This window comes from Biomphalaria glabrata, chromosome 16 (genome assembly GCF_947242115.1).
Source record: "Biomphalaria glabrata chromosome 16, xgBioGlab47.1, whole genome shotgun sequence".
In the NCBI taxonomy this organism is placed as follows: domain Eukaryota; kingdom Metazoa; phylum Mollusca; class Gastropoda; family Planorbidae; genus Biomphalaria; species Biomphalaria glabrata.
In genome coordinates this window covers 6,137,524-6,257,886 of record NC_074726.1, presented here as the reverse complement: position 1 = coordinate 6,257,886, position 120,363 = coordinate 6,137,524, and the positions used below count along the sequence as shown (strand labels likewise).

The following is a 120,363-nucleotide window of genomic DNA, read 5'->3' as shown; positions in this document are numbered from 1 at the left end:
TTATTGTGTGCAATAGACTTTATCGGGCAAGTGACTAGACCTTATAGACACAAGGAACATGAGCCACACCAGTGTTATTAGCTTGACTGACAAGCAAATTATAAAAAATACTTTTTAAAAAAAAAGTTACCTCCACATTTACAGCCATATCTCGCAAAACGGCAAAAATTATTTCCCTTAATCAATATTAAACTAAAGTAATCAATTACCACTAATTAATTTATTAATTGGTCAATTTTTTTTTCATGTTTTGTCAAGAACAATGGATAATTATGAAAAGTTTCAACTTGATCTGACAGAGGAAAAGGGTAGAAATAAGGTGTTCCAGATTTTAGCCACACACAGTGACCTGCCTTTTGAACACATGATTTTAAGAAACGCCAGTAGAATCTATCTATCACCTTCGCATTTCCTTAAGTCTGTTAGGCCTTTTGGGGCATCACACATGATCTGTCGACCGTCTTTCTCCATTCCTCTCTGACATTTGACTTGACTAGTCTCCTTGAATGACAGGTCCGTCCATTCTTTTATCATATCTTCCCATCGCTTTCTCAAACTGCCTTTCCTTTTCCCTGGCACTTTTCTCTGAAGGAAAGTCCTTGCGAGCCCCGATTTTACCACGTGACATGGTCAGACAGTTCTAGGTTTGTGCGTTTTTTTAGCGGCCCCCGAAAGGGGAAAAGACGCTTTTAGTTTTGTGTGGCCTGTCTGTCCTTCCGTCCCGTTTAGATCTCGTAAACTAGAAAAGATATTGAAAATCTGACATCACAATATTTTAGACCATTCAAAGTTCTGATGCAACGGCTACTTTTTTCTTTTCAGAAAGCGAAAAATCTAATTTTTAAATCACTTATGCAAGCAGTTTTTTCATAAAAAGACACCACTTTTACAACTATTCACTATTAATAGTAACAAACACGGGAGGCTCTTTATTAGGGGAATCAATTATTCACCATATTTTTACACATTTATGTAACGGTTGTAGATTTTTTTTGTCAAGAAAATATTACTTTTACATTTGTATTGTTAAGTTATGTAAGTTCAATTATACTAAGTAGCTACTATTTTTACACACACAAAAATGTTAACTATTTTTTTTCAAGAGAAAGAATCTATTTAGTATGCATATAAGTTGGACATAATTTAAAACAACAATAAATAAGTCGTTTTTCATATTATCGCGTGAACTGTAATGTCATGAAAGACAATACAATAGAGCACTTAACCAAAAGAATTTATTTTTTTTACAGAAATGTTTTTTTCTTGAGGATTAAGAGATTGACCCTTTACAAAACAATAAGATATTCTTTATAAGTCATCAGTTAGGCGAGGTTCACATGCAACTCTACATTCACTTTCACCTATCCTTTGGTCTGCTGGACCGCTGGGGCACAACATTAACCGTTTTTCTCCATTATTCTCTGTCATTTATCTTTGAAAGAATTTCATTCTGATAATATTGAAACCTGCCTTTTTACCTGCCTGGGTGGTGGATCACTTCGGGGGCCGATTTTCAGTTTGTGTTTCCACACAAACTGTCTTTGTAACCTAGTTTGTTAGTTTTTTTTTTGTTGTTGTTTTTTAACAGAGCTCAGCAAAAGCATTCGTGGGGCCCTATATTATAGCCATTGTGAAGTTCCTTATTTGTGATGCGGTGGTCTTTGTAGATGATACCTAGGATTTTTTTTTTTTTTTAAATTGAAATCCATGGCCAAGATCCTCCTTTCTAATTCTGAAGTTTGCGTCCAAGATTCGCAAGCATATAAGAATCAATAAAATAAACCAAACTTGTTTGTTTGTAAAATGTTTTACATGTTTTGGATGTTATTTCAGAGTTGAAGATAATTTACTTTCTTGTCCAATCCTCCCTCAGCACTACGGGGGGTGGCAGCGGGCAGGGTATGAACCCGGGACCATCGAGACGACCAAACGACAGTCCAGCGCGCATACACACTCCAGTAGAAAAGATATATATCATTTAAAAAAAAAAAAACGAACTTAGAGACACGCCAGTAGAAATGGTCTATAAACCAAATTTAGAGACACACAAGTAAAAAAAAAATCTATCAATAAATAAATAAATAAAATTTAAAAAAAAAAAAAAGTATTCATCGCAAAACAAAAAAAAAGGCATACAATATTGTGTAAAAATGCTGACAGCAATAGTGTGACATGCCTGATAGGCCTAAAACACAGATTGCCTGTGGATCTACTATCTTATCATATAGATTACAGACGCTACTTCAAATGATAATTACGGTCTACCATAGTGTGTAGGCCTAGATCTATATCTTCCTACGCATTTCATGTGTCAATCCAGTCATGCGTGTTACTACTATTGAGACAAGAAAACAACAAATTGTAAGGGTAAGAGCACTACAGTGGCGTACCGAGAGCAGCCGCCACGGGCGTAGGGGCGACAAAAAGGGCATCAAAGCACTTCATAAAATATCCTATAGGCTATTTATGTGGTTATGCCTGCCCTGGATGTGGCAAAATATGTAGGTCACAGCTGGGACTGCGCAGCCACGGGAAATACTGATCACTGATCTTCGGACTCGAAGCCTAGCCTTATTATTATTTATGTAGCTAAGATAAGTTCGTTAAATTCGTTTATTAGTAAAACTGAAACAGACACAAAATAGAGCAGTGAGATTCATAACAAACCTTTAGTAAAATCACTAAATTTAGAAAAACTCAACAAGTAAAGTAGCAATTATACATAAAACACTGAACCATAATCTCCAAATTAAAAAAAAAAATACTCAGAAAGACAAAAGATAAAGGCACATTCCTCACTCCATATGCTAGGACGAATTTGTACAAATTCTCTTTCTTCACTAGTGCTATTAGAGCATGGAATGGAAGCCAGCCAGGAAAACCAGTGACTTAATGGCAGAATTTAAGTCATTGGTTAACATGCCTGACTAGATGCATGACGCGTAGGACTTAATCATCTTCTTTTTTTTTAAAGAAGGCCCTAACGTCTGTATTATATAAGATAAGGTATGTTTTTAATGTTACTTCAGATTTGGAGATAAGATAGCAGTGGGCAGGGTTTGAACCCCGGACCAGCGAGAGCACTTGCTGCCCCGGGCGCTTAGCACTCTCGTTACGCCATTGAGGGCACAGCCTCTGCACCAATTCTCTCTGAGTCCCAATAGCGCTTAAGTTTTTTAAATATGTCTCGAGCTTTGAGTGTCTGGTTAAATTATGTAGGCATGCGACCTACCGACGGAAAAAACAGATATGAGTGATCACCAGGGCCACCGCTACATATTGTTATAAACCTGGTGGTGGCACAAATGGGGGTAGTGGTGTGAGTGTAGTCAGCCGACGCAATTCGCCCCAGGCCAGCGCTAGACGAGCGGTCAACCGTGACGAGCTACGATGGTCAACCGAGTCGAGTATCAATAGGACGGTTCGGGAAGGATCGCCGTCGTGAACAGAGCTCATGAGCGTCACGAGAGTTGTAGTCATCTGACCACCTAGAAACGTCGAGCAGCGTTCTGTCTGGTTCGAGAAGGCCAGTAGGGACCCTATATAAAGAGCGGAGGTGTCGCAGTCAAGACAGTCGAGAAAAGGGGCTCAATACAGCAAGGTTCAGAAAGGAGGTTCACGACAAGAGTTCAGAACACGGTCGACTACAGCACAGTTCAGCGGTGTGGTTCTGTACGGAGCATTACGACGGTTCAGTGCGGAGTACTATCAAGTACAGTTGAGACGAACGGCGTCTTGATCTTGGTCTGCGATCGAGTCCGACACAACGAGCCTAGTGTGTGAAGTCAGTCCTGAACTGTTGAACCCAGTGCAAGCCCGGAACGAGACAGAGAGAGACCAGTGCAAGAGTTGATACGGCGGAACGGTGTTATCGGAGAGATATTTGTACAGTGTACGTGTTGCCAATTGTACAGTATTGGCTGTTATTTATTCAACTATTAAAGTGTTACGTTACTTTGGAGCCCTGAGTTGTCAAGTTCTTTAAGTTGGTGGTGTAAGGTGCAGTTTGCAGAGAGCCTGGATAGTGAGATTCGTAACAACTGGTGTCAGAAGTGGGATCGGATCGGAATCGGATTGGATCGGATCTACTATGGCTCGTCTGAAACTGCTGTACGAACTTGAATTTAGAGAACTGAAAGAAGAACTCCGTGGACGAAGGCTGAAGACATATGGAAACAAGGAAACTTTACAAGCACGCCTCCGAGAAGACATGTTGGAAGAAAAAGAAGATCCGGACACATATCTTTTTGAAGTCGAACCTAACTTGCTGGAACAGCTCACCTGTAGTATGCAGCAACTGATCACCAATATCATGCAGGAACAGATGGCAGCTATGCAAGAAGAGATCACCCGTAGCAAGCAAGAGCAGATGAGCGCCGTAAGAGAAGAGGTTCTTGCCACGAGTACAATGCGGAACATGTTGAATGAACAGACCTGTTCCGGGCTCGAACAGATGTATACTTCGATGAAGGAAGTGACGAGACCCATGCTGAGGAATTCGGAAGACGTGGTAGAAACCCCATGCTGCCAGAGTGATTTGAAAGATGGAGGAGCCGCACCATCATTCAACGTCGAACTACTACCCATCCAAAGTTTTGAAGAAACAGGCAGAAACCAGTGTAGTGCTGATGAAGATTGTGCTCTCAACGAGAAGCAGAAGGAGACTGATGAAGAAACGAGAAAAGAGACCAATAGTTTTATCAAAGGTCGTGATGCAGCTGTACCTGATATGAGCACCTTAAACAGCAAGACAGATCAAGAGAACGCTGAGTTTGCCTACAAGCCTTTTGCTGAGGGACGTTTACATGATGAAAGCTACCGGCGAGGCTTGGACCCTACAGACGTTCGTCCAGATGCGAAGATTAGCGAGAGAAGCCCTGATGGTGGTCAAGAGAATCCAAGGAAGCCTGACGTTGAAGATGATGGACATTTGCACGATGAAAGTCATCGACAAGGTCTGAAACCAACAGGCTATTGGCCCAATACTGAGACGAGAGAGAGAGGTCCTGATGGTGGTGAAGAAAGCCAAATGGAGCCTGAAGCCGAAGATGAGGGACTTTTGCACGAGGAGTGTTACCAACCTGCCCCACAAGCATGCCCTCCAGACAAGGCTGAAGATGATGACCTGTCCCACAATTCCCTGTCCTGTGGATTTGAAGCCCATCCCAGTCCTTCTTCGCAAAGCCCTATGAAGCCACCTCTTTGGTCAACCATCTTGGTAATCCCTGCCCTTACATCCTATACCTCTCCATGTGTCAAGTGGCTGTCCTCAGTACCGACCGACAAGAGAGCAATGCAACCACAACGTCACTGCAACAAGAGGACGATCAACTGGTGGAAAAGAAGAAGGCGGCGTTTGCGTAGTCCAACGTGCATGGTGATTCTACCAAGAAATAACTGCAGCCACATGAAGACCAACTGGCGGAGAAGAAGAAGAAGGCGACTCTTCCTGAGTGCAACATGGATGACGATGCGCTCACGACATCAATGCAACCAGATGAAGGCTAACTGGAGGAAAAGAAGAAAACGTTTACTAAATTTAACGTGGGTGGCGATGAAAGCACGACGTCGAGGCAAACAGGTGAAGGCCAACTGGAGGAGAAGAAGGAGGCTGACTGCAACATGGATGGCTCCATCAAGCTCAAGAGGCAAGCCAACTGCCACTGATCGACCCCCGCCTGCAGCGATGAAACTTTACAGCCAATGTCATGATGTTGATTCTGTCCGGGACGGACAGATCTAAGGAGGGGGCAGTGTTATAAACCTGGTGGTGGCACAAATGGGGGTAGTGGTGTGAGTGTAGTCAGCCGACGCAATTCGCCCCAGGCCAGCGCTAGACGAGCGGTCAACCGTGACGAGCTACGATGGTCAACCGAGTCGAGTATCAATAGGACGGTTCGGGAAGGATCGCCGTCGTGAACAGAGCTCATGAGCGTCACGAGAGTTGTAGTCATCTGACCACCTAGAAACGTCGAGCAGCGTTCTGTCCGGTTCGAGAAGGCCAGTAGGGACCCTATATAAAGAGCGGAGGTGTCGCAGTCAAGACAGTCGAGAAAAGGGGCTCAATACAGCAAGGTTCAGAAAGGTGGTTCACGACAAGAGTTCAGAACACGGTCGACTACAGCACAGTTCAGCGGTGTGGTTCTGTACGGAGCATTACGACGGTTCAGTGCGGAGTACTATCAAGTACAGTTGAGACGAACGGCGTCTTGATCTTGGTCTGCGATCGAGTCCGACACAACGAGCCTAGTGTGTGAAGTCAGTCCTGAACTGTTGAACCCAGTGCAAGCCCGGAACGAGACAGAGAGAGACCAGTGCAAGAGTTGATACGGCGGAACGGTGTTATCGGAGAGATATTTGTACAGTGTACGTGTTGCCAATTGTACAGTATTGGCTGTTATTTATTCAACTATTAAAGTGTTACGTTACTTTGGAGCCCTGAGTTGTCAAGTTCTTTAAGTTGGTGGTGTAAGGTGCAGTTTGCAGAGAGCCTGGATAGTGAGATTCGTAACAATATTGTAGGCTAATATGTGTGCAGGCGGCCAAATTTTTGGGGCGACAAAACGTTATTCAAAGATAACTTTTTTGATGAAAAATCAAATTAATATCGTGAGTAAATTGTTAAGCAGCCTAAATTAATATTTTCATCAGCAATGAAAAAAATGAACATTATTTTAGGCCTATAGACCTAATATGAGTAAGATCTTATCTAAATTTCGATAATGTTTTCCTGGGAGAAAGAGAACTGGCTTGTGTTATAGAATATATAGCCTACGATCGGAAATATCTAGAATGAGAAAAGAAAACACTTTTGATCTCGTGCATTATGATGAAGAAAAATCAAGTCCAATATAACTTTAACAGCTCTAAAATGCACCAAATTTACAATAGCACATCGCTAGCTATGGAATTAGGTTATCCGTAAAGGAGTAGGGCCTACTCTGGCAAGGATAGCAGTAGGCCTAATGACAAGGTAATAAGAGCAGATTGCAGATGTCCTACACAACAGAAGCAGAAAGAAGGATGAAAATGCAACGGCGCCTGGTGATTATAATGCCCAACCTGCGATCGCAGCTGTGTATCAAGGATTGGCCTCTTTAGTCACACAAGAAGTTGCAAAGGGAAAAGATCGTCTCTCGAGACGTAAAATGCCACAGATATTTCGGATGTTCTTTCATTGTTGAAGATAATCTACTCCAAACTTCCCGTAGGACGACGGGCAGCCAACTTTTAGGCTACATTGGAATATGCAAAAACTTTTGCAATGTTTATAGCCTAAGTATTGCTGGCTGAACATTTCAAGGCCCAAAAAAATGTGTAGGCCTAGTTGGGATAGAGGAGTTTAATTTAAAGGTATTTTGTGTGGGGTGTGCAGGCAGATATATATAAGAAGGATACAACTGATGGGCCTAAGAAGTGTTTAGGTAGGTTTATATATATAAAGGGGGGGGGGGTTCAACCTTAGCGCAGCATGAGTGTCTGCTCATTTATTTCATAATCTCGCCCAATCTACCTCTTTTTATTTTTACACGTTTTTTTTTTTTTTTTTTTTTTCCATATGTATCGCCTCCACTCAATATCTCATTCTCTTTTTAAAAAGAAATGCCAACAAAGATACGTTAACTGTTTTTAACATGTATCGTAAAAATCTCCAATACAGAAAGAAACGAAAGATTTGAAGGGATTTACTGAGATGTTTTATACATTATAACTGCAACTATTAGTTCAAAAAATTTTATCAGACTAAATCAACAAAGAAACAACTATTTATTTAAAATGTATATCCCGAAAATTGAAAAAATTTCCCCGAAAATCTAGTTTTGGATACACTTTTATCGCCCCCCTTCCACAAATTGCGCTAGATACATATATGCATCCCCCTAGCCATGGAGTATGGTGCTTATTAAATGTTTTATTTTTTTTTGTTCACCTATAGATCTAATATCTTGTATTAGGCCTACTCACAAACAATAGGCCTACGGCGAGGGCTGTGGCCGCTTGCGGTAGAAATAAATATAAAAAAAAAGCCCCCTACATCTTTAACATTATTTCAAGATAATCAGAAGTCTATACTCAAAATACCATATTAGAATCTAGATATTTAGATTCTCAATCAAGAACCAGTAGGCCTACTACGCAGAATGTCAGATTTTAACAGATCTAGAATAAGGGAAATGACGTGAGGAAAAATGTTATTTCGAACGTATCATTCTCCTCACCCCCCAAACAAAAATTATCAAAGAGATCTATTACTTTACTTTTTTTCATATTATGCCACTAAACGTTGAGCCTATAAGGTCTAATATCAATTTATGAGTACTCTAGTATATAATATATAGAGAGAGATAAAAGTCTCTGGGCAATTCATATTGTTTTGTACCTAATAAACTAGGCGCCAATCTTTATTTTTTATGACTGGATGGTAAAAAGGAAGTCAATGCGCGTGTTTCCTTTTGTTAATATTATACTTTAATCTTATTTTTAACCCAAAAAGAAGCTTACATTTTAGCAAATATGCTCTTTAAAGTTAAAGACGACATTTTTAAAGCTAAGTTAAAAAATAATGCTCAGCTAGTTCGCAATTGTTGCCGGCTTAAAACCCGGTGTACCATTAAGATTTTTAAAACGATTCTTTTTATTGGTGAAAATATTGAAATATCTAGAAACTGTCCAATGAAAATTACTGTTTCAAGTACTCATGTACCGGAATTCAGTTGGTGTATCATTACGCATTCCACATGTGTAGGGCCGACCTTCTTCAACGAACTAACTTATTTATTTTTTTTTTAATCCAGGATTTCTGATAATATTGTAAACCAGGAAAAAAATACTGCCCACATCAGTCTGTTTAAATGGATCTAATCAAAATCCTTGAAAAAACAGTATCTCCAGGTATAAGTCTAAAGTAGAAGTCAATTATTGATAAGTCGATCTAAAATAACTGCTCGAACTCGAGACACTCGCTCGAGTCGTAGTCAGTCAGGCTAGTCTAGTTTTTAAAAGTAAGGCAAGTCCAGTGTTTTGCTCTGATCTAATCTATTGACCCTAGTCACTAGTCTATCTAAGATCAGTCGTTAGAATTCTTATACATCTAGGACTAGGTTAGTCTACTGGTATTTAATCTTGATGGTGTTTAAAATTTAGTATAATTATATAGAATATCACAGGCAGGTGTGTTCTGTTAAGTCAGTGTTATCTTTAAAATTAGACTCAGTTGTCATGACTATTGAACTATTCTAGAATCTAGAAATCTATTTTCAGTTTCATAATCATATTAGACATATTCAATTGCTTGGTTTAGTCTAGTACTCAGTCATTTAAGAGTTAGGAAGTTAAAGTTAAAGACTGGTTTTGATAGATAATAGATCTTTCCCATTCAGTTCAGGCATGATCAGGTGATTATTGTAGAGAGTAGAGATAATAATAAAGCAGAGAATTTAATAACATTGAAGTAACAATAAAGTGATTTGAAAGTCCCACATGGACGACAAAAGTATTTTTACAAGAAAATGGAGAATGATTGGATATTTGTGAAATGGCTTGTAGACCTCTTCTAGAATCTAGATAGACTAAATCTCGAGATCTAAGTCTAGTTGAAAATGCTATTCTGTGCGGAGAAAGTGGCTATTTTACTTTAAGTGAATTAGGGGAACTTCACTGGAATTTTTAGAAGAAAAAAAAAGGAATTTTGAAAATATGCATTTAAACTTTGTCAGTCAGTTATACAAGTTATAGCCATCTGATTTTTAAGATGTGTGTAAAGATTTTGTATTGCCAGATTTGATAGAATAGAACAGAATTCATGTCATATTCATAACATGACTCTTTAATTATAATTAATTATATAACACAAAATATGATAGTTTTGCCGTTTTGGACATAAAAAATAACACTATCAGTATCACTGAGTATCAGCAATCCTACTGCACTGACTCTTTATCATGTCTAAATCTAGTCCAGATTATATTTTGTGTCTTATTATTACTGTGTATTTAATGGATTTAATTTTAAGATGAAATGGATAGATCTAGTGACAATTTAGTCTGGATATAGATTCTATTTCTGTAAGATCTTCTAAAGTAGATCTTGCTAGTATTTTTTGTAATGGCTTGCAATAATGGCAACAGCTTACACTAAAAAATATTAACTGTTGATTTATAGCTACTAGTTAAATATTCTAATAAGCACACTAATTTTATACATTATAATGAAAAGTTATAAGTGAACCTGTAATATCTAGAATTGAACATGAATTGCCAATAAGTCATAAGTGATTTCATGCTAATAAGAGTCTGAAGTGTCTAGAGCTAGGGACTTTGCTATAGATGGACAAATTGCTAGAACTAGTGTTAGCCTTTCTGAAAGTTAAATCTACTGTGTGAGCCATGAGAACTTTAAAAAACATTAACAGTTTGAATTTTTCAAGAAGCAAGATTAAGATCATTTAAGTTATTTGTTGTTTTTTTAAACATCTACATTTTTTATTTTGTAAAATTAAATATGCTTAGAGTGTGGCATAGGAAAATTATTTTGATTGTTGAAGATTAGATTTACAAGTTGGTAAAAATATCAAGATTGATAGAGTAGTAACCTTAGAAAGATTCAGCAATGTAAAAATCAAATTAAAATCAAGACAGTCTGTACTAAATTTAGACACGAATGCATTGATGATTATTGACATTTTTTAGTATAAAAAAATGCACCATCCATTTTCATAATTCTACAAATATTACAAGATAATAAAATATCAGGCTAGTATTCCAAAGTTTCTTTGAATCGTTATTAGTGCTAATCTTTTACAACAATTACACTTACTTTATGTCCAGATACTCATGAGTTGGAGACAGCCCAACAGTTCTTGGAGTCTGCTGCAGCGCAAAATTTAGTAAGAAATTTACTGATTTTCAAATGTTCAATTTCTAAAAAAAATGTCATCTCTTTTGAATCATGCAGTACAGAAAAAAATGTTACAAATACTCTATTTGCAGCCAGAACTATTAAAGTCCCTCAGTAACATTTTAAAACATGGTGGAAACAGCCCAGTTGCTCGAATGCAAGCTGGTTTGCAGCTCAAGAATGCCCTGTACTCAAAAGACAATGCTATTAAACTTCAACATCATCAAAGATGGTTACAGTTTCCAGATGATGTTCGAAGCTTCATTAAACAAAATGTATGTACCCATTTTTTTGTCAATATTACTGTACTTAAATTAATAATAACTAAAGGTAGATATGTAATAAAAATATATAAAATATATTTTAAAAATATATAATAAAATTGATAACTGCATATAATTGTTGCTGGTGATTTTAGGTTCTAGATTCACTTGGCACAGAAACTGTTCGACCTAGCTCAGCAGCTCAGTGTGTGGCATACATTGCCTGTGCAGAGCTTCCTCATGGTCTATGGCCAGATTTGATTGCTCGATTAACCAGTAATGTTATCAACCCTGCAAGTACAGAGATGGTGAAAGAAGCTACTCTTGAAGCTGTTGGATATATCTGTCAGGAGATAGTAAGCACACATTTTACTTATATATATATATACATACATAGTTTTTCTTTTGGTGCATAGCTTATAGTAAACATCTTTTTATTTTTTAATTGCTTTTGAGTTCCTTCTATTTATTCATAATTTAGGAACCTGAAATTCTTCAACCCCAGTCTAATGAAATTCTTACTGCTATAGTGCATGCCATGAAAAAGGAAGAGCCTAGGTAAGTGACTTTTATTAAAAGGTTGATTTTTTGCTTTACTGCTATAGTACATGCTATGGAAAATGAAGAGCATAGTTACTTTATTAAATGTTGATTTTTTGCTAAGTCTTTAACATTTGCTTTCGAACCACAACTTATACATCTTCTTATTTGTGTTTTATGTATATTTTCAGTAATCATGTTAGACTGGCTGCCACAAATGCTCTACTAAACTCTTTGGAATTCACTAAAGCCAATTTCGATCAAGAGGTAATTTTTTAAAAGTATTTCATCAAATTGTTTTTGTTATCTTTCTTGATGCCATTTTTATTTGATAAATAAATATATAATTTTAATATTTCTCAAATATAGGCTGAAAGACATCTTATTATGCAAGTAGTATGTGAAGCCACCCAATCTCGAGACACTAAGGTACATGTATTATAAAAGTGGTATTTAACTCTAATAAGCAAATTGATTTGACTCATATTCATGTGCATATTTATGTATTTTCAGGTCAGAGTAGCAGCTATGCAATGCTTAGTCAAGATAATGTCCCTTTATTATATTTACATGACGCATTATATGGGACCTGCACTATTTGCTGTAAGTTCTGCTAAATAATATCTAAATTATTTTAAATAAGCAAGAAATTTACAAATTTGTTCTTGACTTGTTAAAAAATTATACTGCACACAATAAAATTATTTGCTTTGCACAAAAATAACTTTAGATCACTGTAGATGCCATGGAACATGAGAATGACGAGATAGCTTTGCAAGGTATTGAATTTTGGTCAACTGTTTGTGACGAGGAGGTGGACCTTGCCATTGAATTGTCTGAGGTAATGTTATTTTATTTTTACGGTTTCTATTGTGGATAAACTATAATGTTTAAAAGGTTTATTTCAAGTGTTTGAAAACTGAAGGTTTTTATGAAATTAGCTTTTTAATATTTGAAATGTTTTATAGGCAGCTGAACAGGGTCGACCACCTGAACGTACAAGCATGTTTTATGCCAAGGGAGCCTTGCAATATCTTGTCCCAATTCTTTTGGTTACACTTACAAAGCAGGTACACTGAATTTCATTAAAAAAATTAACCATTTCTTTATATCATATTTATGTATCAATTTCTTTAACTTTGTAAAAATTAACACCATTCCGTTTAAACATTTAGTTAATCAAGTAATTCAATCAAGTGAAATCCAATTATATATACACATAAATACTAATTTAAAAGTAAACTAGTGTCCTTTTTTTTTTTAAGTGACAATATATTAGTTTTCATTACTTTGGATTTCAAATGTGTGTCTCACGACTTTCATGATAGCTCTGCAGCTGTCTGCTTTCCACAATGCCAATGGGGGCAAAATGGTGTAGACAGAAAAAAGAAACTTAAATAGACCCTAGGTAGACAACAGTTATGTCTGCGTTAGATGTGGCAAAATATTTAGGTCTCAACTGGGTTTGCTTGGTCACATGACATTGAAATCAAAGACAGTGAATTATATATATATATTTGGTTTCATATACTGTTGAACTTAGTACAATAATGTGTAATTAAAAAGAACCAATGTAAAGTAAGTCCCAAATACATAGAATGTGTGTTGTTTATGTAGAAAAATTCCCTTGTGATAAAAGGCTCATGTTAACTCTACACTTCTGTGCAGGAAGAATTTGATGATGATGATGAATGGAATCCTTGTAAAGCTGCAGGGGTGTGCCTCATGTTGATGGCCTCTTGTTGTGAAGATGATGTTGTTTCATTTGTTTTACCTTTTGTCAGGGACAACATCCGTAATGAAAATTGGCGATACAGAGATGCTGCTGTAATGGCCTTTGGTACATATTTATTTCTTCAAAACATTTATAAATTTAAGCAATAATTTCATCACTTGTGAATGGTTTTTGGAGAGGCAGTGCTGTAATTACATGAGTGTAAACGTGTCATGATAGTCAATTTTGGAATCACTCAGAGTACTATGTATTTAAAAAAATTGCTCATTTTAACAGATAAATCATTTTGTGTAGTAAAATTATTTTTAAAAATTTCTTTTTTTTTTTTAAATAGTATTGGGGTATCTAAATTAGTAGAAAACATACAATTTCAACACATGCTAATTCATCTGACCTTGTTACAGTAGGATCAAATCATTTTCTTTTAATCTAAAACGAATACAAACTAGAACACCTGAAATGACTTGCAAAGGTTTTTGGTAAGATTTAATTGGCTAAAACTTAGGCACACAAAATGTTTGTAGCCAGTCATCTTGTTATATAAACACAGAAAGTGCCAGCACTGTAAAAGCTGAACAAAGAGGAAGATAGTAATGACATTGCTGTGTTTTATGATAATTGGACATTTAAAGTTTGTTTCAAGTTGCATCAGCAGTGAAATCCCTTAAAAAAAAAAAAAAAGGAAAATCCACAAGAGTGGACAACATTTCTGCTAAACTTCTAAAGGCTGAGGGAGAAACCATTATAAACGCACTTTTTAAGATTTGCAACAGGATCTGACAGTGAGGAGAATGGCCCAAGCCCTGGACCCATTCACTCATCACTCTTCCAAAGAAAGGCAATTGTAATTCTATCCAAACTTCATCAGCGTCAACCCATCCCAGCAAAGTACTGTTTACAATTATTTTGAACTGGTAAAACAAATAGAAGATAAAATTATATAGAAGTGGGTATTAAACAAGGTCATAGCAAAACATATCCTAAACCTCAGGATTCTTTGCAAGAAATACCTTTAACACTGACGAAATCTTTTTCATGTCTTTATTGATTTTAAGAAAGCTTTCGACAGAGTATGGCATGTGGCACTCTGGCAACAATTGAAAAGCACTATGTAAAACAAAACATCATAAAAGTAATACTAAACATCTACAAGCAGGCTGCTTCAACAAGAGCATTTGAGACTGGTTTAAAAACATGGAGGGAGACTAGGCTGCCTACTTTCACCAACATTTTCTTTGAAAGGATAATGGAAAAGGTTCTCTAGGGCTGTGAAGTTAGAATGTAAGCACCGGATGGTCTGGCAGGGACAGAAGATCTCATGATTTTCCGCAGCATATGGTATGCAAATCAATGCTGAATAAAAAAAAAATGACCATAGTGTCAGTAGTCTTAAATACCTTGGAACTATAGTCTCAGATAAAGGAACCAAACCTGTACTACTGGCCAGAATTGGAAACAGAATATTGTTGTATACTTGTGAATCTTGGATGCTGACTGCAGATCTAGAGAGGAGGATCCTAGAAATGGAATTGAGAGGCTACAGAAAGATCCTAGGTATCATTTTTAGACTCACAAATTAAGAAATTAGACATCAATATAGTAATTGGACCCCACAATGATCTGCTATCAGAAAAGCAAACTATGGCCATATCACAAGACCCTCAGGGCTCGCAAAGGCCTTGCATCAGGGAACAGTACCAGGGAAAAGAAGAGGCAGAAAGCAATGGGAAGACAACATAAAAGCATGAAAGTGATCCTATCTGGGGGGAATAGGAAAGCTGGAAGGTTACCAGATTTATAGTAAAAAGATGAGGGGGAAAAAAAAGGTTTGGAGCTAGTCTACCCCTTTAAATTTAGGGTGTTAGGTTTTTGAATCTGGTTTTGTGAAATGGATGGATTTATTTATTAGTACTTAAAGTTAAATGAATTCTTTTAATACAAGTAACTATAAAATTAAAAATATCTATTGTTTGACACATTTTAAAATTATTTCTGCTCAGGGTCAATTCTGGAAGGACCTGATCCTGAAAAAATGAAACCTATAGTTGAACAAGCTATGCCCATGCTGATAGAACTCCTAAAAGACCCCAGTGTGGTTGTGAGAGACACTGCAGCTTGGACATTAGGGCGTGTGTGTGAAATACTGCCAGAGTCTGTTCTTCATGAAACTTGTTTAACACCTTTGTTGACAGCACTTGTGGAAGGTCTTGTTGCAGAGCCTCGGGTGGCTAGCAATGTCTGCTGGGTATGTTTTCATTTTCATTAATACATGTTTATATTTGGTGTAGTCCTGTTGCTTAATTTGAAATGGTAGTGAACAGGGGTGCCTTTGAATTATCTGGTTGAAATGACACTTCAGCAAGGAAAATAACTAAGATTTGATATTTTGCTAGTTGTTCAAATGTGAATGTATTTTGTTTTAATTTTTTTTTTACATAGTGTTAGCAGAAGTAATGTATTTCTCTGCAATAGCTTTCTTGGGCAGTGTTAAGTTGCATTAATTTTTATTTAATTATATGACATTTCTATATTTTTTTTTAATTGCAGAAATTGTTAATACCATTCTGTTAAGAACCTACAAAATATTTATATAGCAAATGATTATTTTCTGGTATTTTATTATTCCAAAAGGCTGCATACTGTATATAAATCATAAAAACAAATTTTAATAGATTTCTATTTTTTATATATATATATATATATATATATATTTAGGCATATTCTCTTTTTCCCTAAAATATGAAAATAGCTGTGTGAATGCACATGTACAAAATTTATAAAAACAAATGAAATCAATAATTCTTTGGTGCGTAACACTCCATTGTGTATACTTTAGATTTAAAAAGTTAACTAATAAAATCGCTTTTTTTTTTTTTTTTAAAAAACTTCACAAATCTTTGAGGTGTGTGTTGTGGGGAAGGATTTTTTATTACTGTTTGGGGGATGGGGTGGGAATGATAAGCAAAAACGTGCCTTTTAAATATGTTGATATTGAATTGAAAAGTCGAGCAAATCTAGAAATTCTATTTAAGACAAGTTTTTTGTTGGTGGGGGGGAGAAGTGATACTATCTAATAGCTAGGGCCAAAATTGTGTGTACTTGTGGTGGGGGGGGGGAGACATATAAAGTGGTTCATTTATGTAGAGACATAATCTTGGTGCAACAATAAAGGTTGTGAGTTGGGGCCGGAGGGAGAGAAGGAGACTATATGAGTGGACATTACTATGTGCAGGGAGCAAAAAGGGGTTCCAGAGAAACAGATAAGGAGAGAGGGATAAGGTGAAGAGATATGGGAGAGCTTAAGGATATCGAGGGTTGAGAGAGGAGATAAAGAAAGAGTGCGTCATTCAGTTGTATCAGATACTGGAATTTTTATACTTTAAAACTATATTTTGAGGGCATTGTTAAAATGCAGGCATTTTATTGGAATTGCAAATGAATAATAACAAAGGGATTGTGGGATACCAGCCAGAATAAATGTTATATAATCCATCCATCCATCCCAGTGGCGCTACAGCCCATGGAGGGCTCTGGCCTGCTTTAACACATCCTTCCATTCAGATCTCTCCTGGGCCTTTCGTCTCCACACCCTAACCCCAAGCTGCTTCAGATCTGCTTCCACATCATCTGTCCATTGCATTCGGGGTCTGCCTTTGGGTCGCCTGCCTTTTGGTTTTTGCCTGTATAAAATGATATATAAACTGGGAACAAATCTACGGCCAGTGTGTGTATATATATATATATATTACAATGTTTTACAACACTAAAAGAAAAATGTTCTTTATTATAGGCTTTCTCAAGTCTTGCTGAAGCTGCTTTTGAAAATGCAGAGCAACCTGAAGATGGTTCAGAGCCTGAAACCTACTGTCTTTCGAATTATTTTGAAATTATAGTGGAAAGATTGTTGCATACAGCTGACAGGTACTAGTTAGAATTATCAATATATTACATACTAAATATTTGTTGTTCAAAAGAAAAATAACAGCGTCAAACTTTCTGAAATAGATGTGGAAAAAAAATGTAATAAATTTTCAAAATTAAATTCTTTGCCATGAAAATGATCATTTATACTCCCACTTACCATGGACAATTAAATGAGAAAATGTAACCTCTTCTTAACAACCTTATGCCCAGGACAGCCAAGCCATTTTCAAGATAGAAACCAAAGTGGTTAAATTTACAAAAAAAAAATAAAATTATTTGCAATTTCTACTGTCTTTGAAAGCCTACATTTTAATGCCTTAAGTACAAAACAATTATTCCTTCCACTTGAGCACTTTTTTGGTTTACAACTTTCTTTTGTTCCTTTTTGTTATTGATGTATATTTCTTCACAGATCTAAATCCTTTTGTAATTCTCTATGTGTAGATACTTGTCAGAGTGAATGTGAGGAATTAACATTAGATCATTGTGATTATCTGTGTTTTTAAAGTGTGTGTGTGTGGAGAAAATTATTACAAAATGAAACTAGCTAACTCTAGCTGGAGTTAATGTCAATAAGTAGAACAATTAAATGACTAGATCTGTTATAAAACAAATAAAAGTCTTAAAAATTGCCACAATTAGCCTACCAGTATTAAAAGTAAGTTTTTTTTTTTTCTTTTTTTTTTTTTTAAATTGGAGAGGGGGGTATATAATAGGGTTTGTGAAAATGGGTTATTCGAAATAAGGTGCCACTCTAGATCTAGATTCATGACTGACAAGATACAAATAAATATGTAAAGAGTAGACTAAGTTGCGAATAGTGATGTTTCTTCTTTCAACCTGTTCCGCAAGAAGGGGCATTTAATTTGAAAATATTGTGTATGTATATCGATTCATTAGAAAATACAAAGGATTTTTTGATTTAAGTATTGTGTGTATATGTGGGTGGCATTACAGTGCAGGGAGATGAAAAGCTACAACTGATGGGCGAAAGAAGTGTTTATGCATACTCTAGAATAGAGGTTTGCATGCCCTTTGATTGAAGGATGAATGAGACTGAAAAAGAAAATAGAATTTATGGTTAAGAAAATTGTGTTGGTGGTGTGGGAGGATTGTACTGTGGGCCATTTATTGAGGGGTTTAAGATTTCCTGGCACATATTATATTATATACCAACTATTTAAACCGTAGAGTAGCATGGGTATCAGTTAGTGTTGATAAGCTAATTCTTTCAACACATTTTTTATATTTATTTTTTACAAATCAATTGTTCTTTTTATAATGATGATATTTTTCTCCAGGCCTGATGGCAATCAGCACAATTTACGTAATGCTGCATATGAAGCATTAATGGAACTAGTAAAGAACAGTCCTAAGGTAATTTGAGCTGATGAATTAAATAATTAAATATCTTTTACTAGACAGGGTTCATTATTTGCTGGAGTCCTGATATGTTTGAAATGGGGACACGACAATTCGTTCACTGACATTTCGTTCACCGACAAATCGTTCACGCGACAAATCGTTCACCCGATAATTCGTTCACGCGACTATTCGCTCACGGACTATTCGCTCACAGACAACTTGTTCACCGACAGTTGGTTCACGACAAATCGTTCACGCGACAAATCATTCACTAGCAATTCGTTCACAGACAAATCGTTCACTGGATATTTCCAAAAACAAAAAATTGCTAGAGATCGGGCCTGATCCGAAATTCTTTGTAAATTTTTGTTTGTTTGTTGTTAATATTTTGTTAACGAGGACAGTATGTGATAAAAAATTATACTTAAAAGAAAAAAGAGATCTTACAAGCAAGCTGAAACATTTAAATGGGACCTCACTTTACTATAGGTAACATTTTTGCTTTCAACATGTAGGCCTTCTTTTACACTCATGTCCATCATGTAGTCTTGTTCGACCAACCCATATTTGCTTATCTTCTTAATAGCGGTCCAGATGTTTAATTAGCATACCCTTTTTATTGATATCTTATTAACAAAAACAAATCTTATCTTATATAATACAGACGTTTCTTCAAAAAAGAAGAATATTACGTCCTACACGTCATGCATTCTGCCAAATCACTGGTTTTCCTGGCTAGCTCAGACACACTAGTGTTTTTTCCACAATCCTTTCAGTGTTTTTAGGAGAGATAATTTAGATTTTTAACAATGGTACTAGATTTGGTACAATATATGGTTTCACTGTTCAACTCTGAACGTCACATACTAGATACAGATCTAAGGTTAATTAATACTTATCAATTAAGACATCTAAGAAAAAAAAAACTAATTACATATACAACACTAGGAAATATTTTGGTTCACTATCAAAAAATTTTAATTTATCGCAATACAACAAAATAAAATTGTTTCAATAAATTTGTTATTGAGGTCCAAGCAATCAAATTAGTCTACCAATGGGTGGTCACATATAGAAACAAGTTAACTAAAATAAAAATAAAACTTCTTTTAAACTTGATGTCTAGTAGATATTTTCAATGTTAACAGATTGAACATGTGTATAGACAATGTCCAATAAAGTTTTATTACTTCCAGAGGAGCCAGTCTGTCTAGCACTCAACTAAGTGTTAACTAGAGTATCCAGATGAATGGGTAGATTCCCGGTCGATGAAAATAAAGAGGGGGGGGTGTAAAGGATTATTAAAGGTGAAAGTAAAAATGTTACCTATAGTAAAGTGAGGGCCCGTTTACATTTTTCAGCTAGCTTGTAAGATCTCTTTTTATATTTTTTTTTTATTTTAACCTTAAGTATAATTTTTATCACATACTGTCCTCATTAACAAAATATCAACAACAACGAAATTAAAGAAACTCGGATTAGACCTGATCTCTAGAAATTTTTTGGATTTGGAAATAATAGCTACAAAAGTTTTAATGTAAATAAATTAAAACACGCGACGAGAATATATAAAATTAACAATATGTTACTATCCAGTGAACGATTTGTCTGTGAACAATTTGTCCGTGCCGTGAACGAATAGTCGCGTGAACGATTTGTCGTGAACCAACTGTCGGTGAACAAGTTGTCTGTGAGCGATATGTCGCGTGAACGAAATGTCTGCTGAACAAATAGTCGCGTGAACGAATTGTCGTGGAACCGTTTGAAATTGATTTACTAAGTTTAAAATGCTAGTATCTAAGCTATTAATTATTCTTAAGAGAAGTGTGTCAATCATTGAGTGATTGAGTTACAAATGTCATTTTCATTAACTTTCGCTATTAATGCTGCCACTTAGTTTATCACTGCACTGTTGTCCAAAATGTTAAATCAGATCCTAAAAACTTAAAGTGCTATATTGAAATCTCCAATTTCACTATCACCATTGTGCAAAAAAAAAAAAAGCTACCTACAGTTACCTAATTTAGTTGGGAGTTGATGTGTAAGTGCAGCTGATATGCAAAGGATGCCTACTTTCATCTTATAGTAATTTGCCTAGATCACTTCTGTTATGACTACAATACAATACTAGTAAACGATAACTTAATAGTATTGTAAATGTGTAGTGGAAAAAAAGTAAAGTACACTTTCCAGACAATACATTGGTCATCTGTTTCTATGGGTTTTAGTTAATGAGAGTATCATATGGTACATTTACTTTTCCTAACTACTGTCAATACCTATTAAAATCTCATGTTTCACAGAGATTCAAACCTGAGATCGCTCAACTAAAGATCCAAGGGCCTTACCACTCTGACACCAATATTATTGACCCTAGTTGGTTTTGCCATTTTTTAAATTTTTTTTTAGCTTTATATTGCTTGTGAACTGTTTGTTGAAATAATTTTTTTTTACTTACAGAACTGTTATTTGATCGTGCAAAAAACAACAATGATAATTTTAGAAAGACTAGAAAGGGTCCTTTCTATGGAGGTAACAAGATTTTTTTAAAATTGAAGTTAAAAATATATTTTTTTTTCTTTTGGTTAACAAAAAAACAACCTATTCTCTTAATTTTCCATAAAAAGCTAGTGCTAGCTAATAGCCACTTTTACACAAACAAATATTATAAAATACTAGTAATTGTGTAATTTAAGATATTGTTTCTGTTTTCTGTGATGAATATATTGCCGCCCCAGTCTGAGTTTTTAAATTGACTGATTGGTTTTATTCTGAGAATAGAGATACTTCTATTTATGTAGAAAATAGATATTTTTTTAATTAATTAATTTAAAGCTTGATTCTTGTACAGTGAAGTGCCTACTATTTTTTTTTTTTAAATGCTTGTTTCCAACTATTTCAGTTAAGTTTAGAAATAAAAGATTGAGATGAAATATAAATGCTCACCAAAATGTGTCATCTTATAAAATAAAAATTTACAGATTATTTCCTTTTAAATAACACATCAAACAAAAACATTATTCTAGCTTTCAATTAAAATATGTAAAAAATTCAAACAAAAACATTATTCTAGCTTTCAATAAAAATATGTAAAAAATTAAAACGTCAATGTAATAAAGTTACATAATTGTATAAGCATTAGTCGTCTGCTTGTCAAATATCATTATAAAAATACATGTACTTGTTAAAGCAATTTAAAAGACAGCTCTTTTAAAATTGAATATATACTATTATGGATAGAATAAGTATTTGAAATGATTATCAGTTTTATAAAGTCACTCTCTCATTACTTCTGTTAATATAGCTCAAATAACTTTTAATTTCTGTGATGAAAATATTGCCGCCCCAGTCTGAATTTTAAATGACTGATCGGTTTTATTCTGAGACTTTAGTCTGGCATAATGCTATCTTTTTAAAATGTTTCATATATCACATTGTAATTATAGACATTCCTTTAACTAACATCTTTACTTTCTCAACAAATGTTTGGACAGGCAGTTGTCCCAAAAATTCAAAAGCCCTGTCGTCACCAGGATTCAGATTCAAACCCCTTTTTTATATTCTTTAGAAGGACGAGAGCAAGCTTGAAAATGATTAGGCACATTTATTGCCTTAAACACATTTCAATGATGCCATTCATCAGAGGTGCTTTTTGTCTTGTTAATATAGGAACTTCAGATTTTAGGCTCAAAATATCTTGTAAAAAAATCTTTCATAGTGAAATGGTATTGTTTCCACACAGCTAATGGGCATTGGGTAATTAACCTGGCAAATTCAGTATTTTCATGTTGGGACTGCCATAAAAGGTCAAACTTTACTCTGAACTGTTCATATTCATTGATATTCTGACTAGAAAATTTACAATGAAGAAGAAATGTTTATTTTGTAGTTCATCTCCTTTTCTGTGATGATTTTCCACCGCCCCAGTCTGATTTACAATGACTGATTGGTATGATTCTGAGAATTACCCCCTAAAAAATTTGTTAATGGTACCAATGAACTTAATTGAAATGATTTTTTAAATTATTATTCTCTTATTTCCAGGGTGCTATTCAGTCAACCAATGATAGAGTGCAGTATAATGACTTGCAGTCACTTTTATGTGCAACCTTACAGGTATAGACACAGGTTCATATTTTCATATATTAGTACAGTAATCTGAGAGAAAACAAACTAAAAGCATAAACTAAATGCATGGTTGTTTTTTTTTTTGTTTTTTTTTCAGAGTGTATTAAGAAAAGTTACTCCTGAGGATGCTCCAAAGATTTCTGACCAAATAATGACTGCTCTTTTAAGAATGTTTCAATCTACTAGTGGTAAAGCTGGTGGAGTACAAGAGGATGCTCTGCTTGCAATGTCAACACTAATTGAAGGTAAGATTTGTTTGTTGTGTGTGTTTTTTTTTTTTCTGTGTGTGTTAAACCTCATCGTCTATAAATGATTTAATGTAAATAATGTATATAAAGTATTTGGTTAAAGAGACAATTGTTTGCTTTTTTCAGTTCTAGGAGATAAGTTCCAAATGTATATGGATGCATTCAAGCCATATCTTCTTTTGGGATTGAAAAATTATGCAGAGTATCAGGTAGGTCCTTACATATTGCAACTTAAACATTAAAATGCTTGATCTATGATGAATATTATTACCGCCCCAGTCTGACTTTTCTTATGACTGATTGGTTTAATTCTGAGACTACAAATGAAAATTTGAACACACACACACACAAATGCTTTCCAGCATAAACAAACATTTTAAAATGTTGAAAATTCGTGAAACACATTTTGTCATCTAATTACAGGAGCTAGTGAAAGTTACAAGCTCTTAAAAATTGTAAATAACCTTCAAATTTGAACATTGATTGAAATTTAGTCCCGTAACTTTATAGGTTAATTAGGTTTGACCTTATCTTATAAAGATTTTTAGTATAATGTGCCATCATATTGTTAAATATTTAGATGTTTTTGATAAATGAACGGTGATGGAAATTTTTACACTACTATTTTTGGATTAATTTTTTCATTACGTAATGAAAGTTCTAAATCTAATGTTGATATTTAAACAGGTTTGTTTAGCAGCTGTTGGCATTGTTGGTGATCTTTGCAGAGCTTTGGGTACCAATATATTACCACATTGTGATGAACTCATGATGATGCTATTGGAGAATTTAGGGGTAAATATTGTTCTGAATTAATGCAGTTTGACTTTTAAATCATGGAAATTGTGACATTTAGGTTCTAGTTGTTTTAGTATTGTTGAGAAAAACAAGCAGCACTTCATTTGGAAATATTAAACATGTACTTAATGGTATTTTTTTAAATTTCAATTAATCACATTATTTTTCAAAATTATCTTTCAAATATTGAGTGAATGATTGAATATAGCTTAGGACAGCATTGTCAGGGATTAAGACCCTGATAAGATTACATGCCAACATGTGTATCTGTATTAGTTCATTGATTTCATAATACTGGTTCTTTGGTAGATTTTTATGGAACAAATTTAACTATTTCTGTGAAAATAGATGATGATATTTATGCCGCCCCAGTCTGATATAATTATGACTGATTGGATTGATCTGACTTATTATTCTCTAGCAGCATTTTACCAATTATTTCCCATTAGGATTGTATAAACTAAAACAATTTTTTTTTAATGAAACAGAATGAAGGCGTCCATAGATCTGTGAAACCTCAAATTTTGTCTGTGTTTGGTGATATTGCACTTGCTATAGGACCTAATTTCAAGATGTATTTAGATGTGGTCATGACAACTTTACAGCAAGCTTCTCAAGCTCAGGTGGACAAGGTAATGGATTAGTTGTAGTTTGATTATCATTTTTTTCTTTATGCCATTGATGACAATTTCTAAAAACTAAATTATGTGAGTTTCTGATTAGTCTTGCTGAGGCTTTTAATTTAATCTGTTCCCCATATTTTTTTTTGTTTTTCTTTTTTAAAATGTTAATTCTTTAGGTGTTTTTTTTTTTTTTCAGACTGATTATGATATGATTGACTATCTGAATGAGTTGAGAGAAGGCTGCCTTGAAGCTTATACTGGTATTGTACAGGGACTGAAAGGAGATGCAGATTCACCAAATGGCAAGTTGTAGTTATTATTCACTTAGCCCTACAAGAACACAAAACAATGCTTGACTTTAATTGATGCTCATACTATTGTCATAAAACTTAGATTTTATATGTAGTGTGGTTTAAAAGAAAAAATATTTACACAATTACAACACTTTTCCAAAATTGAAGATTTAGAAAGTCTTATAGTACACAGCATGATGAATGTTATACCGCCCCAGTCTGATTGAAATATGACTGATTGGTTTGTTTCTGATTTTTTAGAGCATAGTTGAGTGTAATTCGCCAAACATAATGTCATTTACAAACTTGCAATCATTATTTTTTTTTTATTTTTTTTTTTTTTTAGCTGATGTTGTACTGATCCAACCTCATGTGAACCATATTGTGTCTTTCGTTGAGCATATTGCTGTAGATGATGATAAAAGTGAAAGTAATGTGGCGGCTTGCTGTGGCCTAATTGGGTAGGATTTTTATGTTCTTTTATATAGTCAGCATTGTGATTTCTAACAAAATAATTTCAAACTTTGGGGGGGGGGGTCCTCACACTAAATAGATTAGATTTTTAGACCTATACAACACATCTACTTGATTTAGTCATTTAGTATATTTTTATTAACTTGTTCTCTCTGTAATTATTTTCCACATTCTGATGGAATTATTTACTCATCCCATTCGTCATGCCACTACCATGTTATGATTAAACTTCAATAAATTATTTTTTTTGTTATCAGAAAATGTTATATTTCGGTTAAGATTTTAAGGAAGAGGCAAGTCCTTTTTATATAAATGAAATTAATGTTTATAAGATCTAAAGTGATCATAATTTTAGATTATGAAGTCAAACATGAAAAATCACCCACTGTGATCAGACCTATGAAATATTTTATGATCTAGATCTAAATAGAAATAAAATTCTTTTATATTAATATTTTCTCAAAACATAAATAAAACATTTAAAATGGATTTCTTGAGCTTATTATTTTGTGTTACCCCTATTTAAAAAAATGTTTAAAAAGGACGAGAATTTAGCCAATAACAGTTGTCAATTATCATAAACCATCTACCCATTCCTAAGAAAAGGGATGTAAATCCATATCAATTATCATTTTATATATTTTTTTAAATCAATTTTTAGACTAAATTCACAGTAAAAAAAACCTAATAAAAGGCATATACAAAAGGGATTAGCATCATGTTTCAAGTCATAAATAGGTCTACACAGCTCAATAACATTTAAATATCACATCAAATTTAGTTGCATTCCAATCTCCAATTCAACTAGATCTAACATAATCAATACTAGATCTAGCATTGATTTTGTTTTCCTACTGTCAGTCTCAAGTGGCTCACAATCAATTACCAGAATCATTATTTCTTTATTCTACAGCTTAAACATTAATATTCCTATCAAAATCATATTCAATTGATAAAAATAAAAGTAATTTTCAAAAAGTTATAAAAATACATTCCAACATGCTACTGATACCTTCTTCTTCGTTCTTTTATTACTTGTCGGAGGGTTCAGATCAGTAATCCTATATCTGAGATTAACCGCGCAGTGGTTTCCAGATCAGGCAGTTCTCCGTATAGTTTTTGTTCTATAGAAAGGTTTTGGGTTCAGAGTCTTGTTAGGGCCTCTTAATATAGTATGGGATAATTTAAAAAAATGATTAGTCTATTCATGTAACATATTCTTTTATCATTTAGTTTATTGATTTCTTTAATAAAAATGTGCGTGCATAGTTGAAGTGTCTAAAATGTTTTTACTTAAGTAGTATGAACTCAGTTTATATTGATTCATATCTGTATTCATTAATTTTTTTAAAAAGCTTATAATTTATTTTTTTTAATAGTGACCTATGTTCTGCATTTGGAAGCAGCATGCTACCAATGGTGGATAGAGAAAGTATAACCAATTTACTAACCCAAGGAAGGCGCAGCAAAGTTCAAAAGGCTAAAACTCTTGCCACATGGGCCACCAAGGAAATCAGGAAACTTAAAAATGCTGCTTCATCATGGTTAGTGTGTCACTTTAATTTTTCCATTTTAAAACTGCCTATGATGAAATTAGTAATTTGGTGAATACTTACTGTGCTTACGATTAGTCTTTCTGAGGCAGTTTACTAGTAACTGTATTACTTGTTTGTTTTTTTTTACAAGTAATTTATCATGTGCACATCCAGTCTTTAGACACAGTTAAAGTTCTATTTTTTTTTTAAATCTTGTGTTATCGTATTGTCTAGCTCTAGGCTAGAGTGTCTAGAGAGGTTTGAATCAGTCTAGATAAGATATCCAGTTTCAGCTAGTTTCTTTAATTTGAATTGATTATCTAGATTTAGAGCATCTAGACTTCAATGGCTGCTTGCCAGCTTTTGAAAAGTTAAGAAAAGTATCAGAGTTGAGAGTATCATTATGCCCGGCCGCTATGCGCTATTAATTTTTACTCTGTTGATACGATGTCCTCTAGATCTAGATTTTTCTATTTTGAACCCTGCATGCCGACTTCATGAGTTTAAATGAGTTCATAAGTTTTTTCTATATATCTAACTAATAAATAATCATTACTAATGCTTTAAAAACCCAGTGTTGTAGAGATCCACTTCTTGTAAACAACTTGTATCTGCATGAAAAAGTCACATAAGGAAGCCTCAATATGCAATTTTATTGCTAAACATTCTCTTCCTCTTAGCATTGCTCCTCATCTGGTTGTTCTGGCTTGTTTTGCTTAAGAACTCAGCAGAGATCCAGCAGCTTTCTCTCTATTTCAAACATTTTTTTGGTGGACATTATGTACAAAGTTTAATAAACAGTTTCTCCTGTATAAAATTTAATAATCAGTGAAACAAACAGAAGTGTGGCTCATACTTTTGAAGTATTTCCAAAATTCAAACATGTTTTGATTTTCAAACACATTAACTCTTTATAGTTGTTTGAGAGAGTTGTTACAATAACAGTAAAGCAGTTATCTATTATAGAATGCTCAAGACTACCTGGACCCAGATATAAAGCATCTGCAAAAACTTTCTCCTCTCATCTATTTGTACAAACAATAGTGACTTGCATGCATTTCGTGTGCATGTGTACATTAAAGCTTATGCAGTGTAATTATTATGTAATACAACATTATTAAAATTAAATTATTAAAATAAATATGTAGATCTATAATATAATTATTGTAATCTGTGTTCTTTTACTTATAACTCGATACAAACTACCTTAGGTCTCGATACGTCTAGGTGTCCCTGGTTCAGCTGTATTTACAAATAAACAAGTAACACTCGATCAAACACAGAAACGTTTAATAATCATTACGGCATATCACACAAACTGGACTCTCTGACAACCAACACACTTCCGGTCATTCGCGCAGATTATAAAAATAGATTCATCATATAGTATAGGAGTTAGAACTATTGATTTCAAACAAAGCACATAATTATGAATTAAAGGTTTTCTTACTTTTAATTATACTATTTACATCTAATGTATAAGAAGCGAACTAGTATTGTTATTAAAGTAATATAATTGAAGTTTTATTTATTGCGTACAGTATGGTTGACAAACATAAACGTGTGTATATTCCACATTGGGGCCCAAAATTCCACATTTTCAACCTGAGTGTTCCACATTCTGGGTCTTTGGGGTAGACATGTCTGGGCCAATGAAATGCTGTTTTCTACAGACCTACTTTAATCAGAACAGTGCCATTGAGTTGGGGAGAGTAGTCATTGAACTCAGGGGGGGGGGGGTGATCTTATCAAACAACACATATTTGACGTTAACGTCATTTAAGTTATCCACAAAAATATTTTTTTTTATGGAATAAAAGGATTGGTAGGATTTGTTGTATAAATATGTCCCCTTTCAGTTACATAGAGTCCAGGATAATGTGATGTGATAAAAAAATATTTTTTATAATACATTATAAGTATTCATTGGTTTATTTGCATCACTATTCTAATTATTTAAACAGCAAAGCATTTTCATATCATACAAAATACTAGTTTGCTTGCATTGTAAGGTTCATTCGATTTTTTTGTTACGATTTGTTATTTGGGGGGGGGGGGGGGGGAGAGACGGACATGTTTTGTTTTTTTGTTGTGTAATATCCCAACTTCCCCATAGTAGGTAATGAATAATATTCTTAATTAAACAGTTTAAATTGATATACTGGTAATTAAAATTTTCTTTTTCACTTGCAACTTTTTTTTTCTATGCCAGTTTAATTTATGATGAATCAATGCCGCCCCAGTCTGAAATTCTGACTGATTGGTTGTTTTCTGATGTTTTATTTTTTTTTTATTAAAAAACTTTTCAAGATGAAAATTGATGTGTATATGCCTATTAAATTTTTTTTTTCTCTTTTTCAGATGCCCAAATGAAGGATTTTCAGACTAAGACAGGACAACTTCCCGACTGCAACAGCCTTGGCAACACGGTGACTGACGGCATCTATGACACTTCCCCGCCCCCAGCTAATGCCCTACATGGTCCACCTCTATTCCTCTCATCGGCTGGTCAGTGGAATTGCCCCAACTATTGACTGATTTGACTGCTACTTGAAAACACCCAAATTAATTCAAAGCTACTTGATACTTTTGCCAGCAGAGTGAATGAATTATGACACCGTGAGAAAAGAAGCAGCCAAGAACTCACATCATATATTTTCTAGGACTTACATTGGATCTATAGTTTTGAGATATAGGATACTTCTATAGTACAAATCAAAGCGGCTTTTTACTTTTCTCAAGTTCATTGCCTGTTTTGTCATTCAGGAAATGACAGAACTTTGATTTGTGTAATTCTAAATTAATTAGGTTTCTGTGACCTATTGTCTCTGCCTAGAAATGAACATAGATACATTTTCTTTTTATTCATAACAAAACCCAAGCTGTAAATTCTGTGGTTGTCTTACTTTTATTTCAATTATGCAATTCATGGCTATGTAGCATTTACATCATCTCTTGAAAGAAGTTTATCAGTGATTATTATTTTCTGTCAAATTATTGAATAGTGTCTTTTCAGTAACAACTTTGATTCACAGCATTCAAAATTTATAATGATTTTAATTGAAATTGTACTTTTAAAAGTTGAAACAATCATTGTTATATATATATTGTACTTAAAGAATTCACAATATTTAAAGACTATCTTGTGTAATTTGAAGTTTAGGCATTATTACAAAATGTCCCTAGAATACATGTACATACATGTATACAACATAAGGGTTTTTCTTAGTAGAATGTTAAAAAATTATGGATTAAGTATTTGCGTATGAAATGTTTTTCATGCATGTTTTAGAACTTTTCTTACTATTTACATGAAAAATTAATACATTTTCCCCTATGACAAGAAACTTTAAACTGTAATGGTTTTAGTCCTTTAGTAATATCTATATATCAGGGAAAATGCTGTACCAGTAAGGTTTTTGTTTCATTGGTGTAAGCATAATAAATGTAATAAGCAGCAGTTTAGTTAGCCTTTGCTCTGCTGTAGTCAAAACAAAAACTCAGCTGGTAAACATTGGATTTAAGTATTACCTTTTGTGATTGGAGGCTTGCTAATAATTGTATACACACAATCATAAGTGAACTGATGACACTCTACTGCTCACATCTTGGTGAGACCTTTCAGTTGCTGACATAAGGAAGTTTGAAATTTGGTTTGAATGTGATGATTGAATTGCTTGTGCTAATGAATGAATTTGTATTCCATGGATTGAAGACATTTTTTTTATTCTTCAAAGTCCATTTCAGTTCCTGTTCTACTGAAAAAGAATAGTGAACTAGATTTTAAATGAACACATCTCTGTCAATATGTTTCTTTTTTTTTTTATTTGGGTTTAAAACAAAATTTTGTGCAGTCTACAAATACTAATCAGCTTTGAATTGAAATGTCTTAAATTGTTCTAACTCAACTGGTCAAGTGTAATTGTTATTCATAAATATAAAAGAGCATTTAAATAAAACAAACTGGAGCTTAACATTTGTGAGTCTACTGATCCTAATAGTTAGAAAAAAATACTTTTGATTATTTTTTTTTGTTTTGTTTTCTGCAAGTTGGCTAGAGAAAAACAACCAAGAAATAATTGCTCAATCTTAATTTTGACTGCCTGCTTGCTTTGTTGACAACACTTGGATATTCCTCAGACAGTTTACTTTATGCTGTCAATACTGATCATGTTCTGTCCTGCTAATGATACAGTAGTTTTGCCCATCTTATGGAGACAATTCTAAACAAACAACTTATCTTCTGCCAGATGACTTTTAAAATCATATATATATATATATCTATATATATTTTGTCATTGTATGGAAGAAGTGACAATAAAACAACTGGCCTACAATTGTGTGTGGGGTTATATTTTGTCTTCGTTAATTAATTAGGTTATTGGAGTTAGGTCAATTAAATATACTAAGGAAGGTCATTGTTTAAAAAGTTAACCATTTCTTGTGTAGCAGTTCGAAAAGTGGTTTTCTAATATTCTACTTAAGTGATGTACAATACTTTTTTTTTTTTAATATAAATAAATTTAGCCAAATATTTCAACATTTTGTTTTCTTAATGTTTGAATTTCTTGCTTTCTAGTTTTCACTAACCTTATTGATAATGCTCTAAATATTTTTTGTGCTAATGTTACTAACAATGTTCTTGAGACTTTCTAAACTCAAGGGTTGAACGTGTTGAACAACTGACATCTATGGCAGTCTAAGGTTAGGCTGAATTAAATGAAACAAATAATCTAACTTCAATTGAACAGAAACAGTTGAACTGACATCTATGGCAGTCTAAGGTTAGGCTGAATTAAATGAAACAAATAATCTAACTTCAATTGAACAGAAACACTGACAGTGTATCAGAAGATGTGCTGAATTAAAAAAAAACACTACTACTAGTAAGTTCTAGCTATAATTTGCCAACAAGTATAGTGGCAAACAACATTTAGCCACGTGATAATATTGATAAAACAAATTGGGGGGGGGGAATTTATCACGTGACAGCCTTTATGGGTTACGTAATTTGTATAGAAGAGATAGAGAACCACGGGGCTAAATGTTGTTTGTTTACGATTGGTGAATGAGGTCTTAGAGCACGCAGTCTAGAATAATATAAGATAATTTTCGATTCTTGCAACAATCGTGAGTGCTCGCTAGCTGTCTCTTTCAGAGGCTATCGGCAGCTGCTTACCTCCATGCCAGTTAAGGCAAAGTGGTGTCTCAGTTGTTCGTCTAGAAAAATGAAAGTTAGATTTGAATCTAGTCATTCCTCGTTATTGAGGAGCGGGAGCTAGATCTACTATCTACATTGGATGGATACATTGTATGTGCGCTGGACTGTCGTTCTGTTGTCTCGGTGGTCCACCGTTCATACACTGCTCGCTACCATCCCGCGTGGTCTTGCGAGAGGTTTGGACTAGGGAGTAGTTATCTTCAACTCTGAAGGAACTTCCGAAACATGTAAAATATTGTATAAACATATACAGGGCCAAACTTAACGGAGCAGGGCAGGCAAGAAAGGAGACTCCATAAAAGAGAAAAATATATTGGAGTTTCAACGGATCAGAAACATTTAAGTATTTTTGTTTATTTTTAACGTTTTAAATCTTGCGTCAGGTGACAATAATGTGATTAAGACGAGAGTCCGCTTGTAGGCACTATAAAGCAGGCTCGGATCATATGTAGATAACGATATTATTGGTTTACGCCTACAGCTTCGGATTTACGACAGTGCGTCTACCAAGAACCTTACCCTCCACATTTTTTTTAAAACTAAATTATCCATAGTAATTTTTTTTTTTAAAGGGAAAGTGACAAGTAGAGCCTACTCTACTTCTTTCTTCTAAAATATTGCATGCTTTTAGATATAAGCATTTGTATCTGTGGATATTTAAGCTTTTGAAATAGTGTAGCACCTCCACATACCTAAGTCTGGCCTGAACATCGGTTTATAGGTATATATCTAGACAAAGGCGGCTTAGCAGTGCGCGGGGCCCTGGGCGAGTGTCATATGCAGGGCTCCTTATATCGTAACATCTCTCTAATGGGCTCGTCCGCTTCTGACGCTGTTGGCGAAAATGTTGATTCATCTATACTCTCTTAATCAAATTGTTTCTATTTCTTTCGTCTGATTCTTTGACTGACTCTTTGTCAGACTCTCTGTTCCTTGAATTTCAGATCGTCGTTTATTTCAGAATCAATTTTTATCTTTGTTGTGTTCGGTGCACCAGAGAAATCTTTGTCCTGGTACTTTCTAAAAAGTGCAAGAAGGTCTTTGCATGTCAGCAGATTGCAACGTTTTGCTGACAGTATTCATAACAAATCAAATATCATACTATAAGATAATACTGATAAAAAAAACTCCTTAAAGCTTCCTTGTTAACAGTTTGCTAGACATTCGGCTTTACTTTTCCTTAATTGATCGTTTGCGGTGACAGCGACAGTCAATAGCGCCTCCCGAATTCTTTCGTTCGATGGCGTAGCGAATTATAACTTTCGAGGCGGCACTACCATTGTGTTTCTGACAGTGATTTTGTTGTCATGAAAGGCACTGTGTCTTCCAATTTTTTTTCACTTGTCAGATGACGCAGCAAAACCTTTATATAAAAAAATCTCTGTATGATATTAAAAAAAACGTCACAGCTTTAGAGTTGCATTTAGCTATGTCTCCTAAAACAAATTTCAGATTATTGGCAGCCGCACTACGGAGTGTAAAATGATTAATTGTTAGTGTGAATAATGTGCGTCTTAACGCTTTGGTGCTTTCCCTTCATGTTCGCACCATTGTCAGATCCCTGGCTACGACAGTCGGCGATATCCAGACGAAGGTTTTCCAGCACGATGAGAAGAGCCTGATGCGTTTTCAACATCTAGAAATTCGATGAAGTGTTCTCCACCTTAAAGTTTGTATCTGATACGTGCACAAAACGCAATAGATGGGACATCTGCTCCTTGATTGATTTTATTAATAACTTTCCCTTTTATTTCTGATCCCATCAGGCTCATAAGCTCGTTTTGAATAATTTGCCCGAATATATGGTCGTGAGTTAAGGAGTTCTTCATTAGTCGAAGATGGTTGAGTCGAATCGGGCTAGCATCTCAACCAACCCAAATATTGACCGTTGTTTGGTGCATAAAGTTGATCTGTTCTCCCACGAAATGCTTGTTGTTAAGACTGCGCGCCAATGCTGTATTTCTTTTGTAATTTGTTCTAGCACCGTTATCCGTTGTGCTACCGTTGGACAATATAAATCCAACCACGTTGACACAGACTTCACGTGATTTACAAAAACATCGTGCTGTCCAAAATACTTACAGTCAAGTTACAGTCACAATTACAGTAGCCTTTGTTTGCTAATTGGCCTCCAGTAGCTCTCGTGCCAATTTGACAAGGAAAACACAAAACTCTGTCTTTGGTATAAGAACAAATTTGAGCTAGGAGCTACAGTAGTTCATTTCATTGACTTTCGCAGATACGACTTTCGTGGAAGGTTTTAAAATAAAATTAATGAGGAAAATTCTCCCACGTTTTTATTTTGTATAACCTTTAAGAATGGACAGGTCATAAGATACTGTCTTTACCGAAACTGAAAGGTATTTCGAAACTAAAAAATGTCATGTTAAGAGTTATATAAAGCACCTAACAATTAAATTCATTTTAAATATGGCTCGTTCTGACTCAGGTTTAAACTTTAATGTGCTTAAGACTTAGAATTACCCCAAATATTAAACATTTAGACCTCATTTTTAAAAGCAGTATAGAATTGCTGAATGTGCACAAAATAGTTCTATTTAATTTACTCATTTTCAGATTTTTTTGAAAATTGTAGTATTATCACTAATTCTGCCAGTAGAGTGCTTTATTTATTTATTTTTCTTTTTTTTTAGTAAACAGAAAAGTCTATAGTAAGCATTAAACCCAATTCAGCCCTATTCCAATGAGTGTGAAGTTGCTTTTAAGTAAGAGGTAAATGTAAATCACCCTGACAAAGGAAATAATGTTGTTAGTCTTTTTTTTTCTTATTTGTACTAATTATAGAAAGCTACTGTAAGAGATGTGTCAGTGCTTTAGTTATAAAAAATGTATAATAGTTGTTTTTTTAATTTCATTGTGTAGATAGGCCTACTGATAAAAAAAAATTACAGGGCCTCATCATTATACCAACAATTTTTCTTGTATACCATACATTGAACATTTCATGATTGTCTTTAATGTAATTTTATTTTGTCTGTATTCTTAAGTTATTTTTTTTTTTTTGTTTTTTTTAGAATGTCAGTTTTTTTTAAAGGGCAGTTGAAATTAAGACTGATCTATGTATGCACTACAGATGCTGTTCAACATCTTTACACAAGGAAGCCTGCTCAAAAAGGTATGAAGAAAATTTTTTAAAAATTTATTATGAAACAATAGTCTTATCTTATATATTACAGATGTTACTTCAAAAAAGATGTCCTACGCATCATGCATATTAACCAATGACCTAAATTCTGCTATGTCACTGGTTTTCTTGGCTAGATCAGGCAACCAATTCTATGCTCTAAAAGAACTAAGGAAGAAGGAGCATTTGTACAAATTTGTCCTAGCATGGGACAAGAAATGTGCCTTTATCTTTGTGCCTTTCTGAGTATTTTATTAAATTTTGATTTTGTATTTGAAGATTATGGTTCAGTGTTTTATGTATAATTGTTACTTTACTTTTGAGTCTTCTATCCTGAAGGCTTTTTAAATTCAGTGATTCAGTCAAATGTGAATATTCATTCTCACTGCTCTATTTTGTGTCTGTTCCAGTTTCTTAATGTTTTCTTGAGTTGAGCCTAATATCTTCAGCTTTTTTTTCTTCATTCTATGTTTAATGGTTATATTTTTTTTTTGTATTATTAATACAGCTTGATGAAGGTAGTTTTGTTACATGACCAATAATTATAATTATTTTGTTTGTTTGTTTCAGCTGCTGCATGGAAGTCAACATATGATGGCTTTACTTGATGTTGAAATTATTGCCACCAGCCTTGATTATTGATTCCTTCTAACCCACGTCCACAGAGAGTAACATTTTCTAACTATAAACATAGAAACACCATGAAAGTTTTGGTAGGCTGTACACCGGGAGGACTTGTTTCCTATATTTCTAACGCCTTTGGTGGTTCAGCTTCTGATAGGCAATTAGTACAACGGAGCATGGTGTATAATTTATGTGACCCTGGAGACTCTAAAATGGCTGACAAAGGATTCAATGTACAAGATATTTTTTTCAACAAAAATATAACTTTAAACATGCCAACTTTTTTATTTATTGATTATTATACTACAATAATACAATATTGTAATAATAAAATGCTATTAGAAAATGATTGTTTCTTTTTACTTTTAACATGCTAAATTCAACTGTTCTTAAGTATACATGTCAAACTTGTATCATGGTGTTGCTGTTAGACACTTGTGTGGCCAATAAATCACATCAATTCAATGTTTTTTTTTTCGTTATTATATTTTTTATGAACTTGTTACATATTTATAAGTAATGACAAAAACAATGGATTGACATTTGCATACAATATATGTGATAAATTTAATTAACTATAGCAAAAATAATCAATAATCAAATTCAAATTAAATGTCCAAGTATTTACATTAATAATATATTAAACAATAATTGAAAACAGGCAAAATGATTAGGTACAATAGAAAATAAAATTATATATTTATCAGTACTTTGATTTATGTTTCAATAGGAATAGGCCCAATTTTAAGTTGCTATTAACAAAAAAAAAATAATTACAAATAATGTTTATCCAAATATTATTGAACTACATACTTTTCAATATACAGATACATTCAAAATACATTGATTTTGCATTGTTAGAAACAAAAAATATTTTCAATGTTTGGATGTTCCATCCAAACAGCAGGGTTAAAACCTGGTACAAGCATGATGGCAGTCTGAAGTTTATGCAAAGTTACAATGGTAAAAAAAAATCAATCATAACTTGATTTGAAGAAATTGGACTGTAGCAAAACATTTTTAAAGTGATTTTCATAAAATAAAACTAGTTTGTCTACCATTACTTTGATGAACTCATCATCTCTATGTATGGTTATGACTTAAAAATCTTTCAAGGTAAAGATCATAAATGTAACAATCTTAGCCTTTGTACATAGCATTTGACCTTGAACTTAGTAATAATAATTATGAGTTCTTTTTAGAGAATTTCCCTCATCTGTGACACATAGGTGTGGCACAGTAGTGACATCAAGTACTCTGGCAATTTAACAATCCCATCAGGAGAAGATCCCAAAAAAATGGAAATTCATAACAAATGAAAATTCCACATCTTTGTACTTTATGGCCACTATATAATTTATACTTTTTGATAGCAGTGGCTTCATATTTATGTCCATGCTTAATTGCACTAGTTTTTAAGTTAACACTTTTCATACATTTTAATGCTAAGTTATCCAATACAGTTATATCTCCTGCCTTACAAATACTACCAAAATTTGATGATTGAACCCTTTTTAGTCTATCTTTTATCCATGATTTGTTTAATGACTGTCCTCTAGTTGTTTTTTTTTTCTATTTTAATAATATCCTCATTTGTAACATCTTTTAGTCCTATACTTTTTAAATAAATATCTACTAAAGGAACTTTAGTGTACTGATGGTCATTGACATAAGCACAAATATTGGCAGGTTCATATAGTTGGAAAATAGGTCTTTGTGGGACATCTTTAGCAGACATCCCAATGTTTCTAAAAAATGAATTATAATTTTCTTTAGGCATTTTGTATGTGCGGGGATCATAGATTATATTGTCTGGAACCAAAAGTTTCAAAGACTCTGCTTTTACAGGCGAACCTGTTTGTTTTTTTACTACATGAAATTTTTGTAGTTTTTCTGTACATGTTAGTTGAATTTTTAATTCTTTATCCTTTTTCAATCTACTTAGTCCATATAATTGTATCGCTTGTATGTGCGTACAGTGTGCACTTGGACCCATTCCGACTGGACACTCACATTGCGCTTCAGATATTATGCCATTTGTGTCCATTTTTAAATCATCAGCTAGATACTTTGCTTTCTTCATTTGGGCGAATATTGCTGCTTTAAAAAATACATAGCTTTCAGAATGTCCATGTTTCAAGTACTCAATGTACCTAATTTTAGAAAAAAAAAGTAAAAATGTATTAAACAATATACAGTTTCATTTTTTTTAAACATATATCACCTTTTTCAATCTCTCCCTCTCTCTCTTTCTCTCTCTGTATATATATATATTTGCTGTTGTATGGTAGAACATTACAATTTACTTGGCAAAAATATTAGCTTGGTAACATTATAATACTAGCATTGCTATTTAAATATGAACAATGTCGCCCACACATCAGTTCCCCCCTCTCCACGCAAATGATATATCCAAAGGAACAGCAGTGCCGATAAAGTTTGGGGTCAGCGGTGTCGCAGGTTCTGCCAGAGTGTAGCCCTGGGTACTGTACACTGCCTTAGGGTCGCCAGCTCCTGATTTTTCATCAGGGTTGACTCCCGAAGCCTTTCCCTTGATTGGGTCTACTTCGTCTAGCTGCAAGGCAACAGAGGTTTCAATTCAGAGTTTATTCCTTAGCTCCTAGCTCCATGGCTAACAAGCCCCTACTGCCCGAAGCTTTCTGGTTAAGGCGCCAGTTACTCAAATACTGAAATAGCCTCTGACAACCAGTTAACAGATATATATATATATATTTAAATAATGAAAATTTTGATATAACTTATCTTATAAATACAGACGTTGTTTACTTCAAAACAAAAGATGTTTACGTCATAGGTGTGTTCATATGACATATATACTACTATAGTCAATCTAGTCAGTAGTCATGCATGTTAACCAATCATTGACCAATGACTTAGATTCTGCAAAGTCATTGGTCGATTGGTTTATTATAGTGTATAGTATTATAGTTTATATCTAAATTGTTACTAGATCTATAGTATAATATTAGTATATTAGTATATTGACTATATAAACCAACATAACAATTAATTATTTAATAATATAATTTTATATATAGATTAATAAATATAATATAGTGATCTATTATTATTATTATATTATATTTTTTTATTCTATAATTAAATAAGTGAGATTACCTGTCCGGCCTGTCGATCAGATCTTTCTTTCTTCAAGCTATCTTGGCACCTCTTTTTTTACATTCTTCTCGAAGTTGTAGATCTACTAGGAAGATTCTAGATTAACTAGTGTAGTAACCTAATGAAACTTGAAACACTACAAGAAGACATGACATGCTAAATATGTAAATATCTTTCAGTTGTCTCGTGTCACTGGCATTTAAAAATATTCGTCCATTCCGGATGTTATTGGACATCTTATTACTTTCGTTTTGGAAGAAAGTTTTCGCGATCATCTGGTTCTAGGCCTAGAGTCGGCCTAGAGTCTAGATTCTAGTCTAGTAATCATTTGGAACGGTCTATTTAATCTATCTATAATATAATGAGTGTTAGATCTAGATCTAATAATGCAGAAGACATTAGGGTTGTTGAAACTTTTACTACTGAAACATTTACTGCCGATATTTATCCAAAGGTAAACAAATAATTTTAATAAAAACTTAATAATTAAATTTAATTTATTAATAAATAAATAAAACAAAAACAAGAAATTGAAGAAAAACATAAAAATACTTTTAAAATAACCAACAACAAAGTTTACAAAGTTTATACTAGATCTAGATCTAGATCTATTATAGATCTATAAGTATACTGTATAGTGTAGAAAGAATACGAATAGGTCTAGTGACAGTCTAGTCTAGATCTAGACTAGATGTAGATCTTACAAGTCTATAATCTATACTTTTATAGTCTGACTATAGCAAGATAGTGACACTATAGACACCATAGTCTAAAAAGTCTAATCTATTCTATATATATCTAATTCAAGTAATTGAATTGTTATCAATTAGGTTAGGGTTAGGGTTAGGGTTTACTGTAATCAGAGATGAGTTAAATTTTTCGTTTTGTTGTATTAAATCAAACCAAATTCATTAAAAAAGCTATTTAACTAATAAACTAATATCTTTAAATTATATATTTAACTTAATTCAGCATTTTTTCTACTAATTAATTCAAATTAACAATTCTTAGCTTAGGACTATTTTGTCTCACTAATCCTTATAATTTATTAGAATTTAGATCTAGATCTAGTCTATATTTATTATTATATCCTTAGATTTTAGATCTATGTCTAGTGTTAGACTTAGACTTTAATTAAGGCTTTAGATCTACTAATCATCTACTAATACTACTAATAATAACTAATAGTAATATTCTATGTAGTTAGTTATACACGTAAATATATTGATCTAGAATTAGATCTAGAATCTAGATCTAGTCTAGGTCCACATTTTGAATTTAATAAACCATTTGATTTGATTTAAGTTAATTTAACCCTAACCTTAACTTAGGCATTGTAAACCTTAAACTAGATTTAGACTAGACTCCTTTAAAAACTAAAATCAAGAACAGTCATCATGAAATTGCTCTGGCTATTTATCCTAATAATCACCAAATGCACACTAGCTGAACACAGAACTAGATCTACCTTTGTCAACACTAAACTTAAAAAGGAAACAACAGTCATAATCAATCATCACACTTTAGAACAATGCAACTTCAAAAATAACCTAACATACACATCTATAACATTAAAGAAGATTACCCATCACAAATGGAAGTTCTCAATCAGACACAGCAGAAATAAATACCTATCACTGTTAATATTAATGGCAGGAGATGTAGAGTCAAATCCAGGGCCTAGATCTAAAGATAGATGCAACATCTGCAAAAAAATATGCACCCTGAAACAGAAAGCCATTCAATGTGACACCTGCGATGAATGGTACCATGCATCATGTCTCCATATGAATACACCTGTGTATTATGCCTTAGGCAACAAAGACGCATCATGGCACTGTGTACCGTGTGGGTTACCTCAGTTTACATCAGGACTGTTTGATTCCTTTGATGCGGACACTTCTAACCCATACAACATCCTAAACACCATCCCGAACCAAACTCACCAACCACTAGCCAGATCCACTCCTGTTAAACCTAAATCTACTAAAATTAATACAACAGCCTCACTAAACAAACCTACTAAAGAAGTAATACCAAAATACCTTAAAACCTTAGTTATAAATTTTCAAAGCATTAGGAACAAAACAGCAGACTTAGAAATTTTATTAGAATGTGAGAAACCAGACATAATTGCAGGAACAGAAACTTGGCTGCATCCTGAAATTTATAATGCAGAAATTTTCAATAGTAATTATGAAATTTTTAGAAAAGATAGGGCTGATAATCATGGAGGAGTTCTTTTAGCAATAAAAAACACTCTTATAGCAGAAGAAATTACCTTACCTAACTCAAAAAATGTAGAATCAACATTTTGTAAAATTAATACCACCTCAACATCCCTAATAATAGGCAGCATTTACAGACCACCAAATTCTAGTTTAGAATACATGCAGGAACTATGTAATCAGATTACTACACTTAAAGAGACAAATAAAAATGCAGTTTTTTGGATTATGGGTGATTTCAACCTACCTGATATAAATTGGAAAACACTAACCATAGATAAACACCAAAACCTTAAGGACATAAATGAGCTTTTCATAGAAACTTTACACAACCTAAGTTTAGATCAAATCATTAAAAAGCCAACTAGATTAAACAACACATTAGATCTCTTCTTAACCAACAGACCTGGATTAGTAGTTGATTATGAAATTATCCCTGGTCTATCAGACCATGAGATCATAAAAATACACAGTCAGATAAAAGCAGTAGCCAATACAAAACCCAAAAGAAAAATCTTACTCTGGAATAAATGTAACCTAACACAACTACACCAAGCTGCACTAAACTTTCAACAAACATTCTTATTAGAAAAAGACATTAACCAACCAGTCGATGACCTCTGGAATTTCATTAAAAACCATCTTAAAAGCATAATAGAAAATCATATACCAACTAAATACACATCAAACAAAATAAATAAATGCTGGTTTAATAATAGACTAAAGAAGCTTTGTAAACAGAAGGAAAACCTCTATAGAAAATTTAAAGAAACTAATGCAGAAAGAGTTTACAAAAAGTATATAAAAATTAAACACTTAACCCAAAAAGTAAGCAGACAGCTGCAGAGTGAATACATAAACAATGTAATATCTAAAGATAACAACAAAAACCTATGGTCATACATTAAGTCTAAGAAAATGGAAACAACAGGCGTAGCGCCATTAAAAGATGAACATAACATAATACATAATGATAATGAAACTAAAGCAAACATTCTAAACAAATACTTTGCATCAGCATTCTCAGCCCCAGGAGACAAAGACATATTACTGAATTTGAACCAAGTAGACAACATAGAAGATATAGTAGTACAAGAAAATGGAATTCAAAAACTATTAGCCAACACCAAACCAAATAAAGCTTCTGGACCTGATGGTATTCCAGCTAGATTACTCAAAGAACTAAGTAATGAGCTAGCCCCAGTGTTCAAAATACTCTTTCAGGCTTCACTTAACCAGGGCAGAGTACCAAAGGACTGGAAAGAAGCTAATGTCACCCCCCTATTTAAAAAAGGAGAAAAATCTGACCCAGGGAACTACAGACCAGTATCACTTACCAGCATCACATGTAAAATCCTAGAACACATAATATGTAGCAACATCATAAACCACTTAGACAAACATAATGTCCTCACACCATACCAACATGGCTTTAGGAAATATAGATCATGTGAAACACAACTAATAGGACTAATTGATGATTTTTCAAAAGGTTTAGATAATAGTGAACAAATAGATGCTATCTTACTAGATTTTTCTAAGGCTTTTGACAAAGTTCACCACCATAGTTTGCTTAAAAAATTAAAATATTTCGGCATTAATGGTCCACTGCATCAGTGGATTAAAGACTTTCTGATAGGGAGAGAACAAACTGTAATAATAAATGGCTCTAAATCAACACCGATAACAGTAAACTCAGGTGTACCTCAAGGTACAGTCTTGGGTCCACTACTATTTTTAATTTACATAAATGATTTACCAAATTGCATTAGTTCAGGAACAAAAGTCAGATTATTTGCAGACGATTGCATAATATATAGAACAATAAAAACAACACAAGACACAGATATTTTACAAAGAGAATTAGATGAATTACAGAAATGGGAATCAAATTGGAGCATGTCTTTCCACCCAGAAAAATGTCAGTTGTTAAGAGTAACAAAAAAACTAAAACAAATTAATTCCACTTATCTTATTCATGGCAAACCAGTATCACAGACTAAAAACGCAAAATACCTAGGTGTTATAATAAATGAAAAACTATCATGGAATCCACATATTGATGAAACTACAAAAAAATCAAACAAAGCATTAGGATTTATTAAAAGAAATTTCTATAAATCAAATAAGAACATAAAACTAAAATGTTACTTAACCTTGGTTAGGCCAATAATAGAATATGCATCCTCCGTTTGGGACCCCTCAACTCAAGAAAACATTAAGAAACTGGAACAGACACAAAATAGAGCAGTGAGATTCATAACAAACGAATATTTACATTTGACTAGAGTAACACCTTTAGTAAAATCACTAAATTTAGAAAGCCTTCAGGACAGAAGGCTCAAAAGTAAAGTAGCAATCATACATAAAACACTGAACCATAATCTTCAAATACAAAAACAAAATTTAATAAAATACTCTGAAAGACACAAAGATAAAGGCACATTCCTCGTCCCATATGCTAGGACAAATTTGTACAAATACTCCTTCTTCCCTAGTGCTATTAGAGCATGGAATGGGTTGCCTGAGCTAGCCAGGAAAACCAGTGACTTGGCAGAATTTAAGTCATTGGTTAATATGCATGACTAAATGCATGACGCGTAGGACGTAATCATCTTCTTTTTTGAAGTAACGTCTGTATTATATAAGATAAGATAAGAAGATAAGATTAGTTTGGATCAGTCATATTTATTCCTTCTGATTCTAGTCTAGAGTAAGAGTTCTAGATTGAGTAATCTAGACTAAAATAAACTAGAATGAGAATCTAGAGACTAGACCAACAACAATAAAACTGTGTTATTATAGATTAAATATAGATCTAGGTCTAGAAATATTTTTACCAATGGCAATGGACCTCAAACAAACAACATTTATTAGCCACGTGATTCTCTCTCTTCTATACAAATTATGATCTAATTTTTAATACACAATGATAGTTGAATGGTTATCAGGTGACAGTTTTTTTCACTGTTTTATCAATATTATCACGTGACTTAATGTTGTTTGTTTATGATTGTTTTTATTTAACACAATTTTATTAGCTTTGAAGGCTTTCTCAATACGCTATGTCGCTATGATTCTATCACTTATAAAATTATCTGATTTATCTGGACCAGTTAGGAAAAGGGGGTGGGGGTAAGAAAGAAAGGTCAGGATATCTGGGTGGATTTGACAATATTTGTTTTTTAAAAGCATTTACAAAAAAAATTTAATGACTTGTATTCAAAATCGTGGCTCACACCTCCTTGGCCCCACATGCTAACCACTCTACTGGTGAGGTACTTATGACTTGAGAAGATTGTTGATCTATATATAGTTATATATTGTTTGTTTCAATTAATAGCGTCAACCTATGAAGGGGACTAATTCAGATTATACACAATTTATGTCAAGTACAATTTCTTTGCCTTGTTTGAGATACAAAAAAATAATTAATTACCAATAGTTAATTAACTAATTGGTTAATTTAAAAAAAAAATATTCTTGTTTTGCCAGGTAAAAGAAATAGATTAATTGTGCGAAATTTCAGCTTGAGCTGAGATTGGGTGTCGGAGACAGACAGACAATTTGAGTTGGTATATAAGCTTTGTGAAAATGGAATAATTTGAGCAAGACTAAAATTCTAGATCTAGTTCAAAACACAAACAGTGCACCTCCTGTGACCTTTAAAACCTTTGGAATTGTTGACCATTTCTGCTATCTTCTACCAAACCTTTGTGATGAGCACTCTGCTTTTGGTAGTGAATCATGGTCAACCTACTCTTGGCAGGAAAAAAAAAGCTGAACTAGATATAGTTGGTCTCTCGTAACTCCACCTTCCTGCCTCTTGACTTACTTGACTAATTTATGTGAACTTCTAGGGGAGTATAGGGTCTCAACAACATCTCTCCACCGAACTCGGTTCTGAGCGACTTTCTTCACTCCCATGTCATTCCAGTTTCCTCAGCTTTGCTATGACCAACCAACTTTTAGGTTTGCTTGGGCCTACCCACTTTCCTCTTTCCTTGTGAATTCCAATCAAGTGCCTGCCTTGCAACATTGGTTTTCACAGGGTGTGTCCTATCCAGCTCCACTTTCACTTTTTAATATCTTGGATTATCGGTTTAGCTTGGTTCTCTCCCACAAGTTGACAGTAGATATCTTTTCAGGCTACCTAATTCTCAATATCCTACTAGGCCTCATGGCGAGGTTCTGGAGTTTTTCCATATCTATTTTCATGTTGTGATGATTTCTGTTTATTTATTTCTTGGTAATGCTTCTTATATTAATTATTGATCAAACAGAATCATCACGCTGGAGATTATATGAATGATTTGATAACACACTAAAGAAACATCCCTGTTTTCTTTTAACTTCTTTAATAAACTTCTTCCAATTACACATATAAGTAAATTCTTAATTCAATAACTTTACTTAAATATCTTCATAAAATGAAACTTTCTAATACTACAACTTTAACTAATTACTGAAATAACTTTATGATACAAATTCAATTAAAGTAACTTCATCTACTGGACCTGAAACCATTTTTAAACATACGACCGTTACTATAAAAAATCGTTACAATGTGAGGGGCCGGACTGACTAACTTTCCCCTAATTTATACTTTTCTAAATCGTACTTTCCAGAATCATAGAAACTTCTCCCTTAAATATTTTATAAACCGTGACCTTCTAGAAGCTGACATATGCTATTTTTTCCTTAACCTCTTTCTCTGTTTGGATGACTATAATTATCTATCACTGGTTATCTATGACCTGACCTCGGCTTCTAGAAACTAGTCAAATTAGGTCACAGTATTGACCCATGACATGTCTCTCTTACCTCATTTTTTACTAGAAAAGGATTAGTGACCTTACAACTGTGTTTTGATTGGCATGATGAGCTACCGTACAACTGTTTAATGATGTCAGTGAACTTCAGTGGGCATCTAGACAGTAACATAATTCCTTGCCAGTTGTTGCACTGGGTAATGTCACTTTTCTTGAATAACTTGATTAGGTAACCCAGCTTACAGGTTAAAGGGACCTATTCTTGTACCAGAATCTTGTTGCATCTCAGCTAATGTTTTTGGATCTGCTTTAAGTGCTTCCACTGGTAAACCTTAGCTTTCCACTTTTTGCATTTTTGGTGATTTCCATTTTCCCCAACAAGTTTTAAACTAAAGATAGACTATAAAACATTCTACTTTTATAAGTACTTGGATAGCTTATTAGCTAATAAGTTGGCCTTCCATTGTGAAGCCTCGATTTTGAATTCAGACTGGAGCATTTAAAAAAAATTTTTTTTTTTAATTGATTCAAAATAATTGCAATTTCACTCAATTTAAGGTTTGTTTTTTAAATTATTGTGTATATTTTATTTTTTATACTTATCTAGACAATTAAAAAATATTCTAGAAATGGAAGTATAAATTTTCATTTTCATTATCACCTGAGAATGCCGACCACGTCCTCCAAAACTGCTCTCTTTACCAAGAGGCCCGTATAAGACATTGGCCCCAAATCACCCCAATAGAAAGAAAACTATATGGAGAGCTCCCTGATTTGGAAACCACTGCGCAGTTCATCTCATGTATTGGTCTAGTCATATGAACACTCCAACATAACAATGAGAACGATGAAGAAGAAGAAGAAGATTTTCAATTATCATCCCTAAAAAAAAATAATTTGAAAATGCATCCTGTCTTGTTCAAGATGAACAAACTTTTCAGCCGAAAAGTGCCAAATAATGTACAAGAATATCAAAGTGACTGCTCGATGGCAAACTTTTTTCATGACCCTCATTTACAGACCATATTAGTGTATTTGGCCAACTCATTTTTCTTGTAACAATTATTTTGATTATTTCTACAGAGAGAGCCTGTGATATTAAGAGGTTTGGATATTGGAGAATGTCTGCGTAAGTGGACACCAAGCTATTTAGCTAGTGACGGGGGCACACAGGAGGTCAAAGTGCATGTGTCATCATCAACACAGATGGATTTTATCAATAAGAACTTTCTCTATAGGTAAATCAAAATAATTATGTACAAATTTGTGTAACTTCTTTGATGTATTGTGTTTATTTGTTACATACTGAGGAGCAACATCAACATAAGGATGTTTTTCCCCTCACATCCCTTGGTCTGCATGGAGCAGAGACCTGAAGAGCCACCATCACCACCATGAAAAAAATCCAGGTATTCATCAATACCTGCCTCAGGAAGATTTTTATGATCCACTGTCCAGAGAACATTTTGAATGAGGAACTATGGCAAAGAACAAAACAGCAGCCCATATTTTAAGGATATCCTTCAGAGGTTTCTGGCAATGGATATGCCACACCCTTTGCAAGCCTGCATCTAGCATTGCAAGACAATCCCTGATTTGGAACCCCCAAGGAAAGAGAAATAAGGGATGGCCCAGAAATACATTGCACTGAGATTTGGAAGTAGATGCCTAGTAGATGGACAAGACTTGGGGAACAGTTGAAGAGACTCTCCCAGAACCAAGATGCCTCAAGGATACTGGTTATTGGCCTATGCCCCAGACAGGGCAACAAGCAGAAATGAGATGAGGTACCTTGGTCTGGTCATTCGAGTGGTAGGTTTGTCTAGCTTACGGACATCTGAAAGGAGTAATATTTAGAGTTAATGTACACAATGATTTTATTATAGTAAGGTTGATAGTATTTGAGATTGTCAGCTTCAAACATGTCTTTTATTTTTTTCAGAAATCACCTTTTTTTTTAAAATTACATTTCACAGATCATTGCCATTCCAAGAATTTGTAAAAAGAGCTTTTGAAGATGAGCATGCTGACTACTTTATTGACCAGGTAGATTGTTGGTTGGACTACCATTTCTAAGACCTTATTCTTTCTTTCATTCAAAGTTTGTGGCTCGGCAGAACAAAAAGTGTACAAATTTATAGATGTAATAATGTAGTGATTGTATTAATACAAGGAATTCTTCCATATTCTTGTTCTTTCGGACCACTTCAGTAAAGCCATTTCATATAGTTGGTCTTCTTCCTGCTTCAAGCAAAATATTTTATGTACATGTGGCAATTATCTTATATATTACAGACGTTATTTAAAAAAAGAAGATGATTACATCCTATCTGTCATACGTCTAGTCATGCATTTTAACCAATGGCTTAAATTCTGGAGAGAAAGAAATAATGTCTGTCTTTTTTTGTCTGATATGCTCCTGTCATCACCATGATCCCTAAATCAAACTCTGCTGTCTTCCACTGCTGTCTTCAGGAAGTTTTGGCTAAGATTAATAATGTTTATTTCTGAAGGAATGTCTGAATTATATAAAACAGCATAAAGTTTTTTTTTATTTCTTAAATTCTAGCATCATCAATAAATATTGGGTTTTCTTGATTTTTAAAAAAATCGTAATTTAAAAAAATTTCTCTTGCATAATTATTTTTGATAAACTTTTAAAATGAGACTTATTTGGAGTATGTATTAGCCTACTTGCTTATACAATATAAAAGTACCTTTTCTAACTCTTTGCTGTATATATTAACAATTATTTCAGAAAGAAAAATTTTACCTCCGTGCCCTGGGACACGACCCTCGTAAAGATGTTGCAGACATTTCTGTTCAGTTCCCTGAGCTGGCACAAGACTTAACAATACCGCAAGTATTTGAAAGAGAGAAATTTTTTTCCAGTGTCTTTCGTATTGCCTCTAGGGGAGTTCAGCTCTGGACGCACTATGATGTAAGGTTTGAATAGGTTATTATCAATTTATTGTTTATTTCATTCTTGTTTTTTCTCAAATCAATTCAATTTTTTTTTTCTTCTATCACACTTTATAAGTTCTATGTATTTTTTTTGGGATCAGTTTCAAATAATTGTTTTGGGTTTTGTTTTGGGCATTTTTCCTGTTATCATTTTCATGATTCTTGTAGTATATGCAAAGTTAATACATAAAAGCTCTCTCTGGATAAATATTTTATAAAAGATGTTACTTATGACAATGTCGATCTATTCTTTAGCAATAAATTAAACTTATTTTTCGCTGTTAAATTTTTTTCTTTTTTTTTTCTTTTTAAAATCCAAGTTAAAAAAAAATACAAATTTTTGTTAGAAATAGTAACTTTTATTATGTTGTTTTGGTGGCTTATTTAAAGGAATTCTTTCTCAGCAATGGTAGAGCAATCAATACCACCTTCCATCTATCATTATCAGTCTTTGGAAACTAAGTAGCTTATAGAGGTTATTTTTTTCAGGTTCCTGGCAAATTCTTCCAGAGCAGGTCTATTTTAGGTATGCAATGTATATAATATGTATTTGACATGGTTTTGCTGTCCTGCTGTGATCTACTTATTTTGCCACATCCAATGCAGACACAACTCTTCATTTGTCAGTGGTTGATTTAAGTTCTCTTTCCATCATTGTTATGGAGTGTGTATGTTTTTGTGAGTTACTCTGGTAATGGTGGAAAGAAGTTAGCGATTGGTTCTGAATGATGCAAGATAGGTAGCATTGTTGTCAGCGGTTTGAGGTAACGGAGACAACTCCAGAACATGAGACTGAAAAGAAGTGTTATTTTAGTGAGTTAGATTTTGTTAAAAATACCAAACATTGTTACTAAAATCTACAACATTTATTTTTATTTCATATCAATTTCATTTTGTCTGTATTTTAATAAAAGTTATATTTAGTTTTGTTCAGAAAAGAAGTTATTTCAAGTTTTACAAGTTTGAATATAATATGCCTACAGCAGTTTTGTTGTCTCCCAGCAGTTTAATGCTACAAGTGAACAACCGTCCATAACAATCATTAATTCCTGTCTTCATCTATTGTTCGAGTTTGGTTTCAAATGCATCCTTTGTAAGAGATCTCCAGCTGCCCCTTAAGCCACCTGCTGACAAATTTTCTCCTCCAAGCTGGCATTCGTTATCTTAAGTACTTTTGTTTGCCATCAAGATAATCTGAGATTTAACTCCAGATCACATTCATCTCTTACTGGAAAGTTAGGGTAATGGTAGTCCAAACACAATGCTTATAATTCTGAAATTGTATTAAGTCATTTGACTGTTATTACTTTAAAAGTACTTCACAAGTCGCTAACTCTGCCTTTGAATCATTTTTTTTTTTGTGTGTATTCTCATCAGATAATGGACAACATTTTAATTCAAGTTGTTGGCAGAAAAAAAGTTGTTTTATTTCATCCTAACGATGTGGATTATCTGTATCTCAATGGTAACATCATTTTATTTTTCAAAAATAACAATTCATCTCAATACAGCAGTGACTTTTACATTTTCTTGGATAATCTAGATGCTAGATGTTTTTTTATAAGCCCAGTGAATAGAGCATTCACAAGCAAAAAAAATAAATAAATCTTATTTTACAAGCAAAGGGTATTTTAAGAAAAGAACAACACAATTTCTGCTGTATCTACTTTTTCCCTCATAAAACAAAATTATCCAATCATATTTTTTTTTTATTATTGATTTATGTAGGACTACTGTCTTCAACAATGAATACTTGTATAAAGTTTTGAGTTGATCTGAGAATGTATAGTGGGAGAAATAAGATTTAAGATTTATACCAGACAGGCAGAGTGAGTTGATACAATCTTTATAAAAAGCCAACACAATGACTAGCTTTCAATACTCTCCTTAGATGATAATGTTTAGTATTTTATGGTTTTACTTTTGACTTATTAATGATACAGCAGTAAAATTTAAGTTTCAGTCTATGGTAAGACAAAGTTTTAAGCTTGAGATGAAGCTCATAATACTGACCGTTCTTTTTAAAATATGATATGATACTGCTTTGACAAGCATACACATTTCAATATACTGAATATACCATATTCTACATAATTTACACCTTATGATTGTAAGTACTTATTCATTTACCTATAAACTGGTTGGACTTGAAAAGATTTCCAAAATTTCTAGACTAGCAGAAAAACATTTCAAATGTTGCTAGGGACTTTGTATACCAGCCAAGCACTCTTTTATGCAATAGCCAGCCTAGCACTCTTTTATGCAATAGCCAGCCTAGCACTCTTTTATGCTGCAGCCTTATCTCAATACTTTCAGTTTAAGTCATAATGTACTTGACTTTATATATAGATTAGAAAAATAATTTCCAAATTTTTAACATGTTTCAAATGTTCCTTCAGATTCTGAAAATATAACATCCTAGCCCAAACTTCCTGCAGGGCCACTGGGGATGGCAGTGGGCAATGTTGTAATCAAAATTTAAAATATAATAATAATAATAATAATTTTATTTATAAAGCGCTGTTAACAAACAAGATGTAGGCTCAAGGCGCTGTAATAACATTACAAACACAGACACTACAGTTACAATGACAGTTAATCTAAAAAAGTTTTAAACAGATAGGTCTTAATGTTCTTCTTAAAAGTGGTGTAGCATAATATAGTTAAAATACAAAATAAAGAACAATTTATTACAGCCTCCGCCTCCTTTTGATATAAACACACCTCAGTTCTTCTTGCTGGACTTTTATTTCTCTAAGACTTTGTTTTTATATTGACTTTTTTCTTACTAAACACAGGTGATAAATCTGAAGTTCTTGATGTGGATAATCCAGATCTGTCATGCTATCCCAAATTTATTGAAGCCAAACAATACAGAGGGCATCTTGAACCAGGAGATATTTTGTTCATACCTGGTGAGGCTCTTTTAGTAACAGATGTCAGCATAAAAATATAAAAGGCCTACAGCAGGAGACAGCTAAAACAGAAAATGGTCAAGGATGTCTTGCCTTTAGAAACCATTTACGTCTGTATCCATAAATAGTTGTCTAACTAAGCATTTGCTTTAAGTATATGCATTATACCAAGACCATTCATTAGAGAAGGCCTCCACACAGACCTGCAATATCACAACCTGTGGGCAGTGTAGACATTTAGATTGTTACCATGTCACACAGACCTGTAACATGGCAACGAGCTATTGGTCTATACTGCCCACAGGTTGTGACGTTGCAGGTCTGTATTCAGGCCTTCTATAATGATTGGTCTCAGTTATACAAACTTAACAGCTTTCTTTTACAAAAGAACATTTGGGCCAATTTTACTGTGTGACCATACAAAATGTGTCAAGTAAAAGTAAAGTTTCCTTGTCCAGACCTTGCAATCTATAGGGCAGATGATGTTAAGTCTAAGACTAAGACTGCTTTATTGATCCTTATGGAAATTTGTTGTCTTTATCTGAAGTTCATGCATCTTCTGTTTTTTCTTTCTGAAATCTATTTTAAGTTCTTTAGTTTTTGTGACATTCAGTTCTAGAAAGTTGTCAATGCACCAGTTTGTAAACTCTTCTAACGAGCTTCGATACTGAGTTTCGTCTTCTGAAATAAGACCAACTATGGCAGTATCATCAGCAAATTTAATGAGTTTAACTGAGTCATAGATGCTTCTTATGTCAGTAGTGTTACGAGTATACAGTACATGAGAAAGTACACAACCTTGTGGAGCACCCATGCATAGTACTCGAGTTGACGATTTGGTGTTGTTGACTTTAACATACGGAGACAGGTTAAAAAGTTTGGAACCCGTGCTAGCATGTAAGGGCTAACATTTAAGTTACTCAGTTTGTTTATCATTAGATGTGGCTGTATGGTATTGAAAGCCGAGGAGAAATCTACACTGGAACAATTTTATTAAAATAAGTTTAAAAAAACAACATGAAGAACCCTACAAAATTTAAATGAACAAAAATTTCTTAGCAAAGCCAGAAAAATCCTAGAATACAACTCCCACTCATTCCATTAAAACTACATCAAGTCGTCACAAAGTGGGCGACAATTGTCTATTTAAGGCTACAACCAAATGGTACAAAAACTTGTTTGTTCCTTACTCTGTCAGTCGGTATCAGCCCTACTCATTGACTCGGTATCAGCCCTACTCATTGACTCGGTATCAGCCCTACTCATTGACTCGGTATCAGCCCTACTCATTGACTCGGTATCAGCCCTACTCATTGACTCGGTATCAGCCCTACTCATTGACTCGGTATCAGCCCTACTCATTGACTCGGTATCAGACCTACTCATTGACTCGGTATCAGCTCTACTCATTGACTCGGTATCAGCCCTACTCATTGACTCGGTATGAACCCTTACTCATTGACTCGGTATCAGACCTACTCATTGACTCGGTATCAGACCTACTCATTGACTCGGTATTAACCCTTACTCATTGACTCGGTATCAGACCTACTCATTGACTCGGTATCAGACCTACTCATTGACTCGGTATGAACCCTTACTCATTGACTCGGTATCAGCCCTACTCATTGACTCGGGAAGGTGAAAAGGAACAAGACATCTCTGTGTAGTCAATCAATGATGTTCTTTGTGTTTTGTGTCTGTTCTTCTTTGTGGCCCGTTGTTGTCGTTAATTAAAAAAATAGTCCTTTGTTTCCAATAGTCCAATCTTTCCAGTAAGGATCAAATAAAGCAGTCCAAGTTTTATATCCTTACACTCTATTACTTAACAAGAATAGTTGAAATGTGTTTGTCTATTTTGTTTCATTTGTGTAGTGGCCATAATGCAATTTTATTCAGAAGGCATCATTACATAACGTTGCATACATGGCATGAATAAAGGCAGCTCTAGGGACCTAATTTTTAATGAGAGAAATTGATTAATCAGATTTATGGTAATAAAGGACAGACCAGGGCACAAAACATAGGGAAGACAATAATAATAAGATAGTCTGAAGATTACAGGAGGAGTGCATTGTTTTAGATTTCTACACAGCAGATTTGGATTCCAATGGAATCTTGGAACAAAATTGTCATGCAGACCTTTCTCATACCATATGCTTTCCCTGTCACTACAGTAGGACATAGGTGCATAAACATAGTCCATTGAGCTCTATGGTCTAGTTTATCTCATTTGTAAGAGTAACACTACTAGCTTGTTAGGGGTGAATACATATTCCTTCTTGTTTTACTGTTTTTCATTTCATTGTTACTGGTGTCGCTGTTTTAGTTTTTTTTTGTTTCATTATATCATTATTACATGTTAAAGTGTTTCTCCGTTTTAGTGTTTATTTTTTAAGATTTGTATTTTTTCTTGTTTCACTGTTTCTTGTTTTGTTGTTTCTTGTTTCACAGTTTCTTGTTTCACTGTTTCTTGCGTCTTCTTTCATTGTTTCTTGTTTATCTGTTTCTTGCTTTGTTTCTATTTTCATTGTTTCTTGTTTATCTGTTTCTTGCTTTGTTTCTTTTTTCACTGTTTCTTGTTTCACTGTTTATTGCGTCTTCTTTCATTGTTTCTTTTTTCACAGTTTTATTTCATTGTTTCTTGTTTATCTGTTTCTTGCTTTGTTTCTTGTTTCACTGTTTCTTGTTTCATTGTTTATCTGTTTCTTGCTTTGTTTTACTGTTTCTTCTTTCATTGTTTCTTGTTTATCTGTTTCTTGCTTTGTTTCTTTTTTCATTGTTTATTGTTTATCTGTTTCTTGCTTTGTTTCTTTTTTCACTGTTTCTTTTTTCACTGTTTATTGCGTCTTCTTTCATTGTTTCTTTTTTCACAGTTTTGTTTCATTGTTTCTTGTTTATCTGTTTCTTGCTTTGTTTCTTGTTTCACTGTTTCTTGTTTCATTGTTTCTTGTTTATCTGTTTCTTGCTTGGTTTCTTGTTTCACTGTTTCTTGTTTCACTGTTTCTTGCTTCATTGTTTCTTGTTTATCTGTTTCTCGCTTTGTTTCACTGTTTCTTCTTTCATTGTTTCTTGTTTATCTGTTTCTTGCTTTGTTTCTTGTTTCACTGTTTCTTGTTTCATTGTTTCTTGTTTATCTGTTTCTTGCATTGTTTCTTTTTTCACTGTTTCTTGTTTCACTGTTTCTTGTTTCTTGTTTATCTGTTTCTTGCTTTGTTTCTTGTTTCACTGTTTCTTGCTTTGTTTCTTGTTTCAGTGTTTCTTCTTTCACTGTTTCTTCTTTCATTGTTTCTTGTTTATCTGTTTCTTGCTTTGTTTCACTGTTTTTTTGTTTCACTGTTTCTTGTTTAGTTGTTTCTTGTTTCACTTTTTCATTTTGTTTCACTTCTTATTAAAAAAAAACAACATTGTTCTCTTTCCCAGCTCTTTGGTTTCACAATATGACGTACGAGGATGCTGGAGTTGCTGTCAACGTCTTCTGGCGCCACCTAGAGGACAAACTGTATGACACTAAGGACCCCTACGGAAATCATGACTTGCTCCCTGCACAACGTGCCAACCAGATAGTTGACAGGGCAATAAAAGCACTAGAAGAACTACCAGAAGAATACCAAGAGTTTTACGCACACAGACTTATAGACAGAATTAGACATACATTTTTAGCTAAACAAACATGACTAAATAAAAGATGAAAGCAAATTTTTTTTTTTTATTTAGAGTGTCTTGAATTTTTATTTAACCCTATGTGTACATTTGTAATGCCATTTAACATACTTTTGAAACAGAACTATTCTAATGAAAAATGACCTTTATTACAATGACTTGAAGTCTGTACTGTTTGCAGAACAATAATAGTATGTAGCTTGGTCAGTGAGGTACCTATTTATTTAACCAAGCAATAAGTTTAAAACAAAAGTGTTTTAGGTATCAGCACCAGGGTTGCCAATAAAATAAGTAATTTTTTTTTTAAATTTAATTAATTCCTAATATATTGTTGTAACTCTAGGTTAGGCACTCAACGAATAGGCATGCAACTCAACACAGTTTAACAGGAAATAATAGTTGTGTTTATTCACTAGGGTAAACACATAACATGATGATTCATCCTTCAGCTTCCTCAGAGTCTCACTACTAAGTATACCAGTCCTTTGCTACTTAACCCGAATGTGGACCAACGACAGCCTTCCCCGCTTCGCTCCAGGTCCCTACTACAACCTTCAGGCAGCATCAAAAGCTGGCTTCTTCTTAGTTTCCCAAACATTCAGACTCTTCACAATCCCTGATGCACTGTTATTCTCTCCGTTCTAGTCTCTTCCTGTTTACGTTCACTAGTGCGCTAGTGCGCACCTCAAGCACTGGTGCAAGGCAGGGTTACAACAATATGTTAAGTGGGTGTGGTGGCTGAGTGGCAGAACCTTGCTTCTTAAACAAAGGGTCTCCGGTTTAAATCCTGACAAAAGAAAACCTGGGATTTGGACTAAAGGATTCTTATGACACCCCTGACTCCACCCAGCTCTAATGGATACCTGAAATTAGTTTGAGAATGTAAAGGCGGTTGGTCATTGTGCTGTACTTTGTTTTGTGTACATGTTTCTACATGCCCTCCCTTCTCACGTGAACAATAGACACATTACTTTTAAATGAAACATTTCTCCCCCCCCCCAGCCACACACTTTTTGGCCCTTGTATATTCAGTGGAACAGCCAGCATTTTTTTTAATGACATCGCATACTTCTTTTTTGCATCCTCCAATTGAAAGCCTTCATTCCCAACCACAAAGTTTGAGGCCGCCCCATTTTTTTTTGGCATCCCCCAATGGAGAGGCCAGTAAAGCTCAGTTTCAAACATAGTACACCCGTCTTTGAATCACTCTTGGCATCCTAGCATAAAATAATTCCCCACCAATAGGCTACATACATTCTTTACCCGTAAATTCTAAAAGTACTGATAAATAAATTGTTAAAGATTCGCTCTTCCCGCGGAGTGCTAGAGGGAGAGACGGGAAATATGACTATTCGCTACTAAGTCCACATATAAGCCTTCTTTTTTTTTTGTCCGTCATAGATCTAGAGAGGCATCATATTTAGAATAACTCATCTCCTCCACAAACAGTATTACATATACCCCCCCCCCCCTTTTACTCTACCAAAAAAAAAAAACCACACACTTTAAAAAGGTCGTTTATTCACTGACAATTTTTTATATTTTTGATTTGATTATAAAGTCTGCTTTAAGTTAGCATATAGATTATAGACTGTTTGGCAAAGGGGTTGATTCATTGGAAAATGATAAAAATAAATGAAATTAAGGGGGTTGTCATTGAATTAATAAAGGGCCAAAAAATGGGGAGCCTCAAGTACACGTCGTAGCTCGATGTTGTATTGAGAAGTCGAAGATAAGAGATAATACGTAGGACTAACTTTTGTTGGTTGTGGACTCACCGGGGGAGGAAGCACAGTAAGAAATGGTACTAGAATTTAAGTCCGAAAAGTATGTAGGCCTATTCATGTGGATGTTGGTGGGCGTTATAAAGCGAGTCGTTTCAATTCAAGTAAAAAGCCCTCGTATAACTACACAGGATTATGGCTTCTTCTGTCTCGGAAGACAATGGATGCGCCCAGATCTAATAATAGCGTAATACGAATAAAACTAAGGCGTAGAATTACGCACCACGAGCACTTGGGACTTAGCCTCCTCACTCTACTGAACGTGCTCTCCAAACTCAAAATTTGGAAATACAGTCTAGACCTCTCTGTTGACTTAACTTAACCTTCTACTTTAGATTTATTCGACAATTTGTGGCCACAAAGTGGCTTCGCTGGACAATAATTTGCACAATCTCGGGTAGGTCCAATATTGCTGGAAGCAGACTGAAAATAGACCCGTGATAAGAAAATAGCCTACTTGAAAATAGGTTTCTATTCACGTTTCATTTGACTAGAGTAAAACCATTTGTAAAAATAAAATCAATACGAATACATTTAGAGATATTAAGAAATTAAGCAGCAATAATACATAAAACACTGAAATAAAATTATAACCCCCCTCACCAAAAAAACAACAACAACAGCCTAATTACTAATTACATATTCAGAAAAACACGGACAAAGGTACATTTTTTTTATTCCATATGCTAGGACAAATCTATGTAAGTGCTCTTTCTTCCCAGAGTCGTTACAACATGGAACGTGTTGTCTGAATCCTTGTAAAAATCCATCGACTTAGAGGAGATTTAGATCTCTTATTAGCCTACACCTAAGATATAACACATTGATACGCACATGGCGTAATTATTTTTCTTTTTCGAACTTAGGGTTAGGATTACAGTCTAGATAATAGTATTTCATATTAAATTTCAAATCATAATATCACAATATTTCATATTAAATAAGATGGTCTAGAATTAAGAATAGAATTAAATAAGGCTGCGACCATAGATTTTAAAACAGCAATAATCTGCTTTCCTTCATCATTGTTATGCCATAAAAATTAATAAATAATGTAAAGCATACAATGAGTGAAGGAGGCGCGGTGGTCGAGCGGTAAAGCGCTTGGCTTCTGAACCGGGGCTCCCGGGTTCGAATCCTGGTGAAGACTGTGATTTGTAATTTCGGGATCTCTGGGTGCCTCTGAGTCCACCCAGCTCTAATGGGTACCTGACATTAGTTGGGGAAAAATAAAGGCGGTTGGTCGTTGTGCTGGCCACATGACACCCTCGTAAACCGCAGGCCGCAGAATCATATGACCTTTATATCATCTGCCCTATAGACCACAAGGTCTGAGAGGGAAAACTTTACTTACAATGAATGAACGAAGAGCACCATTCAATGTCTTAATACTGCAATGTTTTTCTATATACAATAAAATTGATTTATTACCATTAACTATCGAAGTTAATTGGTTAATTTTTTAAATTCATTCATGTGTTGTCACCAACAATGAATACTTGTGCAAAGTTTCAACTTGATCCGAGCATGGGGAGTGGGAAAGACAATGTATAACATATTCCACTCAGACGGGGTAACTTCATCTAAGCCTTGTAAATAGACAATGGCCGTTAAGGATCTGTGACTTTGCTTTTTACCCAAAACTCCTATGTACGCCCATGTAATCTATCTATAGGATTGTGACCGTAACAGCAGTCGTATCTGTAATTCAACAACGGCAAATCAAATTAGAATAATAATTTTGGGAAACGATGAGGTGGGGCCTACTTTCTGCCACTCTTACCTCGAAACTGCTACTCTTGTTCATTGCAGTAAAAGCAGACAAGCTGCCTCCAGGTAAGTCTTTACTTTGTGACCAGAATAGATTCAAATTTAGAATGTAAAAGATAAACAGTTTTGCTTTTTTGTGCTGGAATATTATCCTTGTACCCGGTCTGCATTCTCTCAACCGAGGTCTTGTAACGGATGCATGTGTAATAAGATGTACTTGAAGTATTTCTAGATATCTCAACAATCCTAGATGCGTGCGTAGCTTGTAGAATGTATTACAGATGCAAGTCCGAAAACATGAACATCTCGTTACAAAGAATGAACAGGTAACAACAGGCTCAATAACCAAGTTCACTCAGTATAAAATTATAAACAATCTTAAATACAGAATGGGCCACAGTTAAGTCCGTCACTAACAATGATGTTACCCCGTTTAGAGCCTAGCAATATCTAAACTGAAAGTCTACATTAATCTCCAACTCTCACGTCTATGTCGTCACTATAAAATGTGCGTTCACTGTCGGTGTATTATGGTGCGTAACTAAACTAACTAAACTAGGTGCCTAGCAGTCTTATATAACTGCAAACCTGAGAGTTAGAATTAGGCCGCCAGTTAATGGTCAAGCTAAGATTAAATTCCACTTCAAACATGTATGCTGCAGCTAGAGCAGTTGGCTTGTAAATCAGTGCTGAAAAAAAAAAAGAAGCAAAGAACTACTTTGTAGTGGAGATAGGACCCTACGGTTGGATGGCTAAACATCAGAAGAAGTTGATCGAGGGTCAAACATAGCAAGAGATAAAGTTCGCCTTTCAGACCTTGTGATCTATGGGGCTGATGGTGTAAAGGTCGTGTTTCTGTGACCTACTGTTAACGAGGGTGTCACGGGCCAGCACAACGACCAACCGCTTTAACTTTTCCCCAACTACTGTCAGGCACCCATTAAAGGGGAGTGGACTAAGAGCCTACTAAGCGAAGCCCTAAAAATCCCAAGATTAAAAATTATAGTCTTCATCATGATTCGAAACCCAGACCCCCGGTTCAGAAGTCAAGCGCTTTGCCACTTAGCCACCGCGCCTCCATACCAAGAGATGAAGAATCAATTTAAAAAAAAAAGGTAAAAAACACGTTTGGCCTCCACATGAGCAGAAAGTACAAAATGTTTAATAGTAACATCAGCTTCCTAGTAAAATTAAAACTATAATCTTCCCTAGTAGTCTCTGTACTCCTCTAGGGTTGTGAAAGTTGGACACTGAACGCTGAGAATCCAAGCAATGGAGAGTAAATGCTACAGAAAAATGCTGCGTATCAGATACCAGGAAAAGAAGACAAATGAATACACGCTAACACTCTGACTGGCAATACTGTAAAAGTAAAGTTCCCCTTTCAGACCTTGTGGTCTATAGGGCAGATGATGTAAAGGTCATCTGTTTCTGTGGCCTACGGTTTACGAGGGTGTCATGTTTCCAGCACAACGACCAATTCGTTACGTTACGCAATCTATCGTAGCACCCCTACGACCGAAGTCAAAGGGATAGATGAGATGAGATATTGTTCTTTTTTTTTACTTTCTTGCCAATTGCCTGTTCGATTTTTTTTTGTAAAATTAGGCCTACAAATGTGTTCAAATTAGTAAATGATCTTTTTCAACATTTTTCAACAACTCAATTCATATAACATCAAAAATAGTTTACAATTGAAGATTATTAGCTCACCAGCTAGTCCAAACCTCCTGTGGGGAATATTTTTTAAGCTTTTTATTTTTAAACAACTTGTTTTTCTCTCATTGAAATGTAAACTGAAGTACCAACGGTAATCAATTAGCGTAAATCAATCAACGTCAATCAATCACTAAGTTTTATCGTCGTCTTTTGAAGAAAAAGTCATTCTAATCACTACGTGGGGAGGGGGGCGGCGCCTGAGTGGTTAAGCGTTAGGGTTCCAAACCTGGGTCCTAGGTTGAAATCTCAGTCAAGACTGGGATTTTGAATTTCGGGATTTTTACGGCGTCCCTGAGTCCCCCCCCCCAGCTCTAATGGGTACCTGACTTTAGTTTGGGAAAATAAAGGTGGTTGGTCGTTGTGCTGGCCACATGACACCCTGCTCGTTAAGAAACTGATGATCTAATCATCATTGGCTCTCTAGATCGCAATGTGTGAAAGGAAGTTTTACTTACTCGCTAATATAAAGACGTTAAAATGATATCGAACTACTTAAAAGTTTATAATAGTTGCTATAAAGCCCAACAACAACAACAACAAAAAACAAAAAAAACAATAACCCGTTATTCAGTGGATATCAGCACATATTGCACTAGAAGGAAATGAGGAGGCTGACGCACTCGCCAAGTGTGGGATAACAACACACACTATTGAAAATTGCAATCTTTCCAGAAGAAAACTAATAGTGAATACAATAAATGAGAAATGGACAATCTCTCATCCGAATCACAAGAAAGATGACGCCTACTGTAAGCTATCCCGACAAGATCAACGTCTAATCTGTTGACTCAGAACCGGACACAACAGAATGAGACAACATATGTTCCGGAAGCTCAAAATTACAACTAGCTAAATTTGTCCTTGAGGATTGTCACCAGAGAATCCTGACCATGTTCTTCAAAACTGCATTCTCTACCAAAAAAAAAAAAAGGGCCGAACAATACACTGTCCCCAAAACAGCCCAATAGAAAGAAAATTATATGAAGAGCTTCCTGATTTGGAAACCACGGCATAGTTAATATCATATATAGGTCTTGACATCTGAAGGCTCCAAAATAATAATGAGAACGAGGAAGAAGAATGAACACTGGCTGCCGCTTCATAACGTTTACGTTTACTCATGACATATAAAAACAAAAACGGCTGTTTGTGATGATCTAGACCAGCGGTTCTCAACCTTTTAAGCTCGACGACCCCCTTTTTACAATCTCACTCTTCGGCGACCCCCATCCACACAGCAATAGAAGAATAGACAAAAAACATTCCATATTTTCGATGGTCTTAGACGACCCCTGGCAAATCGTCAATCGACCCCCTAAGGGTGTCGCGACCCACAGGTTGAGAACCCCTGATCTAGACCTATGTACTTAGTTAATCAAATACCGCTGAAAAGTAAGAACGGCTTCATATATTAGTTAAACGGTACCTCGGAGCACATAACGCACCCAGGCTGTTGCTTTTAGTATAACAAAACTCCCCCATTGCTTTCACCGTACTTGTGCTTCAGTCCGACAGTATTCATTTTCTTCTTTGGTGGTTCGATGTTGTTTCGACATCATCGGAAACTTTGCTGTTTGGATCGTCGCTTTTGGGATTTTTGTACATATTGTTACGATTCTCTCTCCTTATCAGGCCTTCTGTAAACACTGCTAAACACAAGACATCACATCATCACATCAAGAACTTGACAACAAGGCTCCAAATAATCTGGTACTTTAATAAGGGTCAAATAAAACAGCCAATACGACGCAATTGGCAACACAATCAACTGCTACAACGTTAGACTGTATATCACTGTACTAAACTCAGAAACTCTACTGTCTCTTCCTGGACTCGTACGTTTCACTGGAGGACTGCACCAGGACCTACTTCATGGTCGACTAACAGTCCCGGTCTCTACGCTTTCCGGTCTTGAACTGCCGCTTTCTTGCACACTGTGTCCCAGGCCTGCAAGGCCTATGATCAGATGACCATAACACAGGCGCTATTCACATGCAAATAACCCTAGCCTTTCAATATAGCACGCTAAACTGTATTACTGTCCTGTGTCACTTATGTCAGCTGATCACACACAGTTAACCCTTTTGCGTCGCGAATAGGGTCATAACAATATGTTGAAATTTTTTTCTGATGGCACCAACGGTGAAAACTGCACCCATATCGGAAAGGTAACGCCTTTCTGGAGACAAACCATGCATCGAACTAAGAAACCATGTGTGAGTTGGCAAGCTACAGCGCCTATGACATCATTTAATTCTTCGGGCTCTAACTATGGGTGATGGAGGCGCGGTGGCTTAGTGGTAAAGCGCTTGGCTTCCGAACCAGTGGTTCCGGACTCGAATCACGGTGAAGATTGGGATACTTAATTTCGGGCTCTTTAAGGCGTCCCTGGGAGGTTGGTCTTGTGCTGACCACATGACACCCTCGATAACAGTGGGACACAGAAGCAGGTGACCTTTACATCATTTGCCATATATTTCTGAAAGGAGAACTAAAAATAACTAATGAAAAAATAAGATACTTCTCCTTATAAATGAGTCAGGGTTTGACCCGGAGACTATGGTGATGACATTTCGAATCGTATGTACCACAATCGTGCAGCTATCACTGTTGTGTTTCTATTTCTCTCGTCTCTCTCTCTAATATGTAGGTGGAGTGTCGACTTTTGGAAAGCTATTCTACGCTACCTTTCCTGAATCACTAGCCAAAACGGAAATACACTGTTTGCTGTATACCAAAGAGTTTACAATATTTAATGTAAGATTTACATTAGAATTAATACAATATAAATCACTACACTCTACAGACTCAAAAAATAGGCCTATATTAGTAATAACTATAGAAGGGGATGATTGGTAGCATTGAAATCTGAGAATAGTGTATACTGTGTCGAAATGGACTAATAACTTCAAAATGATTCCTACATCAAAATTAGTCCTACAACTTGTCAGTGGCGTAACAAAGCCCTGTGGAGTGTGGGCCGGGGTTAAACAAATATGATGATGTCTTTCCTCTATAGAAACTTAAATGCAGACTATGACCAGAAAGGGAAAAGATTTATTTGTTCATATTTAAAATTATACACATAGTCACACACTTTTTAATATTAATTCATACTTTAGTGTATTCCCAAAGTTCAATGTCCAAAGTTTCAGGCCTGGAGATTAGGTTTGGAGTTATTTGCAAAGAGTATGGGTTTATGTCTAAAGCTCTATTCTATTGTTCTATCATCTATGTCTATATATATGTCTGAAGCTCTATTCTAGTGTTCTATCATCTATGTCTAGATATATGTCTAAAGCTCTATTCTAATGTTCTATCATCTATGTCTAGCATGGGCGTAGCCAGGATTTTTTTTCGGGGGGGGATTTTTTTCTCCCCCCCCCCGCGACCCCCCCACCCCAGCAAAATTTTCTTTTTATATTTATTTATGTGTGTGTGTACATAATCTTTATTGCATTCTGACTCTTCATTCTTTCGGAAGACGTTTATTGTGCCCTAGAATAGGTTCTTCCATGAGTTAGTGGGAAAATTGTAGATTCCCGCAAATACTAGCAAGGGGGTTCTGGGGGAGCGCTAGGAGCTCCCCCAGCGCGGGGCGAAGCCCCCGCCGCCAAGCACTATTTCTGATATTGAAAGCCAACAAAATGCATATTCTGAGGTATCTACAGTGCATTTTCCTGCTATTAAAAAGTTTTATTTCAAAAACCTAATGTGCTATTCTTACTGACTTAGACCCTCCCGCGCCGTTCGGAACATTTGACGTCAAGCTGTTTCCATAAAAATCTGTCACTGGTAATGTCTAAAGCCTCTTCCCACCTGCCAGAAGGACCTCAATGAAAGAGTGGCGTCAAGTTGTACTAGGATATCATTGCAACTCTTCTTAAGCGTAATCCATTTTGTCGGAGAACATGTCCCGCAAACCTCATGCGTCGCTCTCTCACAATCTTACTAAAGGGTCGACTCCCAGTTCGGCATAGGATTTCCTTGATTTAAACCCGATCTCTATAACGGACTTATAAAATCTGTCTAAGCCATCTTTGTTGAGCCACTGTACATTTAGTATTATTCAATTTCGGCAGATTACTATTCACTGCAGTTTATTAAGGGAGCCCTGCCACTGATAAAAATGTGTAACCACTCTTGAATACGCTCTTGGAATTAAGTGACTGTAGTTTGCTTTAGATTTTATATCCAAAAAAAAGTTTTATCGTCAAAATCATCTGTTGGGGGTTTTCCACCTCAAAATGCTCTGTAGGGGGATCTTAAACTCAAAACCATCTGGAGGGGTTTTAAACTTTTAACAAACTCCATCTGTAGAAGAGGGGTTTAAACTCAAACCCCCAGATTGGATTGGCTACGCTCAAATAATTTTAGTGTGTAATTTGCTTTTTTTTATATTGAAGAGGTATTTTTAGCATTAAACCCCTCTGAATGGGGGTTTAAACTCAAAACCCCTTTTGGCAACGCTCATAGCATTTTGAGTGCGTAATTTGCTTTTTTTTTCTTACACTGAAGATGTATTATTTAGCCTCAAACTCCCCTGGCTGGGGGTTTAAACTCAAAACCCCTTTGGCTGCATTCATAGATTTTAGTGTGAGTAATTTGCTTTTATTTATATTGAAGAGGTACTTTTTAGCTTCAAACTCCACTGGAGGGGAGTTTAATCTCAAAACCCCTTTGACTACACACAAAACATTTTGAGTGTATAATTTGCTTTGTTTTTATTATTAAAGAGGTATTTTTTACCTTCAAACCCCGCTTAAGTGGGGTTTAAACTAAAAACTAAGTCAAAACCCATTTAGCTACGCTCATAACATTTTGAGTGCGTAATTATCTTTTTTTATATTGAAGAGGGGGTTTATCGTAAATTTTGGAGGGGGTTTTAAAATCAAAATCTCCCTTAACTGTGCTCTTGGAATTAGGAGATTTTCGTTTGCATTTTTGTTTTGTTTTGTTTTATAGAAGAGGGGGGGGGGTTAACTGCAAAAACCTCAAGTAGGGGGTTTAAAACTCAAAACCCCTAGTAGGGGGTTTTAAACTCAAAACCCCTGGTAGGGGTTTTTAAACTCTAACCCCCCTTGTAGGGGGTTTTAAACTCAAAACCCCCTGGTAAGGGGTTTTAAACTCAAAACCCCATTGGTTGTGCTGGGGCAATTGATGGTTTAGTATTAAAATCTCACCTAAAATAAACAAAATCAAAGCAAAAAATCATTCACTAAATTCCGATCCCCCCCCCAAGGGGGGGTGGAATTTCATTTCGGGGGGGGTTTGAACCCCAAGAACCCCCCCCCCCTGGCTACGCCCATGAGTCTAGATATGTCTGAAGTTCAATTCCATGAGGACTATCGACTATTTATGTAGCTTTATACTTGAAGCTAATGCTATGTCTCCATGTCTAGAGTTTTACAAAGGTCATTCTGTTTGTCTGTTCGTCTGGTAAAAAGTGTGTACACCTTATTACTCCCACACCAAATCTCGAATCAAGCTGAAATTTTACCTGACAAAACAAGAATCAATTTAAAATAATAATTAGTTAATTAACTATTTGTAATTAAGTATTTTGTTTAGTAACTCGAACAAGTTAAAGACATTGTACTCGACTGGTGTAGTGGTATACGATGAATTAGCCCCCCCCCCCCCCCTTTTATACTTTGTAGATCTTAGCTTTAAAGTGTGAAGCTAACAATAGATAAAACTTATTATTTTAGAAGCGATTCGCTGGCATAGTGGTTAGTGTATTTGCTCGAGAAGGCTAAGGAAGCTTTAGGCCTCGAGTTCCAATTTAGGTAGTTTGCCTTTTTTTTTTATACATGCATTTAAAATCGATCACCCAGATACACCGTTCTTTCTCCTACCCCTTTCCAACTATTCCAGACAAGTCATAGGACGTATTGAGAAAGATAACAGCATGAAATATTGCAATTGCGATTTATGTAAGCTATGTTTTTTTAAAAAGTATGTTTTAAAAATGTTGTTTTTGTTACGTCTGAAGGTCTATTCCATGGGGCCTGTCGTCTATGTACGTAGTTTTATGCTTGAAGCTCTATTTCGTGAATTCTAAGGAGTTTAAAAATGTAATGTTTGAAGAGTTCTATTTTCTTTAGATGTATGCAGTGTTAAGAATCCACGAGGTCTAATTAATTCCAGCTTTTATATAGCGCTACTTTCATGTTTATAGCGATCTCATTTGTGGCCCAGTGTGGGGGAGGGGAAGGTATCTGGGAGAAAATTTTCCGTGCTGCCTTTAGGCGGTCAGTAAACACAACTCTGCTCTAGTCGGGTGTCGAACCCCGAGCCCTCTTCATAGGTAGCCAAGCCCAGCAAAGTTCAAGCGTACTTAGCCTCTCGACCACGCTTCCCGTATGTTGTACATACTGCCTGCAAATTTATTAGCCCTCGCTGATGCTTGTTTGAATTAGAAGAATTATATGTCTCCACAGGTGAAACGTTCAACACTAGGGCATGGCGGCAACGAAACTACTACGTACCCACTGACAAACGAAAAGCCAACCACTGTTGTCTTCTACAAACCTCGTCTTAGGTAAGTTAGCTCTCGATCACTCCTCATGGTGTGAAGCTGTGAATGCTGGAGTCACAATAAACGAAGCGAGGAGAGTGGCCAGCGTGAAAGAGCGCCGAACCAAAAAAAATACTCTGAGAAAAGAAGCAGACCAATCTACAACTGACCAAATCTACACATGCCACGTAATTAAGGTCACTCCGCCCCCAACCTTTTTGTGCGGTACAATTTAGAATGTGTCAAGTCAGTGTGTATGCATTTTGTCATCTTATTGGTAATTTTTTGGTTGACCAGTGTGTGCGTGTGTTTGTGGATGATAGTGCGGATTGCGCGCTGGACTGTCGTTTGGATTTATCGATGGTCCCGTGTTCAAAACCCTGCCCGCTTCTCCCCTCCCCCCGTCGTCCTGCGGGAGGTTTGGACTAGGAAGTAAACTATCTTCAGCTCTGAAGGAACATCGGAAACATGGAAAACAAACAAGCAAATGAATTTGCGCGTGTGTGTTTGGGGGGTGGGTTTGGGAGGCCATGTGGGGAGCAGGTTTCCGTGCTGACTTTTCAAAAGCAATTTAAAAAAAAAAGTTTCTCAAGTCGGAATTAGAACTTCCTATAAAAATTACCTACCTTTACCTTTACCTATACCTTAGTCTGTTAGATCGTTGGGGCACCATGCAAGATTTGTCGACCGTCTTTCTCCATTCCTCCCTGTCTTTTGCCTTGTTTAAAACCTCTTTCAATGGTAGGCCGTCCATTCTTTTATGTTGCCCTCCCATCGCTTTCTCTGTCTGCCTCTTTTTCTTTTTCCTGGTACTGTTCCCTGAAGGAAGGTCTTTGCGAGCCCCGTAGATCTTGTAATATGACCATAGATTTTTAAGCTTTTTAAGTTTTTTTTTTTTACAATAGTTAGCAGGTCATCATGGGGTCCGATGGCTGCAGTAACCCTGTCTCTGATCTCTTGGTTTGTGATGATGTCTTTGAATGTTTGTTAAAAAATGTTAAATGAACGACCCATTGCTTTAACTTATTGTGCTTACTGTCACGCGTCACCCGTGGCCGATTTAGTACATTTTTAAAGTATAAAGCAAAGTTAATAACAACGACTAATTGATGAGCTAATTGATTCAAAATGTTGTCATCGACGACGAACAATTGTGCAAAGTTTCAACTTGATCAAAGATTGGGAAAGTTGGAGAAATAACGAGAAAAAAATTTTGACCAGTGACTTGATTTAACTCTTTCTCTCCTAACTGACGATACCAACGTTGATTCCACCAGAATGTGGTGAATAATTACGGAGAGAAAGAGTTAAATTCGGTAAAAAGCCAGGTTCCTTGTGTTGTGGGTCCAAGTAACTCTCTTGTAAACGTATTCTATTCCAGATTTTTTCACCCCCGGACACACTCATTCACTGACATATTGCAAGGACAGTACCCGTTCCAGGTCACGTGCTACTCGGTCAATGCTCAAGGTATTCCACACGCAGCCATGACAGTTGTACCGGCGGAAGGATTGGGCAAGGTCTACCTCGTTCCGATAATACTGTGAGTACCTTTAAACTACTGATATTACAGATACGAACATGAAGCTGAGAAACTGGTCTCGGGTTACCGAATAAAGTTCCGACCGCTATATACAACCTCGATTAGATTATATGTAATAAAGAATCCTGATAAGCTCTTAAAGGTGGCTAATTCCGTAAGGTTGTCATTGCCGGAAGTGGTAATGGATAAAAGCTCTCAACTACCTATAAAATGCAACTAATGGCACGCGTCTCAAATAGCCTCTGACAACCAGTCCAACTCCTGGCCTTCACGTGTGGATCAGATGTTGAGTCCGGCGGAACTATTTTTACTAACAGGAGAAGAGAAAAGACGAGTAACTGGTGCCTAAACTAATCAGCTTTGGGAAGGAGGGGCTCAGTTAGCCATGGCTGGCTACACACCTAGTAGATGGAAAACTCTGAATTCAAACCTCTGCTGCCTTGCAGCTATACCCAAACATGGGAAAAGCTTCGGGAGTCAATCCTGAGGAAGAATCACTAGCGGGTGATCTTTAGGCAGCTTGCGGCAGGCACACAGGGCAACACCGTAGCAGAGCAATGAAACGAATTCCAAACTGTAATCTATAACTATTACAAAAAAATAACCAAAGATTTAGCAACTTATATTCATTTGTCCTGTGGATGAGGGGGGCGATACACAACTTAAAGAAAACATATTTAAGCTTGAAAAGGTTAAGAACATCTGCATAATTCTTGTAAGGGCCTTCCTACTATCATCCAGCAGTGAATATCACCCTGTATTATCTTTTTTTTATAGTTGGTTTATAGTTATTCTCTTTAAGTTTAGTGTTTTAGTTGGTTTGTATATTTTTCTCGTTTGTTTGTGTGTGTGTGTTTGTGTGTAAACCTGATTATTTCCCTTGTGTATCTCCCTCAGTTATCTCACCTCCTTCCAAATTTTCAATGGTGATGTTGAACTCATTTTAACTATTAGAGAAACGTACATCACACCAGATGGCTCTGAGAAAAATTATGTCTCCATTCGAGATCCCAATCTAGAACAATATTTTTTAAAAAGGTATGTAAAACGTGTTGGGGCTCCCAGCATTACTAGATCAATAGCTTTGAAATAGGTAACGTGTAAGCCTATGGCACTTTATCAGTGACTTTGAATTAAAAGTAAAGTTCCCCTTGTAGACCTTGTCGTGGGCAGATGGTGTAAAGGCCATCTGTTTCAGTGGCACGCGGATAACGAGGGTGTCAAGTGGCCAGCACAACGACCAACCGCCCTAACTTTTCCCTAACTAATGTCAGGTACCCATTCAAGATGGGTGGACTCATAGGCGCCCTAAGATCCCGAAATTCGAACCCGGGACCCTGGTTCGGAAGCCAAGCGCTTTACCGCCAAGCTTCCGCGTTACCTGATTAATACTTTTAGAGCGTAATATTTTTCTTTTAACCCTAAGAACGTTAGTAAATTACAAGATAGGACAGCGGTTCTCAACCTTTTAAGCTTGGCGACCCCCTTTAACTATCCCTCACTCTGCCGCGATCCCCCCCCCCCCACCATAACATACACAGCAATAGAAGAATACACTAAATACAATCCATATTTTCGATGGTCTTAGGCGACCCCTAACAAATCGTCAATCGACCCCTTGGGGGTCGCATCCCACAGGTTGAGAACCCCTGAGATAGGATAAGGCCTATATTGAATTTCATTAATAACGCCACTGCACCTAATCGACAGTTTTGAAACTCTGAGCGTTCAATACTGCAACAATAATGATAGAGACAAATTAAAAGGTAAGAGATACTTATACAAGTGAGAAACACATAACACAACCTAATTAACCCTTAAAATGCTGAGCTGTTTTAATTACTATTGTGTTGTTTAGAGGCTCAACTACCACACGCGTTTTAAGGGTTAAATACTTAGAAAGACACAAAGACATAGACACGACATGAATCAAAAATAAAACAAGGTTACAAAGACAGTTTGCGTGGAGAGTTGAGACACAAACTCAAAGTCGCCCCCCCCCCCCGAAGTGGTCCACCAAGGCAGGTAAAAAAAGCAGGTTTCAATATTTTCAGTAAGAACATCACAATGAATTTCTATCAAAGACAAATTACAGAGAAGAATAGAGAAAGAAGGTTGACGGATCTTGTGTGGTGCCCCAGCTGTCCACAAACCAAAGGCTAGATTATAGTGAATGTGAAGTTAGATGTGCACTGGCAGAACTAATGTCTTATAGGTCTATATAATTGCTCTAATTGTTTTTAAAGGGACAATCACATATTCCTCAAGAAAAAAACATTTCCGTAAAAAAATAATTCCTTTAGTTCAGTGTTCTTCGGGAACTGTGCCAAGGAAAAAAAGTGTGCTGTTTTCTTCAGTTGTTCAGCACTGCCGTACAGGGTGTTGGTTATGTTGGGCTGTAGTGGTAGTAGGGTCTGCCTAAGGTGGATTAGGAGGGGGGCATTCAAGGAGGATATGGTTTACGGCTTCGTAAGGGTGGGCGCAGTGTCCACAAAGCGGGAGTTGTGGGGAATTTATTATGTCCAGATGGTAATTTAACAGAGGTGTGTGTCCTGTTTTTAGTTGGAAAAATGTAGATTGTTCTTTGCGGGGGAGGAAGTTAATACTGTCCAGTTCGTTAGGCGTTGTCATTTCTTTGTACATGGCTCTGCCTGTGTTTCCTGATGCCCATTGGTTGAGCCACTTCTCTTAGTGATTGTTGACCAACCTTAACCTTAGGGTGAGGTAGTTAACAGGTCTATCTGGTTGTCAAATAGATGATCCTGCTTTTGATAGCTTATCCGCCTTTTCATTTCCCATGATGCCATTGTGTCCAGGGATCCACTGTAGTGTGATATTGATATTTTATTTTGATATCATCTGATGGATTATCACAATTAGTGTTGTCAAATTTCTTGGGCTGTTTGAGGTGCAGCTGTTAAGTGCTTGCAGAGTGGATTGGGAGTCTATAAAGTCTTTAATATACAATGTTTATTTCATTCCTTCATTTAAATTTGTTTTGTAGTGTCCTTAAATAATTGTTAACGCTATTTAACTATCACGCGTTTTCCGAACAAGTTCGTACTTTTAACAATGATTTATTGTACCTAACAAAACATGGACCAATTAAAGAAAAACAACAACAATTATTCAATTAATTATTGATAATCAATTGTTTTGCTTGATATCGAATATGGAAAATAACTTCAGCGTTATTGATTATTGCGATACTAAGGGCGGAGTTCTTCCCCTTTAGATAAACTTTTTTTGTGTGTGTTTGTAACAGGTTAAGCAAGTAAAATAAAAAAAAGATTACATTAAAAAACTTGATTTTTTTTTTAAGGGAGATTACATTAACTATTTTAAATCCAAATTATATTCGTAAGAGCCCCGATTCATTCATTCATATCACTATTTATACCCCTTGCCGTGGACGAACAATTAGAAAATGATTATTTTTCTTGTGCCTGGGACAACTGACAAACTTTTACACTCAAACCGCAGCGATGAAATTGACCAAAAATGCGATACTTTATTCGGAATCTAGACCGAGTATGGGTTTTAAAGCGACATATCAAAAAGTATATAAGATTAAAGTCTGTAAAGTCTCTTCTTGAAATTGAGCTTGCTTTTGGAAACATTGTATAAAGTTTTTAAAAACATTTTTGTGGTCATATGAAGCCAGTGGTGAGGAGGATAGCTCATCGAATTTACGGGTAAAAAGCAGATTGTTGGGAGGGGGAGCGTAATAAGGCGGCCGCGAAGTTAAAAATGTTCCCTTTTTAATTTTTTTTTTTATTTATCATTTATAAATTATTACAAGGGAAGTAATCGCTCTTACAGAAAGTCACCAACTTTATAAAGGAGGAGTTGTCCTTAAAAGAACTCTTGTGTTTATTGTTTGTTATGTCTTCCAGCCTATACAATAAAAGGAGAACACGCATTTGGAGTTGTTACTGGAACTTGCTTACAAGAATCTGACCATCCAAATGCCACCCGGTGCCAGCCAGACTCTGCCCTTGGTAATTAAACTTGAGAATTTGTTTTTTTTATTAGATCTAGGTCACGAAATTTGTAAAGAATCTATTACACCTATTATTTATGTTGTAATTGTATTTATTTAGTTAATATACCTAGATCTATCTATCTATCTATCTATCTATCTATCTATCTATCTATCTATCTATCTATCTATCTATCTATCTATCTATCTATCTATCTATCTATCTATCTCTCTCTCTCTCTCTCTCTCTCTCTCTCTCTCTCTCTCTCTCTCTCTCTATATATATATATATATATATATATATATATATCTGTCTGTCTGTCTGTCTGTCTGTTTGTCTGTCTACCTACCTACCTACCTACCTACCTATCTATCTATCTATCTATCTATCTATCTATCTATCTATCTATCTATCTATCTATCTATCTATCTATCTATCTATCTGTCTGTCTGTCCGTCTGTCTACCTACCTACCTACCTACCTACCTACCTACCTACCTACCTACCTACCTATCTATCTATCTATCTATATATATATTATATATATATATATCGCATGGGCGTAGCCAGGGGGGGGGGTTTGGGGTTCAAACCCCCCCCGAAATGAAATCCCCCCCCCTCGGGGGGGTGGGGGGTGGGAGACGGACTTTAGTGACTGATTTTTTGCTTTGATTTTCTTTATTTTAGGTGAGATTTTAATACTAAACCATCACTTGCTCCAGCGGAGCCAAAGGGGTTTTGAGTTTAAAACCCCTACCATGGGGTTTTGAGTTTGAAACCCCCTACCACGGGGGGGGGGAACGCACTTTAGTGACATGTTTTTTTGCTTTGATTTTGTTAATTTTAGGTGAGATTTTAATACTAAACCATCACTTGCCCCAGCACAGCTAAAGGGGTTTTGAGTTTAAAACCCCTACCAGGGGGTTTTGAGTTTAAAACCCCTAACATGGGGGTTTTGAGTTTAAAGCCCCCTACCAGGGGTTTTTGTAGTTAAATCCCCCTCTTCTATAAAACAAAACACACAAAAAATGCAAACGATAATCCCCAAATTCCAAGTGCACAGTTAAGGAAGTTTTTGATTTAAAAAACCCCTCCAAAATTTACGATAGACCCCCTCTTCAATATGAAAAAAAAGCAAATTATGCACTCAAAATATTATGAGCGTAGCTAAATGGGTTTTGACTCAGTTTTAAGTTTAAACTCCCCTCCAGTGGAGTTTGAAGCAAAAAATACATCTTCAATACAAAAAAAAAAGCAAATTACACACTCTTAAATCTAAGAGCGTAGCCATATTGGTTTTGAGTTTAAACCCCCCCCAGCGGGGTTTGAAGTTAAAAAATACATCTTCAATGTAAAAAAAAAAAAAGCAATTACCCACTAAAATGCTATGAGCGTTGCTAAAAGGGGTTTTGAGTTTATATCCCCCTTCACAAGGGTTTGATGCTAAAAAATAGCTCTTCAATAAAAAAAAAACCGCAAATTACACACTAAAATTATTTGAGCGTAGCCAAGCGAATAGGGGGTTTTGAGTTTAAACTCCTTTCCTCCAGATGGTTTTAAGTTTTAAAATCCCCCTACAGATCGTTTTGAGGTGGAAAACCTCTGTCTTCAATATTACTCTAAAGCAAACTACAGTTACCAAATTCTATGATCGTAGCTAAATGGGGTTTTGAATTTAAAAAACAACAACAAAGTCCTGAGATTTTTAGTTTAAAACCTCTAACAGATGATTTTGACGATAAAACTTCTCTTTTCGATATAAAATCTAAAGCAAACTACAGTCACTTAATTCCAAGAGCGTATTCAAGAGAGGTTACACATTTTTACCAGTGGCTGGGCTCCATTAATAATGTGCAGTGAATAGTCATCTGCCGAAATTGAAAAACACTAAATGTGGCTCAACAAAGATGACTAAGAGAGGTTTTAGGAGTTAGTTATTGAGATCGGGTCTAAATCAAGGAAATCCTATGACGAACTGGAGTCGAACCCTTAGTAAAATTGTGACAGAGCGTTGCATGAGGTTTGCGGGACATGTTCTCCGACTAAATAAATTACGCATAATAAGAGTTGCGATGACATCCTAGTACAACTTGGCGCCACTCATTCATGGAGGTCCTCGGAGTAGGTGGGAAGAGGCTTCAGAAATTACCAGTGACAGAATTTTTGTGGAAACAGCTTGACGGCTATTGCGCCGAACAGCGCTGCAGGGTCTTAGTCAGTAAAAATAGCACATTAGGTTTTTGAAATAAGACTTTTTAATAGCAGGAAAATGCACTGTATACCTCAGAATATGCATTTTGTTGGCATTCTATGCCAGAAATAGTGCTTGGCGGCGGGGCTCCGCCCCGCGCTAGGGTGAGCTCCTAGAGCTCCCCCAGACCCCCTTGCTGGCAATGGCGGGGAGTCAACAATTTTTTCACTAACTAACTACAGGAAGAACCTATTCTAGGGCACAATAAACGTGTTCCAAAAGAATGAAGGGTCAGAATTTAATAAAGATTATGAACACACACACACACATACATATATACAAATATTTTTTTTTCGCGAGGGGGGGGGGGGGGGGCGGGGGGGGGGGAGAAAAATTTCCCCCCCTAAACCCCCCCCGAAAAAAAATCCTGGCTACGCCCATGATATATCGTACGGTGCACTATAATATAATGATTATAATGAGGGACTGTTATATTTTTTTTATTTTCAGATATGCTGCTGCCCTTGACGGAATATTTTACATTTTTTATTGTCGCTATACCTCGAAATTTTTCTGCCAACATTTCTGTTTCGTTTACCGGCATCACAGAAATCTTCGTCAATAACGATCGTATCGGAGTGTCCCACAAGCAGGAAGCGTCTAGAAATGTTAGAAAAATGCTACAACAATTTTATGTTCATAATTTCTTATAGCGATTAATTTCACCTATTTGAGGGCTTAACAAAATGTAAGCATACTAATATGTTTAAGACACTGTCTTCGATTCCGAAGATTAAGTATGAGCGCAGTATTTTCACGTGACCACTGAGACTCAGTTGCGACCAACTTATTTTTGCCACATCTGATGCAGACAAGGCCATTGTCCGCATGGAGTCTTTTCACTAACTGCGTTTGTCTTCGGCCGGAGCTTTTCTTTGGGTCCGAAATATAACCTGCCGCGACGACCGTGAGGGTTCTCCATTTGTCTCTTTCAGAAGCTATTTTCTGTCAGCCTTTTCGCGATGCCACTGAGGCATCTTTCTACCGCTTCCAATAGTGGGGGCACCTCTATTACGCTGACCTCTTTACTGTTTGCCTAAAAAGGTCTCATTTGGCATGCATCATCCCCCCTTCCCCATGCGGAATAGCTCTGCTACCACGCACTGCCATGGAATAGCAAGTAGTGCCTCCACTACACTGTCCACGCTGTTGTCCAGCAGAACATTGGCTTATGTATTCCCGTTAAGGAAGGGCCAAGCACCTTTGGTGTAAGTGTCGAAAAAAGCCTTAGATATAGAAAGGTATAGTGTAGCTCAAATCTTGAGAGAAAATACTGTAATAAATTAAGGGAGGCGACTTAACGAAGCACATATAGATGTTTATTTACAGGGCATCAGAAATACATGTATAACAACATCTGTCATGATCACAACATCTTTATCAGCTCTGACTTGGGCGGAAATCCTTCTATCTTTCTTAAGGCAAACATCCTTCCTATTCTGGTTTCTAGAAGTGCGCACCTCTGCACTAGCCTTGATGGCGGTGCGCATGGCAGAGTTATAACATTGCCCCCTTCTTAGAGCTTTTCTTTCCAAAAAGAAACAGTGCAGTAGAGCTTTGACAGTTCAGGTGGAGGTCGATCGGTGGGAACCAGAGACGTTAGGGTGTCTGTTGCCCACGAAGCCATCTGCAGTTTTCCGCGGCCGTCGCTTTCTCTTCTTCCAGTTGGCCAGTCTACGCTTGAGACAACATCGTGGTCGCTGCTTCGACCTCATGACGATAGTCGCTGATGGCAGCCAGCTGACACAGGGAGAGTTGGTGGAGGTCAGAGTTTCCAGCCACTTAACACAAATGGAGGTTGTAGCGATCACTGTAGATTCCAGGGTTGATGTTCTAAGACACTGAGTCAGCGGACCTTTTCCATGGATGTCTCGTGACACAGTTGTAGGCCCACAGGTAGCCATGGTTTCAAGCACATAGTCTTTCTCAGCCTCATCTGTGAGGTATGCCCATGGAGCACCCTTGTAATGTTCATCCACCACTTCATCAGGTTTCGCTGGAATTAATTCACCACCGTTCAAGTCACTCTCACTGATGTGGGCAGAAGTACATTTTTTCTGTTAAGTTCAGATCTTCTAGCTGAGTTTCTAGGCATGGGCACTGTCCCCGCAGGGCGCGCATATACAGTTTTTGTCAATCGCCTGGATGCAGTTGCCAAGCATCGAGCTCTCTCTTATGCCACAGGCAAAGTCAAATTTCTGTCTCTGCCATTGTTGGTGCCCGTATTCACAATTTCACCCGACGACATCCAAGGCAACGAATCAGAAACGGTCTTTAGACTTTTGTGTTTTGAGTTCTCGTCAAATGTGTGGCAGATAAACAGAGGTCTTTAAGGTCCACAGCAGCAAGCTTGGACGCAGACCTAACGTTGTTTTGATCTGTCCGGCTCAGCGAGGTACTCGTTGCAGATACATTAGGAACAAAAGCTTCAGGCACATAGCAGACTTCTCTAGTTTCTTCATTTGTTTCTTTCGTTTCGATTCCAAATATCCCGTTGAGTTCGTCGCAGCAATCGTTGTCTTAAAAGTCAGGCCCTCAAGACATGCCCACAACAAGCCACAGACGGCGCTCCAATTCTCAGCGTCTCCGTCACCACTGTTTGTACAGCCACTGTCCTGACCATGCAACTTCTTCACCAACGAGTCTTCAGGCAACTGCTTCTTCACCAAGTCTATTACTTCTTTCGCTTGAGACACCATTTTATCTACCTTGTTCCTCACACTGTCAATTTGTTCACATATTGCATCAATACCTTCCTGTATCTTGCCAATGAGCTCATAAATCTCCGGCTCAATTTCAAATAGGTAGGTCTCCGGATGTTCGTCTTCATCGATCCGAATATCCGAGAAATGATTTTGCATTATTTCTAAACTTTGAAAACTAAAGATCATTACTTTTCTAAGACAAAATAGATTGATTGGGGCGACCCCCCCTAGAGCATGAAAAAAGAGTTTACGTACATAACAATCTATATATAGATATGACTGTGAATCGATCAGTCGCGGATAAGAATTTATTTCCGGTTTCCAGTCTAGATATAATATATAAGTCTATGGTCCTGAATTATCTAGTCGTCATCACAGTATTAACGAGGACAACAGTTTACTCAACTTAAGTCCAAAAACATTTAGAGCTGTGTGGACTCTATACCTCACCGTGATTTGAACTCGAGACGCATCAGTTCACTTGGCCACAATCCAATATGAGACTTGAAATATGTTAAAACATTATGGTTTAGTAAGAGGTGCCACCAATCAGCGCTTGATTTACTTATAAGGAAGATAGCACTTCAGACAGTGGAAAACAAATTATATGAAGGAGTGCAACCACCATCAGATATTGTTGTCTTTACAGACTCCCAATCTACTCTGCAAGCACTTAACAGCAGCACCTCAAACAGCCCAAGAGAGTTGACAACACTCATTGTGATAATCCACCAGATGATATCAAAATTAAATATCAATATTACACTACAGTGGATCCCTGGACACATTGGCATCATGGGAAATGAAAAGGCAGATAAGCTATCAAAGGCAGGTACATCTATGGAACAACCAGATAGACCTGTTAACTACCTCACCCTAAGGTCAATGTTAGTCAACAATCACAAAGAGGAGTGTCTCAACCAATGGGCATCAGGAAACACAGGCAGAGCCATGTACAGAGAAATGACTACGCCTAACAAACTGGACAGTATTAACTTCCTGCCCCGCAAAGAACAATCTACAATCTTCCAACTAAGAACAGGACACACACCACTATTAAATTACCACCTGAACAAAATAAACTCCACACAACTACCCCTTTGCAGACATTGCGCCCACCCCTTTGAAACCGTAAACCATATCCTCTTTGAATGCCCCTCCCTAATCCACCTTAGGCAGACCCTTCTTCCACTACAGCCCAACATAACCAACACCCTGTACGGCAGTGCTGAACAACTGAAGAAAACAGCACACTTTTTTTCCTTGGCACAGTCTGCAAAAGAGCTCACAGCTCAGCAGCAATAAAGCTGGCTAGAAGAAGAAGAAGAAGAAGAATAAGGAAGATAAACTATAGCTTGGGGACAGCACCTTTTGGAGTCCCCCCCCTCCCCTCATTGCCTTATGTGGATAACCATGGGTCGCTGATCTCAAATCTCTCAGACCTTATCAAGTCTAAATCCGGCCCTGCTACCAACTACGCCTTGGATTATCTAAATAGTTGTTTAGCCACATGTGCAAAATATACCTCGTTTTAAAAGCGCAGCTTGTTTAAAAAAATAATTGACTAGATCTATTTGATTTTTTTTTGTCATTATGTATATTTCACTTTTTGTTTATCTACAGCTCGGCGAATATAAGGGATTGCATGTGATAATACTTTCCAAGCCAGCCTACTTGGCTGTTGAACTTTATGGCCCGTGTCCATTTGATAAAAGCAGAATATGGAGAGTAATGACCTTCTCGGTACTGCCACGATCGGTTTATATAGATTCGTATATTTGGGCGTACGTATCTTTTATACTTCTGCATGTTTAATCAAACGTGTTCAATCAAGCAGTCTATCTATCTAACTATTCTATCTATCTATCTATCTATCTATCTATCTATCTATCTATCTATCTATCTATCTATCTATCTATCTATCTATCTATCTATCTATCTATCTATCTATCTATCTATCTATCTATCTATCTATCTATCTATCTCATACAGCTATTGAAAAGCATGAGTACTCTTCTTCTTTTAAACGTGGTTTTTATATATGTGCTTAAGAGAGGGGGGGAGAGAGAAAGAGAATATAAGAAATAGAGAGAAGAGAGAGAGAGAGAAATAAGGTCACCCTTAGGTATAGGACAGACAACCTGCTACACTACATTCGAGACGAACATTAAGACCTACCTGTTCAAAACTTTTTTTAGATCTCAGTTTGTTATTTTAGCTCTCGTGTTTATGTTTGTAATGTTATCACAGCGCCTTCAGCCTACAGTTTTTTGTTTGTCAACAGCGCTTTAAAAATAAATTTATTATTATTATTATTATTTTTATCATTATTATTTATATTATTATTATGCAAAATAGGCAGCCACATAGATCAAATCTCGCGTTCGATTTTTTATTATTATTATTATTTTTTAAAATTATTTATTATTATTATTATTTTTTTTTATTTTTTATTTATTTATTTATTTTTTTTATTATTATTTTACTTATCATTTTATTATATGAGAAGAAATAGCGAAACATGTGGCCAATGTTATTGTTACAGTCACTAGGTTTTTAAAAAAATTGCGTATTTTATTTTTTCACTGGTGATGTGTCCATTCCATTTCGCATAGAAAACTCAAATTAACTAAGACCGGTACTAAAAGAAAGAAAAAGAGAGAAAGAAAAAGAAAGAAAGTATAAGAAAGAGAGAGAGACTGAGAGGGAAAAAAGAGAGAATATGCAGATAGATGGCTGCTTGGTCATGTGATCCACGCTCTTGAGTACCGATCGGTGGTATCAATGGTCCCGTGTTCTAACCCTACCCGCTGCCATCACCTGTCGTCCTGCGGGAGGTTTGTGCTAGGACGTAATTATCTTCAAATCTGAAGGAACATCCAAAACATGTAAAAACATTTGAATTAGAGAGAGAGAGAAAGAGAGAAAGAAAGAGTGAGGGAAAGAAAAATAAAGGCTAATATAGAGAAATACTAGGGAACGAAAGAAAAAGAGCAAGACTTTAGGTTTATCGACATCTATCTATCTATCTATCTATCTCTATCTATCTATCTATCTATCTATCTATCTATCTATCTATCTATCTATCTATCTATCTATCTATCTATCTATCTATCTATCTATCTATCTATCTATCTATCTATCTATCAAATGACATTACTCTTTACTAACGTCCCAGGACTGCGTTTCATAAAAGCCATGAGCAGTACATTCTGGTTGTATACAAAGTTCCACATCAGTTTAATATACTATTAGATGGATTCAGCATATACAGGTAACACAAATAGATCTTTTTCCAGATAATAAGTGCAGTTAGAAATATATACTTTTAATAGTATTATTGTTTTGTCAGAGAGATTACATACATGTTTAACTCTTTCTCTCCATAATTATTTACCACATTCTGGTGAAATCAATGCTGGTATCGTCAATTAGGAGAGAAAGAGTTAAGATTCATTTGTCTTTGAACTGAGCTATTTGACAATGGACTTATTTCTTTTGGACCATAATTTTAACACTTGTTCTCTACATCACTATATTTTGAAACCACACTAGACCAACAAACTGGTAGAATCACACTAGACCAGTGATGACCAAACGACGGCCTGCGGTCCACATTCGGGTTGTGACAATCCGGTGCAATACGGCCCACAATGCTTAATGAAACTGCTTTCTGGGATTCTCACATTTTTAAGCGTTTTCTTTTTTGTCCATAAGTTTTTAGTAGATACGACATCAAGCGTCTTCCAAAATATATTCTACCTCGAGTGTGATAGTCGACTCGTACGTTCATAAAAAGGCCATGACGGAATCGGAGCGATGTCAACCCCCCCCCCCCCCTTTTTTTTTTTTAAACTGAGGAGGATTTCTCTCAGCGGACAGGCATTGACCAGGAGCTCTTCACTGCTGCTTGAAGGTTCCCCAACGTATGAGACCAATACTGGATTGTTGTTTGGCCTCATTCAGTCGTAGAATAACTATAGTTAACACATATCTCGGACCCGCAAAATAACGTTCCCTCGTGGAACGATGCTTGCGCTCCACCATGGACATACGGTGGCAGGACCGCACTACAAACAGCGATGTCCTTGCGAACGCCGGTATGGACAGTATAGAGGGACTTCGTATGGTCCGACATTTGCGCTGGGCAGGGCACGTATCACGTATGGGAGACGAACGTATACCAAAGGCAGTCTTCTTTGGTGAGCTAAAAGGTGGTCGACGTAACAGAGGGACCCCACGGAAACGCTTCAAAGACCAGCTTAGGCGTCAACTTTCCTTGGCTAACATAGAAGAGAGCACCAGGTTGCAAGCGGCCTCAGAACGAGACAGCTGGAAGTCACTCTCGAAGGCCGCGGGATACACATTTGAGACCAAAAGAAAATCTGCTGCCGAGGACAAACGCAGACGACGAAAAGAAAATCTAAATCGACCACCTGCGGACAATGGTTATGCTTGCCATGGATGTGGCAAAATATGCAGGTCACATCTGGGGCTGCGCAGCCACGGGAAATACTGTATTCCTCATTAATCTTCGGACTCGAAGACAAGCCTTATTAATTATTTGTCGATGTAGATATAGACCAGCAGGCTAGGCTATTGCGTACTTTTTTTTTCGCTGTTAAATTTCATTAGGGGCCACCAAATTCACTTCGTCTAAGGCAGCGGTTCTCAACCTTTTAAGCTCGGCGACCCCCTTTTTACAATCACCCACTCTGACGCGACCCCCTCCCACACATACACATACAGCAATAGAAGAATAGACAATAACAATCCATATTTTCGATGGTCTTAGGCGACCCCTGGCAAATTGTCTATCGACCCCCAAGGGGGTCGCGATCCACAGGTTGAGAACCCCTGGTCTAAGGCCTCCTGTTAAACAAAGCCGGCCCTGATCTTCGTGTCGACTTGTATCAGAATATTCGAATAACTCATCTCATTTCAAATCGTTTCCATCTGGTGCTCATCAAGAACTTTGAGCTATTGCTATTTATCTCTCACAGAATACTGGGCCCAGCGAGATATGACGAGACGGTCCGACAACGTTTTTACTTCGCGTCTGTGGAACTTGATTGCACCCCTGGACGGCACCAACTCTACAGCATCAACGCCCAGAAATTCGGGGCTTACTTGTATGGTTTTGAAAAGTACACGCAGTCCAAACTCTTTATGACTCCACTCGGCTTTGTGTCACAGCCTGGAGTACAATTGGCGGAGTGGAACCACACTGTAAGCTATCGTCTGATGCTACATACGAACAAAAATCTTTTTTTTTTTTAATGCTTATTTAAACTCACACTGTCTGTCTCGTACACGTTATTTCTCCAACACTTAATCTCGTATCAAGTTCAAATTTCGCACAATTATTTTTTGTACCTGACAAAAGAAGAATCAATTAAAAAAAACTATTGGTAATTATTATTATTTTTTTTTTTTAAAGGGAAATAAATTTTACTAGACAGGTGTCTTTGTATAAGATGAGCAGGCTTGTGCCCTGAGTTCGAATTCAATTGTCGAACTTTTTTAAAAATGCAATTCAATATCTGTTCTAATTTTTGGGGCCCTAACGGGAGGACGGATATATAGTGGCTTTTCCATTTTTCGGGGGACGCTAAAATTGGTAGCAAAAATAAAAACAATTAAAAAAAAAACCCACAAATATTTAAATGTTTAAATACATACATTTTCTCTTACAATATACTGTTGATTCAACATTCATCGCTAGAGATGCGATCAATAACCACTATTTCTAACCGAAATCCGCGTTATAGAAACGCTAGGCTCTATTTTAAGCATTTCTCTCATCTGTCCGTTGACTTTCATGGTAGTAGTGCTATGTTCTGTTCTGTATGGGGAGCTGTGTGCAGGAAAGCGCTCACAGGGAGGCCAATACAAGCGCTACAAAGACCCTCTCAAGAGCTCTTTCAAGGAATGCGATATCGACATTCACGGCTGGGAAGCACTAGCTCTCGATCGCTCCTCATGGCGTGAAGCTGAGTCTCGGAATTTCAAAATATGAAGCAAGAAGAGTGGTCAGGGCGAAAGAGCGCCGAACCAACATAAAGCTGAGAGAAGAAGCAGGCCTATCTGCAACTGACCAAACCTACCCATGCCACGTATGCGGCCGGCTTTTTAAAGCGAGGATAGGACTTAACAGTCATCTTCGAGTCCATAGAAAATGAGAAATGTGCTCATCTTTGACTACGAAGGAGGAGCTATATAGTACTGCTATGACAGTTCGCGTAAAAAAATCCCTCCATTTCTCAAGGTAAGCAGCTTTTTTTCTTTTTGGCAGGATATCAAGATAGAGGGCGGTCCATTCTTTTATGTTATCCAGCCAGTTTTTCTTTGGACGGCCCTTTCTTCGTGCTCCCTCCAAGGTACCTTGAAGGATGACTTTTGATGATCAGTCATTGTCTTACAATATGACCAAAGCAGCTCAGCTTTCGTCTCTTCACAGTTAAGAGGACATCTTCCTTTTCGAAAGCCATAGCATGTACTTCTAAAAATACAAGCTCGTCTTCTTTTCCTGGTATCTGATACCCAGAATGTTTCTTTAGCATTTACTCTCAAAGGTCTCAGCGTTCAGTGTCCAGTTTTCAAAATCATTTTCGAGTGAAAATATACTAGGGTAGAATATAGTTTTAATCTTACTGGGAGGCTGATGTTAGTCTTCTAGATTTTCCAGTTTGCACATGGCAGCGGATGCCAAGCAATGACTGGTTTTATCTCATGTATTGATCCTCCATCTCTTGTAATGTTTGACCCTAGGTATTTAAATGATTCAATTTCTTCTAATGTTTGGTCATTCAATAGTATGCAACATCTCGTACTATTTCAAACAAAACCTAGTATTTTGCTCTTTTCAGCACTGATTGTCCATGTCCATGAGGGCGCGGTGGCTGAGCGGTAAAGCGCTTGGCTTCCGTACTGAAGGTCCCGGGTTCGAATCCTGGTAAAGACTGGATTTTTATTTCGGGATTTTCGGGCGCCCTTGAGTCCACCCAGCTCTAATGGGTACCTGACATTAGTTGGGGAAAAGTAAAGTCGGTTGGTCGTTGTGCTGGCCACATGACACCCACGTTAACCGTAGGCCACAGATGACAGAATCAGATGACCTTTACATCATCTGCCCTATAGACCACAAGGTCTAAAAGGGGAACTTTTTTTTACTTACTGTCCATGCCAAGTGCTCTAGCTGCAGCATCCTGTTTTGAAGTAAGATCTTGTACCTGGTCTGCGTTTTCTCCAATGAGATCAATCTTCAAACCTGAGATTGGAAATAGGCCATAGGGAATTTATACACTACATTAAGGGTTAATAAACACTTTTCTGCTAGCTAGATGAACCAAGATACTTTAACTGGAAGGATGATGAAATAAACTACCCTATATACCAAGTTACTTCGTGAGTCAGCTCTGTGGAAGTTACTCTTTGAAATTCAGAGTAACGCAGCACGCAAAAAATTAATAATCTGTGTGGAATACACACAACTTATATAACGACGTGAAAAGCAGGATTACATGACATTGACGTAATATTTAATTTATTTAAAAACAAATTTCGGACACTCATTTAAGGGCCTCCCTCAAGTGGGGGGCCCGGGGGGATCTTAAAATTTTCGTCCACCCTAGCTACGCCACTGTTACTGTGCATACACTCAGTGGGTAAAATACCGAAATAATGGAATAGTACAGACGAGATATAAATAACGCCCAACTGAATAGAGCCAATCAGGCGCTGGGATATACCACACGCAAGCATCCAATTGTGTGTTTCTTTGCAATATTGAGTAGGGTGTCGTGTTAGAATTAATAACGACAATAGCAATATATTTATAAACATTTTGGGCTTTTTTTCGTGTAAAAATGTATAATATATGTATATATTTTACCCCGATCGAATTGGACATGAAATCCGCAATAATACTAAGATTCACGAATGGATCTCATTCACCAATCGTAAACAAACGATTGGTGAATGAGGTCCATTAGCTTACAAATTAATTTCATCCAAGAACCTCAAAATAGTGAAGATTCAAAAGCTGAAGCGCGAGGTGGCCAGCGGTTCCTTAACATCTTAGTATAAGCCAGGGGCGTAGTGAGGGGAGGAGAGGCACGATGCCCTGGGCGCCACCCTCATGGAGGCGCCACTTGCAGCCTACATTTTCTATGTGATGTTCATAGAAAATGGGGGGTGGGGGCGCCAATAATGTACCTTGCCTAGGGCGCACGTTTTGCTCACTAAGCCTCTAGTTAATGCTTCTTCATTTGGATGCGTAGTTATTTCTATAGTTAAATTTTGTTTAGCACTTGACATGTGAAGCGGACTATAACAAGAAGGCCTATAGCAACGCCGAGGGAGACCTCATTGATAACGATTGTGACTCGGTTGTGGATGAAGAATTAATGGACGGAAAAGGTGAGAGACTTGAAAACAATAAAACAGTAATCAGTTTCAGTGACATTACACTGATACTGGTTGTGTGGCGCTTGGTAAAGTTTCCATACATTGTAGTTACTAGCCGACCCTCGGCGTAGCATACGCCGCTATGTAGTGACGGGTGAACACTTCCTGAAAGACACAGTTGTCCAAAAAAAAATGGGGTGGATTTGGGCACACAACTGTGTGTGTATGCCTGGAGAGCGAGGAAGGCGCGGGTACGGTCGGGAGGGGACGGGAAGAGGGTTAGAGAGTCGGCGTGCGTGCATGGTGTTTTGCATGGTTGGGCGACGGAGAAAAATTATATATACAGATAATTCTTTTATGACTCTTTAGGATATTAGGTAGCTTATGGCTTTTTACATCGTAAAGAAGCTTATGGCGCTTTAAAAAAATATAGCTTTTATGTAGCTTTGAGAGACACTTATTATGGTACTTTACATTGATTGAAGACTTTTTATAAAGCTATATGAACTCTTGTACTAATCTGGAACGCGATATTTCTCCCCCTTTCAATGCTTCGATCAATTTTAAACTTTGCACAACTCTTCATTGTGAGAAAATAAAAAAAAAATGCATATATGTGACCCTGCCGGACCAAGGGAAAGCCAAGGACGTTTTGGCCACTGAAGCCCTCAGCAGATACAAAACAAAAAAAAAAAAGAAAGAAAGAAAGAACAGTAGCACATTGTTACTAACAAATATGATTCGATCAAAAAAGTAATATCCAATCAGTAAATGAAAAAGTGGTTGTTTGAGGTGCTGCTGTTAAGTGTTTGCAGAGTGTATTGGGAGTCTGTAAAGACAACAATATCTGATGGTGGTTGCACTCCTTCATATAATTTGTTTTCCACTGTCTGTAGTGCTATGGTAATTACCTCAATTTCGGCTTGGAAGTTTGAGCAGTAATCGCCATAGGGTGCGCTTATCTCAAAGTGTTTATTTTTAGGGAAGACCAGGAAGGCACCAAGACCAGCATTGATGGTGGCTTTGAAAGCCGATCCGTCTGTATATATATATATGGATAGCTTTTTTTTGATAACTTTCAATTGTTTCAAGCGTGCCTACTTTGAGCTCCAGTGGATTTGATATTTTTGTTAAGGTGTTATTTAGTAAATGTGTTTTGATGGTTGGTTGTTTAGTCCGGGCGTTATGTTTGAAAATCTGGTAATTTTTTCTCTGTTGTTTTTGGGCTAGTTCGTCAGTAAAGGAAGAGATGGGAGCAAGGTTATGGTTCTATTTAACTTGGGAATCCCTCTGAATTCGACTCTTCGCAGGAGCGCATAACGAGTTATTTACTAATTGTGTTTTTTTTTCCTTCGTATATAATTTATTCTCCTATTTTATATAACTTTCCTTTCAGATAATGATAATGATGGGAGCATCGACGAGGATTTAGCGGCGCCATTTATACGTAAATATGAGTGTTTGTGTTTAGTCAATTTGTTCTAATATTTAATGAATTTATCAGCGTTGTGTACGTCTTTGTATGGCCCGTGTAACAAGCGATGTCATTGAAGCACATGCAACCCGTAAAGTCTGTGTAGGCTTTGTTGCACACGAATATCCCTAGTTTGTTTAGCCTATGTAACATTTGCAGACGTAAGTTTTACTAAATCATTTAGTTCCGGGTTAATGAAGGCAACCCATTGCATGCTCCAAAGGCACTATGGGAAACACTGAACAATGGGAAACACTGAACAATGACCCCGGTAGTAAGTTTTGCTTCCCTTATATTAGATAGTCTGGATCTTAATATAATTATTCGTCTCTTTTTATCAACATTCTTAGCCTCCTTTAATTTTCTGCCCCTGCCTACATGTCTGCCAGGGCATCTATTTAAGGAGCTCTGAGAGCATCGGGTATCCAGATAACTGATCAGACAATGTAAATTGATAGCCTGGTCTTTTCTCATACGCCTGGCCTGCGTGCCGACGTATAACTGTTATTCTTTGTTACGTAGCACGAGACGTTCAGACAAGAGAATGAATTTCTTAAAAATTATTTTTGTGTGTTATATTTTTGGTTTCTCGACTACAAAGGTTTATCTCTCCTATACAACGAAATCATTTACTGAGCTTCCTTCATCAAACCTTTCTTTAATAATGTCTTCAATTTAGCACTGGCGGATCGGCGGTAGGGGCGATAACGCTAAGTAGCCTGATGTATGAATGTTAAAGCAGAAGTATAGACAACAGCATAGGTCCATGAAGAGCGTTGCAAGAAGTACATAGTGTGGTTGGTAGTCCAATGCTATGTTCCTCTATGCGAATGGCAGTGTGTTCTTGAAATGCAGCGGAAAGTTGAATCCGATGAATGTGTATGTGCTTTGCGAGAAGATTCGACTGCTTGAAAGAACGTTTGCAATGTACACACGTATGTTTGTTGAGAAGAAATGATGTTGTGAACGATTCAGTGCAGTATTGACACTGGAAGGATTTCACCAGGGCATGTGTTTTGAAATGGTTAGTAAGATATCTGCGTGAGGGAAAATGTTTGTCGCAAATGCTGCAAATAAATGTTTGTTTGTTTTACATGTTTCGGATGTTCCTTCAGAGTTGAAGATAGTTTACTTCCTAGTCCAAACCTCCCGCAGGACGACGAGGGATGGGAGCGGGCAGGATTTGAACCCTCGACCTTCGATAAATCCGAACGACAGTCCAGCGCGCAAACCGCACGACCAGGCAGCCATCCTGTTGTTGAATGTGTTTCTACCTGTACATGTTTAGTTTGCAAGTGCTTCTTGAGAGTGTCAGTTGTTTTGAAGCATCGCTGGCAATGTTCACATTGCATTATTCGTTCAGTGGAGTGTGTTTTTAGATGTGCGTTGAGATATCTCTGGAGATGGAAGGTTTTGGAGCAAATGGTGCATTTAAAGACCTCTGTGGAATAAGTTTGTTCAGTGGAGTGTGTTTTTAAATGAGATTTGAGATATCTCTGGAGTCGGACGGTTTTGGAACAAATGGTGCATTTAAAGATCTCAGTGGAATGCGTTTGTTCATCAGTAACAGGAGAGTGGGAAGGTGACGTCACATCAGTGTGTAGATCACATGGTTGTGTCATGTTGGTGCACATGCCGACTTTGGCAACAGATGGCACCAGAAGGTTATCACGTGTGTTTGTGACAGGCAAGAGAACTTCGTAATGGCCATGATCCAAAGGACCGCTAAATAGCAGGGATATGGAGAGACGTTGACCCGGATTGTAAACTCGAGGAGGGTCATGTGGACGTTCTCGGAAGTGAATAGTGATAGTAGCGGGAAGTATTTGAGACAGCGCCACAATTTCAGCCTCGCCACCATAAACGCCGGAAGTATTCATGTAGGCAGCGTATTGTCGATCAGAGTGTATGACTGTGTTTCCGTGAGTAAGAACAACGGACAGAGCGTCGCCATAGTTATCCCAATGTTCGCAAACAAAGCGTACAGCCAACTTGCGAAGTTAGAGAGCATCAGTTTCGTCGATGACATTTTTTCCAGAAATATGCGACTGATAAAAAATAAACAGTTTCCTGATGCAGGAAAGACCTGTTGACTCCACGAAATATATGTGAAGCGGTGGCCACGGTTAGGAATGGACCTCATTCACCAATCGTAAACAAACAACATTTAGCCACGTGGTGCTCTATCTCTTCTATATAATTTACGATCTCATGTTTAATTCACGATGGTTGTCACGTGACAGTTTTTTTTTCCGTTGTTTTATCAATAAGATCACGTGACTAAATGTTGTTTGTTTACGATTGGTGAATGAGGTCCATTAAGGGCGATATACGAAGGAGCAAAACCAAAACAAAGCTACAGAGACAAATTAACTATTTTAAGGACACCAGATATTGACGTGTGTAAAAAAAAAAATACACACATAAATATAGTCAAGTGTTTAGAATGTATAAATAAAGAGAAAGATTTTTTGTTCTCCCCCCCTCTTTTTTTTTTCCTAAGCCGTGCTATCTGTCGCCTCGATAGTTACAACAGAGTAGATTATTGCCCCCCCCCCCTCTCCCTTTTTTTTTTTTACGTGAAGTAGAAATAAAAAAAAAAAGAGTGATATTTCTTGGTTACTATTTTGTGACTACGTGTTCTCAACCCCTCCCTCTCTTGTTTTCTCGTGGACTATACGCAGAGTGATCTTTCCTTTTACTCCTTACTACTCGTTTGACATATTGAGGGAAGAAGAGAATTATATATATATAGATAGATAGAAGATCGATAGTCGACCGGAGGCGTAGCATACGCCACTATTTTGCATGGCTGGTCTTAGGTAACTGTAACCTATGCGACCGCAGTGGGCCCCCACTTTCAAAGGATCCGCACTTTCATAGGACCCGCTCTAATTCAAGGTGTATACATTTCTAATTAAACTAATTTATAACTTAAAACAGATTTCCCGCGTCCTCCTGTCAATTTACCAGTAACTCCTGGAATTCTCTCGAAATAACAAAATATACGAAAAAGTCATTAAAATATTCGGAAATATATAAAAAAAAAATTGTCATTTTGGGGTGTCATTCAATATGGAAAACAATTTTCAAAGATAGATTGAAACATTTGGTGATTCTTGCTAATGAGGGGGATCTATGTAGGAAACAGAAGTATTATGATATACTGTATGACTTTGCTACACGTAAGGCTCGTAAAGTAAATCTGTACGTAGTAAAGAATGAATAAAATGCATAGACGAATTTATTTTCTAATACAAACTCTTAAATTTCGCTTATTATCCGCTTCCCTACCCAGGATTTGATACATTTAAACGACAGTCAAGCGCGCAGCCAGTCACCCGTAGTGTGAATATTACCTTTGTTTTCTCGTGGACAGAAATACTTCTTACTACTCGACTAACTCTTGAGGGAAGAAGAGAATTTTATATATATATATAGATATTTAGTTATTTACCAAAAAGACATTCAAATGCAGGTAGTTTTAATCGGCTCATGTGGGCTCAGATGGGTTTCATTGAACCCCTTCGCACCAAGAATGCTGACACGACACTGACAAACAACTGTGTTGCAATAGTCTTGTTTTGTCTCTGCAGGCAATGGCGAGTGGTCTACTTGGGAACCCTGGCAGTGTGAAAATGCCAATGAAAAGGTGAAAAACAGGGAAAGGTAAGGCATGGGCGTAGCCAGGATTGTTTTTTTTTTTTGGGGGGGGGGGGGGGTAATTTTTTTTCTCCTCCCACAATATATATTTGAAATTTTATTTTTTTGGCACATCGACACAATACAGGCCATGTCGTGCCCATAATCCTTTAAGGGTTACTTCCCCTTTCTAGCTTAAGTTATTAAAAATAAGGTTCATTCTTAGCTCAAATAGTAAAAATAGTAAACATTTATATAATTTAATAACATTCTGTTGTAAATATGTATATGTTTACAAATTCTTTGCCCTATCTCAAATCAAATTTTCGTAGTCAACCCCACCTGCCGGATAAAGCCCAGTATTTTCCCAGGATCGATATAATTAAACAGTGTTTTTAAGTTGTCTGCTGACTATATATTAATATAGGAAACAGGCTTAAATCTTCTGTACCCACAGAGTGCTAGATTCTAGATTAACTCTTTCTCTCCGTAATTATTTACCACATTCTGGTGGAATCAACGCTGGTATCGTCAGTTAGGAGAGAAAGAGTTAAGTCTCATAAGGGAATTATTTTCCAGTTAAAAATAAATATCGTCTGCTTACATTCGCAGCAGAAGTTATATCAAAACATAAACAGAAAGCGATTATAACTTTTTAACCACCTTTTCATGATCACCTTGTGTTGTGTATTTATGTTCTTGTTGCGTTTTGTGAACTGATCTGTTCTAGGGTGTGTGTGTGTGTGTACTGTGAACTGTTTTGTCATTCTTGTTCAATAAAGCCTAGTATCAAGACATGTCTTCCTGTAGTGTTTTATTAGGTCACTACACATTGTCAACGAAAACTCATTAATTGACTCTTTTTCTCCGTAATTATTTACCACATTCTGGTGGAATCAACGTTGGTATCGTTAGTTAGGAGGGAAAGAGTCAAAAAGGGTGTCCCTGCAATTTTTTTTCTTTTTCAGATTTTGCAACAATCCCCCTCCAATAAACGGTGGCTTTTTCTGTTACGGAAATGCGTCTGATACAAGTTCGGCCAATTGCACGCATCTCATCGATGGAATAGGTAAATCTGAGTGTAGCTGGGAATTTTATTTTTTTTGGTCTTACTTTTTCTACTTCCTGCTGGAAACTCTTTCGTCCTTGTCATTTCTTTTCATTCTCCGGACGAGCTCAAATTTCCGTCGTTAGTTAACTCGGGCGGCGTGACAACGTGACAACACATTTTATTATATTTTTCAGAAAAATTTCTTCATTGAATAAATTATATGAATTTGTTTTTAAAATCTTTTTTTTCCCCTTACGTGTTGTGATATTTATTAAATTCGTTCCCTAATGCTGCGACGTATCCATCTTGACCTATATTTAATAGCAACTCATGATCTCGCGCGCTTCTTACATCAGACACTACCGAAAGGCCACGCATGCGCAGGACATAACATTGTTACATTGACACATTCGCTTCATTTATAACATTATTATTTTGTTTAGTAACTTTAGTTGTTTCTAATCTAAATGACTATATCAGTGATACACCGATGAAGAACCGCGGGTAATATATGGCTAGTATATCTATTTCTATCTGGTCTGAGTAGGGTGCTTGTGATTATTATCAGTTTTTATGCCTAGTGTAAGGAGAGGTTATATTATTATTCTTTCTATGTGTGTGAACGGACTATTTGGGGGTAAAATTATGTGTGGCATTGATGGCCTTTGTTAAATGAATCTAGTCTAAGCGCCCTGTAGTATTAATTCGGGCACATTTAGTATTTCAGTTATTGATGATGATGCATTCAATATTATATGTGTGACTTGCTGTTGGCTGTAAATAAATACTAATTTTATACTCCTTCGTTGAGTGGTACTTGCATGTGAGAATCATACCCCTGCACGAGCTATGCCTGTATTGAACTAACCCAAGTCCATTTACATTGGGAAAAGTAAAGGCGGTTGGTCGTTGTGCTGGCCACATGACACCCTGCTCGTAAACCTTTGGCCACAGAGACTGATGACGTCAACATCATCTGCCCCATAGATCGCAAGGTCTGAAAGGGGAACTTTACTTACTTTAATTAAATTATACATTTGAATAGTTAGCTATGCTCCATGACTTCCGGTCTTTACCTTCAGTGCTTAATGACGACCTCGTGGTGGTGTTCGACTACAGCGGTTCTCAACCTTTTAAGTTCGGCGACCCCTTTTTACAATCTCCCACTCCGCCGCGACCCCCCCCCCCCCTCCCTCACACATACAGCAAGAGAAGAAGAGACAAAAACAATCCATTTTTTTCAATGGTCTTAAGCTACCCCTGGCAAATGGTTAATCGACCCCCAAAAAGGTCGCGATCCACAAGTTGAGAACCCCTGGATTACTACAACCTCTTTTCATTGAAAAAAACACCCAACAAACAAACGAAACGAAAAACCTAAATATCGATTACATAAAGACCGAGTGCCTCAAGATCTAATTTAGTTTTTTTAAAAGTTATCTGCACTTTTTTTTCTCAGCGGACGGGCAAATGATCATTATAGCTGTGAACTGTTTGTGTGAGGAAAAGTCCATTTTGATGGCAAACATAACGAGGTGAAAGACGTGACGCCTTAAGTTCACTTTTTTTTTTAAATTTTTTGTTTATTTTTGGTCTTACACTATTTCTTGCAGGGAGTCTATTTTACATTAATTTCTTACATGTCTGTTTTACACTGCTTTCTTGCAGGGAGTCTGTTATACACTAATTTGTTGTTGCGGGGAGTCTATTTTACACTGCTTTCCTGCAGGGAGTCTATTTTAGACAGCTTTGTTGCAAGGAGTCTGTTTTACACTGTTTTCTTGCAGGAAGTCTGTTTTACACAGCTTTCTTACACTGCTTTCTTGCAATGAGTCTATTTTACACTAATTCCTTGCAGTAAGTCTATTTTACACTGCTTTCGTGCAGTGAGTCTATCTTGCAGGGATTTCTTTTACACTAATTTACTTCAAGGAGCATATTTTACACTAATGTCTTGCAGGGAGATTTTACACTAATTTGTAGCAGTATGTCTATTTACACAATTATTTTGCAGAGAGTGCCAACCACCTGATAAAGGAGGTGTACCATGTCTAGGAGAAACACAACTTATATATCCGCATGACTCTTGTCTAAAGGGCTGCTATAGAAGTGAGTGATTAGAGCTGATTGTATACATTCACTATTTATACTAATGAAAACAACACCCTTAGAAGCTAATTTGTATTACATTTATCTCGACCCTCGACCTATCGCACTTATCTGTCCCCAAAACTACTTTGTCTATATTGTTGTAAATCTAAGGCAGGCAACTCAACTAAGTTCTACAGTAAATAAATGTGTGCTTATTTACCAGGACAAACACATAACAGCCTTCTGCATTCCAAGAGTCATGCTACTAATTCTACCATTTGTAAGCCTCCATGCACTAAGGCTCCGTACTGGGATTAATCCCTTACAGCACGGCCCAGGTATCTGGCAGTGTTCTGTAGGGTCTGCCTGTCTCCGTACAGGGCGAGACACCCGCAAGCACCAGTTCTGTTTCAAGACTAGTCGTATCCTTGAAAGTGTTTCTGAGCACCCTGCATTCGTAGAGGATGTGTGTTACGGTCTCGTCTTCTCGTTGTCGACATCAGGGACCGTGATTCTCTAGGATCTTAGCGAAATAGGCTCCTATCGGACAGTGTCCAGTGCAGAATCTTGCCAAGATTGCTTGCTCCTTTCTGTCTAGCTGCCAACATTCATCTTTTCTGTTTGGGCGCTTGAGAACACGACTTCCCGTCTCGTGCTACAAAGGTCCCAGCTGTTGTACCATTTGGATTTGATCCATTCACAAATCTCTCAATAGCTTCTAATGCTGCTCTGTTGCGCCTTAACTTAAGAGGTTCAATATTGGAGTCTATTTCACAGGCTGCTGTGGGAGTAGTTCTCATACCTCCACTGATTAGACGCAAGGCTTGGTTTTGGATTGTGTCTTAAGATGATTGGTAAGTTTTGTTGGCAGGAGAGACAGTTATCCATGACAGATCTGACGTATAACTGTCTTAAGGTTTTTTTTTTTGTTGTACTTTGTCTTGTTCTCTCTTGTAGTTTTTTTTTTCTACAGTCTTCCTGGCCATGTTTCTTTCTTTTACTAATTTATCTAATTCTGGTGTCCAAAAGGGTTTGTATTTCCTAACTTGACCTCGAGGGATGTGTTTTTTCGCTGCTTCTAAGATGTTAGAGACTATAGTTGCGTAGGTTGTGTTGACATCCGTCTTTACTATCCTTGATAGTCTTGTGTCAGTTTCTTGTGAAAAAGCTGTCCAGTTAGTTTATAGTTCCATCTAGTTGTTTTGCGTGGTTGGTATCTACCTGGTATTCCTATATTGAGGAGTATAGGCCTGTGGTCACTACCTATGTCTTCAGGAACTGTAATTTTAGAAGAGTTGATAATGTCTGTTGAGATAAAAGTTAGGTCAGGTCTGCTAGTTGTGTTGTGTGCTCTATGGTGGAACAAAACCTCACCTCCAACATTCCTCCATAGAGAATAACTACATGGGCAATGTAGCCACACTTTGTTCTCAGTGCATATACAACACACACACAAATATGACACCGTACTGGCTAGTACCTATGTCAACTGATCACTCCATAAGTCCTTCAGAGACTCCTGCGCTCCATGGACTCAACGCTCCTTTTTTTTATGCCATGTTTCTTACTCAATCGTTGCGGCTTGTTGGATTTTTCTCACTCGCCATTGAGCTCAGACTAACAGCATGCTTCATTAGATTCAAGAAGAACATTAGGACCTATGGTATTTAATTTAAATAAAAAATAGTTTGTCATTTTCATTCTCGTGTGACGTCTATTATGTTATAATTATATGTATGTTTAATTGTTTATGAGGTACCGTTGATGATAACAGCGTTATATAAATCATTATTATAGTCGTTATAAAACTGCTGGTCGTTAAATTTTTAAAATTTTTTAACTTCATTCGCAGAGGAAATCTGCAGCTTCGAAAGAGTTTACAACATAGAGACCAGATTGGATCGATCATATGCAAGGGCCTACAATAACACAAGCCTAGAAGACTGTACATTTTTATGCTCGAATGTCCCTGATTGTCAAGGTTTCGTCCTCTGGTTTAACATTCCTGACAAACCTTTTTGTTGGTTGTATCATCGCCTGTCAAGCGGCAAGGAACTACCTTTATATAATACGTACATACAGAGATGCAACAGTAAGATTGCGTGGATTGGTCATGTCTCATTAAGATAATATTGTTTTGATCGGAATTCTCATAACTATAGTTTTTGGTGTCTCCGGCGTACATAATATGTGAAGTATTTTAAAAACATAAAATAGAAGAACCGAATTTCATTTTCTTTTGTTGCTTAACTCTTTCTCTCCGTAGTTAATTTACCACATTCTGGTAGAATCAACGTTAGTATCGTCAGTTAGGAGAGAAAGACTTATCCTATCCATTTATTTATCTAACAGTCTTCCTCTTTTTTATTTTGTTGTTACAAAGCTAAGCTTATATCTCTTCACTCTGTCTGGTTGTCTGGTAAAAAGTTTGAATACCTTTTTTCTCCCATTTCCCATTCACAGTTCTCTCTCTCTCTCTCTCTCTCTCTCTCTCACTCTCTCTCTCTCTCTATATATATATATATATATATATATATTTGGATGAATATTTGGATTTTAGCAGAATTTAGGTCATTGGTTAACATGCATAAATGCATGACGCGTAGGATGCAATCATCTTTTTTTTTTTTGAAGTAACGTCTTTATCATATAAGATAAGATCCCTTCGAAGGTAGATAACAATTGGTCAAATACAATTTTTAAAATTTAGGTTTATATCGTACCTAATGTAATACAATTTCTATGATTTCAATTGATTCCTCATTTATTATTATTATAGCTTTTATATAGCGCTACTTTCATGCTTATAGCATGCTCAGAGCGCATTTGGTCCAATCTCATTTGTGGACCAGTGGGGGGTGGGGGGGGGAGGGGTATCTAGGGGGTTTTCCGTGCTGCCTTTAGGGCTGCCTTCCATGTCCGACAGATAAATTCACGACCAATGTTGGGAGTACACACGTTAACAACTGCACCATCAGTGAGTTCTTTTTGTTTTTAGCCCTTTTGCCAAACAACAACTCTGCCCGAGTCGGGTACCTCGAGCCCCCTTCTAGGTAGCCAAGCGAAGCCAAGTTCAAGCGCACTTGGCCTCTCGACCACGCTTCCCAGCGTATTTATGAATATACATAGATAAAACACTACATAACAAATACCTCTATGTCCACAGTGGTTTGTGAAGCTGGATATCAAGCGATTGTAAGTAATTTGAGGGACCAAGCTACGTGCACCAAATGCCCGTTGGGTACATATAAGAGTTTGACATCTGCCAATCCATGCCGGTCCTGTCCAGCCCACAAGACTACTGCCGTTGGTGGAAGTACAGGCTCAGAAGATTGCATTGTTGGTAATGTACTTACATCCAAGGTCGGGAATAAAATATAAATACACTGTTATAACTTTACTTACAACTGAAGTTTGAAAAATAAATATATGTAGTTGTTTAACTCTTTCTCTCCGTAATTATTTACCACATTCTGGTGAAATCAACGCTGGTATCGTCAGTTAGGAGAGAATGAGTTTAGATCGGAGAATGGAGGGTCTCATTTTCGTTCGTAATTTATCCGGTCTTGGGTTTTGATAAAATGTTGAAATTCGCGTGAAGGAGATTATGTTTAATTTTAGAGACTTTTATCGATGACAAAAGAAAACAATGTCAACCAAAACAATTTTTAAAAAATCCTTTTTTTTTAAAATACAAAGCTTATCTTAGGGAAACAAATCCGCCCTTACAACTATATGAATCAATAATGTAAACGTTATTTCCTATATTCGATATCAAACAAATACTTAATTACCATTAATAAATTGATTAATTGGTTAATGTTTGTAATGATTGTTGAAAGTATCAACTTGATCTGAGGATGCATTTGGAAGAAATAGCGTTAACAATTATTTAAAGGGACTAAACCCTACACATTTAGCGACACCTGTGAATACTGAAAGATTAATTTCCCTTGTTGGTATCAAACACAATAATTAATTACCAGTAAATATTGACTTAATTTTTTTTGTTGTTGATTCAATTTTTTGTCTTACTCAGTGAATAATTGTTCAAAGTTTCAACTTGATCGGAGAATGGATGTAGGAGAAATAACATGTAGGCACTTTTTACCAGACAGACAGACAGACAGACAGACAAGCTGAGCGAGTTGATATTAACTTTGTAAAAACAATTAAAGCACATGTGAGAAATACAGGAGTAATATGAAGAGACTGTGAGCACGACTCCTGAAAAACAGTTTCCAAAATTTAACTTTCTGTTAATATTTTGTCTTCATCGCTTGTCTTTGGTAACTTACAGCACAAAACTGTTGGATAAATTTATAATTAGGAAGTAAAATTGCCAACTTCTAGATGCCAATTAGTAGAACCTCAGATTTAACGTTTCATCAAACGAATCCTTTTTTTTCCCAGTCTCCTGCGATCCTGGTTTTTACTTGATGTACGAAACTACTTGCAAGCCTTGTAAATTGAATACTTACAAACAAGTCAAAGGAAATCAGAGCTGCCTTCCATGTCCGACAGATAAATTCACGACCAATGTTGGGAGTACACATGTTAACAACTGCACCATCAGTGAGTTATTTTTGTTTTTAACCCTTTGCCAGTGGGTGGGAACATTTGGTGTCGCTCAGTGGCACAAACCGTTTGGCTACCTTTTAATAGGAGGCACATGTTCAAATCCCAACTTGAGCTGACTGAGCGTTAAAGGCAGTAGGGAAGCCTTCTCCCTTATACCCCCTCCCCATCCCAGTGGTCCACAAGGGATACTGGACCATAGAGCACTGAGCATTCTATAGGCATGAAGTAACGTCTGTATTATATCAGAAAAGATAAACATGAAAGGATCGCTATATATACAAAAGCAATAAAAATAATTTTAACCACATTATTTAAAAACAAATACCAATGGTCATGTGACCTATAAAACAGGGTTGATGTAACAGCATTAGTATACTTTCTATATCACCATTGCATGTGTGTGTGTGTGTGTGTGTACAGTGTAGTGCGCATAGATGATAATATCGTTATAAATCAAAGAAAATGTAAGTACATACGGTAAAGGCTTCTATGAATTAAAAACAGATACAGTATTTTGACAACAGTTATCAACCTTTGTAAATCTTTTTAAATCAAAGAAAATGTGTGTACATTAGGTAAAACTTATATAAATTAAAAACAAATGGTGTCCCTTACCAATAGTTATCTACCTTTAAAGGGATGAACTTTAATGGTTTTATTACACAGCACGGCATGCCAGACTTCTATTTGTGTGTGCAGGTAGGGCTCGTTAGTGTTGAAAGGCTAGCCATATAGAAGAAAGAAACTTTAATCCAAACCAGCCGCTGCCTTACCGCTGTACTCTAATGAGAGAAAGGCTTCGCAAGTCGAAACCGAGCAGCTGGCAGCACAAAGTGTTACGCTCAATCTTGCGACTCTGATGATCCACATTGTATCAGTTTTTAATGGCTTCTTTTGGATCCAAAAGCATTATGGATAGTAGAGAACCGATGAGTGCACTGATGTTCCTGTCTCCATTGAATTATTTTTTTTTGGTGGGTGGCGAAGAGGGGGGGGCGTATCCAGTTGAGGACTACGTTAGGATGTCTTATTTCTAGCCTTCCAAGTAGAAAACGGCCTGTCCTGCTAACCCGTTTCCGTTGTCAAAGTTCAGCTTATAACAGAAGGTCATTTTATTGCTGCAAAACACCAGATACAGTGGCTGAGCGGTAAAGCGCTTGGCTTCCGTACTGGAGGTCCCGGGTTCGAATCCTATTTTTATTTCGTGATTTTCGGGTGCCCTTGAGTCCACCCAGCTCTAACGGGTACCTGACATTAGTTGGGGAAAAGTAAAGGCGGTTGATCGTTGTGCTGGCCAGATGACACCCACGTTAACCGTAGGCCACAGAATCAGATGACCTTTACATCATCTGCCCTATAGACCACAAGGTCTGAAAGGGGAACCTTTTTTTTAATAAAAATCTCCACTAGCATCCACTTTAACTCCCTTCCTCCCAACAGAATATCACTGTTTTAGTTAACTACATTATTTTGTAGTCCTGAAACTTATCTCTTTATCTCCGTCATTATTTCCCACGAGCGGACACATTTTTTTTTCATCTTTTCATATTTGTACGTTCTACCCTGTTATTATTAACTCTTTCTCTCCGTAATTTTTTTTCCACGCTATTGGAAGGAATTCTTCATTTTGCTCATACCCTGTTATGATTGGGCTTCAATAGCTTCATTGTTTGTTATCAGAAACTGTTGTTTTTGGTATAGAATTTAAGGGAAATGCATGTTCTTTTTATATAATTCAAAGTCAAGTTTAAAAGGTAAGGGATTTCTTGCATTCTTCACTGAAGAAACGCATTCTTCTGACATCTACAGCTCATTACTCATCAGTGGAGTTCGGGGCGAAGCACCGACGCCAAAAGTGTTTTCTTGCATTCTTCACTGAAGAAAAGTATTCTCCTGACATCTACAGCACATTATCAATCAATGGAGTTCGGGGCGAAGCCCCGACGCCAAAAGCGTTTTCTTGCATTATTCACTGCAGAAACGCATTCTCCTGACATCTACAGCTCATTACTTATCAGTGGAGTTCGGGGCGAAGCCTCGACCTCATAAGTGTTTTCTTGCATTCTTCACTGAAGAAACGCATTCTCCTGACCTAAAGCTGCCTATTAAAAAAGGACCTTTTGAATAGTGTTGTAAACTATGTAAACTATGAATGTATAGGCCCTTAATACATTGCAAATAAAACCGATTTGTTCCTTGAAAAGATAAGATACCCCACATATTTAGATTAAGGCTTTGAGGATCGCCGCCGAAGAAAAAATTATTCGATAAATAATATTCAAAATATTTCAAGAGTAAATTGTGAGTTATAGTCCCAAATTTATGTAACTAGAAGATATCAGATTGAGCAAAGGTTGGAAAAGGCGTCTAGGAAATATTTTTTTTTTTTTTTTTTTTTTTTTCTTCTCGGTTTAGAACTAATCTCAATCGTGACTCTTGTACTGAAAAATTTCGTTTGAATTCTAACTTTTCCAAAGCAAAGTCTTTCTTAAAATAATTATGATAAATTCATGTGAAATTACATAAACTCTGTCTGGAAGGGGCGATAGAGTGAAAACGATTAATCCTCGCTCCTTTTTATAATTTCTGCTAATGATTGCATTTGGCCTTAAAGAAAAGGGGTGGGGCGACTAGATATAAGAATTTAATTTATAGCAAGCATATATAAATTATATCAGTGACATATTTTTTTATATTTTGTAATTTCTTAACTATAATACAAAACGAAAAAGTATTGGTTTGTCCGATGGGCGGAAGGCGATTGCATGTATCGCCCCTCCCACCTGGTACAATCCTTTTTCATTTTATATTTAATAATCATAAAATTTGAGATTAGAGTGTGGTGCGATATAATATACAATGGATTCACATATCAATACGTAGTTTATATTATATAGATATTCAACTAATTGTGTTCACAAACTTTGACTTTTCCATAAAAATAGGACCGCCCCCCCCCACTAAGAGGGCTAGAGTGGGGAGGGCAGCACACGTAATCGCATACACCCTACCCCACCGAATCGGCCAAAATACCAGAAGGGGAGAGACATAATATATAATTTTTATATTAATTCAACTAATTTTGTTCACAAACTATGATTTGTCCATAAAAGTAGGACCGCCCCCCCCACTCAAAGGGTTTAGGTGGGAAGGGCAGTAGAAGTATTCGCCCCCCCCCCAATCGGTCAACAGAGGAACGACATAATATTAAGATCGGTTAAAATATCAATAACAAGTTTTAATCATATAGATATTTAATTGATTCTGTTAGCAAGCTGTGATTTCTACAAATAAATTGGACCGCCCCCCCCACTCAAAAGTTTATTGTGGAGGGGGGGGGCGGATTGATTTCATCGCCCCCTCCCGACCCCACCAAATCGGCCAACATACTAGAGGGGGGGCGAAATAATCTAAAAATATGTTAAAAATATAAATAATTAGTATATATTATTAGCATAAGTAATAAATTCGTATACAAACTGTGTTAATTCTAATATAAAATTCGTCCGCCCCCCCCCCTTTGGGGGGGGGGGTCGGAAGAGTGGGGGGGGGGGCGATCGCCCCTACCGCCCCCCCCCCTGGATCCGCCAGTGTCTGTAGGTAAGTGTCAGTATTGACTGGTTGGGTTATGTTGAGGTGTCATGAAAATACCGAGATAAAAACATGTGAGGAAGAAACTGGCCAATGACCATGGTGAAGTCTATTGTAGTTCCCCTTTTATACCCTGTGGTCTAAAGGGCACATGATGTAAAGGTCATCTATTTCATGTCCGTGGTGATGCTGATGTCCATAGTGATGTTGATGGTAATGTCTATGCGGATGTTGATGTCTATGAGAATTTTGATGTCTTTGGTGGTGTTAGTGTCCAAAGTGATGTTGATGGTAATGTCTATGCGGATGTTGATATCTATGGTGATGTTGATGTCTATGTTGATGTAAATGTCTATAGTGATTGTCATGGTAATGTGTATATTGATATCTTTGCTGATGTCCTCGTGAATGGCGATATTGTCTATTAATTATGTTGCTAATTTCGACAATTTTCTAATCTTATATTAAAATTGTTATGTTGATTGGCGGTGCTTGTTGGGGATTTATGATCTTAAATATTTGTTGCGATGATGATGCTGTCGATGATATTGCTAGTCTTATATTAGAATGTCTTGTTGATGGAGATGTTTGTGTGGATATACTATGGAATACTCCATGATACTTTACCATAATACCCCATAATACTTTATCATAGCATAGTGTGGGGGTGTTTATGATCTTAAATATTTGTTGTGATGATGATGCTGTCGATGATATTGCTAGTCTTATATTAGAATGTCTTGTTGATGGAGATGTTTGTGTGGATATACTATGGAATACTCCATGATACTCTACCATAATACTTTATCATAGTACTCCGTAATACTTTATCATAATATTCTCTCTATATATACCTTATCAAAATATTGTATCATAATACTTTATCCTAATACTCCATAATACCTTATCATAATACTTATCATAATACGTTAGCATAATATTTTAGCATAATATTTTATCATAATACTTCATCATAATACTTTATTGTAATACTTTATCATACTTTATCATAATACTTTATCATAAGGCTTTATCGTAATATTTTATCGTAATAATTTATCATGATACTTTTCTCATAATACTTTATCATAATACCCCTTTATACCTTATCATAATACTTTATCCTAATACTCTAATGACTTTGATGTTTTTCTTCTGCAGTTCTGGCTACTACTGCATTGAAGACAACTACTAGCACAACACCGTCAACTACAATGACACCATTCTCTACGCCAACTGGTAACCATTTCTCTCTCTCTCTTAGTCTTTCTCTTTATCTCTTTTCTCTCTCTCTCTCTTTCTCTCTCTTTCTCTCTGTCTCTGTCTCACTCTCTTTCTGTATTTTTCTCTCCCACTCTTTCTCTCTTTTTTTTTTCTTTCACTTTCTATTTCTCTCTGTTTCTCACTGTCTCTCTCTCTCTCTCGTTCTCCATATCTCTTTAATAATAATAACAAATAATATACTAGACCACTCCATTTGAGTGTTTTGCTTTTAAAAAAAACAACCCACAGCGTCAACAAGTTTATCCCTCTCACCAAGGTTTACAATTACATGAATAATTCCTAGGGCAGAACCATCGACATCCAAGTCTTAACTCTTTCTCGCCTAACTGACGATACCAACGTTGATTCCTACTAGAATGTGGTAAACAATTACGTAGAGAAAGAGTTAAACAGAAAAAAAAACAAAAAGTAACTTCAAAAACAATTACCTCATTTTTGTTATAAACAAACACAAAATTTTACAATAGCTGCCTTCTCAGCTCCTCTATTACGTAAATAACTTTAACAACAACAACTTTGTCAGTAGCAACAACAGCCACAACGTGACCAACAACGACAAATGAAAATTAAAAAAAAATTCAGCAACAATGACTTCATTTTAGAGCATACTATTTCCAAAATGTATAACGGTCCAGCAAGAGATGTCTCAGTGTGGCCATATTAGTTCATAATTGTTTTCCCAAAGATTTACATTAACTTCCAATTTTTTTTTAGAAAATCGTTACAGCCGTTTTCGAGAGCCGTGTCCACATTCGACTTCCCACGAAGTTGCAATCTGAATAGAGAAATAGTAATAAATAAAAGTCTCTGTGACTTTTGACCTCTCGGCAGACGATGTTTTCCCTCTGCAACTTCTCGTGTGACCAATCCTTGATACACAGCTGCGGTCACAGGTTGGGCATATGTGATCACCAGGCGCCTTTGCATTTTTACTCTTCTTTCTGCTTCTGTTGTGTATGACATCTGCAATCCGAGACCCTTCCTTTATGCCCTCTCTCCATGTGGATCTATCCATTGCTACTTCTTCCCAGCTCCTTGTGTAAATTTTGAAATAAAAGTGCAATTAAATAAGCCAATAAAGCAGGTCTAGAGGCATTGAACTCAAACAATGACGTTTATAAACTCCTTGTGTTTCCTTTTTCTTTCAGCACAACCGAAGCTGACCATAGTCCTTACAACCTGTGAGTATTCAAACCTTTCAAGCCCTCTTTGACGAGATAACGAGTTCAGTTTAGGTTGGGCATAGACTAGACGTATTTTTAAAACCTGTATTCTGTTTTTTTTTTGTTCTATTTTTCAGTTATACCAATGACACTGAAAAAGAAATGTAAGTACAATGTCGTATATGCACAGAAAAACCTTTAAGCTGAAAGGATGTGGTCTATGTGTGGGGGGAGAAAATAATTTCCTGATCAATAATGGACTAGAATGGACTACAAGAGATAAGAAAACATAAGAAGCAAAATAAAAAAAAACTTTATTAAACAAGAAATTCAGTATAAAAAAAAATACAGTTTTCTAAAAAGCAATACCCTCCATTATACAACTTATAATATAATTTTAAAAAAATATTTGGTTCAAAACGGGTATCGAACCCATGATTTTGACACCGACAGTTGCGTGAACGTAGGCCTATATTAATGCGTATTTACAAATTCAGTCACAGAGGACTTGTGATTATTTATGGATTTAATCATAATAAGGACATCTAGATCTAATAGGCCGACTAGACATTGACTTCTGATTTAGATGTACGTAAAAAAATATTAGTAAAGCTTAGGTATTCTTTCAATAAAATTGAAGCAAGTTTAAATTTACTCTTATCGTATAACTTCGGGAGAATTGTCAGTAATTTTTGTCAGATACTTGAACAATGGAAAGAGTTCATCTTATGCTTCACTTTTCATCTTCATTCCAGCATTATATTCATATTGGTTTGCATTGAAACTTGACCTCACTTAGATTTGTAGAATTTCCAATAATCTCTATATCTGCTTAACTTCTATCTATCTATCTATCTATCTATCTATCTATCTATCTATCTATCTATCTATCTATCTATCTATCTATCTATCTATCTATCTATCTATCTATCTATCTATCTATCTATCTGTCTGTCTGTCTGTCTGTCTGTCTGTCTATCTTAGTTGCTTAGTTCATATTTCGATGTAAATGTAGATCCTGGTAAGTGGGGAGGCTGGTCTGAATGGAGCTGCTTAAAGAACTGTACAGTCAAGTCTATTGTAAGAACCAGGTGAGCTAGGTGTACATATATATTATATATATTTCTACGATCCTCTTGTCAGTTAAAATCTTTGGACCATGTGGTAGTGTTTGCAGTTTTGATGCGGAGACCATGGCAGTTTGTGAGGCTTAAAGGTCATTGACTCTCAACTCGGCGAGGGACATTTGAGGGCAACACAGATTGTTGTGGTCACTGACTCAAAATCTGTACTACAGGCTTTGCAAAGCCCTGGACGATGGCCACCCAATATCGACACTGTCATCATGGCCTCTCACATCATAAAGCAGCGCTAGGGCACCCCTGTAATAATGCAGTGAGTACCGAGTCACATAGGGGTGACTGGCAACACTATTGCAGACTCTGACCTACCAGGGAGGGCAATTTCCATCAACTGAACAGGCTGTAAGTTTTCATCATGCCCTGGCTTTAATTAAAAAAAACAGAAATGGAAATGTGGTTTGAGTGCTGGGACAAGTCCCAAAGAGCCCGTGGAGTCTGGGAGCGCATGCGGTGCCCTGACCGCACTTCCCCGTGGTGGAGGCTGTCCAGGCCTGAGCAAGCTATTATAGCACAGTGCAGGACAGGCCACTGTCCTGTTGCCTCATATTTCTCACGCTATGGCCAAATTTCGATTCACAATGCCCCCACTGCGGGGAAGAAGAGGAAACCGTGCCCATATTCTGTTTGACTGCCCCAGACTTGCTGATCTCCGCCTCGACAGATCTGGGAAACCAAAAATTCTCGACCTGTATGGTGACGTGTACGCACTACGCAAGACAGCAGGGTTTCTGTCCAGGGCTTTTGCAAGAGAGGATTTAAGCCTCTCAAACCCTCACTCAAATGGAGTTTGTTGATGATGACGACAATCCTATTGATAAGGCTCTCTGCAAATTCTGCACAACACAACCAACTCAAGAACTTGAAAACTCGGGCTCCAAAATAATGTGCTACTCTAATGGTTCAAATACACCAACAGCCAATACTGAGCAATTGGCAACACGAAACACTGTCTACAACTGCTTCACTGCAAATCGTATCTTATAAAATACAGACGTTGATTAACCCTTAAAGTACTGAACTGTTTTAGAATGAGTGCAAAGAATGTAATTACAATTCTGATGTTTAGAGGCTTAACTACCACACGCGTTTTAAGGGTTAAGCAAAGATTACCCCCTACGTGTGTCCCTGGGTCAATCTAGTCATGCTTGTTAATCAATGACTTCAACTCTGACAAGTCGTTGGTTTTCCTGGCCTTTATCTTTGTTTATTTCTGAATATTTTATTGGAATTTGTTTTTGCATCTACTACTCTCTATCTATATTTATTTATTTATTATATATAACTTTGGCACTAGTAGTGAGTGTTTGTGTGTGTGTGTGTTACATTTGTTTCGTTCTTCTGTTTCTAATTTTTCACCCCTCACAGACTATGTCTAGATCCGCCCGAAGGACCAAGAGACTTTGAGTGTCCAGGTTTTGCGTATCAGCTGGGCAAAGACGCAGGCTGCAATTTGATATGCGCCACAAGTAAAGACCATTTTTTACTGTTTAAAAACAAAAACGTCCTCTCTACTAACTAATGCCCACTCTACTAACTGATGCCCTCTCTACTAACTAATGTCCTCTCTACTAACTAATGTCCTCTCTACTAACAGATGTCCTCTCTACTAACTAATGTCCTCTCTACTAACTAATGTCCTCTCTACTAACTAATGTCCTCTCTACTAACTAATGTCCTCTCTCCTAACAGATGTCCTCTCTACTAACTAATGTCCTCTCTACTAACTAATGTCCTCTCTACTAACACATTTCATATGTCTTTTCTTCTAACAGATGTCTTTTATAAATATACCAAGAAGTGGTTTGTAAATTAGAGAATGTTCTTTCCCCAAGCAGATATCCTCTACCTATTAGTGCAATATGCCTTGCTAACAGACGTCTTCTCTGCATACAGATGTCCTCTCTGCATACAGATGTCCTCTCTGCATACATATGTCCTCTCTGCATTCAAATGTCCTCTCTGCATACAGATGTTCTCTCTGCATACAGATGTCCTCTCTGCTGACAGATTTCCAGTACCAACTAGAGCTTTGTATATTATGAATGCTCTCTCTCATAACAGATATCTGATTTCTATGATTACTTTGTATATCAGGAGTCCTTCCTTTACCTATTAATGTTGATGAAGTAGGTTCTTTTACCCAAAAGATGCCTTCTCACATAGATGTTCTATAAAATGTCCTCTCCTATTGATGAAAATGTATCGATGTACCTAATTGCGATATGTAGACTCAAAACTGTCCTCTCTTCCCATTGATGCCAATAAACACTTATAGCATCTATTTATATTTCTAATTTGACCTTGTAGAGAAGGATCTAGGTTAGGTTAATACAACTATTTTACTTACATTTGAGCATTGATGCTTAAAGAAGGCGTGGCGGCAAACAGGTAGAGCACTCGGTCTTGAACCGGGTTGTCGCGAAATCAAACCGAGTGAAGGCTGGAATTTAGAACTTTGGTACTATTCGGATGTCTCCAAGCCCACGTCACTTTATGTAGTGACTCTGAATCTTTATAAGTAGTTTACCTGGCCAATGACTTGACTTGCGGAATTAGTTTTTTTTCTTACCTGTGAGAGAGTTTGCTACAATGCCGGTTTAATAGACGATGAAAAGACAAAGACTATACATTTTAAGGCAATAAATAGTGTTTTCATTATTTTAGCCCTTATTAATACTATCGAGCCTATTTTTTAAAAGTCGCTTCTTATTGTAGAACTCGTTGAGAGGTTGAGTTTATATATACAGTTTATTCTTTTTAATTTAAATTATTTTTGTTAAATTTTGGTTCTTGTTATGAATGTTTTTTTTTTTCAAATAGTTTGTCCAGAAAAGTGGTTCGTTTGTTGTCAATGACCTTACTTGAGCATTTAGGATTTTTAAAGTTTTATTATATTTTTGCTAATTTCCTCTAATTGAAAGCTCTTTCAAGAAAAATAACTCTAAAGCTTGTTGGAGTGGCTTGAAACAAATTACTTGGCTACGTACCAAAGCGCAAACCAATGTGCGTCGCTGACAAAAACGAATTTGCCAATGAATTAATGATTTCTACAGCCGATTTGACTGCCACAACTTCGAGAAGACCACCGTGATTTATTGGCATCATTCGAAAAGAGCAATATAAATCAACCTCAAGACCTGTTTAATAAACAAGAAGTGACTAAAATATTTCAACAACTAAACACCACCAAAGCCTCGAGACCCGACAAATTAAGGGGCAAACTTGTAAAGCTATGTGCAGAACAACTGGCTTATAACTTTTGTGCTATATTCAACAAGTCCTGGCAAACGCACAAAATACCTTCCATTTGGAAGACATTTGAAATAATTCCAGTACCCAAAAAGATGATCATTGCTTCCAACAACGACCTACGTCCCGTAGCACTTACATCAATTCCATTGAAGTGCCTGGAGAAAATGATTTTAAAACATCTACTGAAAGAGGTCGAAACACGTCTTGACCCGCACCATTTCGCTTACAAACCGTCAAGAAGTACAGCAGATGCAATGCTATTCATGCTGAATTGTCTATACCATCATCTTGATACTCCGAAACACTACGCCAGAGTATTATTTGTAGATTTTTCATCCGCATTTAACACCATCCAACCACATCGCATGATACAAAAACTATCTGAATTGAACGTTAGCAAAAGCCTACAAGCTTGGATTCTCAACTTTCTCATCAAACGCCCACAATATGTGAAAGTGAACGGGCATGTGTCAGGCACGAGAGAACTTAGCACTGGAGCGCCGCAGGGGTGCGTCCTGTCACCAGTATTGTATACCATATACACAAATGACATTCAAAGCTTATCAGCATCGTAAAATTTGCTGACGACACAGCAATCATTGGCCTTATTGCAGGTGACGAAAATATGTACGATTCAACAATTAACACCTTTTACCAATGGTGTATAGATAACTTTCTAATTTTAAATGTTCAGAAAACTAAAGAAATGATTTTTGATTTTACGAAAAACAAAGACCATATTGCAGAACTTCAGATAAACAACCAAACCATAGAACAAGTACAAGAATATAAATATCTAGGTACAACTATCAACATAAAACCGAAAATTGTATACAATTATCAAAACCTCTATACGAAAATTCACCAGCGACTCTTGCATCTCAGAAAGCTAAGAAAATTTAACATAGACATAACAATAATCAATTTTTTCTACACAGCAACCATCAGCAGTCTAGTTAACTTTGTCATCACCTGCTTGTGTGGTAATACTTCACTGGCACAAAGACTTAATAGATTAGTTAAAAAAAAGCATCGTATATCACTCAAATACAGCTACCATCTCTTGAACAACTTTTTCATGAAAGATGCCTTTCCAAAACACTCACGATTCTTAAAGACAACCTGCACCTATTAAACCACTGTTACATAAGATATGAAGGAAGTGGTCGTCTCCTTTCCATTAGGACTAAAACAGAAAGATTTAAAAACTCTTTTATCCCACTTTCGGTCAGAGTGTTACAAGATCAGCTGTCGTCATCGAGAAGTACATGGAAGTCAAATTCATAAAGCGCTGGTTGTGAGTGTGTATGTGTTTCGTGTGTGAATGTTCGAATTTTTCATCTAAATTGTTATTGTACAGCAGCTACGCTAAGATTGTCAATTGTAGTCAAACTGAATTTCTATTTGATTGGATCAATAAAAATTCTTATCTTATCTTATAAGCTTGCCAATTCTTTATGGGTAGAAATAGGTGGATGGACACAGGAAAGAGATCTCGAAACGGCTACAGCTATTATCCTACAAATGTGACAATTTATGTATATCTTTGGGGAAAATATTGCTAGCTAATTGGACACACCGAGAAACTCTGGATTGACCGTTACAATTTTTTCAAATAATAATAAATTCGGTCTGGAGATCTAGACAAACTATCTTGAATACTTGTCAGCGGGTATTCCCGCATGAATTCGGTAAAGAGTTTACTAAACAAAGAGACGCCCAGTAACATTTGGGCGGGGTAAAAATCTGCATTTTGTAAAAAAACCTGTCATTCATTAGCTATTAAAATTAAATTCATCGTTCTCTCAATAAAAGTAATCCGTTTCGTCTAGGACAGGGGTTCTCAACCTGTGGGATTTCTATTTTTGACATGTTAATAAAATACTGGAATCGTTGGTCAACATAAACGTTTTATACAAAGTGTAATAGTAAAAAAAATCAATTGCTTCTAAATACTATTTCTTATATTAAACATTTTAAAAAAGTAAAGTTCACTACTTTTCAGACCATGCGATGGATAGGGCGATCTGTTTCTGTGGCCCAGGGTTTACGAGTGTGTCATGTGGCCAGCTTTCTCCAACTTAAGTCAAGTATCCATAAGAAGGTGGTGGACGAGGGGTGCCCTAAAGCTCCCGAAGTTGGTGGACTATGGGTGCCCTAAAGCTCCCGAAGTTGGTGGACTATGGGTGCCCTAAAGCTCCCGAAGATGGTGGACTATGGGTGCCCTAAAGCTCCCGAAGTTGAAAATCCCAGTTTTCACCAAGGTTTCGAAACATGGACCGTCCGATTAGGGAGCCAAGAGGTTTACCACTCTGCCACCGCGCCTCCCTTAGATTCTATTATGATGCTCTTCAATTTCTCCCTTTCCAGATTGTCCTCATGGTTTCTGGGGCTTCAATTGTTCCAAGACGTGCCCACAATGTGTCTCAGACTGCGACAAGGAGACGGGCATATGTACTAAATGTGTACCAGGATTCAGACATCCAATCAAGCATTGCACTGACGGTAGCGTCTCTGTTACATATAATTAAGAGGCGTAAAAGATGCGTAAAAGATAACGTAGGTTGATAATGTGAGGTTGGATTGCTTCTGCTTTGATCACTTTATTATCAGATTGAAACTGTTGTTGTTTTATTACAAAGCTTTTAATCAACTCAGTCTGTCTGTCTGTTCAGTACAATTTTTTTACATTTTTTCCCATTTCCCATCATGTTGAAGCTTTTCCCAATTATTATTTGTCCCTAAAAATATGAATCGAATCAAACAATTAGCCAGATAAATTATACATTAAATTATTGAATTTCAAATTGATATTGATTTAGGGAAATAAATTTTACAGTATTAACTCTTTCTCTCCTAACTAACGATACCAACGTTGATTCCACCAGAATGTGGTAAATAATTACGGAGAGAAAGAATTAAGCTATCAATATACAGTTCTTCTCGTTAGATAGGGGGCCTACGTTTTTTTTTTCAAGTATTTCTTTTAATTTCAATTGCTTTTACATTATGAAGGGTTGCAAACAGAAAGTCTGCATTTGATTGGTAGATTTCAGCTCTCATCTTGCAATCTTATTGGAAACGTCTGATAGCGGAGACGTATAGGCTAACTTTTCACAGCGCGACGTCATGATGCTCTGTCATGTGCTTCTGTCTCTCGGGTGGCTGGGTCAATGCTGAACGGTTTGTAAACTCTTCTATCGTGCTTCGATACTGAGTTTCGTCTCCTGAAATAAGACCCGACTATGGCAGTATCATCAGCGAATTCAATGAGTTTAACTGAGTCATAGATGCTTCTTATGTCATTAATGTAAAGAGTGTACAGTACAGGAGAAAGTACACAACCTTGTGGAGCACCCGTACAAAGTACTCGAGTTGACGATTTGGTGTTGTTGACTTTGACATGCTAAGGACGTTGGGTTAAAAAGTTTAGAACACTAACACTAAATAACACTAAATAACTCTAAATAACACTAAATAACACTAAATAACTCTAAATAACTCTAAATAACACTAAATAACACTAAATAACTCTAAATAACACTAAGACTGAAACTCCTGCTTGCAGCTTGTGGTGAGATGACGTATGGGGCTGAATGTACCGGTGACTGCGCCAAGAAATGTGCTGGACAGGACTGTATTGAAAGAGTAGAAGGGACCTGCCCATGTAGGTAGATATAGATAGTAGAGACTTAGAAGCTTAAATATTATCTATCTTTTGATATACGGTTTTCAGGTTTTAAAAGTAGCTAATTATCTTTCAGACCTTCTGATCTACAGGGCAGATGATGTAAAGGTCATGTGTTTCTGTGGCCTACGGTTAACAAGGGTGTCGTGTGGCGAGCATAACGATTAACCGTCTTTACTTTTCTCCAAATAAAGTCAGGTATCCATTAGAGCTGGGTGGACTCTGAGGTGCTCAAAAATCCAAGTCTTCACCAGGATTCGAACTGGTTCAAAATCCAAGCGTTTTAGCGCTCAGCTCAATATAAAACTATATATTCCAAATCTGCCTTCATCTCTTAATATGTATATTGAATAACCTTGTTGAATAAAGTTCTTTTGAAGCACACATTAGAGTAACATTTGACAAGATAAAGTTTCCGACTTTGATGTAGATTGAAGGTTCTAGAAACAAAAGTGAAATAATATTACTGTAGTGATGATACAACTACAAAAGTCTTTCTGTCATTAGTCTCTCTCACTACCTCTTCCACTCCTCTATAAATAATCTCAACTACGATGATTACATTAGTGTCTACTCGCTACCTCTTCCACTCCTCTAGAAATAATCATTAGTCATTAGTCTCTCTCGCTACCTCTTTCACTCCTCTATAAATAATCTCAACAACGATGATTACATCAGAGTCTATTCGCTACCTCTTCCACTCCTCTATAAATAATCATTAGTCATTAGTCTCTCTCGCTACCTCTTCCACTCCTCTATAAATAATCTCAACAACGATGATTACATCAAAGTCTATTCGCTACCTCTTCCACTCCTCTATAAATAATCATTAGTCATTAGTCTCTCTCGCTACCTCTTCCACTCCTCTATAAATAATCTCAACTACGATGATTACATCAGAGTCTATTCGCTACCTCTTCCACTCCTCTATAAATAATCATTAGTCATTAGTCTCTCTCGCTACCTCTTCCACTTCTCTATAAATAATCTCAACAACGATGATTACATCAGAGTCTATTCAGCGAATACGATGATTACATCAGAGTCTATTCAGCGAATACGATGATTACATCAGAGTCTATTCAGCGAATACGATGATTACATCAGAGTCTATTCAGCGAATACGATGATTACATCAGAGTCTATTCAGCGACTACATCCGAGACACGTACACATTCACTAACGTTCTGACTGAATGACGTAAAAACAACAGATTGAAGTTGACACTTGAAAATGTTTTTTTTTTTTGTTTTGGCCTCTTTACACTACTTCAGTGAAGTCAAGTAGGGCGTGTAGGTGCCATCATCCCGTTGGTCGATAGAAAGGCTTTTATCCAACAACCAGGCCTGGACATTGGGGCTCTTCATCCCTGTCCTGTCTGAGGGCTCCCAGCGGTAGACGGCCATATCGATTGACTGGGCCAGACCGGGCTGTGCCGCGTACACAGCGCACCGTCCCCGTTCCTGGGTCCCACTCGCTACAAGTGGTCGAGAACAGTGCTAACTGCGGGGAGTTTGTCTCATATTCCTATACTGTTACCGCCAGTGTTCCGTTCAGAGACCGCCACTCCAGCTAACGGGACACTGGTGACGGTCCCCTTGTGGAACGGCGTGGCGGACTTTTTGGACTGGGTTCCTGGCGTTCTTTCCATCCCAACCCCGGGTGAGAGAAATAAAAAGCTCACCCACGGAAGCCCGGCCGGGCCTGGTTCGCTACTCGTACTTAGCCTATCTAGCTTCCACTACTAGACGTTTTCACCGGAGAGCCACGCTGAGGCGACGGGTAGCTAAACCTCCGGCTTTACACTACCAGACTTTAATAAATGGCTTGAGTTTCTGTTTCTGAATCACTTGTATGTATTAAAGTTTAAAAAACTTTACACTACCAGACTTTAATACATACAAGTGATTCAGAAACAGAAACTCCAGCCATTGGATGCATATTTCAGATGAACATTTGTTTAAAAGGAAAATAATGTTATACATATGAATTCGGCATTTGAGTTCTTCCTCCATATGCTAGGACAGATTTGTACCAGCGTTCATTCTTCCATAGTGCCATTAGAGAATGGAATGGGTTGCCTTAATCACCCAGGAAACCCAACGACACAGCAGAGTTTAACTGATTAACATGCATGACTAGATTGACACATGAAATGGGTAGGATGTAATTATCTTTTTGTTTTGTTTTGAAGTAACGTCTGTAATATATAAAATGAGATATAAATATATGTTTGTAATTTTATTAGAGGTAAAGTAAAGTTCAAGGTCATCTGTTTCTTTGGCAAACGGTTAACGAGCAGGGTGTCATATTGCCAGCACAACGACCAACCACCTTTACTTTCCACAACTAAAGTCAGGTACGCATTTGAGCTGGGTGGACTCAGGGGGCGCCCTAAAAATCCGAAATTCGAAATCCCCGTCTTCACCGAGATTCGAACCCAGGATCCCAGTTTCGGAAGACAAACGTTTAAACTCTCAGCCACCTCGCCCCCATGTAATTATAACAGTTAAAACTATTGCCTCTTGGTTATTCTAAGTCTAATGAATTTCATTTATGTCTAAAAATGTATCAAATTTTCTTTTAGCGCAATCCATCTGGCGGAGTAATTGGTGGTTAGTCGCATTGGTTCTTCTAATCATTCCAATTATTATTTTGGCCAGAGTAAGGTAAGAAGAAATTGTCCAGTTTGTAATTCCCAATTTTAATTTTTGTTCTTTACTTTAGATGTTAAAGATTTCTACAATGTGTAGATCCCTAACTGTCAGTAAAATATGAAAAAAAAAAATAGTGGAAAGAGAACTTCACAATTCTCGTGTTTTTGTTTCTTCAGTTCTCAGTCTAAGCCCATACTTCTTTTACGCTCTAAGGAATTGGGAATGGGACATTTGGAAGTAAAAATCGCTTTATAAAAACAACAACAACATTATCTCAGTTTTTTCCTTTTGAAAAATCGAATCTTCTATTTCAAGCTAAACTTTAGCTCATAGTAGTATGATTCTTTTCCACATAGTCAATTTTTAAAATAAAAATATTAGTGAATTCTAAATAAATATTTGTGTTTAGTTGACGATATTGTAAAAAAAAAAATTAGGAGTTGATTTTAATTTTTTTCAAATATATTAATTATTTTAGACATAGATCTATACAGTTAGATATTTCATGTTCGAAGAGATATTGCGTAGAGCACTTAAACCAGGGGGTCGTGACCCCCTAGGGGGTCGATTGACGATTTGCCAGGGGTCGCCTAAGACCATCGAAAATATGGATTGTTATTGTCTATTCTTCTATTGCTGTGTGTGTGCGTGTGGGCGGGGGTCGCTGCAGAGTGGGGGATAGTAAAAAAGGGGTCGCCGAGTTTAAAAGGTTGAGAACCGCTGACTTAAACCATTTATTTATATTTGTGTGTGCATCTTTCATGTTATTGAACTCTGGGTATATGTGACGGGGTGGTCGTCAATTGTGTTTGTCTTTATCAAATTCTAATTCTGGACTTTCCCGTGTTGATATAATAACAAAGTGCATTACATCTTGTGAAAGTATCATCTTTGCACAAAGTACTATAAAAAAGTATTGTCTTCGAGTCCAAAGATTAAGAAGGAAGTGCAGGTCTTTAAACAATTATTGATGGTACCTAACAAAACATGAATCGAATTAGTCAATTAATTAATTAATTTGTGTTGATATCGAATAAGGAAATCAACTTGTACACTATAGTTTTAAGGGCGGAGTACTTTCCCTTGAGATGCTACAGAAGGATCCTAGGCATCACATTCAAAGACCGCATCACAAACCAAGAGATCAGAGACAGGGTTACGGCAGCGATTGGAGCCCATGACGACCTGCTAACTATCGTAAAAAGACGAGAGCTTAAAATCTATGGCCACATTACAAGATCTACGGGGCTCGCAAAGACCTTCCTTCAGGGAACAGTACAAGGAAAAAGAAGAGGAGGCAGACAGAGAAAGCGATGGGAGGACAACATAAAAGAATGGACGGGCCTGCCATTGAGAGACGTTCTAAACAAGGCAAAAGACAGGGAGGAATGGAGAAAGACGGTCGACGAGTCTTGCTTGGTGTCCCAACGGTCCAGCAGGCTAAGGGATAGGTAAAGGTAAAAGGTTACCCGTCAGGTGTTCTCTTCGATGTATAAATAACTGTCAAAGTTTAATCTTATACACAACTCTGAATAAAAACCTCTGCTGCCTTGCGGCTATGCCCAAGTATAGAAAAGGCTTCGGTAGTGAGCCCTGGGGATAATTCGGGTGCAGGTGACCCTTAGGCAGCTAAAGTGCTACACTCTGGCAGAATCTGAGACGCAGCTGATGCCAAAATGTATCACCATTCAGGCCATTGCTAATGTTCAGGCTTTGATCTTATCACTGTGAGAAGAAGCAAGGTCGTTCCAAGAATGAAGAAGACAGACAACATTACAACTTGTGTGAAAATGCGGATAGTACAGAATGATCAACTCTTTTCGGAAACGTTTAAATGACTTGGCGTTTAATCTTGTCTATTTTCAGTGGTCGAAAGGCGAGGGAGCAGTATGAAATCGCAGAGGCCATTGAGATATTTGGTGGCGAAGACAATGCAGACAATGTTGAAGTTACGCAAAGCGAGATTTCCAAACCAAAGAGCCTTGTCTCCCAACAGACAGAAATCTCAAGGATCTTTGAAAGCAAAACATCTCTGAGCACGTCCGTCTAACATTTGGGATTTTCCAACCACAGCGTGTTCCTTATTCTGTAAATTATGTTGTAAATTATGTGCTAAGCCTATTTTAGATGGACAATAGGGGGACCTACGTGACGTGCTAGGGGTAAACGTACGGACATATAATCGATAACTTCCTTAGTTGTTAAAAGGAGATAATTACAGTGTATCTGAGTTTTAGTACATTTTAGTTAATTGGTAGAACTAATTAAATATTGTTATGTGCTATGTTATTGTTGCAAATCAATATATATATATATATATATATATATATATATATATATATATATATATATATATATATATATTTCATTAAAGATATATATGGTTTCATAAAAAAGTTGATATTTTAAAAGTGTTGTTCTTCTGTTGAACGCTTATACGTTATTGGATAAAGTCGACGTGTTGTCTTTATCTTCTACAATATCCATTATCTGTTGCTCAATATTAACGCTAACAGTGTCTTTTTACCTATCCCTTAGTCTGTTGGAACATTGGGGCACCCAAGCAAGACTTGTCGACAGTGTTTCTCCATTCCTCTCTGTCTTTTGTCTTAGTTAGAGCCTCTTTCAATGGCAGGCCCATCCATTCTTTTATGTTGTCCTCCCATCGCTTTCTCTGTCTGCCTCTTCTTCTTTTTCCTGGTACTGTTCCCTGAAGGAAGGTCTTTGCGAGGCCCCGAAGACCTTTTATTTTGGGAATAGCAGTGGATGGTACGAGCAATAACATAAGGTTAAAAGATGAGGTTCTTAGCGTGACTGATGTCGAGGCAGGAAAGAATGAAACCAATTGAGGGAAAGGATAAAGGCGATTAGAGTTCTGTAGGATACAAATATTTAGAAATTTCTTTGCATTAGAGTTTACGTGCTATATAATACTGTCACTTGTTAGAACTAAAATAGCCAGAATTTATCACATGCTCTAATGTGTTAATGGAATCATAGTAGGTTCCGTTCATTCTTCGTTTAGTCTGTATTATCCCCCTTTTAGTGTTTGAGTTTTTGGCACAGCGGCACAATTAAGACCATGTCGTGCCCGTAATCCTTCAAAGATTACTCTCCCTTTACATCACAAGAGTTAAATTCCATAAGTTAAATCATTAAAAGGAAGGTCTATTCACAGTTAAAATAGTATAGTAAAAATTAAATAATTTAGTAAAAATCTTTTGTAAATATTATATGTTCACAAATCAAATCTTCGTAGTCAACCCCATCTCCCGGACGAAGCCCAGTACCTTCCCGGGTCGACACTATCGAATAGTGTTTGTAAGTTGTGCGCTCTAAAAAATTTTTTCCCCTAATATCCTGGTATTTGGGGCAATCAATGAGGATATGTTCCACGGTGAGATGAGAGTCACAGTACTCACAAAGCGGGGGCTCCTCTCTCTTCAGCACGAAGGAATGCATGATGTAGGTGTGGCCAATCCTAAGTCTGGACATGGTCGTGCTTCCACGCCTTGTCAGACCCTTAGATGTGGGCCGCCACCTGACATCCGCCACAACCTGAGTTTGTTGTGGGTCTCAGCCTCCCACCGATCCTGCCACTCTCGATAGGTGTCAGAGGCAATACTCTTCTAGGTCCGAGCAGGGAATTTGGGTTCCTGACACCGCTTGATTTAGGGCTCTCTTTTAAATGTCATGTCTTGTGAAGAGTTACGCCCTTACATAAGGAGTAAATGGCTGAAAAAAGAACGAATTTACCTCAATAAAACTCTTAGTATCATCTGTCTGAGGCATTTAAGTCTCTATGGATGATTCTTTCCCTTTGCAAATACTCATGTGACTACAGAGTTCACTCCTTGATACATATTTACGCCCTTACATTTTGAAGTACATGACTGAACACATAATGACTTGTACCTAAAAAAAAATGTCTTAGTTTCATCTGTTTGTGGCATTTGAGATGATCTTTTCACTTTGCAACTTCTCATGCGACTACAAGGGGGGGGGGGGGGCTAATCCTTGACACACATCTACGTTCAGAGTTAGGCATCTGTTATCACCATCTCTGCAGTGTGTTCAGCTTTCTTCCTACTTCCGGTGTGTGCAACATCAGCCATCCAGGACGCCTCCTTTTCTGCTTGCTCTGCATGTGGATCTATTCGGTGCTTCTTTCTCCCAACCGTCGGTGTCGACTCTGAAGAACTTCACACATGCATATGAATCAGTATACCTTAAGAAGTGGACGACCTGCGGCTCTCTTGCCTATCTTGTGGCAGTCGATCTTTCGGCATTTTATGAACATGTCCTTGCCGTTTCATTAATGTTGTCTTTTTTTTTTTTAAAAAGTGTTTATACTGCATCGAATTTACTATCGAAACAAAGAAAATCACTCCCACATCTAGGCAAGGCGGTGAGGAAAAAACGTCTTTCCAAGTTCGCATGACGTTAAAGGATTGGTACTTTTACATAATCCAAAAAACAGTAAAAGAAAAATTGAGGTGGGGGGGGGGGGCGGGGGAATGGGATAATAATTGATTGCCAATAATTAATACACTAATTGGTTATTTATTAAAA

The 120,363-nt window shown here is 36.6% G+C and overlaps 3 protein-coding genes, 1 long non-coding RNA gene and 7 other non-coding genes across 12 annotated transcripts; 10 read left to right on the top strand and 1 right to left on the bottom strand.

Annotated features, from left to right (window-relative positions):
• Window positions 1-8,714: 8,714 nt before the first annotated feature.
• Window positions 8,715-31,362, top strand: LOC106073026 (importin subunit beta-1-like). The gene is made up of 24 exons (XM_013233495.2): window positions 8,715-8,892; window positions 10,827-10,885; window positions 10,989-11,171; window positions 11,315-11,515; window positions 11,641-11,717; window positions 11,891-11,966; window positions 12,069-12,128; window positions 12,213-12,302; window positions 12,430-12,540; window positions 12,668-12,769; window positions 13,368-13,539; window positions 15,435-15,679; window positions 17,225-17,355; window positions 18,660-18,735; window positions 21,184-21,255; window positions 22,768-22,839; window positions 22,949-23,096; window positions 23,226-23,308; window positions 23,787-23,894; window positions 24,386-24,529; window positions 24,717-24,822; window positions 25,160-25,274; window positions 26,667-26,831; window positions 29,184-31,362. Coding segments are annotated over exons 1-24 (2,637 nt in total). The 5' UTR covers window positions 8,715-8,852; the 3' UTR covers window positions 29,185-31,362.
• Window positions 21,431-21,503, top strand: LOC129923528 (small nucleolar RNA SNORD31). Its single transcript, XR_008775496.1, has one exon. It is a non-coding gene; the product is annotated as a small nucleolar RNA SNORD31 (small nucleolar RNA).
• Window positions 22,042-22,111, top strand: LOC129923529 (small nucleolar RNA SNORD31). Its single transcript, XR_008775497.1, has one exon. It is a non-coding gene; the product is annotated as a small nucleolar RNA SNORD31 (small nucleolar RNA).
• On the top strand, window positions 22,621-22,689 carry LOC129923524 (small nucleolar RNA SNORD31). Its single transcript, XR_008775492.1, has one exon. It is a non-coding gene; the product is annotated as a small nucleolar RNA SNORD31 (small nucleolar RNA).
• LOC129923527 (small nucleolar RNA SNORD31) lies at window positions 23,347-23,420 on the top strand. Its single transcript, XR_008775495.1, has one exon. It is a non-coding gene; the product is annotated as a small nucleolar RNA SNORD31 (small nucleolar RNA).
• On the top strand, window positions 24,241-24,309 carry LOC129923525 (small nucleolar RNA SNORD31). The gene has a single exon (XR_008775493.1). It is a non-coding gene; the product is annotated as a small nucleolar RNA SNORD31 (small nucleolar RNA).
• LOC129923523 (small nucleolar RNA SNORD31) lies at window positions 25,003-25,072 on the top strand. The gene has a single exon (XR_008775491.1). It is a non-coding gene; the product is annotated as a small nucleolar RNA SNORD31 (small nucleolar RNA).
• On the top strand, window positions 29,036-29,103 carry LOC129923526 (small nucleolar RNA SNORD31). Its single transcript, XR_008775494.1, has one exon. It is a non-coding gene; the product is annotated as a small nucleolar RNA SNORD31 (small nucleolar RNA).
• A 5,925-nt stretch (window positions 31,363-37,287) lies between the features above and the next one.
• LOC106073008 (uncharacterized) lies at window positions 37,288-39,141 on the bottom strand. The gene is made up of 2 exons (XR_001218692.2): window positions 38,951-39,141; window positions 37,288-37,965 (listed from the first exon to the last, which is right to left on the bottom strand). It is a non-coding gene; the product is annotated as an uncharacterized LOC106073008 (long non-coding RNA).
• Window positions 39,142-39,194: 53 nt separating this feature from the next.
• On the top strand, window positions 39,195-55,537 carry LOC106073027 (tRNA wybutosine-synthesizing protein 5-like). The gene is made up of 7 exons (XM_013233496.2): window positions 39,195-39,404; window positions 47,034-47,188; window positions 47,927-47,996; window positions 48,709-48,891; window positions 50,292-50,379; window positions 51,713-51,829; window positions 55,253-55,537. The coding sequence occupies exons 1-7, from the start codon at window positions 39,312-39,314 to the stop codon at window positions 55,504-55,506; spliced, it is 960 nt and encodes a 319-aa protein (XP_013088950.2). The 5' UTR covers window positions 39,195-39,311; the 3' UTR covers window positions 55,507-55,537.
• Window positions 55,538-57,411: 1,874 nt separating this feature from the next.
• LOC106073009 (uncharacterized) lies at window positions 57,412-118,105 on the top strand. Of its 2 annotated transcripts, none has more exons than XM_056014815.1 (30): window positions 57,412-57,673; window positions 58,952-59,112; window positions 63,416-63,522; window positions 67,209-67,309; window positions 68,667-68,828; window positions 69,726-69,866; window positions 70,539-70,594; window positions 72,725-72,829; window positions 75,512-75,669; window positions 79,390-79,550; window positions 80,945-81,040; window positions 82,770-82,995; window positions 86,076-86,187; window positions 87,572-87,622; window positions 91,246-91,318; window positions 92,260-92,360; window positions 93,802-93,877; window positions 94,357-94,451; window positions 96,286-96,525; window positions 97,600-97,776; window positions 98,847-99,008; window positions 103,767-103,844; window positions 105,038-105,070; window positions 105,190-105,216; window positions 106,068-106,143; window positions 107,560-107,660; window positions 111,817-111,951; window positions 113,015-113,113; window positions 115,722-115,803; window positions 117,658-118,105. In XM_056014815.1, the coding sequence occupies exons 2-30, from the start codon at window positions 59,028-59,030 to the stop codon at window positions 117,839-117,841; spliced, it is 3,300 nt and encodes a 1,099-aa protein (XP_055870790.1). In that variant the 5' UTR covers window positions 57,412-57,673; window positions 58,952-59,027; the 3' UTR covers window positions 117,842-118,105. The 2 variants fall into 2 exon arrangements, with proteins under 2 accessions (XP_055870790.1, XP_055870791.1); XM_056014816.1 differs by having other exon boundaries at window positions 57,412-57,713.
• Window positions 118,106-120,363: the final 2,258 nt, after the last annotated feature.

Excerpts from the sequence above, each read along its gene's own strand:
- LOC106073026 (XM_013233495.2), top strand. The coding sequence starts at position 8,853 with ATGGATCTAATCAAAATCCTTGAAAAAACAGTATCTCCAG. Across the intron at positions 11,718-11,890 it reads ATGAAAAAGGAAGAGCCTAG|TAATCATGTTAGACTGGCTG; the intron begins GTAAGTGACTTT and ends GTATATTTTCAG. Across the intron at positions 12,303-12,429 it reads TGGGACCTGCACTATTTGCT|ATCACTGTAGATGCCATGGA; the intron begins GTAAGTTCTGCT and ends AAATAACTTTAG.
- LOC106073027 (XM_013233496.2), top strand. The coding sequence starts at position 39,312 with ATGAGTGTTAGATCTAGATCTAATAATGCAGAAGACATTAGGGTTGTT. Across the intron at positions 39,405-47,033 it reads CTGCCGATATTTATCCAAAG|AGAGAGCCTGTGATATTAAG; the intron begins GTAAACAAATAA and ends TTATTTCTACAG. Across the intron at positions 47,189-47,926 it reads AATAAGAACTTTCTCTATAG|ATCATTGCCATTCCAAGAAT; the intron begins GTAAATCAAAAT and ends TACATTTCACAG.
- LOC106073009 (XM_056014815.1), top strand. The coding sequence starts at position 59,028 with ATGAGGTGGGGCCTACTTTCTGCCACTCTTACCTCGAAACTGCTACTC. Across the intron at positions 63,523-67,208 it reads AAGAGTTTACAATATTTAAT|GTGAAACGTTCAACACTAGG; the intron begins GTAAGATTTACA and ends ATGTCTCCACAG. Across the intron at positions 91,319-92,259 it reads AAGGTGAAAAACAGGGAAAG|ATTTTGCAACAATCCCCCTC; the intron begins GTAAGGCATGGG and ends TTTCTTTTTCAG.